The following is a 142999-nucleotide window of genomic DNA, read 5'->3' as shown; positions in this document are numbered from 1 at the left end:
AACTCAACAAATTATTTATTTAACCATATTGACATCTGTTAGAAATATTCTAATGAGTAATTTAATAAAAGAAATGCCTAATTTTCCTCAGAAAAAAATGTTTCATCACTTGTTAATAGTAGGAAAAAAAAAGAAAAAAAATCACATGTGAAGGATTCAGACTAAATTTTAACTTTAATTTCCAACACTTATTTATGCGTTGTTTATGTTTATGTTTCCAAAACCACAGGATACACAAGTGTATCCTTAATAATGATTTTGTTTATGTGTGTTAATGATTAAAATCAAATTATAATTTCAATTTTGATTTTTTTTTTTTACTGATAGGAATAAAGTCTAGATTAAATCAGGATAATTCACTTCTTGAAAAATTTAGAATTGGCCCTCATCGTGTGTTTTCTTTGACCACCTCATGCAGAAAATTCTTCTTTTACCCCCCGTGATATATTTTCCTTTGGGTGCTGTGTACCTTGTGTGTTCGTCTTTGAGCCATGAAAGGGTTTGTGCAGCGAGTAACCCTACTGTCTAATCTCCGAGTGGATTGGAGGCTAAATCCTGACTGAGACCACATGACAAAGCCATGGCTGAGAGGCTTGCCTCTGTAATTCTGTGTGGGTGTGGGTGTGGGTGTCAGTGTGGGTGTGGGGTGGTCTGAGTTACTATGGGGCTGTGAATTAAGTATACTCACACCTTCAAAGATATCATGTTAGTTTAAGTTATTACAGTGACTGATTTCACTCTTTGGGTTTGTAAAATCTGGATTGTAGCTCACTCACACACCCAAGTATTAAAGACTTTATATGCCAGGTTAAGACTTTTTAAACTTCTCCCTGTGTCTGGGTAGAAGTGGATATATGTCCAGCCTTTCACTGTACCCGGGCCCCTTCTCTTTGTCTGGGTCTCTTAAACACAGAGCCTCATTGTGCTCCGTCTCGTCCCTCTGTTGTGGCCCTGACCTGATTTAGGAGCTTTGAAAAGAACCTGCTGCCTTTGTTAATCACTTTTAATAGCGACCAGGGTGAGGAGCCAAACCAGCAACCTTGGAATGTGTGGAGTGTGTGTGCAGCAGGGATGTTACCAAAACGAGATGTGTTGCAACATTTTTTTTATCCCCTTAAGAATTTGTTTACCATCTCTTTCATTGTTATTTGTTATTTAAGATCAGGAGCCACATACTGTCCAACCCAGTTTGAGCTCAGGTGGGCCGGACCGCTACATCAGAGCACAGTGACGCAACAATAACAACAACTCCTTTTGCCCTTTGTTTTAGTTGTTGATGAACCATCTTTTTACAGAACATTATGAACAACCAGGAACGTCCTTAAAGAAGTAACTTAGAAAAACCCCATGCCTTAGTTATTAATTTACACTTGTGCATTTAAAACATACAGATCTAATGTATCTTCACATTTGGTCACAGGTGCTGAGCTATATTGTCGTTGACTTTATGATTAAAAAAACTGATGAAGAAAAAAAGTTTTAAATTTAAATTCCTTTCCACATCTGTGAAGTAATCCTGGTCACCTGACCTGACACACCACACTATACAAACTTAAAGAGGGAGACTTGAAGGAAAATGGTGAAGTTATCCTCCTGCTGTGTGTGTGTGTGTGTGTGTGTGTGTGTGTGTGTGTGTGTGTGTGTGTGTGTGTGTGTGTGTGTGTGTGTGTGTGTGTGTGTGTGTATATCAAAGTGTTAAGTGTGGGCATTCCAAGCAAAAATACTAATAGACTGTTAATGCCGACTTAACTGATTAAACTGGTTAATTGAATAGTTCCTTGACGCCCCCTGCAGTCACAAGGAGAAAGAGATCTGTTCAATGACTGGAATGATATAATATAAAAATAGACATATGATATGTTTATATGATAAAACGTTACTGTGCAAAGTCTGCGGGGTACCACTTTTTTAGAAGTATTTTTTTTTAACCTTTAATGCCTTTAGTTAGACAGGAGAGGACAGTGAATAGAGCAGGAAAGAAGCTGAGAGTGGGGAGTAACACGCAGGAAACAGGCCACAGGCTGGATTCGAACTCTGGCCACTTGCTCGAGGGTGAACCTCATGAGATGTGAACTAGACCACTGGGCCATCTGTGCCCCATAACCTCTTTTTTTTTCTCTTTTTTGGAGAAGTTCCTCCAGAACTCCTTGGTGCTGCAAAAGTGTTTATTAAAGTTTCTCTGAAACATTTTAAAGGTTAGTTTTTAGTGATAGTAACGGTTCAGTCTACAACAGGGTGTGTGACATTTCACTTCAGATATTTGTTTGTATCCATGTTAATGTCTTAGAACACACATTGATTGTTATGGGTGGGAGAAAAAAATCGTTATACGATATATTGGGATTTTTTTGTTTGACATCATCAAAATTGGGATTCTTTTTAAAAATCTTTATTTTTTCAAATTCAGATTCTTCATTTCAGTTTTTGTTTATAAACTGGATTGGAAAAAAGTTTCACTTTTTCTCCAGCAGAGGGTAAAATGTGTCCGTCTGACTCACATGATGTGCATTTTATGGGAAAGTATGGCTCCTGATATAGTCTGTAGACATTATCATCATCATTTAACTTTTTCACATAGGCTAATGTTAAAAAAGCAAACTAAAAATCACAAAAATCGTAAATATCGAAGAATTTCAATCTTCATCCGCCCCCAAAAATTGAAATAGAATTGAATCTCGAGAATAGCATATCGTCTCAGCCCTAATGATTGTCGTGCAGTTGACAGACAGTACTGCCATGCATTGGACTCAGTTGGCAAGGTCACTCACTTTGCAAATATTTTGAATGAAAATATAAATATATAAACCTGTGCATTATCTGGAAAGTTTTGTATTGAATTCCCAATAACAAGGTATGTTTATACATGGCACTGGGCGAATTTTAATACAAAACACACTTAAACATATGTATATATAGTAGGGATTCCTGCTCCATCTCTCCATCACTGGGGGGCCTTGGTCTGAAAAACATTCAAGACCCCTGCTCTAGACAACACATCTGTCAGGTGTTTTGCCAACACTTTTGCATTTTGCAATGAGCACTTGTCTCCTTTCACCCTGCCCTCTACTGGTCTGGCAGGGTGTTGCAATGACCTTAATTTTTTTTTTCTATACGTCACTGGCCTGATTTTCACACTCCACCATGGATGGTCTTTGGCCCACGGTAGAAACACAAACAATCGGCCTCAGGAACTAGGGCTGGGCAATTAATCGAAAAACAATTGGAACTAAAAATCAGAGCTTCTATTCGATGTTTAACTGCTTTGTGGATTATTTTGGTTATAACCCTTGATATTTTCAGTCTAATTTTTTTTTTCCCCCACAAAACAGCTAGCTGATGTGTGTTTTCAGTTCCATTGCTTCAAGAAATAACCCTTAGATGAACTTATTAGAATTGGGAAATATTTGCTAACTAAAAGTTCCAGGACACTCTGCTCACACGGTTTGGTTCGTCTCAGTACAGCGCTCATTCTGTGGTGTCTCCCTTCACTAAAACCAGGTCAGGTCTCCATATTACCAACCTGCACCGTCCCACTCTCTGGTACCCTTCTGTTGGGGTGTCAGACATAACAATCTGACCCCAGAAGGTGGAGCTAGAAACACTGCAGTCCATTGATTGGTTGAAAGAATTGTCCCTTCCTGTGCAACAGCAGTAACAAAGAACAACACATAATTCTGCCATGTTTAAATCTCCAGTCATGCCAATCACGGAGAGGACGAATCTCTGGATGCCATTGCTCTTGTGTTGTTTTTCTTCTTTGTTTGATTTATGATGTATTAGTTGGGGTATACTGTGTTGCCCTCCTCCCTGATGACTGATGGGACCAAGAAGTTATAACACGTGTCAGATACATTAATCTTAAAAATTCTTTCCAACTAGAGCTCTTCTATTTCCAGAGAGATCTTTTTCAGTGAGTGATTTGTTAAAAAGAGGGATAAGAAGTCATTTCTACCGCTGTGGTGACACATTTAGCTTTTCTTTGAACAAATCAACAGAGTAGAGAGGGATGGAAGGAGAAAGCGGATTAAAAAGAGAACATTAGGACAGCTTCCATTACTGTGGGTGTGTGCACAAATCAATACGAGTCTCTCTTCTGCTGTGGGGTTTGCTGAGCTAAGGCCTGTGAAGTGTTACAGGCTCTGAACACACCAGTGCCACATGCTTGGTGATGATACTGATGATCTCGTCTGCTCTCTGTCCTTCTTTGCAGTTTTGTTGACCTTTGTTAACTGCTACAGTGTGAAGGCAGCTACCAGAGTACAGGACTTCTTCGCAGCAGCCAAGCTCCTGGCACTTGGACTCATCATCATCATCGGCTTCGTCAAAATTGGCCAAGGTACGTCAATGAGGCACAAATACAAACATTACATGCTACTACTCTGTCCCATCAACAGGTTCTGAACATTTTTGATGACAACCTTTTTACTTGACACAACACTGACACACAACTGCAATGTGATCAAACTAAAGGCTGACCCAGCAAAATCAGAATTAAATATTTTAATGGTCTATTACAGTATAAGCTTACATAGAAACAAAAAAATTCATTGAAAAAAGACAAGAAAATGATTGCTAACAAAATTAGTAATCATTCAGTCACGTTGTCTCTGGACACTTTTCCATTTCTTGTTCAACATCATTTTTTGATCAGTCTGGTTTTCAGTCCTGAAATTTTGTCGCTTTTTACAATCAGAATTCAATGTGGGTAGCAAAGGAAGTGTTAATTTTATAAACAGAGAGTTTTATATGGAATGAAATGTACATTTTCTTCACTCAAGTATAAATCATTTAAATTTGTTATACATAAATCAAGAAATATTTAATCAGTTTCAAGATTTTCATATAAACAAGGCACTTTGAGTATTGAATATATTATATTATATTATATTATATTATAATATTTTATATTGTTACTGATTTATTTTCAAGTCAAAATGTTGTTTATTTTTATGTTTAATTTGAGTTAAAAAGAAGAAAATGCCAGAGAATTAAATGTTCAAATTAATGAGATAAAATAATTTTCATTGAATTATGAGTTGTGTTATGTTTTGAAGAATTATCAACAAGTATGCGTGAGGGGGTACTCATGATGTCACAAAAAGGCTCAGAGGGCACACAAGACTTACCTGCTTCATTTAGGAAATACACCCTGCATATCCTCGTCTGAGCATGTGTAAAAGCATCTGAGGAGGAAAGAGATGATTCTGTTACTGATGCTCTCTTGTTGATGATGTTGATAATGATAAGGACTACTAGACGCCTGGTGCTGTGCTTTGAGTGTCAGCGTCTGAGTGACTGAAATTGAATTAGCTTGTGGCATCTACTCTATATCCTTGTTGAGGTTGTACTAGCTCATGTTGCTTCATCATAAAAAAAGGAAGTATTTGAAAAAACTCCTTTCAACATCTCCTCTGACATGTCACTGAAAGCCTGAATTAGCAGACCTGCTGTTCTGTTGTTTGTATCCACACTCAGCTTCTCACCTTTTAACTCATTTAAGCCCTGTGATTTAAATCATCTGCATGCCAGTGAGTCAGTCTGTGGCTATGGGTAACTGCAAATTTACTGAGAATTAGCCAGACAACGTCCGTTTGATTTATAATTAAGCAGGTTCCTCCAACCATTGACTATATTTATAGTGTTTTCGGTCTTAGATTTCATTCAAGGTGTCGTTAAAAAGGTCTTAAAAAGTCATAAATATGACTTTGTAAAACCTACAGATTCCCTCTTTAATCCCCCATTTTTCTTCTTCTACCACAAAATAATAGAGCTGCTTTTACCAAATGACTATAAAATCCAAACTACACATTTAAACTAATCATCTGTCTCATGTTGGCTGCTGTTCACCTCACAGAGCAAACACTGATCACTCTGCAGATTAATTTGTTCTGTTGAAGCAGTTTAAGGAGCTGGTGCTGATGTTGGAATCGTTTAAAGACCCGGACACGAAATGATGACATGTTGACTTTTGTCAGAATGCCGTTGTCGCTTGATATTTAAGTCAGAAATAGGAAGTGTGAGCCAACCTGACCGCATATACTGAGAAATAACATTTAGAAAGACTTTTGGAGCTGATTGTCTCATTTTGAATAGCGAATTTGATTGTTATTGGACAATATTTCAGTGAAATACCGATGGACATGATTTCATTGATTTAGAAATAGTTCAACCTTACTTACCTTGAGCTGCTTGTAGAGTCATGGACTCCTCTGAATATGAACTGTCATAAAACATTTTACTGGTAGAAAGATAAACAAAACGAACAGGTCTATATTAATCAGCATTCACCTGGTGTGTTTCTTTCCTGTCTTTCATTCTCAAACGCCTCTGTAATCTGTGCCGTGTTCTTCTGTGTGACTTTAAGTTGTTCCTTAATCCCCAGAAACAAAATCTAAGCTCATAATAACCATGTGGAGTATGGCGGCAGCCTGCCTCTTGTTTGTTTCTGGTCCTTTGTGAGATCTGCTCCTAAAGTGGTGTTTTCTCCAACACTGTATTTAATCCCATGGCTTTTATGTCGTTTTTGACAGGGTAAACAGAAACTAAAGCACACAAAGTACTGCGATAGCACAGTTTATTTAGCTTTGTACAGGGACTTTGCATTTCTTTTAATATTTCCTCTGGCTTGCTGTCTTTAGGTGCCTTTAGACTGCAAGAACTTTCCCAAAGAATTTTGGACTTTTTGAGGAACTCTTTCAACTGCAAGAACTAGGGTCTAAATTTAGTTCTGAGATAGTAACTAGTACCCTTAAAAATGGTCCTGCCTGTTGGGGGTGGTACTTTCCAGACGTCCAGGACGTGGTCTTGATGGAGCACCCACAGTGGTTTTATTCCACCCTTCCTCCATCCACAACAAGAGTGCTGTCACACTGTCCACCTGAACTTTGCTAAAGTTTGCTAGCCCCTGAGTTTAGTTTGTTTGGCCAGTGTGATCTCAAGTGTGCCGTGCTTGAGCTCGTTTCTCTTCTCTGCTTTGGCTTCATGCATGAGCACAAGTTCACCGACATGTTTAATGATCTATGACATATGATCGCTGTGACCGCCTCTCTCGACAACCATTTTGAGCAAAAGCGGGGTGTTAAAGGGGTTTGTGTCTGACCACAACAACTCACTATAAGTCAAAACGTCTCTAAAGTTGTAGCAGTGCTCTCTGTGCCTCATTGTGCTGACTTTGATAAGATCACGCTTCATGTAAACAGACGCTTCACAACGACGTAAGCGGGCCATGTGTGTGCCTTAAGTTTGGTTCATATTGGAGTAGTGTGACTGCTGTCCGTACTGTCCAGTGGTGTAACAGCGCTGTAGGGGGGGCAATTGTGCAAGAGTACAGCACAGTTTGGAAGGCCAGTGTGACCCCACCCTCAGGTAACCCCCAGCTGTGATTAACTTGGTTTAAGCCACGTTTCCACCAAGCAGACCAGTTCAGTTCGTCTCGGTACGGCGCACATTTTGTGACGTTTCCACTGACTTATCCAGGGACAGATCCCCAAATAACCACAAGCCGTCCCACTTTTTGGGACCCTTTCGTATGGGTGCCAGACTGAACCGATCCGCTCTCGGAAGGTGGAGCAACAACACTGCAGAACGTTGATTGGTCGAAAGAATCGTCACTTACCTCGACAGCAGCTGCATTTTTCCTGGTGGCACACAGTCTTCTCTGAAACAAAGCTTGATTGCACTTTGTAACAGAGAGCTACATGCCGATCACAGAGAAGACGAAACGCTGCATGTCTTCCATCTATGCTCTTTGTTTACTGTGTCGCGTTTTTCTTCTTTGGATTTATTAGCAGGGTACAGTGTGTCGCGCTGCCATGGCCTCACGCTATTATTTAACACATAAGGCTTTCAGCATCGGGCTTACACACAACCTACCACGAGAGGGCACAGTTTGCTGTGGAAACGCAAACAGGATCCGGCTTAACTGTACCAAACCATACTGAGCCGAACCAGACAGCTTAGTGGAAACACAGCTTTAGCACCTCCTGGACAATGATCTTCTTTGAGCCTGATAGTGTGAATGCATCTCTGTCAGCTCCTGGTGTTCCAGTTTAAAGAGTGACCCTGTAAACTGGAGACCTTCAGCTGAACTTGTCAGTGGAGATCCAGTCTAGAAGACCTCAGGAACACATCCTGGTTTAGTTTGATGAACGTCTCTATAGGTGTCATACTCTCCTCATCAGATAAGAAATAAATGATGATCTGATTCTGTTTGGAAGAATGCATCCTGCTAAAAGTCTGTAGTGTAATTTTGGTGAATGGTCTTTGTCGTTGTCATACTGCCCTCTATTGGTCTTGCTGTGTGTTGCATTGACATTTTTGGGGTCACGGGAAATGTGTAGTTCTGTGTTTTCCAGGAACTTCCTGAACCTTTTGGTCAAAAAACACCTTTGGATTGAACTCCACCTGGCTCTGGTCCTTGTTTGAGTTTATATTCATCCAGCCCTAAAGAAAAAGAGAGAAAAATTAGTAAAATGCATGCGGTCTATTGCTGAACTTTTTGATTATATGTTTAATTTTCAAACAGAAAGAAGAATATTCAGATTTGATGTTGTCTTTGATTTAAGGTTTTTCATACTGTCACATTTGTTTTTCGAGGAACGGGGTCGTACTCACCCGGTGCCATGGACACCCAGAAACAGCTCTGGTTTTGACAGCGGGGTCTCAGGGAGCAGGGGTTGTTGAAAGGCTGAGTGCAGGTCTGTTAGCCACATAGACGGTGCAGTTATTGGGCTCCCACGCCGCAGAGTGGATTAGGTCTAACCCTCCTAGTCCCAACACTGCTTCAGGCTGTTGGTTTAGTAACCGTCACTGTGTCTGAGAATGTATGTGCATGTTGTTGGGAGCAGCTTCACCAAGAATGTGGCACAGAAGCCCTCAGAGCAGCAGCAGTGAAGGGATCAGAGGAGAAGGGATGCAAGCAGCGTGTAATAAAGCCTGACGAGGGCTGATCAGAGGAAGTGGAGAAGAAGTATTCTTCATTCATTAACTGCCTCGCTCTGTGGATGAGAAATACACTAAAGCCCCAGTGATGCCTGGTGTGGCTCTCTCATCCTGAAGCCTCTTCTTTTCATTAGGTGCCTGATCCGTCCGTGCCTCGGGTCATTGTGCAGAGCAAAGCCACTGTCTGGGTCACTTATTGACTGTCTCAGCCTGTCTTAACTTCACTACATTCTGCTGGCTTCCAGTCACCCAGAGACGGACTCTCCATGAATGTTTGTCTTTCTTCGCCCTCCATGTTTTTGTTTTTTATCCTGCAGTTTTTCTCCAGACTGAGCAGTGAACTAAAACTGTCAGGGCAACAATGCACAGCAAATTGATTTGGCCCTGTTGGTTTTTGTCTTAACAGATTTGTTTCTAACTGTTCTTCTTCAGGTGGCACCGACGGCCTTCTTCCAGAAAATTCCTTCGAAGGTTCCACGTATGAGTTTGGCAGCCTTGGCCTGGCCTTGTACAGTGGCCTGTTCGCCTACGGTGGCTGGTAAGTTGACACATCAGCTCAGCACCTGTGATGAAATTTATCCAGCTCTAATTAAGGAACAGATGTTTTCAAATATTTGTGCGGTTGAGGTAAGAACAGGCTGTGACTGCCGTTGATGAAAAGATGGAAAGGGACATGTGAAAACAACTGCTCTGCAACAGGTGTGATCAGAAACATTCAACCCCTCACCTCAAAAGACACAAGAGTGATGTGGGTGAAGGATTCTTCAGCCCACAGGTTCAGTATTTAGCTTTTATAACTTCTAACAAACAATTTCAGTGAATGCTGACAAGCCTCTCACACACTTCTCTGTGGGAATCTTTGCCCATCTGGAGGTGTGTGGTGAGCTAAAGCCTCTAGCTTAGCCATCTTTGGGGGCTTCAGTGCTGCCGTCTTTAAATCCCACCAAAGATTTTAATCTGTTGTTAATCTGGGGTTTGAGATAGCCGCTCTGGGACATCCCAACAAATAAATAAGTATGAGGGAACAGCGAAGCTGTGTTTTATCATTTGCGCAGAAAATGTTTAAAGTCATGAGGAGAGGCAGTTATTTCATGTCTTCGCTAAGTTTATATTTTGAAATCTGTTTTATAACTAAGGATGGGTACCTTTCACATTTGAAATGATACAGTATGATGCCCGGGACCTGGCAATCAGTATCAGACTCAATGGTGCCAATTGTCATTGTCCAGCATGGTAAATCGCCACTCTTCCACTCCCTCACAGTCACAAGGATGCATTTAGGTACCTAAACATGGTACCTTTTGATTTTATGTGAATCTGTACCCTGTACTTTAGACTAAATTCAGTCGGTACCTATGAAAGTACCTAATTCGGTACCCATCCCTACTTATTAGGGATACACCGATTATCAGCCGGGTCAATTATTGGGGCTAAAATTTGGTCTTTTGGGGCATATCGGCATTGGCCTTTTTTTAATCCGACCGCTGATATGGCACCCATTCAAAACTGCTTTGTTTTGGCTCTGATGTTTCTCTGCACAGAATTTCTCCCTGTCTACACTATGGAAGCCATAGACGGTCAAAACATTTAAAATCAGTCATGTAAAACCAAAGTCATGCATTAAATGCAGTTAAGTGTTGGAGTTTGTATTGTCCACATTTTTTTACGCCAATATTTTCTAGGGATGTCCCGATATACTGCAGCATTGAGTATTGGCCGATACTAGGGATGTCCCGATATACTGCAGCATTGAGTATTGGCCGATACTAGGGATGTCCCGATATACTGCAGCATTGAGTACTGGCCGATACTGATACTAATCCGATATGATATCAGCATTAAACATACATACTTTTATTACTTATTTTGTAGTATGTCTGTCATGTTAGAAAAGGCTTGATTAAGTGATATTATTCAAACAAAGAACAGTAGTCAGCAACAGTAGGTATGAGGAAAAACTGACCCATTTATTGTTAACCAATGGGTAACAGAAACTGTTTATATCTCAGATTTTAGATGCTTTACGATGTAATCCGATACTTGTTTTTTTGCTGATATTGGACCGATATCTGATATCAATATCAGACTGGGACACCTCTAATATTTTCACTTTGACTTCAAATGAATATCGGCCTCAAATATTGGTTATCAGCCTCCTTACCAACTAATAACCAGTATCGGTATTGGCCCCAAAAAATCCTTATCTTTCCATCTCTAGTACTTATGACTGACCTCCATTAGAGATGCTGTATTTACCATCCCTGACCGCTTCATTAACATCAGCACTGTGACATTTTCAAATAAACGTTGCGATATTTTGAATTGTAAAACAAAGTATTTAAGCTTCATTATTATACATATGATAAGAATGAACATGCGTCTATCATGTTTATTTAATACATTTTTTATTAATTGAAAAAAAAATCTCTATTGAAAGAAGTTTAAATATGTCAGGCGTATATTTCTGAAAGTGTTGGTCATCATTGTTTGTGATTCTATAATCAGGGGTACATATCATGTCCATGGGGTTTACTTATCAATTTTACCTGATCTCTACATCAAGCAATGACCAGTTTTTACAGTGGGTCATATGGCTGATAATTCACTTTCATTTAACAGGACCCATCATTTATATATCAAATAATGCGATTCATGTATTAAATTTTGTATCCACTGAGGTCACATTCTTTTTGGTCTGAACCTTGAAGAAAGTGTGTCATGTTTCAGCTCCCCCTCATAATAGCATTAATTGTTCATCAACTGTGTTACCAACATTTTCTCCTGTTCTTACTATAGATGTTATAAAGACCAAACTGTGAAGAAAATGAGGAGAAATATGAGCTGATGGAGATCAGGTGGTGCCATGTTTAAGATCTGCAGTTAGCACAAGAGCTAAAAAGTGGAGGAAATGTAAACTGTGTTACCATGACAAAATTTAATGTAAAGACAGGTTTCTCTCTTCTTGTCCTGTCAGCTGGGTTACAGATGATTTTTTAAACATAATTCTTTTCAATTTTGACTAAACTGTGATATAAAGCTTGCCAGCTAATACTTCCAGTTTGGTTGGACTGTCTCTAAACTCTGTAGTTTTATCGCAGTCCTTCTGGAATATTCCAGTCAACTTTCTGCGCTCCTGGTGGTCAAGATTGGAGTGCAGCTAAGAGTCAAGTCATGAAGTCCTTGTTTAGCAGCTGAACTGAAGAAATTAACAGTTTCCCGATAATCCTCGAAACGCTCTCTCCTGGAGTTTCAAATCTGTTTGTAAATCTTCTTCCACCAAATGCTCCTCAGGTGTGATGCAATAATCTCCTCCCTCAGCTCTGTTGGGCGCTCCTTTGTCTCATGATTGTGACTCACCTTGAGTACCTGCATGGGTGGAGTTCATCCATGCACCACAGCCAAATCAAATGAAGACACGTTACCAAGTTCTTAAAGGCTTCATTCTGTTTCAGCTCCACTTTAGACCAGAGGAACTGTCAGAAAAAGCTTTTAAAACAAGAACATCATAAAGGGGTTGAACAAGTGTGACTTTCGCTGTAGCTGACAATCCCTAAAATCTTTAAGGGTTGGATATTTCTGAATGCATTTGTAAATATAATTCCATTAACATAAAGACCCAGTTTTCTTGTTCTTTCATTGCTGAATGAATGCTCTGTTAAATTGTTGAGTGAGTTTGAGATCCTGCTAAAACTTTTATGTAAGTTGAAAAAGATGATTTATAGTCTGAAAACAACTTAACTAAGACACATGGCAGTCTGTCAGATTACAGAATGAGATGTCTGAGGTTTGCTTTTCCCTGTGCAGGAACTACTTGAACTTTGTCACTGAGGAGATGATTGACCCCTACAAGTGAGTATTTCTGAGTTACCCTAGCACTTGTTTGGCAGTACAGATTTGTTTTTGAAAGAAAGAGGGCTGACTGATGAGATTATTTCCACGTCTTCTTTAGAAACCTTCCTCGGGCCATCATCATCTCTCTGCCCATCGTCACAGCCGTGTACGTCCTGACCAACCTGGCGTATTTCACCACTCTGTCACCAGAGCAGATGCTGAACTCTGAGGCCGTGGCTGTGGTGAGTGCCTGGGCTTTGGAGCTACTTTAACATTTGTCTGCTTCACACTTGGATCTAATCTTTTTTTATTAGATGATGAAGAATATCATTGGAAAACTGAGGGGAAAGAGCTGAATGATGACACATCTTTATTTGTGATCTTCTGAAGCAGAAGCAGTAGAAGTGTGATGAAGCAGGAAGGTGTCTTGTATTTTTAAGTTCAACCTAAAGCTTCATTGGAGTGTAACCGAAGAGTTTACATAGTTTGAATGAATGTTTTTAACAATAGCTCTAAAGTAAGTATAAACAGATGCATCACCTCGTTGCTGTGCATCCTGGGAAAAGTTGTCTTGAACAAAAAAAAGGAGAGTTTATTGAAGAGCTGTTCCCCAAAACAAACCCAAGGATCATGTTCTCTCAACAGTAGGTGATAGTGCTCATGGGAAACAGAGTCTTTACCCTCAAAAAATATCATCATTAGACTTATGAATAAGCCGCGCGTCCTCCACTCACATTGGAGGCATATATTAATCAAAAAGCTTCAGTTACAGACTAAAGCTTACAGCTCCCATTGTAAACCTGATAAACAGCATCTGGTTAGCATCAGCATCTCAGACAACAAGACAGAGGATCAGCATTGGTCAAGATAAAAATATAACCTCCTTTTTATCATCTTTACCAAGAGTGTGTCTCTGTTAGTTTGGAGCTACAGGATTTACACTGAATCATTCAGCACAATGTTTGACAACCTTTATTATCTCAGCTATAGCAGATAAGCTAATGAAGCTAAGCTCCAGAAGCTAACGTTAGTTTAACTAGAGCCCTTTGGACAACAGCTAACAATAACGTACAATCAAAAAAAAAAAAAAACAAGTCAAAGCAGGCCAATGAACTCCCAACAAACAAAGAGACATAATGAACAACCATAGGCTGTATAATTAATGGACGCACGCTGCGTTAGAGACAAATCGGAGGGTCAGGATTTTCTGATTTGACAACTCTGACCTCCAACTTCAGAGCTTTGTACAATGTACAATGTCTGACGTGAAAAAAATAGCTGTCAATGACTAGGTTATGTTGTTGTTGAAAGCGGCAAGAAAATTAAATTGTGACAACTTGAGCCTTCAGGCATGTTTTTAGGGACTTGCTCCTAAAAAATGAATTTTTCTGCATTACTGAATGGAAACTAGAAAATGTCAATAAAAATCTATTTCTGTTGTTTTACCAATCACTTGTAGCTGCTTTGTGGGGCTGCCACTGTTGTGTGGCGTAAGATGAACCAAACTTTTTCTGTGTTACCAAGTCGAAGCTCCGACTGCAGTGGCTGTTCCAGTGCACTTTTTCAAGTCAGAAAATCCCGACCTCCGAGTTGTCTGGAACACAGCAGTAGTCTCCATCATATTAGAAGTGGGACGGGGTTTGAGTCTCACTTACATCCATAGGGCACTGGTCAGTCACACGAGCTGATGGCCGCCCTGAATCTAGCACTGCATGTTTAGCAAAGATTCAGAGATTGGTTTTGACCCCTCACATCTTCACTTTCTGTGTCTCTGTCCTGTAGGATTTTGGGAACCAGCACCTGGGTCCCATGGCATGGATCATCCCTGTGTTTGTCGGACTGTCCTGCTTTGGATCAGTGAACGGCTCTCTGTTCACGTCATCCAGGTGAGAACAATCACAAATACACAGACTTACAATGAAACACAGGAAAACTCAAGTTTGTGAAAACTTTGACCACTCGGGAATCTAAAATAACTGTTTTACCTGACGAACGTCACATTCATTGTTTTCTCTGTCCCTGCTCAGGTTATTTTTTGTTGGTTCTCGGGAGGGGCACCTACCAAGCCTGCTGTCCATGATCCATCCCACCCTGCTGACACCACTGCCCTCACTAATATTCACTGTGTGTGCTTTAATCTTATTATCTAATCTTATTTTACTCTCAAAACTTTTGATGTGTTGTGTATGGAACATAAATGATTAGAAAAGCACTCTGGTCTCCTCCAAGCATATTGTGATTGTCACCAACACTTTAGTCCTACTTTAATGTTATACTCCCTTTCAGCAGACTGTCTGCTACAATTTGGTGTTAGCTGCAGGTTTGTATGATAATTTGTTTCCTGACAGTGTTGAAAATGATAATGACCCAGTACATATTTCATATTCTGGATCTTAGTATCCAGAATATTACCAGGATCTGGATCGTACTTTTACAGCTGTCAGAAATCATGGTGACCTTGTCTTGTGTTGTTTTGCAAAGCAATCAGACTATTTATTGTGGAGTTATATACACATATGGTGAAAACAGCCCTATCTCACAATGATAAAGAAGCCTTTAAAAAATCCCGGATCTAGACGGTGATCCAGATCACCTCCAAAATGTAATCACTTCTTCCTTATCCCATTTTGAATATTTCCTGAAAATTTCATCAAGATTCGTTAGATACTTTTTGAGTTATGTTGTTCACAGACAAACTCTTCCCAAAAACGCAACCTCCTTGGTGGAGGTCATGAAGCAAATTAAATAGATGTATGTAAAAACTGATACTGCTTGAAAAAAGAAAAAGTGAATACTGACAGTATATAGCACAGTAAAAAGTAATGACTTCATTATTTTCAGCGTCAGCAAAATGATGTCGTTCATGTGTTGCTAACATGTTGTTAACATGTTGTTCACTGTGTAACACGCCTAACACCGTCCCTCTCACTCTCTCCAGTGCTTGATGACGCTGCTGTACGCGTTCTCCAATGACATATTCTCCGTCATCAACTTCTTCAGCTTCTTCAACTGGCTCTGCATCGCCATGGCGATCGTCGGGATGATGTGGCTTCGTTATAAGAAGCCGGAGCTGGAACGACCCATTAAAGTGAGTCAGCTCAATGCTAGATTTACCAAGCAAAGCATGACAGGGGGCTTCTTTTCTGGCTTTCATGATAAAGCACCTAGGGGACCTGGACAAATACACACACACCAACAAGTAAGCTCTAAGTCTGGGTTCATACACAGGAATGTTTAGGTCAGTGGACAGAGGGAAAGGAGGGAGAAGCGGATCACTGTGCCTCCTTTCACCATCAGAAAGTGTGAACACAAAGACAACCTTGAAGCTGCTGTGTTTAGTTTGTGAGGAGCTTTCAGGGTTTTTTTTATTCACATATGATGTGGTGTGAGTGTGTGAAAGAGAATGAGTGAGTGTGTGATGGGGGACAGTGGTAGCACTGTCTCTGCTGCCCTCTGTCTCCCTTTCATTCTCCCACTGCATCTCCTTTCTTTGTCTGTCACATTCCTCCTGCTCAACAGATCTGGAGCAGAGAGCAGGAGAGCCGCACCATGAGATGAACTCATGCATCCCCCTCTCTGAACACATACCGCACATCAACCCGCTTTCCACATCCACATCACTCCTAGTCCGGTCTTGATTACTGGGGGCTTTAAAAGTTTTAAAAGTCACAGGTTCAGGTATTTTGAGGGGGCCGTGCTCCAGATTCCAGACCATGGCTTTAGGGACTTGCTCAGTCATACAGGCGTTTCAGTCAGGGGGGGCTCTGAGTGCCATGGTTCCAAAAATGGGGGTTACATAACACTGATATAGGGAGCGTGAAATGCCTCCAAAACTATTCACAACGGCACATTACGTCCAATATACAAACAGAAATAGAGGTGAAATGAATACAAAGGCATGAAAACAGACAATGTTTGATGTGTTTTTCCACATTTCTTTGGTGCCACAGATCTCCCAAACAGAACTAACGTAAGACTCTCACGACCCGTCTCCGCTCTGTTGTGTTTTGACAGCAAGCCCGGCTCCACTCCTCGCGTCGGTTTGTTGTTGCAGTAAAGCTAATCCGGTGTTGACGTAGTTTGTTTTATTTTGAAAGACACCGGATGTTTTAGCATTTCAGTGCCTGACTTCCTGTCCCACTTGATCTGCTCTGTGTAAATTGATGCGTCGCTGCTTTAGCATCCGGCAGAATTAAACATCTGTGGATCTGATCCGGAGGTCTGGAGCTGGGACACAGCTCGAACACAACAGAGCGGAGCCAGTGTGAGCTGACACACTGACATGAACTGAAACCTATCAGATCCAGTACGGAGGGGACGGACTGAGCCAGGAAAACGCTGATATCTCTGGCAGCAGATTTATTTAGGAAACGTAGCAATATGTGCATATAGGTGGTCTAAATACCCACTGCTCAGCTGAATGAAGTATATTAGGTTGGTTTTTTATGGTCTGTATTTGTGATTGGCCTCTTTGTGTAGTCTCACAGCTGGGGGTCGCCCATCCCTGGCACCAATATTTTGGGGGTCGCAAGCAGAAGAATCTAGGTGCCCTGCTGCTGATGAGTGAATGTTGTTTTGTTATGTTTGTGGTTAGGCCTGGGTGTCAATCAAAACTGTTCGATATCTGTACCAATATTGATACCTTCACTTTGGTAACAGTTCCTGAACGATACTTTTCTTGATACCAATTTTATAACATCTATTCTAACAAAAAGAAAATTACAACCAACATTACAGCACACACCTACAGGTTTAATTTTTAGCCTTAGTATTTTTCCACTTCGAGCAGTTTTCTTACACAAAGAAACAAACAAATACTTGCCACTGCAAAATAAAAACTGAGTTCAGTATAAACAAAGTCTCCCTTCTAGATATTTCCCTAATTGTAATCCACACTAAGGGATTATAAGCACCAATATTATTGGTAACAGGTTATTTTAAATTGCTACTTCTTAGCTTCCTGATTGGGTTGAGAAGGACTGGACTGATTTTTGGCTGCTATCAGCGCTACATTACAGACATGTCTCAGAGCACCAGGCTAGCAGCTGAGCTAAATATAAACAGCTACTAAACAACATACAAACTGACGATGTTTACTTATTGTCATGTTAGTCTACAGATATGTTGGCGCACCGGGCTGCCGATAGCGCTACATACAGCTGGCTGCTACAACATCTGCTTGATGTCATGTTTCAAAACATAGTGCCATGTAACTGTACTGATAAATACCTTACCTCTGCGCATTGTATCCAGTAAAAAGTTGTCTGGAACAAAGAAAATTTGTTTTGATATGATCTCCATTTAATTCCAAAACAAATACACACCTCTCTAAAAGAAATTTAAGAGAGTGTGTGTTAGACTCTGGGCCACAAGGTGACAAGGCAGTCTAATATACAGATCCTCTTTATAGCATCTTCAAATGTGTTTATAACTATAAAAGAACTTTCTTCAGTCAATTCTTGTTTGTTTTTGTTTTTTTAAATCAAAATACGCCCCCCCCCCCCCCCCTCCCCCCCCCCCCCCCCCCCCCCCCCCTTTGTCCGGGGCCCTGTTCTATGAAGCAAGTTCAGTCTAGCGAGATAGCGTTGGAGCTACCTCGCTGAACTGAGCGCGGTAACCGGCGGTCTCGCTACACGGTTTTACGACGCTGGTTATCAACCTCATAAGTGGATCCAGCTAGGCAATGAGCGCGTGCACACATATAAGGCAGAGCCCGCTGCATCTGACCAATCACGAACATGGAGCAGTCTGGAGCGTCAGAGCAGGCCGGAGAGAGAAGGACCGCATACTTCACACAGGAGGAGCAGGAGGTGATCATGAGGAAGTATGACGAGCTGAAACATGAAATTAACGTTAAAAGCAACACCGTCGCCGCTGCTAAAGCACGGAAGGACTGCTGGCAGAAAATTGCTGACAGTCCAAATGCGTTAGTGTAGTGCAAAAAAAAAAAAAAAAACCTTTTGTGCCATTATCATCATAAAATAGCACTGTTCAACATGCACTTTTACTGTAACATGCAACATACCTAATTTATTTCTTAGATGAATTTATTCATTTGTTCATTCCTATCGTGTTTACATTTTTTGTGTGATATGTAGCCCACATGAGCCCTACATGAATTCCTGTCACAATTTTAATACAGGCAATAAAATATATGTTCATGAAACAGAAGTGTTGGCACTGAAGATCTTATTACGGCAATGAGAGTTCTTCATTCCCTTTAACTACCTGTAGAAAGTGTCATGTACTACCAACCCCTCCCTGGAAAACCGCTAACTTTCATAAAGGTGGTCATCAGAAAAAGAGAGTGGGTCGGTGCGGTCCCTGAAAACTCTCGAGCGCCGGAGTACTCCTCGGACAATGCGAGCTCCGATGTCCACGGGATCCTCTAAGAAAGGACAGGCCATTTTTTCGTGAGGGCTCATTTGTCAGTGGGCGGGGTTTTTATAGTCCGCGAGTTCAATCTGGAACCTAACCTGCCCCGGTGCAGCTTAGTCGTTCAGCGTGTGTTGCCATGGAGACTCGCCTCGCTGAGGAGTGATCCCATGTCGTAGAACAGGGAATCCGGAACCTATCCTCAAAGCTGCCTTGCTAGGCAGTAATCCTGCTTCATAGAATAGGGCCCGGGCTAGGGACCAGCAAAAGTGACCTTAAAGAGACAAGCATGAGTGCAATTCACTAGCATGCAGCAGTTACCTGCTCTGACTGTAGCTGGGAGGGACTGCTGTGTGAGTGAGGAGGACTTGTTTGCCTGTAAGTGTTTTGGATAGCAGAGGGGCTGTCTAAAGAGTGGACCGCATGGCTCTGCATTTTTTATCTGTACAGTTTTGAAGCCAAAATACCCCCTGTCAGAGGCACTGACGTTGTGCAGCTAGAGTTTTGTGCAGTGCAGATTCTGAGTGGCGTAGTCCAAAAATGCAGCGATTGGGGTGTTCATGGGGGAGCTGGCCTCCTTGGTGCCTACAAGGTCAGAGCTCCACAACAGTTCAAAATGAGTCACAGGGCAGGTTCAGAGGCCTCACCAATATCAAGATGATCATCACACAGGGTTAAAGAGAGAAAAAGAGATCAGCATGAAGAAACAATGACTTCTTTTTTCTCCTTTTTTATTATTTTTTAGGTTTTTATCATTTGTGAAATCTACTTTAAAAACAGAATAGCCATGAATCAAACTCAGCGTGTGATGTCTGTTAGTTGGAGCTCTGACAGCAGTTTTAAAGGGATCAGGTGTTTTGTTATGACTGGTGGGACTTTGGTTAAAGGGATGTTTAAGGTCCTGTGAGGGCTTACTGCGTGATCTGAAAATAGTGTCACTTTTATATATTTGCCTGTTCATGATCGAGATTATCAAAATGGTATTTTTAAAACATGAATCCATTCACAGCACATTGAAACCGCTCAACAGATCTTTTTTATTTTGGGGGCTTTTTCCTTTATTAATATAAGACATGATGAGAGGCTCAGGGGGGAGAGCGTGAGATGGGCTCCTGTAAGCCTCTGAGCTAAACCAGCTCCCCTCAGATGGTTTTGACTGATTTCTACAGAAGCCGGTTTAAAAGCTTGTTTTTGTTTTGTTTTTAATCCAAAGTGATGAAGCTGCTTGTTTGTATCTCCCTGCAGGTGAACATTCTGCTCCCTGTGAGCTTCGTGTTGGCTTGCCTCTTCCTCATCGTCGTCTCCATTTGGAAGACTCCAAAGGAGTGCGCCATCGGATTCGGCATCATCGCTACCGGAGTCCCCGTCTACTACTTTGGTGTGTGGTGGAAGAACAAACCCAAGTGGCTGCTCAATGGGATCTGTAAGTGGAACAGCTGAAGCACATGTCTCTGAGATAGTAAACTGACTCTACAGAGAGGTAACTGTGACTTCTGTGTGTGTGTTTCAGTCTCTACCACAGCCATGTTACAGAAGGTGATGGAGGTGGTGCCTCAGGAGTCCTAAAGACCGTACCCGACACTACAGTAGCTCATTGAGGTCACACTTGGAGGAACCCTGGGTAACCTCTGGGTCCGGCTCTCACAGCGGATGAAGCTGTTACTTCTCCTTACTGCCCCCCTCCCCTCTCCTTCTCTCTGTCTCTCTGTTTCCACACACATACGCACACACCCTGTCTGCAGGGTGCCGATAAGGACCTGATGCAACACGCAGACGTTTGATGCTCCTTTGTTTGAGTGGTTTGCTCACGTTCCTCTGTTTGTTGTCATCAGAGCGTTTTTCTTTTCATTAACTTGATTAGTCTGTTACTGTTTAGTTTTTAATATGCATTTAACTTTATGGTGTTATCCTTGTATCTTTTGAGGACTAAGTTATTTTACAGTGGCCTCTGTCATAACCCTGTTTGCTCCGAGCAAGCTGTGCCTTATCTGCTGGACGACGGTCAGCCGCGTACACAGGAGGCGTGTGTGTGTGTGTGATGTGTGAGGCCACATTCAGCTTTGAAACTGACCTGCAAAAAGCTTTAATCAGAGCTCTCCTGAGAATCACAACAGTTCACGTTTAGACCTTGAAGCTCCGCTGGTATTTTCCTGAAACTTCTTTTCTGACACAGTTTCAAATTGTGGCTAAAGTCAAGTCAGCTGAAGGGCGTGTGTTGCGTGGTTTACGTCATGTTGGGCAGTGTTGCATGTCTGAAACACAAAGGCCTTACCATTCAGTGTTACTCTGTTCGGTTTAAGCCCTGCTCTTTTGTTTTTTTTGCGGTTCAATGAAGTTTTTTTAAGTATTTTCTCTCTTCAAACATTATCAGCATGATTTAATATCTCCGTATTCTTCTCTCTGACTGCACACCTCTGAGGAAGGAATAAGAAGAACGGATGGTTTACGTTCGACTCTCATTTCCCCTTTAAACCCGTGACATGCTGAAGCGTTGCAGACCAACCTACTACAGTGCAGTGTATGTGTGTGTTAATGTGTGTTTCACTGATCTCGCCCTGCAGGGGTTTCTGGGTATTTAAGATAAAATCCTGTCTGGTTGTTCTCTCAACCATCACGGCAGGCCTGGGGTGCACATGTTTGATGAATTATGTTTTGACTTGCTTAAAGGGAAAAAAAAATTAAGTGAGGTTGTATGAGGTAGAGTTGGTTTGTTTTTGCATCAGGCGTGTTAAACTTTATAGGTATACACACAGGTTCAGGCAGCACATGCTAAACACTACCAGGCTGGGAGAGTAGAGTTTGTTTAAAAAACAGAGTATTTTGAAGTGTCAGCTTATTGCTCTGACCGTCATAACAAAAACTTACTATGCAGGCAAACTGCTCCTTTTCCTTTATTTATGAAAGTTTGAGATAAATAAAAACAAAACAGCAGCATTCATGAGGGTGACCGAGCTGATCCAGATCCCTTCATCCAGCCTCTGTCACCCAGCACCTCATACAACCCCACTTCAGAAACAAACAATCCCCTTTTGTCAAAATGTGATGATGTGTTATCGTTCTCCTGTCGACCTCTCTTCAGGTCAGGCTTTGTGTTTACTCCATTGGGATCAACATCTCAGCAAACTGAGCCGGTGTAGCAGAACGCTGTTTTAAGTCAATCACACTGAGAGGAGAGACAGCAGTAATAAAGCCATGTAACTATTCTTCAACGTCAGGTCACAAAACTTCTTTTCAACACACTGTAGCCCGATGGGTGCCTGTGCTGTGTGAGGGTGTGTATTTGTTTATATGTGTGTTTGTGTGTGAGTCCTATATTTGGCTGGATGGGTGTGACAGGACAAAAACAGTATCTTAAGTGGACAGACCATTCTTCAGTCTATGACAGAAATGGGAACTAAGAGAGATTTGTGGTTATTTTATAATTGGGGAGATCAAAATGTCAGCTGTTTGTTCCTTTTTTTCTTCACATGAACTGGTGGTAACTGCTGAAATCCATTTTTAACACAACTTTACTCCAATGGACCAAAAGTACTTGTTACCCTGGCAACCGTGTGCGCGGGGCTGATGGAGGGGTTAATGTGTCTGTTTTAACAGTAGAAATTTTGCTAACACTCCAGCCGTCTCTCAGAGCTGATGGAAAACTAACCTGAATAGGACTGTAGAGAGGTTTTCTTATTATTTTTTAGAAAGCTTTGTTGTTTATTATTATTATTAGTCCCTCTAATTTGTTTACAGGGCATTTTGTGGAAAGTGCTTTACAAATAAATCTGGAGGTTTTTCACTCGTGTCATTGACTTTTTCTTTTGTTTGTTTGTTTGTTTAAATTTATTATTTATGTCATTTTTTTGCATTTTTTTAATTGGCAAAAATACCAACTCTGGTAAAAACTGGTATTTTTTGTTTGTTTGTTTTTAATCAAAGTAGAGAGACTCCATTTCCCATGAGCACCATCACCAACTGTCATAAATTAGACTTTTACGAAAGCATGCATTTGTTTTGGAGAGCAGATCTTCTCTTTAACACTACTTTTCTTAATTGAAGGCTGGTACACATTACAGGATTCTCCAAAACTTCACACATTTAGAGACAACACACTGGATGATAACCAAAGACAGATCACACAAGATTTCTCTCCTGATCTCACAGTGTGTGGTCTGCACTCTGAGGACACCACACACTAACAGATTCTTCGGCAGAGTTTCAGCTTCTTCACGCTCAATATTACAAATCTCATGTAGTAAAACGTGACTTCAGTGTAAACAAACATGACGGACAAACAGGAATAAGCAAAGATGTTTGTTTCTGGACTCTAGAACTTTGATAAAAACACACAAAAGAAAAGGATTATGGAAAAAGTTGTGGAGACTGCAAAGATATGAGCTGTATGAATAACAGTGTAAGTTGGGGGTGAGTCAAGTCATTTTAAGTATCACAGATAGATTTATAACTTCCTCTTTGGTCAGTCAGCTGAGTCAGCTATCGTCTTGATTGGTTTTGCTCTGGTACACGTGACAATAAACGCTGTACCTGCCCCACACACTACAGGATTTCTAGTCGCAAATATTAAACATGTCCATTATCTTCGGCAGGGATTTCCAACTCCCACCCTGGAGAGCCAAGGGGCTGCAGGTTTTCTTTCCAACCAAACACTCCACCAGCTGATTTCACTGATTAATCCCTGCTCTCTGCTTGACGGTGAGGTAATCAGTTTTTGGTTGGAAAGAGAACCTGCAGCCTCTTGGCCCTCAAGGGTAGGTGTTGGAGAACCCTGATCTACAGTCTCTGAATTGGAGGTGTTCCGAGAGGCTCTGACCAGAGGAAATCACTGTTAACACACCCCACTCCACAGGAAAACCACACGTGATGTCATCAGACAATCAGGCCTTTGCTGGCTTTGATCGTAAGGAGATCGGTACAAAAATCAGCCTGATTATCCTGTAGTGTGTACTCGCCTTCAGTGACCGGGAACAGACTACGGACCTATGAACTGGGGAGCGAGCAAGCTTCCAGGATTCCACACAGAGTGGCAGGTTCTTAGTGGACAACCAGACCCTCTGACCTGTAGCATTAGCTGCTGCTTCTTTTCAGACTCATTATCTCAGTGCTCAAAGATAATGTAACTCAGACTCTTTTGACACAGGACCAAGTGTTCATATGGCAAGATGCAAGTCCTTCCTTAATACTTTTTCTGTCTGAAAGACACTGAGGAACATCAGGAATCAGGAGCACCATCACCCACTGTCTGAAAGACTCGACTCTTACTGATGCCTGCATTTGTTCTGGAAATCAGGGCTGAATCTCAATGTCCCCCCAAACCCTGAGTCCTGGGCCTTACAGACTTAATGAAGATCACCTGGAAAGTGTTTGAGTGCATGAATCTGTAAGTAGGGATGGCCAGATAACGATACCAAGTATCGATATAGGGCCGATACCAGCCTTTTTTCAAGGTATCAGTACTCGGGTAGGCTGCAGATACTAGCAGCAGATACTCTAGGTATCTAGGTCAAAAGTACTAGTAGTATCTGTATTCAGTATTGGTGAGTACTCAAAAGGAGTACTCGTACTGGTATCGGTCTGCATAAAAAGTGGTATTGAACATCCCTATCTGTAAGGGCTCAAAATGGTCTAACTCGCATTGGGACAGCACTTTGACTCTTCTCACACGATCTGCCTGTCATCATGTAGCCTAGCTGTAGTTTTGATTCTTATTGAACAAGCTTTAAATTGAAACAAATATTTTACCTGTACACCCACATAAGTCAAGACAGTTTATCCACCAAACTGAAAGAAATATGAATAAACCAAATCTGAATGTATTCATTAAACTGCACATACAGAGCGTTTAAAGAAATAAAGATTTGGCAAGATTATAGGTGGTTTTATACATTTACTCTCAAAGACAGGCAGACTTATATTCATGAAGCATCCCTATTGATTTTTAAATTTCTGCAGTTCCTGTTTGCCGTCTCTCTTTTTTCATTTTCCTTGTTCCGCGTGGGCTCCCCCTGGGAAACACGTGTTTCCATGGTTTCACATCACATTCCACTAAACTCTGAGTAATTCCCTCACCGTAAGTCTGCAACCATGCTGGCTTACAGAAAGGGTGTGTTGAATGCACAGAAAGTCAGCAGGAAAGCCCTCACACACATTACAATTTTACACTAGGACAGCCCTGAACACTCACTGACCCTCGCAGGGATGCGCCTCTAACTCAGCGAGTGGACATTGAGATTAGGCCCAGATCAATGAACTCTACTTTTGTTTGTTGAGGATAACTTTTCCCAGAATGCAAAGCGTGGGGGTGATGCATGATATTTGTAGTTACACAGCTTGTCTTTGATAGGTGACAACAACCAAACTTTTTAAATCAGTTTGTGGCACAGTTCAGTAGCCGGCTACATTTAGTGCTCTAAAACCTGTCCGCAATGTGTCCATAAAGTGTGGCGCACTTTAAAGGATTCTTCAGACCTTTACAGATTCACATAACTCCTGACGAGAACACATCTGAAACAGAGGTTATTGACTTCAAAATGAAGCAGGGAGACAAAACAAGAAACATGAATGTGCAGAATAAAGGAAACATGACAGACATGACAGTATGGGCTAAGAGAAGACCCCTGGTGGCCCAAGACCATCAGGGTGTCAAATGTGGAAGTCTCAGATGAAAGAGGGGTGCATAATGAAGTGGGAAGGGATCCAATAGCGCTCCTCAGGCCTGTTTCCCTTCCAGTCCACTAAACAGTGTGCAGTGTACCTCCTGACCAGTGGCGTCGTTAGGCCTAATTTGAGGGGCTGAAGCCCCCCTAAAGTATCATCAAGCCCCCCTAAATGGTTTGAGGTGATTTCAACATACTACTCACACCCGCTGTGGTTTTCGCGGGAGATGTGAAATCGCGAACGACTCGAGTCTTTTGTGTTAGCTTTTTCAAATGAACGGTGAGAACCGATTCACAGTCGTGAGTGCGCTGTTCGTTCTGAAACGTGCCGGCAATTTGTATTCAGTAATGGCCTGCAAACAAAGGGCTGACACAGAGCAGCGAATCAGTTATTTTTGTTCACTAAAAAGCGCTGTTCAAAAGAGTCGACTCGTTCAAGAACGTCCCATCTCTCGCGAAAACCATCCCGGTACTAGGACAACAAAAGTTACGAAACAAAGCCTCTGTTTAGTAGTGGAAGGAGATAACACTTTGATCGTTGAAGTTAGCTTAACTAATGAGGTAAACACAACTCACAAAGGGCACACAAGACCGTTTGGAGGGCTGAAGAGTTTATCTGATGAGGCAGAGACAGACTAAACTTTCATATTGACTCCCAGCGTTTGAGCTAAGCTAGGAGCGGTGGGCAGGCTTTATCCGTCTCTTCTTCCTTGTTACTGGACGGACAGTCAAAAGGATGGAGGCTATCTTCTTGTCATGGACCCAGGAGCAAAGCAAGACACAAGAAGTCTTTATTTAAGCCATCAATATAGAATGGATATCAGGAAGTTTTTCCAAAAAGTAAGTATTTATCACTGATGGTAGTTAACAATTGACTCCAGCCCCCTGCTAACAGTAGTTTATGATTATTTATTTATTATTATTATTATCATATTATTATTGTGATGAATATAACAATAATAATACAGTAACAATAATCACTCCACCATCCCTATTGATCTGTAGGAGTCAGGGCAGAGGAGCACAGGGAATGAGAGGGGAGAGACCTCCACTGGAAAGGTGAGTCTAAAGATAGAGTCATTTGTCTGTAGGACACTGAAAATAAATAAAATGAAATTAAGTAATATGGTAAAAATGAGATAGCCTAACTCGGTGGGTAATAAAAACAGCGAAAGCAGAGCAGGTCATAAAATTAGAAGTGATAGATCTGGTCTAAAAAGGAGAAATAAAACAGGTTAAGATGATTTAAATAAATAAAATAATGAAAATAAATTATTCTAAATACCATCAGCTAAAAGCCAGACTAAAAAGGTAGGTCTTGAGTTTACTTTTACAAATATGAACTGTAGGAGCTACCCTCAGGTCTTGAGGTAGGGTGTTCCACAGATGGGGGACATAATAATGGTTGCTAGGCGCTACCCAAGTAGCTGCCTGTTGCAGCAGCTCTCTCGTCTTTGTCCGTTTCTTGTAATTTTTTCGTCTCTTTTTCGCCATCTTTGTATTTGGAGTGGATCATCACTTTGTATGGTTCATTGTTGGTCACGGACACCAAACTTTTTGTGGCTTCGGCGGTATTTTTTACTACTTTTCTCCTGTGTTTGTCTGGAGATCCTACATGTAACCATGGCTGCATTGTTTACATGCAAAATTAGCTGTTAGCAGCCCGTAGCATGTCAGTGCTAACTAGTGTAGGGCTTGATGATTTCCCTCGAGCTGAGGAGGAGGTGGTGAGGACGACGTGCTGGTTCTCGGATGTGAGCTGGGAGGTGACGACGTGGACCTGTCCTTCCATCCATCGTTGTTGGGAACGTGGGATCTCGCTCCGGGGGATGGATGAGCTAGCTGTGCTAACCCAGTGGCATCATGCTGTTCACGGACGTGGCTGACGGAGCAGACATCGGACGCCGCGACACATCGGAGGAGCTTCGCCTGCTGTGAGCAGACAGGATCCAGGAGACAGAGACTGAACAGACTGCTGGGGAGGCTCAGTCCTGGACCCTGTGGAGGTGGAGACTGGCTGGGCGTGGTGGACGAGTGGTGGACGGGATGTCGTCATCTAATTTCTTATGGACCTTTTTGCACTTTCTATACTCTCTCTTACTTTTGTTTTCTTAAATGCTGCGGTGACTCCTGAATTTCCCCTTGGGGATAAATAAAGTATTTTCTATTCTATTCTATTCTATTCTATTCTATTCTAATAATAGAAAGAGGCTTCCCCAAGTGTTTTAATTCTAACTTCAGGTACCATTAAAGTCGACTACCTGATGACCTGAGAGCCCTACTTGGCTCAAATGATAAAAGCAAATCTGATAAATATAAAGGAGAAAGACCTTTAAGAGATTTTTAGACTAATAAAAAAACCTTAAATTCTATTCTAAATCTTTTCTAGCCACTTATGTGCCAAAATTGTATCAATCTGACTTGAAAATACAAAACTATTATTGCGTTGGCTGCGAAAGTCATGGCATTGGCCTCTATGTTGAGCAGTTATTAACTCTATGTGTTTTTTTTTATTTGTTACACATGTGATCATTTGCATCTCCTGGGGCTGAAGCCCCCCCTGTCCTTAAATCCTAGTGACGCCCCTGCTCCTGACCGTAAACACTGGGTCACCATCCAGCAGCAACCAGTGTCGCAAGGGAAGTGATGATTCTTTCGTCCAGTCAACGAACTACAGTGTTTCTAGCTCCACCCTCTGGGGTCCGATCCGTATGTCCGGCACCCCAACAGAAGGGTACCAAAAAGTGGCACGGTATGGCTTGGTAATTTGGGGACCTGTCTGGGAAAAGTCACTCTTAACACACCCCACACCACAGGAAAATCAGACACTATGACATTTGCAGACAGACAATCAGGCCTTTGCAGGCTTTAATTGTAAGGTGGGATCAATTAATGATTTGTGATTAACGATCATTTAACCCATGTTTTATCACTCTCCTGCTCAGCTCTCTTCTTCTCTGACCTTCTTTTATTCCTTTTTTAAATATGAATTGTTATTGATAATCTCATTTTAAATCTTAGATCATTAAGGTTCAAATATATAAAAGTGATCACTTAAGATCACATACAAACTCCTCACAGTGCTTTTAAATGCTTTGTGCAAAAATACAGCGACTGATTATGATTAGGTTGATTTGAAGCTCTGTTTGTCCATGATTTCCTTCACAGAGTCTGTGAGGTCAGTGTGAGACATGCTCCACGGGCCCTGCTCAAAACAATCCCACTGAGAATCCCCAAAATGTAGCATTCAGCTGCTAACAGGCCACATATTCTCTTCATAAGCAGAACTACATGTAGAATGGTTACTGGACCAACACTTGTCAAAGTGTAAGAGCTGTTTTTAGAAAGCAATCCGTATTTTGTTATGTGACAGCTCCGTGTTAAAACACACGGTAACATAGCAAGTTTTCCAGAAAGCCTAAAAAGTTGATTGTACACAAGCCCCCCATGAGGTTAGTGAAACAAGGCCAACGCACACGGCACATACACGTCAACTTGTCTTAACACCGTCACAGCATCAGACTTGTTTGTCCATCGTTTTGTGTGTGGTGTCTCTGTAGAGTACACACGGCATATCATATAGCTCTGGACAATGACACCCCCCCCCCAACGTGACACCCAAACACACTTCAGCACCCAATGTTTGACTGGACTATCATGCTATGTAGGTGAATTTAAGATATATTTATTTTTGACACAGACAGCCAGGCCACACTACATAAAGCATAGACAGCTGATCAATGCCACAAGGAGCACAGACAGCTGGTCCATGCTGTGACACACAGACAATCAGTCCATGTCATGTGGAGCACAGACAGCCTGTGCCACGTCTGCACATCTTGAAGTTCAGCAGGGTCTCATATCCACTGTGTCCCCTCCTCACTCACGGTTACAAAACACAGTCACAAACTAATGATTTTAAGTTGTTCTTACTTAAACAGTAACAAAAGTTAAATCTACTCAGAAATCATCAGTTTCAACACTGAAAACTCAGACATTTGAGTAATTGAACTAACTAACACATTTTTAGATTTTATAGCTTAATTCAATTGAGTAATTTGAACTCTGGGGTTTACAGTGTAATTGAGTGCATGCTGTCAAAGGCATCTTAAGATTAGATAAAGGTTGAATGAATTAATGAATAAATGAATGAATTTCACTTCAACTTAAAACAAAAATGAGAAAATTTGTGTTTGGCAGAATATTTTTTTGTTATAACAGTGAATCTCATACTGTGGTAAAGTCTCCAGCATCAGAAGACGCAGCAGGAACAGGATTCAGTCTGTGATGACACACGTTTAATGAGGAGAACAGGCAGATGACAGGCAAAAGGAAAGCCAAAAGCAGGGTGAAGACGGGCAAAAGACAGGCAGAAACAAGGAACACAGGCTGATGACAGGCAGAAAAAAATCAGGAAACAGGCAAGAGATAGGCAAAAGACATAAAACAGACATAAAACAGGCAGAAGACAGTCAGAAACAAGGAAGAGAGGCAGGGGACAACCAGAAAACAAAGAGAAGACGAGCAGCGAGGCAGATGACAGGAGGAACGCAGGGCAGCAGACAGGCAGATAAACAGGTAGAATACAGGTTTGTTATCATCATCTGTGCATGCTATCTTCTCTAGCATTTCCTCTCTTTCCTTTCTTTTAATCGTTTCTGTTTGATAAACAGCGACATGTCTCAACTTCAGTCTAACATAATACACTTTAAGTTATTACGAAGAGCAGAAAACGTAGCCTGACTAGAAACAGGCAACCTGGCGACCATTCAGTCCACATTGTCCCCATGTATTTTGGAGAGGTATAGCGGTGCAGAAGTATAAGCTGAAAACTGTGTTGACCAGTGAGTTTGGTGCTGAAAGTAAGTTTTAACTGTTGACCTCAGCCTGAAGCTGTAGGGACTATGCTTTGTTGTTGTAGTCCGCTTGTTGCTTTTCTGTCACGTTCTCACACCAGCTGAAGAGACTCAGGTTGAAGTTGGAGAGTGGTAGTTTTGAATTCTCTATCCAAACGAAAGGCTACACTTGACCCCCAACGACCCCTCATGTGACCTCCAATGACCCACAGATGACTGAAGACCTTCAGGATCTAGGTTCACAGTTCTCCCAACAGCTCTATGTGACATACTTGATCATTCTGACGACTGTGGGTCCAGCTTTTCCTCCACCTCTGTCGGTCCAGATCCACAGAAGCCTCTGTTTCTTTATCTCTTGCTGTGCTGTATCAGGCCCAGCTCTGATAGCCCTCTCTGTTGTTCAGACATAATGATGAGAGGCTGTCATAGCAGTAAACTGTGAAAGGTGGGAGCGGGGCTTTGCAGGTTGTGTTGCTGAGGTAATAACAACACGTAGCTGATGAATGTTCATAGAACCAAACAAGCTAATCCTCTCAAACATTCAGAGCACTCAGGGTGGAGGTGGCAGACTAATCTGAGGTCAGTTTAACAACCCTGTGGTAGTGTGAGGTATGGGAGCAGCAAAGCTAAGCCTTTGAACACAGACAGAAGACGTCTAGATTAATTAACAATGTCTTCTTACTGGGAGACAAAGTGACCTGGATGCTGTTGACTGTTTCAGTCATTTTGTTTATATGTTTTTTTTTATTTTAGTTAATTCTTTTGTCTCAAGAGTTTTGAAGTTGTCCCACTGAAGGCTGATCTTACACCAGATAACAAAGATATTAGTTCAATGTTGGATTTTGGTCAGGTTTGTGGTTTTTGGTCCAGGTTGAAAATGTATGTTGATTAAGGCTGTCACTTTAACGGGTTAATTCGATTAATTAATTACACTGCAAATTAATGCATTCAAAAAAATGCAATTAACTCAGAGCATCTTGAAGGATCTTTCAAGACCCAAATAATATTATTTTCAATGACTATGTAAACACCAAAACTACCTTGGAAGAGTGGATTCTCTTCTTTTATGTCTCTCTTCCTGTTTTGATCCTAAAAACAGACAATTGTACTTTTTATGGATCGCGTTCATCTTGGGGGCTCCATCCAGCTCTGTCTCTCTAAACTACCGTGACAAATCCTCAGTCGGAGCATGAGCTGCCTGTACTTTTCTGACTCACAGCGTCTCTTTGTGTCTCTGTCATCTCACATCTTCTCCTCATACCCATGCTGAGCTCTCATCCAAAGAGCACACCGCTCTCACCCACAGTAGTTCACCAGCAGGATTTTGATTGACGAACTCCACCAGACCCCGCCTCCCTCTGCTGAAAAACACAATCTACTTCTACCACAGGTGATGACACAAAGTTGTTTCTTTCCCACAAGAATCCAGACAGACAAGAAAAAAAAACTATAAACAATGAGCTTTTGGAGACAGATTACTGGTTCAAGAGTAATGAAATTTCTTAGAAAAAAAAACACCCCCCAAAAAAACTTCATTGTCTTCCACTCCCACAAAAAAGCAGACATAAAGTAATTCTGTCCTCAAATTAAAGACCGGAATATTCGAAGAGTCAGCTCGACAAAATTTATTTATTTTGTTTATTTGATTAATTCCTTAATTTCAAGTGTTGTATTGAAGATCTTACAAAGAATGTCAAAATATGTTGCTTTTTTAAGGTGAGACATTTTGTCCACTCTCAACACTTCTCTACTTCTTCTCTTAATTTGAGCTTCATCTACACTACTGCAATATAATATGGTAACACTTCATATGTGCCATTACATGGTCTGAGTTCAGTTCTCCCACCAGAATACTTTTCAGATATGAGGTTAACTGAGATCAGTTATTTTCAGAATGCCTGTACAATATACCAGACCGTGCACAAAATGAAACACAAACTGTGTAAGATAATTCCTATCTTCCCACATCCATGCCACCAGGAACAAAAACCTAACAACAGGGAAAAATGAAGGCTGGAGTGTTCCAGCTTCGGCATTATATGCAGGGGGCCGCAGAGAAGGTATAAACTTGACAATGAGTTGAAAATTTCATGGTTCATCTCTATCTTTAAGAAAAAAAAAAAAGAAATCACAACTTCTGGCAATGTTTGATTAATTCACTGGTTATTCCAATCGTAATCCACACTGTATAATGAGATTATCAGCACCAGCATAGAATATTTCAAAATGCTACTTTGTAGCTTCCTGAATCGGTCGAGCAAAACTGGATCAATTTATAGCACATCTAGGTCTCTTTGACAACACCACACCAGCTGACAAAGTTTAGGAGAGAAAGAAAAGAGATCTGTGTTTTTCTCTGCTGAAGACGATGTCTGTGATTAATTTTGTAGTGATTGTGGACACTGGAGCCTAACTGTCAGACAGAAAAAGGACAGAAGAGCAGAAGAAAGATAAACAGGAGGAAGATAGAGCACAAGCTACAGGCTAACACAGGAGCTAAACTGTTTGCGCTAATGTTGACCAACCCACAGTCAGCAGTTATTCTGTAGTGGTCTGTTCAAACTTGAGAGTCTATCAATAAAATGAAGAATGAGGTTACGTTAGCTCTGCTTGGTAGATGACTGGCAGGACATAACCAGGATTCACTAATGTTGCACGTTACCAACATGTCTTACCGAGCTTGCCAAGTATGGATGACTACTACTGTACAAACCAACAGTTTGCTTGTTGTCATGTAGCCTTTGTATAAGTCATAGCACCAGGCTGCTAGTAGCACTGCATTTATACAGATACTGACATACGATACAATCATACAATGTTTGCTTGTTACATTTCAAACTGTAGCGCTATATAATTGTACTGATGAATACCCTACCTCAGCACATTGTTTCCTGTAAAAAGTTGACTTTAACAAAGAAAATTTGTTCCAAAACTAACACACGCCTGGTTAAAAGTCACATCTTCACAACAGTGTGGGAGAGACTCCAGGCCAGAAGGTGGCGAGGAAGTCTGATTAAAACAGATCCGAGCTTGATTGATCCTTATGCAAATACAAAGAAGCTTGAGGAGTAATGTTATCAAATGTCAATAAATAACAACAAAACAAATCAAAACAATGGTTATTAAAAGCCCTGCTGGGGCTTCAAAGGATGATTTACGGCAAGTAGACAGAAAGTCCCTTTGATGACACTGAGCTGGGTTAGTTTACCAAGTGAGAAAATACAAATAACCATATCGCTTTGCATCCTGGGAAAAGTTGTGAAAAAGATCTGCTCTCCAAAACAAATGCATATCTTGGTAAGAGTCATGTCTTTTTAACAGTGGGTGCCAGCGCCCGTGATAAAAAGACTCTATCCCAGGAAATAAACACTGACTCTGGCTACAGGTGTCGCTGCTATCAACACTAAACAGATAGTCCTCACTGAGACTTTAGATGTACGTTTACATTTTTATAAAGGTTTCACAGCTCGACGAGGAAGAATCTGAATGAAACAATGATGTGATTTAAGAGAAAACCAGAGACAGAGAAACTCAAGTTTACCAGAGTCACTGGAGAAACGTTTCAGAGTACAGTAAGAGCTTTGAGATGTTTGAATGAGGAGCAGTTATACTCGATATCATCACTGTGACAGAAAGACTCGTAATCAATCTTTACTCTTTGATAAATGTCAAAAACTTTTTCTACACTAGCATATCCTGGAACATTTTGGTTGTTTGTGGCTAAAGCTGGAGCTGTGATGCTCTGGTCATAAACTGCTTCACTGAAAGGACGAGTACAAGAGGAGAACTCGTGTGAAAATGTGACTCTTTGTTCTGCCTGGAGACCAGATGGGCATGTGATCACCAGCCTCGCTTACCTCTGTCTGTGAGTGTGACTGCTTTAACTGTCTTTTAAAGCTAAACCCTCGAAGGACGCGGACGCAAGAAGGAAAGATCATGAAGTATACACTGAACACACACACACAAAAAAAAGCCTGAGAAAGGCCTAAAGGTTAGCAGTCAGGAGAGAGGTGGGAAGAGCAGTCATGTGGTGTGTGTGTGTGTGTGAGTGTGTGTGAAGTCAGCTGATGTGTAGTGATGTGGTGTGTGGTGTGAATGGGCTTTTGTAAGTGTTTGTAAATGGTGGGAAGGGAAATGCATATCACAATATGCTGACAGACGACTGGAAAGATCTAATGTTTAACTCAGGCCGTTCGGACTTTATTGTTCAGTTTGAAACACGGCGGTGACGGAGAGCACGAGATCAGTGACTGACACAATAAAAGCTGCACTACAAAGAATGCCTCATGTTGCAGCGGCATTATTCAGATATATTCATTTATTGGGTACATGAAGTGATGGCAGCCACACAAAGAGGAAACTGTGGGTAAAGGTTTTGAATGACTGGAGGTTAAGAGAAACAAAGCTGCCCCCTTCTGCTGTGAGTTTGTACAGCCATCCTTCTTCAACTCAGTTGTTTTATACAAATTTTCTTAGTGGTACGATGTGTGGAGACGAGAGTGGACAGTGGAAGTAAAAATGAAGCCAGACTTTCAGCGACCATCTCCCAGAGTGTCTCATGTATATTTGATCTGCTGACTGTGGTAAACAGAGTGGAGTCTGCTGCTCCACACCTGCAGGTTTTTCGATACAAACAAACTTCATAACAGCGTGTGAGGAGACTTCCTGCTCATTAGAAGCTCTTCCTGCTCTTTGTGACATTCCACACACACTGAAGATAAATGGACACGTGTATTTAAACAAGCAAACAGTTTGGCTATGCTCAGTTTAAATACTCATGTCCCCTTTCTGCAACAGCCATCATCATCATCATCGCCACTGTCGTCATCTTTAGGATCATTCCCCTGGGTAAGGTTGTTTTGAGGGTTAGGGTTGTTTTCATATCAGGGGTCTATTCCACAAAGCTGGCTTACCTCAAAGCCTGGCTTATTTTGGTTAGCCTCACTAACCTAAGTGAGAGTTCAGTTCCACAAACCAGGGTTAGGGCTAGCGTGGCTTGGTAACCATGGTAAATTAGCCAGCGCGACAAGCCTGGTCCCAGGTAGGCTAACGATCAGGCTTACCTTAGCTGCGTCTCAGAGAAGGTCCAACAGGCTTCTAAAAGACGCCTTGTGAACTGCGTCACTGTGTCACATTAAATTAATGTAGAACTGTAATGAATTGGTCGGAAACATAAAATGAGACTTTTCGGTAACTTTTGAAACCCAAATATTCAGGAGGATTGTGAGGCCCCGCTTTAACGGTCTGTATTTCTACCAAGGTTGTAATAGTTAACTAAAACGAAACTAAAAAGGAAAACTAAAATTTAAAATACATTGCAGTTAACTCAAACTAATAAAAACTAGAAATGCAAACAAAAACGATAAGTAAACTAAAACTGTATCTTGTGTTCACAAAACTGAGTGAAACTAACTAAAATTAAAGACAAAATGTCCTTAGTTATAGTTTTTGACAATATTAATAGCCTGTAGGATTTTAATTAATCCGACACAATTTCCCAACCAATTTTACGACAGTTTTCGGCAGTTGTCAGCGCTGTACGGCACCATCATAGCGACGTACTGGGACATGCTTGTTTACTGCACTGACTGGCTGTGCTCTGTGCTGCGACAAAACGTAGTGGAGACTTTATTGTTACAGAGTCCAAGTTTCTAATTATTAAAGCTCATATTATATTGTTTTATGTAATTTATGTTTTTGTTATTTTTATTTAATTCATGTTAACATTATTTTATATAATTTATGTTTATATTTTTGTATTAAGTTCATATTATTTTCTTGTGTTTAAGGCAGCAGCCAACAGTTCAATATCAGCATTGACTGAGCAGTGAGCAGTATGTTGAACTGGAAAATAAACTGTTTTACAAAATATTTACTCTGACCTTTTTGAACCCTGCACCTGGTTAATAAGGTATGAAAAAACTAAAACTAAACTAAAACTAAGCCTTGTTGCAAAAATTAAAACTCAATAAAAACTAGAATGCCCACTCTAAAACTAATTGAAACTAAACTGTAATGGAAAAAAATGTCAAAACTAACTTAAACTAAACTATAATGACAAATCCAAAACTATTTTAATCTTGATTCCTACTGAAAATCAAAATCAAGCGAGCTTTTGTCCTTCAGCTCCATGGGAGGTATCCGTCCTCCCTGAGCTTGCCTTTGGACACCTGCGTCATCCTTTGACATCTGTACCGCCCCAGCCAAAATATACTGGAATAACAGTGAATCAAGACATGTAACATACTAGACAGTGTGTGTAAGATGTAGGAAAATCCGTGGCTGAGTGGTTATAGAGCAGGCCTTAGACTCGCAGTTATCTGTGCTTAATTTCAGCGTGGGTTCAATCCAACCAGTGGTAACTATTTGAAAATACCTGATTTTCTTTCTTCTGTCACCCTCAAAGTACAGTCAACATATAACAGAATAAAAGGCACAAATTGTCCTATGATATAAAAGGTGACAACAGCCACAATTTTCCATATAAAACCTTCCTTTTACCAGCGGTCCGTTCTGATCATGATGATAATGTAAAGGTGATTCCTAATGGTGAGATAACTTTGTGTCTTCCTCCTTATTTCAATATAGATCACTGTATCACTAATATTTCAAATAAAAAAATGACATCTCAACCAGACATGTTTTTTCTCCTGTTTTAATTAGTGTTTGATGAAATATATATATATATATATATATATATATATATATATATATATATATCTGAACGCACAACACGTCCAACCTTGAGGCAGATGGGCTACAGCAGCAGAAGACCACACCGGGTGACCCTCCTGTCAACTAAGAACAGGAAACTGAGGCTACAATTCACACAGCAACACCAAAAACTGGACAATAGAAGATTGGAAAAACGTTGCCTGGTCTGATGAGTCTGGATTTCTGCTCCACATTCAGATGGTAGGGTCAGGATTTGGCATCAACAACATGAAAGCATGGATCCATCCTGCCTTGTGTAAACTATTCAGGCTGCTGCTGGTGGTGTAATGGTGTGGGGGATATTTTCTTGGCTCACTTTGGACCCCTTAGTACCAACTGAGCATGGTTTAAAGTCCACAGCCTACCTGAGTATTGTTGCTGACCATGTCCATCCCTTTATGAGCACAGTGTACCCATCTCCTGATGGCTACTTCCAGCAGGATAACGCTCCATGTCATAAAGCTGGAATCATCTCAGACTGGTTTCTTCAACATGACAATGAGTTCCCTGTACTCAAATGTCCTCCACAGTCCCCAGATCTCAATCCAATAGAGCACCTTTGGGATGTGGTGGAACAGGAGATTCTCATCATGGATGTTCAGACGACAAATCTGCAGCAACTGTGTGATGCTATCATGTCAATATGGACCAAACTCTCTGAGGAATGTTTCCAGTACCTTGTTGAATCTATGCCATGAAGGATTAAGGCAGTTCTGAAGGCAAAAGGGGGTCCAACCCGGGACTAGCAAGGTCTGATAAAGTAGCCGGTAAGTGTATATGCTTGATCGTGATCCACACTTTAAAATGAGATTATCAGCACCATTATAGGTTACTGCCTTAATGCTGCTTCTCAGCTTCCTGAATGAGTCCCAGCCTCCGCTGTTTTTAAATGTGTGTTGAAAATAAATTTGACCCAAATTCTTTCATACCAACACTCAAATATAAAGGAAGAGAGAGAAAGAAAAATGAAAAATAACAGAATTCATGATTTAAATTCTTTAGACTCAGGAATGAATGGGCTTGAGGACTCGATGTCGTCCTTGCAGAAACAGCTTTCTAACTGCTCTCTTTGTATTAATCTGATTTGAGCTTCTTTCATTTTTTTTTTTAACCCACTCGTGTTTTAATCTTCTCTTTGAGCCCATTCTTGCTTTCATGTCTGTTTTTTTTTTTGAGTCAGTCTAATTTCTTTGCCTCATGATTTTCTCCAGTGAAACCTGCCCTCTGGATGCCCTGGCAGAGAGTGAAATGTAATAAAGTGCCCTCTCAGGTGCCCTCTGTGCGTAGAATGTAATAAAGTGCTCTCAGATGCTCTTCCAATGGATAACATGTGATAAACTATCATATTGGTAGCTGAACCTTAGTGTTGTCATGCAAGGCTTGAGGGTTATATAAACAATTACCAAGAGCCTTGAATCAGGTCACATCATCACGTCATCAGTTTCAAAGCTTTCCTTAAGAATCTTGTTTGTTTTTGTGTCACATAATTCAATTTCAACCACAAAATGCCACAAAACTGTCCGTCAGTGTCTTTGAGGTATTTTGTTGATGAAAGAGGTGGGCCAGAGACAGATAAGGGCTGGTATCAAATATGTGCTTTAAACTTGTTAAAAGAACATGTCATATGTTTGTTTAAATGTGCAGTTTGAATTTCTGTTGGCGTCATAGTATTTATTGTGACATTCCATTTTTAACCAATTAAAGAACCAGTCCCATGAAACTGTCTCATGGTGAAACCACAAAAACATGACAAGTATTAAATAATCCACCTTCCTGGAAGTTATGTAAGTGTACTGATGAAATACATTATTTGTAATAAAAAATAATCTCAAAAATTATTGAAATATTTCATTTCTTAACTTGATGATATGGTGTTGTTGTACAGAGTAAGTCAGTACGCTGTAGACATCAATGTTTTTAGAAGAATTTTTTTTATCAGGTTTTTTTTTTCAAAACATTTATTACACCAGTTGACTTTTATCAGTTTCACGTCATTCACCCATTTTCCTAAATGAATTGTTAAACGCGTGTGTCATGGTTTATTGAAACCAGAAGTACCATCTTGATGTGCATTGTGCAACTATTGATGCCCATTCTGAGGTCTATCACATTAGTTCAACAAAATTTTCAATATCTGCTCCTCAATTTGTAACAATTTCCACATAGTTTTCTGCTCATTTACTTTTGTAATATATTTTTAAATTGAAACACAGCAAAAACTGAAATCTAATCAAGTGTTCGTGTATTGTTTTGGAAAAAAATATTAGACTTGATATGGGCCACATTCAACTGACCAGTCCAGAAACACGAGATATTTCCAGATATTAAAAGACAAAAATGACGTCTGAATTGCTTTTGAAAAATAGAAAAATATCTGCCAACAAGGTAAAAAATAATGCATGTGAAGTTTTTTACAATCTGAATAATGTCCTGATTCAAGAAACTTTTCTCTTACCATATTGACAGATATGTTTACTTATTGCGAACAATTCAGGCATTGTTTTTTCTTTAAATAACTTCACTTTTTGGGACTCGTCTGGATAATGTGTACCAGGGAGCATTAAGTCTTTATATATATATATGTATATATATATATATATATATATATATATATATATATATATATATATATATATATATATAAAAAACATTTAATAAGATTTGATTATTAGCAGTACTTCATGAACACCCTGTTACAGTATTTTTTTTCTTTCTATCATGTTGATCCCACATAACAAACAACAGAAACAAATAAATATTCAAAAACTTTCCTGATAAATCCTGATCTGGATTCTGCTTAAAGTAAAAATAAAAATAAATAAAAGCAAACCATAAAAAACCCATCATGAAATATTGTCCCCACATCACCCACTCATGGAGAACATTTTCCTTGAAAGCAGCTCTTCCCGACGTATTGGTTTTTGTTTTGATGATGTTTTAATACTAGCTTGACCTTCAAACATTTTTCAGCCCAAAAATGTAAACATTTTCTTTGGCTCAAACTTTTGTCTCCTCTGCTTAAATTCTTCACATTTTTATGAATCCATTCATTGAAAGACTTCAGCTGTAGGGGTTGTTGAGTTTCTGCTGAGTGAACACAGCTTTAGCTTTAGACAAGTAGACCATGTGTAGTCCCAGAGCCAGCTCAAGGCATTTAGCTAACCTAGCGCCTGCTTAGGGCTCTGCGACCACCAGGGGGCCCTGAAGAGCAACTAACAACATTTTTAAAAAATGTTTGATATTTTTTTGCATGTATGAGTGATGATCTCTATATGATCAATGATATATTATTGTACATGTACTGTTTTACCTCAGCAGAGTGCTGCTGCTAATGTAGGCCTGTATGTAGATTCTAACTGTCTCTAAAATGTCACAGCTCCACTGCACCGCTAATGTGTGCCTCCTGCTGTGCAGTGTGCATTGTAAATCCCAAGTGAAGGTAGCAAAACAATTTCACAAAAAAAAGGCAGAGAAAAGAAAGAGCCAAGATAAAGGTGTGTTTGCATGTCCAGGTAATGGGAAGTTTATCAAAGAGATCTGTGTAGCCATTAATAGCAAATTGGCTAGTTAGTTAAAACGAGAGAAACTTGTTTTTCAATTGGATGGTCAACTAGCTTAATATTCATGCTAACCTGTTTGTATTTGTGTAACACCAGAGATGGAAATTGAGGGCCCCAAACTAAATTTTGCTTGGGGCTCCAGTGAGGCCTGGACCAGCTCTGATCTGTCCAGATGTAGTTTATTGAGACCTCACAGATAGACTTTGGTTTATGACCTTGACAGCAAATGTAAATGAACACATCATTTAGAGCATGAATCACTTCAGTAACATAATTTATACATTGTAAGATTAAAGCTGGGGCTGTTTGGAAAAACATTCATCCAACAGTGACCTAGGAAACTGGAGGTTTACCGAACAAATAAACAGGACAATGGAAGAAGTCTTATAACTTTATTGTGTTCACCAAATGAGTCCAAAGGGCCTTCGTAACCTTTTCACAAGTCAGATCAAAACGATGAAATGAAGTCGACTGAGGCAGCTGAAGCTTCCCCGCTTCACTTTGTGCCAGTGTGTTACATTAGTGCAGCCCGTCATCTCCAAGTTAGCCACGGCAGAACAAAAGATGACGGCTCATTCTTCTACTGTGTTTGAATTCTTCAACCAGGGTAAAATGTGAGACCTCTGCACCAGAAGCAACAATGTGACGGTTCATTTGGACCAGTGCCAGCCTGAATGCTAGCTGCTGGTGTTTGGGGTGTTGAGTGGCCTCACAGGAAGCCACTGTGAAACCACGGTGATGGGGTCTGGACACCTCACAGTAGCAGTTAATGAGGGGCATGTGAGCAACCAAAACACGTTAGTTCATCAAAGAGGTAGAAAACTAACTCCCACTGGCACAACATGGTCACTGGATGTGTTTCTGAAAACCCAGTGACACTAGAATTGACAGGCTGCCTCCTGCTGTATCTGCCTATGTCTGTTCCTTCAAATTAACTAACATTGATACACAACCCATTCAAGGTCTTTGATCCGTTTGACCACAAAGCACAAAAACAGCCTAACTTGTATGAGAAATACAGTACATATATAAAAATGACTAAAAAATGCACTTAACCATCAAAAGAAGCATTTATATATCAGAACGAGAAAAAAACACAAGTTGTATGCATTTTTCAAAAGTTTCTCAAATGCAGAATCTATTTACAGTCGTGTCACGGAGCACATGGGACATATGAAAGCAGAGAGTAGAAAGTCGTATGATAAAAGACTAACAGGGTCGCTTGTCTTACAGGTCAGTCTTGAGCTAAGCCTTGAAAAAGCTCTCAGGACAGATCAGTCCAAAGCAATAATGTCGTCGTCATCGTCATTGGAAGGAGGTATTTCTGCGCTCGTTTGGTCCGTCCGGGGGCGTTTGATGGACGTCTCGCCGGTTTCTGCATCCGGGTGCTTCCGCTTTGTGCTGTGAGGAGTGGCTGCGGCGGAGCTGGAGGGCGTGTCCTCCTCATCGTCGGTGTCGACGATCATCACGTCGTCCTCCTGGGCTGGGACTGTTGGGTCACAGCATTCAAAGATCAAAGTGGGGCACATAACTGTTTTTTACAAACACGACAGAAATTTTGTTCTAATGACAAAAAATGAAGTTCACATTTTACAGATTAGGTCACGATCTGGATTTCTTTCCCTTAACACCAGTCAAAACCAAATATATTGTTTAATTTGTTTCGCAGATTCAGGATAATTCTGATGTGATGAATCCAAAAATCACATTGGTTTTGCTCAATCAGGTCAACTTTCTAAGCTGAGCTACATATTTGTCTTTTGATGTTTTTGTTTACATGTACAGACATTTTCACTTCATTTAATGATTCTTTCATACTGGTTGCATAAATGCAGTTCTGAAGATTTTGCATGTGCCAACTTCTGACTAATTGTTTTTTGTTACAAGTGAGTGAACTGGCTTCGACTAGAAGATCTTGCAAAAATAAGCCGGATGTATTCTGCTACATCTGCTGTTAATACACCATCGTTACTAACAGGAATCTAGTCACAAGTTTCATAAAGCGTGCTTACCATGCTCATTTTAGTTTTAAACTTGGAGACCAGGATTAAGTTTGGGCGCCACACATGGTGTGCAAGTTATGCACCGAGTATCTGCGTCAGTTGACCAAAGGAAAGAAGAGTTGCTCGAAGTTTGGAATTCCCATGGTTTGGAGGGAGGCGACAAACCATGTCACAGACTGGTACTTCTGCAATAGTGATGTGACTGGGATCAACAGGAAGAACTGAAGCAGCTTCAAGTAACCTGACCTTGAATCATGTCGTTGAAGCACGTCGTCCTGTAGCTCACCAAGTAGTCTTTAGAGAACTTCCTGACATCTGTGACGAAGATTCCTCCAGTTTTCCAGAAGATGATGAAGAAGAAGAAGTGGTTGTTAACGATGATGCTGCACATCCTTTGTCCCAAAAGGCGCTAAATGATCTAGTTCGCAATCTCAGCTTGTCGAAGTCCTCTGCAAAGCTATTAGCATCCAGATTGAAGGAAAAGAACCTCCTCTCTGACAGTGCTCTATCAAGAGTTCCTCTGTTTATTCTTTGAAGAGAAGGACTTGGTGTACTTAACAGATATTGCTCAGCTTCTGCACAAGCTTGGAGTGCCACAGTATGAACCCAAAGATTGAAGTTTATTCACAGCAGCAAGCGATGGCTGAAATATGTTCTGCTTCATAATGACAACCAGTACCACTTGTTCACTGGACTACACTGAAGGAGAAGAAAGAAGCGGTGAAGTTTGTGCTGGAGGAATTTGTTGTGATCAGCATGAGTGGCTGGTTTGTGTTGACCTGAAGATGGTGAATTTTTTATTAGGACATCAGTCCGGCTTCACCAAGTACCAAGTGGGATAGTAAGGACACTGCTCAGCATGACCCAAACAAGGACTGGCCTGTGGGAGGAACTGGCGCCTTGCAGAGCAACGAAAGTCATCAACAATCCTCTAGTAGACAGAGACAAGAGACTCTTCCCACCACTGCACATCATGCTCGGCTTGATGAAACAGTTTACCAAAGCTCTAGACATGGATGGTGCCGTGCTTTTCCAGGATTAACCACAGAGAAGTTGAAAGCTGGCATCTTTGATGTCCTCAAATCCATCAGCTCATTAAAAATCCTGAGTTTGAAAACTGAACGAACGAAGTGGAACTTTAAGCATGGAGGGCTTTGGTTCTGGTCGTGAGGAACTTTTTTGGCAACAAGGACAGGAACTATGAGGAACTTGTCACCAACAAAGCAATAAAGCTGAATGCTTTCACAAACCTTGGATGAAACATGAGCATCAAAATGCTTCAGTTACTCTCACATATGGATCGGTTTCCTGAGAATCTGGGATAAGTGAGTGATGAGCAGGGGGAGAGACTCCATCAGGACATAAAAGAGACGGAGACCAGGTATCAGGGACGCTGGGATGCGGTCATGATGACTGATTACTGCTGGACTCTGAAGAGAGACATCCCTGCTGCTGAGCATTCAAGTGGTTCGAAGAAAATTAAATTTATGTCCTGAATTTTGCACGGTGACTTAACAATTAATTTACATTTACTTACCTTAATCAATGTCTATTATTCAATTTACAAATTGAAGTTTGTAACATTTAATTAACACATTCTGTTAGAAAACTTTTTTTTTCTCCTAAAACCTTTGAGATGAGAAATACTGGTAATAAATAACTGGTAGTGTAATCAATTAAGTCAGCAGATTAGATTTTTCAAAATTTAATTAGCATCAAAATCTGACCTGATTGAGAAAAATGAATGTCATTTCTGGATTCAGCTGTGCAAAATGACCCTCATTCAGTTGAAAAAACAGACAACTTAAAAACAAGAATTTTCTGTAACCCAGTGTAATTAACACATTCTGATCGAGACCAGAATGTCTCTTTTCTTATTCCAGGAAAACCAAACTAGGAGGAAAACGCGGGGCAGAAAATGTTCCCGCTGACCTTTAGAGGAAGTCGACGGCTGGGCTGAGTCCTTGTTCCCGTTAATGACGTTGTTGGCCTCGACCTGGTTGGTCTGAGGCGGGGGAGCTTTGTCTGGGGCCTCACCGATCACCTCGAACTCCACATCCCGCTCCAGCTCTTTGCTGCAAATGAAGACACACACACACACACACACACACACACACACACACACACACACACACACACACATTCAGCTTTGGAAGTTTACTCCAGACATTAAGAAGAAATCAGAAAAACAAACTTCAAATGTGAGCTGAGCTGTAGAGTCTGTGAGGGAAACAGTCACTGTTCAGCTCTTTGTGTGTGTGTATGTGATGAAAATACATTAATGTCCATTAATGCTGAGAAATACCAGTAAGGTGGGTGGTGTGTGTGATGAGTGTGTGTGTAATGCAGAGCTCTACCTGTGAAGCACATTAATGAGGAGTGTGTAGTCTTGGAGGAAGTCGTCAGCTTGAAGTCTGCTGCAATTACGAATCCCAAAGTCAGACAGGAACTTGCTGTTATTGGCTGAGAAGAGACAGATGTTTGTGTTAAAAAGAGTTCAGTGTTATCTCTGGGACCCACTATTTTAAAAATCATATCTGTCAGTCCACAGGAAAAAACAAGTGAGAACAAAGTCATGGTTTTAGGAAAGTGTAAGAATTTCAGGTTTCAACAGTATTATTATGAGGACAAAGCTACAATGTTAGATGTACAAAATCAGAAATGAAATGACCAAAAAGGTAAAAGTTGTATAAAAATTTGTAAGTGTAATCTAACCCTCAGTGGTCGCCATATTGGCTACGTAAGGGGCCCAATCATCTGCTGTACACAAAAAAAAATATTTCATTTGCTGTATTACAGCTTTCAGGACATTTTCTTGTCTTTTTTTGTATCTGTCGAGCCAAACTACAAGTTTAATAAGAGGTTAAAAATGGCTCGGAAAAAATAGCCTTTGAAACTGGCCTAATCTGAGTAGAAATAGATAAATGAGAGAGTAGACTTTTTATGTGTTTTTTATTTTGGTAAGCTTCAGTCGAATAAATATAGTCACGCACAGTTCTGCAGATAAATAAACAAATAAATGAGAACTCTAAATATTAATGATCACCTCATGCTGCTAATTAGGGGAGATAGGGAATATTGTAGATGATAAACTGATAAGAAATCATCATATTTCACCACTTAAAGTGCAGATTTCCTTCCGGTAGGGTTTGACCTCCTTTCACATTACGCACCTGAAGCAGCAGGTGAGGGATGTGAGTTTGCCAAATGCCGTGCATCCTGAGACATTCAAAACTAAAAAAAAAAAATAGCCGAGCTGTGCATTTATTGTAAACTGCAGAAACCAAAGAGGCAGTCGGTTAGAGTCTTGACCTTTCAAACAATCATAGTTTGGTAGTTGTTGACGATGCTGGCATGGGTGCACAGGGCCTGCGCTCTGTACGTGCGCTTGTGCCCCTTTGTTCTCGTTGTTTGTCTACTTAACGCAAAAAAGATATGTGATAAAATACTAACCTTATGTAAAAGAATCATAAATGAATAAATCTTAGATCGTTTTTGAAATTATTCCTTTAGTTAAGGCAAAGCAAAACCTAATTTTGGGGATGCACGATATTATCGGCACAATATCGGTATTGGCTGATAAAAGCTTAAAAACACGTTTATCTGTATCTGCAGATATGAACGTTTCTGCCGATAGGCACAGGCGATGAGGTGCTATTCAGTTAGGATTATTATTATTTTCCATCTGAAAAATAAGCTCCTTAAATAAAATGTAGCACTTCATTTATTTGCACTGCAGAGCTCTGTGTCTGTCACCAGGTTGTTACAGTAGCTCTAAAATAATCAAATGCAACTTGGTTATGTTTAAAAATGCATTGTACATTTAAAGTTCATGTGATCTAAAGAAATTATTTTTCTGTATTTCAATACTGAATGTTCTGAGTTTGAAAAAATAATACATTTCTTATTTATGGTAAAATCAAATGTTTTTTGTCTTGTTTTATGTGTCTTTCTTCAACAAATTGAACCATCACAATAAGAGTAACATAGAAATTCCAGTACAGGATAGACTTAGCTTTCTTTACAGTGAAAAAAACAAACAAACTTGTGATTATCGATATCGGTATCGGCCAAAAGGGGTTTCGATATATCAGCATATCGGTAAAAATCCAATATCATGCATCCCTACCTAATTTAGTGTTCAACTCAGGATTTTTAAAGATTTTAAGAAATAGTTTCAGTAATTTGTAAACAAAACATAAATTTAAGCTATAATTAAACTTAATTTATTTAAATATATCAGCTTGATAGGAATGTTGACTTAAAAAATGCTTGAACGTCAAGCTTATTTTTGATGATTTATATGATTTCTTAACATTGTTATATTTGGTCTGCTTACTTTGGAAGTTTTTTACCTTGAAAAAGAATAAAAATGATAACTCTAATAATAATCTGTCTTGTCATCCTCCAAGAGTAAAACCCAGTCCACTTTGGGCAGTTTACTCTTTCTTTCAAGTTGGGATCACTGCACAGCTGAAAAGAAACTTGACTGTATCCCTCCTTTTTTACCTTCCGTCTCTCCTTCCTCCGAGGAAATGAGGATAGTTCCTTTCCCGTCCTCTATCTGAACATCTGGAGCCACCATACCAAACCTCTCTTTAAGGATCTAAAGCAGAAAGAAATAAAACAGGAGTCACCAACACATTAAAAATAGGACCATAAACATCTCATGCCCTGTGACTCAAACAGTACCTACTCTGCTGTGACGGCCCTTGTAACGAGATGAGTGTGTCTTTTGTTTACCTTAGCAGCATCCTGCCTGTTTCACTGATGTGTGTTATTGTCACAACACCACGTGACGGTTCTGAGGAAGACGGCAGGAAGTTCGTAGTCCAAACATATCAAGGTGAGAGAAATCACACTGCTCTAGTTACAGGAACTGTCACATCAATTATACAGTGTCAGACCAAAGCAACCATATACACATCTTAATTTGGCAGGGGTATATTTGTAAGAACAGCACTTTTAGTTCAAGGCGACAATGTGCTGAGACAGGGGGAGGCTGTACAAAGTGGATCCAGTCATCTCAGGGTAAAATATGATTCTTGTTGGGAAAACTAAACTAAAATCAGCAAAAAGCTAGTAGCCCTGTCACACCATCTGATCTAGGCCCGGGTCAGAATATGGATATGTCAATAAAGCAGTGTCCTGATCAAGAGGCAGCATCAGCATATAAGAATGGCTGCAGAATGACTGAAAACCACTAACACACCAAGTCAAAAACTGCACTCAGGACTGCATTCAGACTCACTCGAGTCCTATGTGATGATGACGGCTGGTGTCACTGAAATATCAGAAGAAACCTTTTCCCTTCATACTTAAAAGAAGTGCGTACAGGACTAGAAGCAGGGCTCACTTAGAGAACAGGTTTTACTGAAGGCTTAAACCTCTGCTGTATGAGGAATGGAGGCTGACTGAGAAAGAGCCGGCTGTGCTCTAAATCTGACTCTAACCGTCACAGGTTCAGTCAGTGAACATATTATTACTGCTGTTGTTTTAAAGTTTAAATATAAGATGTGAAAGCACTCATTTACACACGCTTGTTGTTTTGTTCAAGCACAAAATGTGTTTTTGTTTTCAGCGCGCTATTTACACAATGGGTCCTTATGAAAGAAACAGGTACAGTTTAAGTGCTCTGTGAATTAAAGTTACAGAGTGAATAAAATCAGTTTGGTCTCAATGAAATCAGACCAAAGTGAACAATGACATCAATACTTCAGGTTGTCTTTTGTTTCCTGTGGCTCATCAGATAAACTTAGTCTAACAAAGAAATTGCATTTATTTTTATTGATAACATTAATTTGAATCAATGTTTATTCATTTTAAAATGAGGAATGAGATGAGCAATGAAATCCTAACCAGTATTTCTCCTTGGTTTACAGCCTGGGGGGCAGGAGAGCCAGAGTTGCATCTTCACAGAGAAGTTGTGGGAGATGTTTCTTGTGTTGATTTTTTCAGCTCTCTGTCCACTATACGGAATGAGCTTGTCTGTGTGTGTGTAATTAGGGCTCGGGGATATATTGAAGATACTCAATGTACAGTAGGTTTTGGCACGTGAGATATATAAAATGACCATATCACAATCTAGTACAAACAGTAACCTAAATGTTTTCAGATGCCAGAACGTAATTCTCTTCGGTGTTTCGCTGGTTTCACTCTCTGCTGCTCAGCCGGTGCTCCTTTCACAGCGAGCACCACGCTTCCCCGCCCACCCAGAAAAATTCTCCTGCGCATGTGTGTTTTGGTATTAAAACAAGAGGACAAGGTCGCTTCCACGTCTTATCAGCTGTCCGTATGATCCCTGACTCTCTCCTATTATATAAATCCTATTTTTCAGCTGAATACAAAAACACTGCAGGCTGGGATATTATCAGAAAACAAACCCAAATGCAAAAAAATATGTAACTACATAAAGTTTGGTTTGAAATAAAAGGTAGGCTTAACTGTACCTTATTGAGATTTCCCATTTTTTAACATTCAAATTTAACAAATCAATTTAAAAAGTCTGCTCGAATCATTATTCTGATATTTTTTATGCACCGAAAGGGTTAAATTTAACATTGATACAGTGATTTAGAGGAGAAATCAAATTATTGAGAGATATATATCATGTATCCAGATGTAGCCTAAAAATATAGAGATATTGGATTTTGGCCCCATCGCGCAGCCCTATGCGTAAATAGACGCTTGTGTTTGTGTGTCTGTGAACACTTAGGGGTGGAACTTCACCATGCACGAAACAGCACGAGGAGAAATGTGAATGCAACGGAGTACAAATGACATCCAGTCATGTACTTTAGATCAATAAAATAGGGCTATTTATTCTGTTAAATAATAAAAAAACAAGGTTTGGACCTGATTTATGAGAGACGGAACTCTGAATCACCTCTGCTGTGATCTGGCGCTGTATGGAAAATAACTTCCTGGGAGGGCGTGCCGCCTCCCCTTTATAACGGTAGGGGAAACACTGGTAATGTCGTTTTCTATATGGAAAACCTGTACGCATTTGTCACTGAGAGGAGATTAATCTCAGACACTTTGGGATTTAATTGTGTAATCTCTATTCCTTCCTTACGTTTAGATCTTTAAGACTATGTTTAAAAGGGTTTTTGTTTCCAGTTGAAGTAAATGAAAGATTTCTGTATTATTTTTCCACCCTACCACACCAAAAATGTCCCAACCCTGAGCCTCTGTGTACCATCACATCACTATGATGAAGTTTCATAAGAAGCACCCTCCTCTGTGTCGTACTTGGTGTCCAGTTTGGTCCATGAGTGGATTAAAAACTGGGGCACTGCCACAGGACAGCTCAATACTTGTATTAACCGTTAAACGTACAATCGGGTCATGTGAATGATGATGTAAACAAATGAGGCCAGTATCATGTTTACTGGGGCGGGCTGGTGATTGTAAGAAAACAAGCCTGTTACCCTGTCCTGCAGGGAGAGCACCGTGGTCTTATGGATGTCCAGTTTGACGGTGACTTCAGGTTTGCTGGCACAGACGTAGCAGTTTTTGCTGGGTGGGTCCAGTACACATGGGACCAGCAGCTTCTTCCGCAGGTTGGGACACTTGTTCAGGAAAATCTGATGAGGGAGAAAACCAGAGATGATGAGATGAAATGAAAAGCAGAGATCAGAGCGCTGAAGGCCTTTTAGGTTCAGAGTCAAGGTTTGTTAGCAAGCCCTCACTGATTACAACACTTTACCTTTAATTATCCTCTCTGATCGGTTTCTTTAAAATCCCATTTCTCACTGAATCATCAGTTCATTCAAAATAAAAAAATAAAATAAAATCCCCTCATTTTGCATTTCAGGGAGCCAGTCTTCACAGCATCCAAATCAAATGAACTTACTGAACTCATTCACTTCATGATCCCAGTCCTTAAAGGTCTACTTTAAAAAATCTACACAGCCAGCTTTCAGAAAGCGGGAGTGCTTAGTGAAAAAACAACCCCACTACGCCCTCTACTGGCGAGATCAGTCTACTACATTGATAGTGCTACTACTTTAAAGTCAAGTGTGAATTAACCAGCCTCTCTATCCTTTCAACCTCTGGAATCTAAACTTCATGAAGTGTCAGTGGACACATCTGTCCAAGGAATCAAAAAAAAAATGAACCGACCAGAAGCTCAAACTCACCTCATCCTGGCTTCTTTATTTTTTCTATCCCCTCAGCAGCATGTGTCCTGATTCTGTCTGCTCACAGTCATTCAGATCCTCACTAGACCACCGACCCAAACTCTTATCTGACTTTTCCCTGATGGAAGGGATCTCTTCCTCATCTACAACTAGGGCTGAACAGTTAAGCAAATTGAATAAGACATCCCAATATAATGGTATGCAATTCTTTACATCCCACAGGCTGCAATTAAAATGAATACATTAATCTTTTTTTAAACAATTAACAATAACAAGTTTCACATGCACAGGCCTGGAGAGAATATAGTAATTTGTACTCGTTCTTCCTTACACCCAGCAAAAGTCAATATTTTGGTTTTTCTGGCAAAAATATTACATGTGTACAAGGCTTGAAGTAAAATCAATCAGTGAATATTCTACTATGATTTTAATAGTTAAATAAAGAGACGTAATTTGTATGAATTCATGCATTAATTCATCTCATTTCATCATAAAATGTAGGCCTGGCTTACAGGAAAAAAATTGTGTATATGCTGGCAATATCCCTGGCTGTGTTGGTCAGACTATAGAAAGATAACACCCCCCCCCCCCCCCCTTTAGTTACTTCATTAAGCTGAAATGTTTTACAGTGACTTTCACTTAGAACTTGACTGCCTTATGCAGCTCCTGGCTGACCTAAGCTGAGCTGAACTTACTGAGCGGCAGGTTTCTATTTCTCCTGACAGGATCTTCAGCCCCTCCAGAACGATGAGTCCTGCGATGACAGCGTTGGTCGTAGCGATGGCTGGGATGATGTTTCCTGCCATGGCTGAAACCCAAATAACCCAAAAGAATAAATGATACAGACAGAAACTCAACACTGTTATGGATTGATAAAAAATAGACCTGAGATTAAAAAAAAAACTTACACTTGACATCAAAGCGACTCTTCATGTTCATACTGAAGATGTGCATACGCAGGTTGGCTGCTGCAGTGACGAAGTCCATGGCTGATGGTTCATCCTGGAGGGGAAAGGGAGCAGTGAGATTATTCCAAGACCACTCATGAAGTCCTCACAGCGCCCTTAGGTTTAAACGAGACAGCTTATTGTGTATTCAAAGTCTACATTTTGCACTGTTTGATCTCAAAAAGGTTCTAGGTGGAGTTTAAAAATGCAAAAAGAAGAAATGGAACTTAGAAAATCTGCTCTAAAATGTGGATTCAGTGATTTTCTGTCAGGTTTACTCTCTGTCATGACCTCCTGATGGTAAAGGCTAAAAATCTTTCTCTCTGTAAACATGGTTGGATTGTTGAGCTGCATCAGCAACGCCTCTCACAACATGTTGGACGCAGTAAGACGGCGTCTGAGAGAGAAGAGCTTTAAGAACAAACACGTCTTCAAAGGCCTCGTCTCCTTCAACGCCACAAACTCACCGTTTGGACTTTTTCAAGAGCAGCAAACATGGGACACAGCCTCCTGAAAACACTCACATCAAGAATGAAGTGATCACAAGGACAGTGAAGCTCCTCAACACTCAGTCCTTTTTTTGATTTCTATTTTAGGGGTTACCAGGTTTTTTAAGCTGTGCTCTCAAACTTTTGATCAGCTGATTAACAGAACAGTTCAATTTAATTTTTCTTTTTTTAACAACTGCTTTCTCACTCCTATTCCTTCTTTTAGCATTTTGAAACTCTACTTAGAGCCTTCTTAAGTCCCAACAGAGCAAAATTTTCAACTGGTCATGACATTTTGATCAGGTGTGTACGTGTTGCCAGGGAATATTGGTCAAATGAATATCTCATCATCACAACCTTTAAGTTAAATGCTTTTCCTGTCTTACACATCAACTTCTAGAAAAATCAGCTAAGGTTCACAGACAGAGTGTAGATATATCAAGGGTTCAGGGTAGATGTAATAACTGATATGTTTTTGGTAGTGTGTCTCATACTTGAACATTCAGGTTTCCATTCTTCTCAACTTTGGTGTAAAGGTTGAAAACGTCCCCTCACCTTGTCCCACACCAGCTCAGCTCCATCTCCTTTTTCCTTCAGCTGAGAGTGGAGGGTCTCAACGCTGTGTTGGAACATCTGGCAGTGACCCCAAACTCCCAGAACCTGCTGGTCCTTCAGACCCGAAACTGGAGTTACCTCCTGAGGACGCTCTGAGGCACAGATACGAACATTAAAAACACACAACACTTCCAGTATCCTTCGATAGACAGACAGATGGATAGACAGACACTGACAGGCCCTTTTCGAAAGTTTGTGTTTTAAGTTGGCTAAAACGCTATTTTCTTGTAAACGTGAGGCCCAAAGCCAACAAGACTTTTACGTTTCACCTTAAAACTGTTGCAGAGTAAACGCCCCCCCTGAGTCTCCCAGATAACGTCGAAAAGTCTGTTTGCTTTATAAAACAGATCAGTGTACGGATGAAGATGAATGTCCCATGTAATTGAAAGAGCTTTGAGTGGTCAGAATGACAGAAACACAGTCCATCTGCCTTCACAGTAAACTTAGGCATGTACACAGGCTGAGTGTGGAGATGTGTAAAGATGATATTTGGAACAAATCATACCAGAGTTCTCCAGCTGCTGCCAGTCCAGAGGAATAGGAGCTTTCCTCTTTTTCCACAGTTTGTCCATGGTCAGCAGGTACATGATGTCATCTTTGAAGAGCTGGGAATAAAGGTAAGGCAAGGCGAGCCAAGTTTAGCACATTTCAGCATGGCAATTCAAAGTGCTTTACGGGCAGAACAAATTATAGAAAACAATTAAAATTCAATTAAAAAGGAGATTAATTAAAAAGATACAATAAAACAATAATAACAAAAAAATAAAATACATTTTAAAACAGATTTTGAGATAAAACAGATTTTAAGATAAAATTTGCAGTGCAGAATTAAAGACAAGATCTTAAAATGATGTTAAAATGAATTGTTAAAATGCTCTAATAAAAGGCAGCTGTAAAAAGGTGGGTCTTCAACCTGGATTTAAATGAGCTCAGAGTTTCAGCAGACCTGATATTTTCTGGCAGCTTGTTCCAGATATTTGGAGCATAGAAGCTGAATGCTGCCTCTCCATGTTTGGTTCTGACTCTGGGGACTGAAAGCAGACCTGATCCAGAAGACCTAAGTGGTTTTGGTGGTTCATACGGGATCAGAAGATCATTGATGTATTTTCGCTCTAGTCCATTCAGAGCTTTGTAAACCAACAGGAGTGTTTTAAACTCTAGTCTCTTACAAACAGGAAGCCAGTGTAAAGACCTCAGAACTGGACTGATGCGATCCACTTTCTTGGTCTTCGTGAGGACTCGAGCAGCAGCGTTCTGAACCAGCTGCAGCTGTCTGACTGATTTTTTAGGGAGACCTGTAAAGACGCTGTTACAGTAATCAAGCCTACTGAAGATAAAAGCATGGACCAGTTTTTCCAAGTCCTGCTGACTCATCAGTCCTTTGATCCTGGACACATTCTTTAAGTGATAGTAGGCTGACTTTGAAACTGTCTTAATGTGTTTGTTAAAATTCAGATCTGAGTCCATGATCACGCCCAGGTTTCTGGCATGGTCAGTGGTTTTTAACTATAACATCTGGAGCTGCTCACTGACTTTGACTCTCTCTGAGTTGGCTCTAAAAACAACAACCTCAGTTCTATCTTTGTTTAGCTGGAGGAAGTTTAGGCTCATCCAATCATTTATCTGTTCAATACATTTACCCAGAGCCTGTATGCTGCCATGATCACCTGATGACACTGAAATGTATAACTGTGTGTCGTCAGCATAGTTATGGTAACTGACTTTGTTGTTTTTTATAATCTGAGCCAGTGGGAGCATATAAATGTGAAACAGAAGAGGCCCTAGGATGGATCCTTGGGGGACTCCACTTGTTATTTTTGTCCGCTCAGATGTACAGTTGCCTATAGACACAAAACAGACTGTCCTTCAGGTAAGATATAAACCAATTAAGTGCTGTGCCAGAAAGTCCCACCCAGTTCTCTAGTCGGTTCAACAGTATGTCATGGTCTACTGTATTGAAAGCAGCACTGAGATCGAGCAGCACAACTACTGAAACTGTGCCACTGTCTGTGTTCAGGTGGATGTCATTAAACACCTTAACTAGAGCAGTCTCAGTGCTGTGATGAGGCCGGAAACCTGACTGGAAGACATCACAACAGTCGTTCAGTGTCATAAAGTTGTGTAAGGCAGCGGAGCTGGGTGATCAGAGCAACGCTCTCTGGATTGTTTCTGTGATTCATTCATGAGTATATTCATCAGTGAAGAAGCTGAGTGATAAACACATTCAGCCTCCTCTCAGTTAACCCACTGGTTGATCCTGTCCAGAGCCAGACTCAGATATTTAAACCATTCAATAACTCAGGCCTTAGTTATGGCGTGAGGCCTGAACCTCCACTATGGAGGCTGGTAGAGGGGAAAGGGTTTGCTTGAGGGCTGCTTCTATGAGCAGACTCTCTGTGTCAGTCCTGTCTGCAGCACGTGCAGCAGCAGGAGCTGGTCTCCCTGATGGGATCTCTGGACTGTGGTCCGGAGCGTTCTGTAGCCAGGACAAAGTGGTGTGGTGCAGAGTGTGGTGGACCTCTCAGCCTGCTGCTGTGACAGATTTCTGCTGCTGCTTCAGTAACACACAGAAAATGTCACTTCACTGGCAGCAGCAGCCTGTGATTTAAAGCTCAAAATTCGGCTTCAATCTTTTGTAATACAATTTTTTTCTCAAGATCTTAATTTCATTTTATCTGTGGCCCTAAGCTTTGGTCACTGGGCAATGGATATTTAAAGAAAACCTGATAAGGACCAGACTAATAGTGTGTCCCAAATCGCATACTTCCATACTGTGTACTCAAAATTTTCAAATTGAGTGTACTAAGCATACTACATACTCACTGGCTTAGTGTGCAAATTTTGAGGGTGTAGTGCTGTCCCAAATCGCATACTGCCGAGCGCCGTACTTACCGGGAATGATGACATGATGTCGACCTCTTCTTCTTTTACATCTAATTGTGACCGGCTTCCAGCGCCAAAATACCTCTACTATTTGCCAGCGAATGTTCAAAGCCTTTTCAGTAGTATATTAAACACAGCTAATAACACGATCAGCGGTGTAGAGTTTATTAACGGGGGTCGGTGCAGCTGACTGAGGCTGCCGAGAGAGCTACGCGGGGCGCTGCGGCAGTTAAAATACATCCACAAATTAAATGTCTGAGTGGTGCTTCTGGTCATGTATTCACTGTGCAGGGTCTAACCCGCTTGTTATTATATTTGCCTGGTTCACTGGGTAATGCTAGGGCCCCGGTAACTGTTAGCCCAACGAGCTTTGGCATTTGAGATAGCTGTTAGCTCAACTAGCATTAGCATAGCCCAGTGTTTCTCAATACTGGTCCTGGGGACCCCCTGCCCTGCATGTTTTAGATGTTACCCCACTCCAGCACACCTGATTCAAATGAATGGCTCGTTGTCAGGCTCGAGCAGAGCTTGATGACGAGCTGATCATTTGAATCAGGTGTGTTGGAGTCGGGTAACATCTAAAACATGCAGGGCAGGGGGTCCCCAGGACCAGATTTGAGAAACAATGGCATAGCCTATCATTCGCAGAACAAAAAAAAAAAAACAAGTTACACCACATACACAACGTCAACAGCTGATGGTGCTTGGTGGAAACAACACATGTAAAAAACAACATCAATAAGTTACATTTATACATTGCTGCCAGAGGAGGAAATGAGTGCGTTAAGTGTCCACAGCTGCATACTCAAAATCCGGGCCGATTTGAGTACATCATCCTGGTACTTTTGCATACTCATTTTTCACATACTATGCATACTGTTTTTCATTTTGACGCAGTATACCCAAAATTTTGAGTATTTGAGTATGGAAGTATGCGATTTGGGACGCACTATAAGAGTTGATTTATAGAGCACAGGGAGGAGTCAGAGCTGTTCACAGGCTGCTTCAGAAACACAGATAAACCCCAGTGATCACAACAGGACGCCCACACAGATGTTAAAGAGCTTCAGAATCAACACTTCCCCTCCATAATGAAGAGCAGCTGTTTCTGTTTGGAGTCAAACTCATGGAAAGTACTGATTGATCTTTTCACTGCAACCTATTTGTAGGCCTGTAACGGTAATCAATAAATCGATTAACCGAACGATAAATAAAAACGTCCTCGGTAAGTTTGCCAGCCTCGATAAACTGACAGGTGCATGCATGTTTGTTTGTTTTCCTCCTCTCTTTCCACCAAAGAGGCTGAATGAGAAGATGGCTCACTACGTCTATCTTTCCTGACATCGGGGTGCATAGGTTCTATAGTGGATTTAGCGGATTTATAGCGGAGTGAGCATCTGTCAAAAATGCGATCTTTGGGGTGAAGACGGGGCTGCTCGCGCGTACACACGGAGAGAGCTGAAGCGAGCGTCCTGAGGGGAAGGAGGAAACACAAGCTAATATGAGTGATGGCACAAAAGATACGGTTCTTAAGCCGCCTGCCACAGTCCCAGTGTGGGAATATTTCATTTTTTATCAGAATGAACAAAGTATGAGCTCATGAACACCAACGAGCTGATATGTCGCATTTGTTTGAAAATAGTGGCGACCAAGAAGAAGAAGAGGGAGGTGCAGCGGAGCCTTGTTCTTTGACAATCCGCTCTTACTGAGGCTTTTGGTCGGCAAAGTAAATAGAAATAAAAGCGCCAAATGGTGGGCGCTCAAAGACAGCTACATTGCCAAAGAAATGCAGCCCTTCAATACGGTTGAAAGCCAGAAATGTTCAAAATGTTTTACAGACAGTACGGATTGACTGGGAAAAAGTACATGTTACAAACAATTCAGGAACTGTATAAACTCCCTTTTATTTAGGCTATAGCTTTTATTGTTGTTGTTTTTTTTTGGAGTTTCGTTTTTTCTTTAGAGACAGGGTCTATTTTTTATTGTTTTTGATTAGTATCAATTATTTTCATTGACATGTATTTTTTTCTAAAAAAAAGAGTCCATTTCATTTTCATTGTATTTTTTTTCTCTTTCTTGTTTGTTAAATTTATTATATTTTTTGGTTAATTTATTTTATTTAAAAGATCCTGACCTTTTAATTACAGTTAGATACTCTTAAGAAATTTAAGTTTCTTGCTTTTAATATGGTGTACTCACTTTATTATTCCATTTATCATAATTACATCAATGAAAAAATGGAAAAAAAAAAATCAAAATAATATTGACAATTATATTGCTTACCCGCAATAATATTTTGGAAAATTATCGTCTAGCAAAATTTGTTATCATGACAGGCCTACCTATTTGCAAAAAATGTACTTATCATAATCAGCACAGTGAATTTTAACTCACTGTGCAGTCCCTCCAGGAAGCTGCATTTTTGCGATCAACTATTAATGCAAATTCAACCATTCCCCGTGAATTCAGGGTGACCTTGCAATTTTTTCCAGTCACCTATTCACTATCTTGACCAATCATGACAGTCTCCCCCTGGAGTTTCACCAATCGGAGCAGTCAGTCCCCCCAGCAAATCTTGCTTCTTTTCTTATGAAGTTTCAGACGTTTCAGACTGAAGTACCTCACATTTACCAACATTTTTTTTAGCTAAGGACCATGCATGACAATTTCCCAGTGTTCTGCAAGAAACGGTTTTGACATGTTGCGAATACTGCTCCTAGTAGTTTAATATTCTTGGACAATAACATCTGTTTCCAAAGAAGATTGAAAGACTGAGTCCCAGCAGAGCATAATTTATTGTTTCTTCTTAGAGTACGATGTCCACATCTCTGAGCCCCTACTGCACATTTATCATCTCTATACAAATCAACCTGAATCTGTTGAACTAGCAGTAACTGTGTGTCTGGTTTGAGCTGCTGTTACCTTGTTGAAGAGTTTGGCCGGGTCATATCCTGTGGAGCGAGCCCACTCCTTGGTGGAGACTCTCTTGATGTCACCGTCCTTTTCTGAAGCTGTTGCACGAGCAGCCGTATCCTCAGGATTCCCTGTGAGCAGGAAACACATTTGACACAGTCCAGCTTTTGTTGTCCTAACTGTAAAACTATCCACCCAGAGAGGCTAAATCAATAATACTATGGCTTCTAATGCTTAAATATCACGGATTAGTCAATTAAATTACAAATGAAGGATGTGTAAATCAAATGTTTTAAACTCTGCTGTAGTTTTGTCACATCCACTCTGCTGACAGCTGCAGTGATTTCCTTACAGACAAGTTTTTTCTCTTGAAATCAACTTTTCCAGCTGATAAACAGCACAGATTCATTTCTCTCTTCCTCTGTTGCCATGGTGACGGTCACGGAGAAGCCTCTTTTCTTTCCATAGTGTCATAAGTTCCCTGTGTTCAGCCAGCTGAACCTTGAATATTTAGGGGTGTTTTATTTAAATTGCAACTGTTTTCAGCCGTGACATTTATCAATACATGATGAAACGCATGTCGTGATTGGCCCTGGTAGGCACGATTCATAAATCACACGTGACTCCAGTTCCCTCTCCAGATTGATTAATGAAGCTAAAAGAAACTGAGATGAGCTGCTTCATCTGCGTACAGTACAAAGCAGTTGGGGGGTTATGATCCATCGATATAGATCAATACATCGATTGGTCAAGCAATGATCCAATCACACTGATGGAAAGTCTAAACATCGATCATCATCGTGGTCTTTAATGTACGCCTTTATTTTGAAATCCCGACCGGACACGCATGTCCGTTTCGGTCCAACCGCGAGTCGTTCTGAAGTTTCCTCTCAAGCCTCAGCGTATGAGACACACATTTGAACCTTCTCACTCTCTGACACGCCACGCCTGATATTTCTCCTGCTGTAAAATGTACTGTTTAGCGCCCACCAAGTCACACCCCTGTAGGCGAACATGTAGCAAGACGCTGTTAGCATCACAGAGCTAAAAGAGAGCCAGACATATCGGCCAATCATAAAATAGCTCTCCTGTATTTGGGTAAGATATGGTCGACCTGACTGCAGAGGACTTTATGTACAGATGTGTTATTTTTGGCTCATCCAAAGCTGAAATCTGAAAAGTTTGAGCGTAACAACAAAAAACAGAGCAGCGTTATATTTAAATAGCTGTGCAGGCTGTTAGCAGCAGTGTTAGTCAATCAGCTGTTATAAGTAATGAGGCTCATAAGAAGAGAAAGACTCTGTTCTAATCCAATTTGATCTCTTAAAAATGTTTTAAAAAAACACTGATGCACAAAGAAACCGTTTGCTCTGTTTCAGTATCATCCAACTCTTGAGAACAACCAAAGAAGAGATTTAACTCACAAGCAGCCTCAGGGTCTGCAGTATCAGGGGACACCTCTTGATCTGCATCCTCCTCTCCAAACAGCTGACTGTGATGACAGAAAAAAACAGAACTGGAATTATTTTGTGTCTGGGGAACAAGTCATGATGCTGGGCCTATGATAAGACATCTCACTACAAACTATGAAGAATTAATCTTTTCAAAAACTGTGCTGAGGCTGAGACGCACTTGAAGAGATACTTGGCCCAGACGATGCAGTGAATGGGCTCTGAAGGTGTGTTTCTAATGGTGCATCCTGGGAAAGTCTTCTGAGTGGGCTTCGGCTGGCACTCGTAACACTCCGTCAGTCCCTAGATTAGAAAACAGGAAGGTGGGACATGAAATCATTGTAACAGATTGAAAAACAAAAGCATCTGATGTTTAAAGAAGATGAAAAGGAACAGGCACACACTACCTTCTTAATGACTGTGACCTGTCCCAGGTACCCCGCTGTGCCGCTCTCGATCAAAGGAATGTCTGCTGCCAAACACATCCTGTTCACGTGGTTACGAGCCGCTGCAGAGACACAAGGTTTTGTTTGATAAAAACAGAAAACACTGATGATCGCTCTCTTCTTTAGTCTGGGGAGGACAGGGCGTCAGGGGTTTCCAAAAAGAATTTCACATTTTGATTTGTCAGACCAAAAGCCAGCTTTTCACTTTGTCACAAGCATTACAGGAGGGAATGTGAACCTCCTGCTGTGCAGTGTGCAGTGTGCATCCAAAGTGCAGGTAGGTAAAGGCAAAACAAAGTCACAAAAAAGAATTATCATTCAGGGGCCAAGAAAAAAAAGGGGAGAAAAAACACCAAGATAAGTGTGTGCGCATGTCTTGTTTATGAAATGTCCATCAAACACATCTGTACAGCTGTTAATAGCAAATAAGAAAACCACTTAAAAACAAGACGAACTTGTTTTTTTAACTGGACGGTGAAATAGCTTGATATTCCTGCTTACCTGTTTGTATTTGTGTAACATCATGGATAGAAATAGATAGTAATAGTTCACACAAAGTCCCAGCTTTTTGGAATGGGGGTTGTATTTGTCAGTGTAAAACACAAATATAAAGTTTGCTCATTTGAACTTTTAAAATACATTAAACACAAGCTCATACAGCACTTTTTGACACAGCACTACAGCACTGGTTTAAATGCAGGCTTGTTTCTTTATCAGCTGCATCTTTTGGAAACTCTTTCTTTCAGTTTAGTTTTTATCAGTTTAATTCAAAGCTATGCTATATAGATTCCTATTTTTAGCATATAACTGAAACAATAAATGCTATTTAAAGAATTTCAGCTCACATAATTCACCCCCCAACAAGTCAGCACTCTGGTCGGGCCACCTCATGCTCAAAAGTCTGGACATGCCCCTGCTAGACGTCCCAGATTCACCACATTCCTCTGCTCAACAACAGATTTATTCTGAATTGAGAGTTCAGCTCTCTCCAATCAAAAATTAATCGAGATCATTGATCTGTAACCTGTTTCACTCCCAAATATAAAAAAAAACAAAATCTTCCTAAATTTTCGTAAAGTGGAGACTTCCTTAAGCTGATCAGCATCTAAAGCCAAAAATAAACAGGGTATTATTTCTAGGGAGCTGCATGTTTTCACCAAGTGTGTCAATCCTCAATAATAAAAGTCTGAGGGCAACCAAAAAAACAGTAAAAAGTTTTCAAAAAAAAATCCTAAGCTTACTATTTAAAAGTATCTCATAGACAACAGGATATTAAAGGAAAGTATTTGAGGTTTTACTGGTAAGAGGTGTAGCTTTAACTACTTGTCCTGCTAAGACAGACTATCTGTCTGCAAGACAACAAAGTGTGAGAAAGATACAGTAAAGGATTCATCACAGATCATGTTCATTTCTGATTGGTCATATAAATGGACTTGTAAAAAAGTCGAGCTGCTTGAACTTATTCCTCACTCTCAATCAGTGCCAGTTAAAAGAAAATCAACTTTAGTGTGGGGATGTAGTATGAGACTACCTCTGTTATCCAGTGCGTTCATCACCAGGACAAACTGCCTGAAGAACTCCACATTGTAGTCCGGGCTGTGGATCGAAAACACAACCACAGTTCACTTCAGAAGGACGTCCACTAATTACACACTCTGATGTTCTTTCAGAAAACACACACACAAACAAAGAAGTGAAGTGAAACTCACTTCATGATGCTGTCATGGTACGCGGTAATATTTGCAGATGGGCAGAACTGAAGGGCACTCTCCTTGGCCACCTTAAAATGAACAGGAACAGATTGAATGGTGATGGGCACGTACAGAAAGCAGTCAGGAGAGTTTACAGTGTAAAGAGGCTAAAACATCTTCATTTACGAAGGGACAGTGATACTGTGTGTACCAACCTGTGCTTTAGACTTGCCAACATGCTTCTTCTGGAAGAGGAACTGACGGTTCAGATTGCTCACATCAATGGTGTCCAAGTCAATCTGTGAAAACCACGAGAGCAGAAATTCAAAACCTATATAATAATAAATGATCCACCTCATACTGACTTCAGAGCAACACCTGAACACAACTAACAAACTCTTGTTAGTTCAATAAACTTGTATTTAACAGTTTTATCTTCATCACACATCAAATACATCTGCTGTTTTTCACTGCAGTCTCACAAGGTAAGACAACTTTTCCTAGGATGCAAAGCAATGAGGTGTGTTGATTATGACAACAGTCAAACTTTGTGAGCTCAGTTTGTAGTTTAGGGTCCACAAGGTGAGTAGACTATCTGTGTAGTGTTCCTTACAGCCCGGTGCTCTGAGAGGTGTCTGTAACACGTAACATTTGTGAATCCAACTCCAACCTCACCAAGCAGCGCTAACGTAACCTCACTCTTCATTTTATCGAAAGACTCTCAAGTTTGAACAGACCACTGCAGAATAACTGCTGACTGTGGGTTGGAATCGACAATATCACAAACAGTTTAACTTGTGTTTTGACCCGTGTTGTAGCTTGTGCTCTATCACTCCCTAGTTCAGCTTTTTTTTTGCGCTGACCTCCTTTTTCTGTCCAACAGTCCAGCTCCAGGTTCTACCAGAACTACAAAATTAATCCCAGAATTTTCTTTTTAGCAGAGGAAAACATAGCTGTCTCTTCTCACTGCTAAACTTTGTTGGTGTTGTCAAAAGGCCAAAAGTGGATTGGTCAGGTTGTCCACAGATACACAGGAATAGCAGTTAGAAACACATCATTTTAGAGCAGATAACGTCATTTTATGTTTGGGTGTATAAACAGGCAACTATGTAAAAGCAATACTATTTCAAGATCACTCATACAATCCTCACAGGGCCTTTAATCTAACTTGTTCTTTTCTTAAGTTATATCCTATCTGATTCTGCACTGATTGTATTGTCTGCACTGTCTGTATTACTGACTGAATCATGCAAGGGTAGTACCCACTTTAGGTTTTCCTCATTTATTTTAAAGTTTGAATGTTTTTTTTAAATCTCTGTATTTCTCTAACTACAGGCAGCGGCCTGGCTGCGCAAACGGTGATGGGATATCACTTGACAGGTATCACAACAGAGGAGAGCACCCAAACATGTCTCCACCTCATCTATCAGAGCTAACGGTGTTCACCTGTGAAACAATAAGGACAGGTAGATTAAACCAGGACTCTCCATGTTGGTGTCAGAGCTGCACTACAGGGCACCGTTAGCATGTAGTCGGTCTGAACAGACACAATTCATTGAATTGCTGTTTTGATTCAGTGGGGTGGCTGCTGTGTATCTTTCTTCTGTATCTGTGCGACTTTACACAACCACAGCGTGTTTTTGAGGCTGTTCAAACATCTTGTGGTACCAGTACCACGAACTCAAACAGCGAACCTAGCGGTGTTAATGGCGCCAAATGCTCCGGCTTCCCGGTTAGCGTAGTGTTCATAACAATTAATGCTCTCTGCCGGGCTTTGTGGGCTCCTCTGTGCGTTCAGGGAGAAAAGGAAACAACGAAACCAACAGGAGCTATGCTTCTTAGAGGAGCGTGTTGTATGAGTTAGCTCAGTCCGCTCATCCCCAAGCGCATTGAAACACAAAGACAGTGAGCTAGCTGAGCAGACACAGAGGAACAAACTTAAGTGTGACGGACCACTTCGATGTTTTTGAAGCCGGTGAGAACGAGGTTCTTCAGCAGCTCGCAGCCGATGCCTCCCGCGCCGACCACCAGCACCTTGCAGGTGGAAAGGCAGTCAGCCAGATCCTTCCGAAGAGATCCCACCAATTGGTCCATGATGATCGGCTGGAGACAGAACCGAAGCCTGCAGGACAGTCTGTGGCTGGGTGTCCGTGGTACGGGGAGGAAGCTCCGCCTTTTCCGGGTCAGTCGAGCTCCGGAGGCGTGAAGCCAATCGTCACATCCGGTCCCCCCACCGCGCCTCTTCGTTTGTTTTCAAAATCGTCTCTTACAGGGGTGCCAAAACTCTTTTTAGTGAGGGGCCAAAAACAAATCAGGGTTCAGGTTCACGGGTCAAAACTTAACATTCATCATGTTGCAGTGCATGCTATCAAATATGCTTAAGGCATAATTGTACAAGATATACTTTTACAAGTAATTTTGAAAATAAAAAACACTTGTTCTTGGCTGTATTTTACAGCACAAAGTTACTGAACATATGGCACAAATACCAGGCTTTTAGCGCAATATAACCTAAACAACATAGGACACAACATGCTCCCATGAAACAAAATTGTGCATTTTTCATCCTTTCTAAAATAAGGAACAGAAATAAAACTGGACACCTGTTTTGGACCCTTTCCCCCCCATAAATGACTACTATAGCCACATTGATTTACATTGATTAAAAAAAAAAACTGGACAGCCCTGGTCTTCTACATGGCACGGCATACTGTCCACTGCTTTTGCATGTAGAATGTAGAATGACTTATCTGTTGGGTCTGTTTTTTAGGGTATTACTCTGGTTTTCAGTTTCAGAAAATGGAGCTAGGTCAGTGGTTCCCAACTAGGGCTGCACGATTATCGCAATCGCAATCGCAATGTCAGCACATGCAATTCAGATTTTTCTCCATGATAACCAAGCAAGTCTGTAGACTCATCATTACACAACTTTTTTTATTAAATCGCAAGCACAATCGCAATGTTGTCTACCTAATCGCAAATTGCACCTTTTCCCCAAATCGTGCAGCACTATTCCCAAACCTTTTTAGGGCTGTGACCCCATTTTTACATCACAACTTTCTGGCGACCCACGACATTTAAAACAAACTTTTTTCGCTTAAACATTGTTTTTGTTCATGTAATAGTTTTTTGCAAATATATATGTATATATATATATGTATATATATATATATATATATATATATATATATATATATATATATATATATATATATATATAAGCGTAGAAATACTGAAATACGTGCTGTCACATGATCAGGTTACACAGACCTGTCGGCTCAGATATTAGGCTATATACTGCATTTTTTTATACTCATTTTTTTTTAATTATTATTATAATGATTATTATTATTGTAAGGGAAAATGTGTGGTGTTTTGATTTAAATGAAATATATATTCAATCATTAAAAAATATATTAGTATTTTTTGATTTTGTTTTTTTTTTATCAATTGCTGGAAATTCCAGGGGACCCCATTTGAATTCCAGGCAACCCCATGTGGGGTCGCGACCCCAAGGTTGAAAAGACTGAGCTAGGCGATGGATTTTATTTTGCTTTTATTATAAATGCACAACACAACTGTTGGCCTTTCTGTTATTTTGTGGATTCATTTAAAGTAGAATCATCATTTTTGTTTTCTGAACCTACACATAAAGTTATATTGTTTGTTGAAAATCAATAAATGTTACATTGCTTTTCTGCAAATGAATCTGGAAGGGATTTTTATTTTTGCAGCTGATGGAAAAAACACTTCCATATAATCCACTTATGGTTTAAAAAGTGAATTAGTGGTTTATACTGGCTTTTATTTATTAGAAAAGGTTAACTTATCGTTTATAACTGGAAGTAATAAGATATACTCGTGTTTCTGCCACTTCACTTTCATCTCATGGACCTTAACGTTTGTGTTGTTGCATTGTAGTTGTAATGCTGACTCATTCCTGTAGATGGTCGTAATTCACCAAAATCTGTCATCCCCATAGACAAACAGCATTCACACTGTGAATTGTGGGAAACAGTATGCCAGGTAGACTGGACCGTTGCATACTGAAAAAAAAATCCTGGATCAGTAGGGCATCCGGGGATTTTAGGTATACTGCAGGTTTTGCATGTTTTTGCATGATGAATACATAAAATTGTATAACCACTATAAAAGCCATCATAGCCACCATGTTAGTCAGCAGTAAAACATTCAACTAATATCATATTCTTTATGATTAGTTTAGTGAAGTTGGATCATACGGGAAAAAACATGTTGAACAAACATTTTTATTTATATACTGTGCTCTTTATGATTAAGATTGTTTCGAAAACACATATTTATACGTGAAACCTATGTATGAAAACTTATGGTCCACCCTGTAGAAGTATTCATCCATTGAATACTTGGTTATTTTAGAATTGTGCCCGTGCCCCCTCTGTCAACCACTTGGGGGCACCATTATCCAAGGGGCTTCAGAAATGGGCCCAAAGAAAGAGAAACCTGTAGTATCCCAAAACCTCATATCCAGTAGACTTTGGATCATTTCTGTGCTCACATTAATCGGTCAGTTTAAGGATAAAGTGTTTTGGGATTTTTTTAATTTTCAGTCCAGGCGTGCAGGAGGCTGTAGGTTACTATAGAGAGCTAAGATTTCTTTTAATTTCCTCATGTCTCCTGGTTCCATTGCCTTTTTCCATAGCCTTCACTGACACATGGAGCATCTTCAACATCCTCTGTCACAAAACCAGCCCCAAAGGGTCACACTTCCTGACTGAATTCTATGTGAAAAGAAGATCACTATCATCAGACTATCAGCTGGAGGATAGTGTCAAAATATTTTTCAAAAATCATGAGATGCCCAGCTGAGCCTTTTCATCAGAACAATCTGTTATTATAAAAAACATGGAAAACTAACTGCTTCTAATGCTGTCTCCAGCTCAGTTCAGTTTGTGCCAAGTCGTATTATCAAAAAGTGATAATATGTGATACCTGCTAACAGAGAAAATAAACGTTCAATAGGTGGGGTACAAATATTATTATTGTACCATATTAAGACCTGTATGCACAATACACACCATGTCTTAGTAAACCGACAAATGATCCTTTTACCCATTTTCCGCTGAACGTCACTTAAAGTCACCCTAATCAACTGTTGCTATACTTGTGGCTACAGCATACTCTGATTTTTGCCTTGCATCCTGAATCAAATGTGTTGTATTTTCTGAAAATGTCACTTAAGCTACAGAGGTACCAGACTGATGACATCAAAGCTCACCTGTCCCTCAGGTGTCTCTGGATACCAGATGACCAGTGGTCAGTTTTCTGCATGTGCTGCGTAAACATCAGCAAACTCTGCTTCTGACCAAGAAAGGTTTTCGCCATCAGGGGGCGATATGGGCAAAATATGTCAGGATGTTTTTATGTCAGGATCAGGACCTGGATGTTATTAGGATGGGTTTTTTTTAAATATTTTTTTATTATTTTCAGACTATTTGGCCCACAAACAATATTTCTGATTCTGCGTTTTGACCTATTTTTATGCACCATTTCATGACTTTAATCCAGTCTTGGGCCCTCTGATGTGTGTGTTTTTTTTTTAATTGAACTCGTGCTGCCTTCCAGTACTGTCTGAATTTTATAATTTAGAGGACAGGTATTCAAAAACAGCATCCAAATTCAACAAGACGTGTTCCATCAAGAAGAAAACTTTCTTTACATCATATCACTGACACAGACCTATGTGGTAGATTTAAGATTAGTTTAACAGAGGCATCAATCTCACACCAAATCTGCCTCGATTTGAATACGGTTGTTCCATGATAGCTAACCAAAGCTGATTTGTGTTAAATTAAACATACTGCAAACATTGTTACGATCCTGTTTTTTTACGGTGACTTGAACGTCGCTCACATTGTCCAGTCGGAGTTTTGTCCCTCTCGGACTCTCAGCTGGTGTCTGATAAGCAGAGTGTCTTGATAAGAAGAACCGGATCAGGGTCGTAGAGTCTCTGCCCGGGATTACCGCCTCACACAAACTGCAGTAAACTTTTGAGAGTGCTTTTTGGCGCTGTTGTTTGTCAATCATTGACAGTGTGCTGTGCTAACGGGCTACATCATTGCTGTGATGCAGAGGAATCAATAGAGCAAAAGGTGACCGACTTCTTTTCTCTCCGCCTGCCTTTGTTTCTGTGTCTTTTCCCGGCAGGGGAATATTTCAGCTGTCGTTATTGTAACATCACATTTGCCCTTGTTTAACCTCTCTCTCCGCCTCCAGCAGCACACAAACAAGGACCGGACCGACGCACTGCTGCTCCCCGACTGTGCTGAAGAATCATGGGGTACGCAGGACACCTTTCCTCGGTACTGCTGGTCGTCTGCCTCGCGCTTCATTACTCCTCAGGCTTCTGGATTCTTAACGTTATGTTTCCTCCAAATACCAAACCAAGAGTGCAGAGCAACGACACTTCACCTCTTGTTATCGGTAAGTGACCTCACTACAGTGTTATAAAGAGAAGTTTAAACCGAGCTCAGGGGACAAAATAAGATTTGCTTATGCTCATGTCCATTCATTTGTTTGGTCTGTTTCTTCATGGAAAACAGCTTGTATCTGGAAATCAAAGTCGACAGGTCAACAAACTTAGACCATAAAGGACCCAGTACAGTTACATTATTCAAACTGGGCTCAAGTTTATATATATATATGTATATATATATATATATATATATATATATATATATATATATATATATATATATATATATATATATATATATATATATATATATAAATAGAGAGAGAGAGAGAGAGAGAAAGAGAGAGAGAGAGAGAGAATTTGATGTTTGCCAAAATGTTTATTTTACAAACTGCAAAGAAAACACATTAAATATTGACACTGAAATGTGTATTCATGAAAAACATATTGATTTTGATTTCTGTGCCAGCAACACACAAAAATAAATGGGACTAGGGTGTGTTTTCCATTTTGTTAGGTCACTCTAAACCAGGGGTCACCAACAAGGTGTCCGTGGGCACCTGAGCACCCGTAAGAACTACTCCAGGTGCCCACAAGGCATGTTTCAAAAAAACAGGTCAAAGTGGAGCTCCTTTTAGAAAAGTTCCCCACATTATTGTTGTGTAAATCTTTAATTAATTTTGAAATAATTAACACTGATATGTGAGCAGTCTCTTCACTTAGTATTACTCCTACTACTATTAATGTTGTTATTAAAAAGTTATGTGTGCAATTTTGTTCAGGAAGGTTGTATCTGTCGAGTAGCCCTACGTAACGCTCATTTCTCTTGGGGTAGTTAGTCCTCAGTCACAAAAAGGTTGGTGACCCCTGCTCAAACTCTAAACAAGGGACATTTCAGCATTTTAGGATTTGATAGTAAATAAAGCTCAAGCTCTGCTGGGTGCCTTGCTTTCTGTGTACAACAAAGACTGTATAATATATATGGATGTAGTAGATTTGAAGCCTTCCGTTGATTGGGGAGCATAGGGGTCATGGTGTACTCAGAACCAGAAATACTTAATTAAACCCACTAATAGCATTTAGTGTCTGGATATGTGATTTTTAAAGGGTTATGAAATCTGATGGTCACAGGCCGGAGTGACCTGTGTCGTTCTGTGGTGTATTGTGGAGGAATCAGTCTGCACTGATTGTGCTCCTGGGTCAGACCAGTTAGATATGAGGTCTTGGAACTGGCTGTAAACATGTCTATCAATGCTTAAAAAATCATCGTGTTTGTGTTTCTTGGTCTTTCTGCAGCCAGCCTCAAGTGGTCATTCATGGAACTGCAGTTTGCACTTTGACTTGTCCCGTGGCCTGAAGTAGCCTCATGGTGCATAGTTGTTTTATTCTTGAGTTCTACTAGTTTGGCCTTGCAAAGTTTGACCTTACTTTTGTTTATTATGTCAATTAGTTTGTTACTGAACCGTTCAACAACACAGTCACTTTTGTTGTCTCTGGTTCTGAGTGTCACTGATCGCACAGCAGTAAAGGAATCCCATAAGTTATTTGGTTCTTTATAAAGTGGCAGCACTTCCAATAATCTAGAATTATGACCCTTATTTTCATTTCACGATGCAACAAACGTTTTTAGACAGGCAGGCCAGCTTAGCACCCCAGTCTTAAGGCCTGGTCTGGTCTGGTCAGTGGGGACTCATACTGTCTCCTATCATCATGGATGCTGGATTTGGGCTGTTAGCTGATGGCAAACTGGGTGCTCCCTCTCCTTTCTAGAGGAGGGTATGGCATCCATGATTTCCAAAAAGAAGGCCAAACTTTCTTTGACAGACCACATTTTTCCACCTGGGAGAAACTTGAATAAGCTCTGGCCCAGGGAGGTCTCTGGTGTTTCTGGATTGTTTTTATTTACAATTTCCTCTTTGCATGGTATGGGTTTTCTGGATTTATTCAGGTTACCTTCAGACTGCCCCTTTTATTCCAGTCACCGTTCATTGACCGATGAGTGTGGGTGTGTGTGGGTGCGTGCTTGTATAAGTGTATGTGTTTAAATTTTTGTTCTCTCTGTTTGATATACGAGAAACTCTGTCTCATTTAGGGATAGGTACTGAATTAGGTACTTTTATAGGTACTGACCGAATTCTGTCAAAAGTATCGGGTACCAATTCACATAAAATCAAAAGGTACCATGTATAGGTACCTAAATGCATTGTGATTGTGAGGGAGAGAAAGAGTCGACGATTTTCCATGCTGGACATAAACACAGCATTGCTAGGTTATATATTGAAGAATAAATATGTTAAGTTGAAGAAATGTGAGATTTATTATTAAAACATTGATGTTTACTAACACATAAACACAAAAAAGTACCAAAAATTGGTACCGTTGGGTACGGATACAGATTGCCAGGTACTGGGCACTGGTACTGTTGCCTGCAACACTGTTGTGCGTACAGCTCATGATGATAAAGTTTAATCTGATTTAAGGAACTTAATTGTCTAGTTCAAATAAAAAACAGTATTTGTACTTCTTCAGGTCAAACATGAAGTTTGAATGATTTGCAAACCAGCAAAATCAGTTTTTATTTTTAAAACTTTTTAAGGAACAGCATTGTGTTTCATGATCCAAACTTCATTCACTCCAATTACATTATAACAAAGGTTACACTCAGCTTACAGATAAACCAGAGCGTGTTCACGTGCTGCAGAGACAGAGGGGCGGATAAGGGGTTCATAAGAGCTGAGCAGCTGTTTGTACCTCTGTTTGTCTGTGTATTGATGTCCAGGCTATCAGTGAGGTTGTACATTGAACTCTGTACATTTGATCCTTTACTGTTTGTGTCCTGCTGATTTAGGTCAAACAGGAGAATCTGAGGCACAATGGGCCAAACAGATGACAGCTTTCTAGTTTAGAAACAAACTGGTCTCTGACAACTTTTTGATACCTTAACAAAAACCCAAGTATTAGAGATCAGATGTGCAGAACTCAGAGCTAGCTCAGTGTGCTCTCACCATAGTGGCTCTCATACTGATTAATTTGATGAGAAATATGGGTCAGGAGTGGAAAGACATAGTTTTGGTCACACTACAAACATCCATCAGTCATTCAAACAAAATATAGCTGCTGGGATGGGTACTGAATTAGGTACTTTTATAGGCACCAACTGAATTCCACCTGTAGTACTGAATATGGATTCTCATAAAATCAAAAGGTATCATGTTTAGGCGCCTAAACACATCCTTGTGACTGTGAGGGAGAGGAAGAGTAGGCAATTTTCTATACTGGACATGAACACAACATTGCAAGATTATAAAATTGAGGATAAATATTTTTAATTAAAAAACATTGAGATGTTATTATTAAGCAATTTCATATTTATTACCACATAAACACACAAAAGTACCAGCAATTGGTACCTTTAAGTACGGATACTGATAATAAAACATCCAGGATGTTATTTTACAGATAATTTCTGCAATTTTACAGTGCTGTATACTATTTTTGGAAAAACAGAAAAAAATACTTAAAAAATTTAGGGCTTTGAACCGTAAAATTAGTAGTTTATTGTACAGCGTAAAATTACTGAAAACATCTTAAGATCTTGTAGCATTTTGTTGTTGAATAACAAAAAAGGAAAAACCTGTTAAAAACGACGGAACATTTCCTGTAAAATTACATTTTTTTCAGTGTGCACAGAGCCCACAGTCTTTATGACATTTCTTTTATCAGGAAAACAAGTCTACGTCTGTTGGTGTAATAATGCTCAACACAACTGCTCCAGTGTGTTACTGGAATGTGAACAGAAAATTTCCTGCAGAAGATACTGATAAAGTGACTTTATTTAATAAATACTTCAGTCTTAAGTTAACAATAGATACACTTTGCACTCTGCAGAACGCAACATTTAATTTGCTCTGTGGGAGAAAATAAACCACTAGTTACAGTACAATGCTGATAAGCGGCTGTGTCCTTCAGCGTACACACACAAAAATCATGAAATAATCGGGATTTAAAGTCTAATTTACTGAGAGAAGCACAGCGTAGAATAGAGCCGCCTGAGGGATCCAAACATTTGTATGACTGTGATCAGCACCTGAGTAACTTTAACGCTATAGTCAACTTATCCAAACTTTAAGTGACTCTTTCCAGGGTAAGAATCAAAAGTTAAACGGTGAGAGAAATACATCCCACGCCTTTCAAGGCTTCTCTATGTGACAATCCCTATGTGGCAAAGCTTGTTGTAGACAATAACAATCATTAGGTGCAGGAATTCATTAAAACTTCTTTGTCTTCTTTTTAGTGCTGATGACATTATGTTGAGTCTATTCTATCATATCTGTAGCAATACTAGATGATTCAACCAAGTTTGGAAATGTCATATTTTAATTTTGTAAGTGAGATCATTCAGTCATTCAGCTTCTTCCATGTACATCAATCTGATCCTGTTCTTTCCAGTGTATTAATGTCACACTTTTTGTCAAATGTCATTAAAGACTCACTGAAGGAATCAGGCTGTTCAGAAGTCTGAAGCTGGAAGAGATGTTTTTAAAATCACTATTTTACGTGATCAAATTGCAGAAACCTGTCACAATCTGTGATCAGAGTCAAAGCCAGCTTTGGTGTATTTATCTTGTGACTCCTCGCGTTCATCTTTGGACCCACTGCAAGCTTAAAACACTCTAAAGTGGTCAGCAATAACCCACATCTTATCTAACCCTCCACTACTAGCCTTGAACTAATGTGTAGGTGTGTGGTTTCATGTCTAGTGCCAGGAAACCTTGGGAACCGCCTGGACGCTAAACTCGACAAGCCAACACTGGTCCACTGGATGTGCTATAAGAAAACGGATAATTGGTTCCCCCTGTGGATTGACCTCAACATGTTCATGCCTATAGGTGTGGACTGCTGGATTGATAACATTAGGTAACACTGATTTATTTTATTATTTATATATTATCTGTATTTCTGTTTCTTTTGCCTTCAACTGTTTAAATACCTTATTACAGGTATAAACGTAGCACAAAAGTAAACAAATCTGTGATTGGTTGATTATTTCTTTGTTGTATCAATGCTTCGTGTTTTTTTTAAATGGGGCCACATTTGTAAGTTTATCATTTTTTAACTTGTGAAGTTTAGAGAAATATTTTTACATGGAAAAACATTTACTGATTTTTGGTAAAATTTTCCAATGTACTGTCCTATTAATATGACATTATGTTGATGATGACTTAATTAATTTATTATATCTGTATAGATCAGAGGTATTTGGTATTAATTTTGTTTTTCATGTAACCTAAGTAGCAGGACAGTTTCAGTACAATAACAGTTGGTAGACCATAATATTTCAGTGTTTTGGCTCCACAACATTAACTTTTATATACATGTTTAAGACTTGTTTACAACAGGACAGCTAGACGATCCTCAAACTCCCCAGGGGTTCAGGTCCGAGTGCCAGGATTTGGGCAGACATATCCCATTGAACATCTTGACACTAACAAACTAGCTGGTAAGACAGAAATTGAGTACATTTATTTTTAAATGTCAAATCACAAAAGTCAGCATGAGAGAATAAAGACAAAGGAATGCCAAACCTATCATGTTAGCCTTAGCTAACCAGATTGTCTCACAGTCTGATCTATTGTTGTTGTTTTTACAGGTTATTTTTTCACCATGGTGGAACATTTGGTCCAGGTGGGCTACACCCGCAATGAGACCATACGAGGAGCACCATACGACTGGAGACTAGCTCCAAGTGAGTCACAGAGCAACACGTGTATCCCAACAAACATTCTTCTTGATCTGTTTTAGGGGTTTGGACTTGATCTTAAACACCATTTTTATAACATTTACCAGTTTTCAAATGAATCTCTCTGTCAGTTATCAGTCTCAGTTTGGCACAAACATAGGACAGATAAGATGATCCTTAATTTATTCCACAGTTGGAAACTGAAGGTGCTTTCCCACAAATTATTTCACTTTTAGTGAACTAAAAATTTTCTGTGGCTCATTGTTTATCTGTTTTTTCATTACAAGCTGTAGATTATAGAAAACAGGTGCATGAAGGACTACACTGAGGCTGTTGTAGCACAGCGCCATACCAGTAGAGGGCAGTTAGACAATAAAGACCATTCAGACACATTCAGCAAAATGATGCCATGGAAGTTGAAGACGGGCTAGCATCACAGTTAGCCCGTTAGCATGGAGAGGATTTAGCATGTGCTGGTTTTGATCGTGTTTTAATTCACTGCAGTTGGATTTGTTGACACATGAAAGGAGACAAGAGCTCATGGCAGAGCTGCTAACGGTTAAAACATGAAGATGGCAGAAATCAGCCAGTGTTTCAGCTTAAAAAACATTATTGATGACTTTCAGCAGGATGTGTCTTCAAACAGCTTTGGATCGTCATTAAATACTGATCTGATGAGGAGATTATGACTCATAATGTATACATACACATTTATATACAAATATAAAACTAAACTAGGGTTAATTCCTGAGGATTTCTTTGGCGTATGTTGTAAACTGGATATCTACTGACACGTTCAGCTGAAGGTCTCCAGTTTACAGGGTCACTCTTTAAACTGGAACATCGGGAGCTGACAGAGACACATTTACACTATCAGGCTCAAAGAAGACCATTGGTTAGGAGGTACTAAACCAAGTCCATCACAGCTGGGGGTCATCTTACTTTTCCAAACATTTCATTAACCCTTTCAGGCTCAAATTAAGTTTTAGTAACAGAAAAATCCTGGGATGTTGCAACATTGTAATAAAGCTACCCCTGAGGGAAAAACCAAGCTGCAACCTCCGGTCTAAGAATATGAGACAATGCGTAAGTGCTAAATTATGCTGTTTTTCGAGTGTCGGCTTGAGCAGGAGCAGCACCAAGCCAAAAAAAGCCATTTTTAAGCAGAAATTAACCTATTTACAGCCTGGTTCAAAAAAACGTCTTCTGTCCGAGTTGCTAATTTTTCACCCACTGTACGGGATGAATTTTTTTTAACTCGGCCGCTCAGAGGATAATAAGATCGCAAGCTCCCCCAATAAGAGGCACAGCTGAATGTCACATGACCAACATGCGCCCTATGGTTGTATACAAAGCCCTTGCCCCTACCAATATGGCCGCTATAGCCGATGTGCTTAATTGTCCATTTCAGAAACAGACAGGTGACGTCGGCGAGACTATGTCCATGTTTTATACAGTCTATGGGAAAAACCCAGAGGAGATAAAATTAACCAAATGGCATGCACTGTATCTATCTATCTATCTATCTATCTATCTATCTATCTATCTATCTATCTATCTATCTATCTATCTATCTATCTATCTATCTATCTATCTATCTATCTATCTATCTATAATAATAATATAATAATACATTTTATTTATAGAGCGCTTTTCAAGTTCTCAAAGACGGTTTACAAGGTAAAAGCAGTATAAAAAACAAGTTTAAAAACAGATACAAAAAAAATGAGATAACAGAAAAAGAAAGACATGTATAGAAAAGAAGACGAGACAAAAACAATTCAAAGGTGTAGAGTAAAAGCAAGTTCAGTTACCGGGGGTTGTTAAATTAAAAGCTATGCGAAACAGGTGAGTTTTGAGTTTTGTTTTGAAGGCAGTGAGGTCAGCAGTATCACGGAGGTGTTGTGGGAGTGAGTTTCAAAGCAAGGGGGCAGCAACAGAGAAGGCTCTGTCCCCCCAGGTTCGGTGCTTGGTCCTAGGGACGGTGAGGAGGTTTGCTACTGAAGAACGGAGGGTGCAGGAAGGGGTGTAGGGGTGGAGCATGTCAGTAAGGTATGGAGGGGCCTGGTTATGAAGTGCTTTGTGAGTGAGGAGGAGGATTTTAAAATGGATATGGTAATGGACGGGGAGCCAGTGGAGATCTTGAAGAATGGGAGTTATGGTGAGGAGGCGGGCGGCAGAGTTTTGTATATACTGGAGTTGTTGAGGTGGTTGTTGGTTGTGCCAAAAAGAATGCTATTGCAGTAATCGATTCGGGATGTGATGAAGGCGTGGATGAGGGTTTCAGCAGCAGAGAAGGAAAGAGAGGGGCGAAGGCGGGCAAAGTTCTTCAGATGGAGTAAGGCTGTTTTTGTAATTGCTTTGTAATCTAACTATCTATCTATCTGCTTTGTAATCTATCTATCTTTATATATATATATATATATATATATATATATATATATATATATATATATATATATATGTATATATATATATATATATATATATATATATATATATATATATATGTATATATATATATATATATATATATATATATATATATATATATTCAGAATTCATCTTATGCAGTTTCGGTTTCAAATTAATGGAGGTTGGTAGTGAAACTTAGATGAAAACTGGTGCCTTGAAAATCTGTTTTGGTGAAACCAAGGAGGCAGCCATGTTGGAAGTGACACAGCTCTGCCAATTGGTTGGATAGTGGGAAACTGTTTGTTGCTAATGCATAACTAAGTTCTGCAGTGGTACTTCTGAGAAAAAAAGGCTCATAAAATGTGGATATAAAATGCGAATGTGTAACTAGCAATTAGCTGTTGCAAGTCTGTAACGTCAGCCTTGTGAGGGTTAAAAGCATAAAAATTAAGTGTATCTCAAGAAAAATATCAACAGAACCAAAATACAAATAAGACAAGTTGAGGATTGAGGAGACATGAGGTGATGATTTTACTCATAAATAAAACTGATAATTGCTCATATAGATTACAGATGGTCTTGACAGTGGCATTATCTCACTTGTGTCCTTCTTAAATAGACTTTCATGAAAAGAGTGTTTCCAAAAACAGGCCCAGTCTCTAAACATAAACTGAGCTGGATGTTTGAAGTATGAAGAAATCAGAGATTTCCTTTAACATGAAACAGTTTATTCATGTTTATCTTTACTCGGTGTAAAGCCTCTAACTAAATCTGTGATTGCTGATACTTCTCAGCTCCAGAAGGCACCAAACCATATAACACATTTGTTATTCCATTACTACCATCACATGACGAGTTATCGAGCCATGACGCATTAGAGGAGGTGATGTTTGAATGGGCTGTGTAGACTCACTGTTTGGGTAGAACAAAGAATTGATCCATTTAAACTTTTTTTTCCATGTCTGATCTAACTGATGTTGGATTAGTGTTCAGGCTTGAAGCAGTGTTGGTACCCAGTTCTGCCTTTCAGGTTTTATCAGAGGCTCCCCCTGCTGGGACCTTTGTTCTATTGTTTATCATTTTAATTCACCTCCACATTTGAATCCATCATCTCTTTAATTCTCCTTTCTCCGACAGATGAGAACAAAGAGTACTTTACAAAGCTGCAGGAGCTGGTTGAAGACATGTATGAGCAGTATGACAAGCCTGTTTACCTGCTGGCACACAGCATGGGCTGCCATTACGTCCTCTACTTCCTCAACCACCAGCCCCAGGCCTGGAAGGACAAGTACGTCAGGGGCTTTATTTCCCTGGGAGCTCCATGGGGAGGCGCCGTTAAACCACTTAGAGTCCTGGCATCAGGTAAAAGCAAATGCTGTTAGTTCATATTGTATTTATAAAGTGGATCAAAATGCAAAGCTTGTTGTTACATATTTAAAGAAGCCACCCGGTTTGATCTGTGCTCGATCAATACGAGATGCAGTTTTCAAACAGTGATTTCATTTATGACACAACCTACTTGACCCAAAGGGAAAAGGTAATTGCCACCCAAACCTAAAAACTAGTTCTTTCACCCCCAATGATGAGTGGCAACAAGTCTCATTACAATGCTGTAAGGAAATTTTGACCCACTCTTCTATTGTAATTCAGACACATTGGAGGGTTTTGGAGCATGAACTACCTGTTCAAAGATGCTATGAGGAGGATCTGTTTTAATTGTACTGTCCCGCCACCTTCTGGCCCGGAGTCACACACACACTGTTGTAAATTACTTTTAGTGAGGCATGTGTTTGTTTTGGAATTAAATGGAGATAGGATCAAAATATATTTTTTATTTTTGTTCAAGACAACTTTTTTAAGGTATGGTATTTATCAGTACAGTTACGTTGCACTGCAGTTTGAAATGAGACATCAAGCAAACATTATTACAGCCAGCTACAGGTAGCGCTATCGGCAGCCTGGTGCTCTGACCTATCTGTAGGTTAACGTGACAACAAGTAAACACTGTCAGTTTGTATGTAGTTTATGGTCGTCTATATTTAGCTCAGCTGACAGCCCGGTGCTCTAAGACATGTCTGTAATGTGTAGCGTTAGTGAATCCTGGTTATGTCCTGCCAGTCATCTACCAATCAGAGCTAACGTAACCTCACTCTTCATTTTATTGATAGACTCAAGTTTGAACAGACCACTGCAGAATAACTGCTGACTGTGGGTTGGAGTCAACATTATCACAACAGATTATCCCCTGTGCTAGCCTTTAGCTCGTGCTCTATCTCTCTCCTGTTTCTCTTTCTTCTGCTCTTCTGTCCTTTTTCTGTCTGACAGTTAGGCTCCAGTGTCCACCATCACTACAAAAATAATCACAGAATTTTTTTTAGCAGAGAAAAACACAGATCTCTCTTCCTTTCTAAACCTCATCAGCTGACGTGGTGCTGTCATAGAGACTTAGACGTTCCGTAAATCAATCTGGTCCAATCTGGATCCGATCAGGAAGCTAGGATGTAGCGAGATGAAATTTTTCAAGATCTCTTAGAAACTCTTCACAGCCCATTTAAGGTCATGTGGCAGCATCTCAATCTGGAGTTTAATACTGTTTGCATGGGATAACTATTACATAGGGGAGCTTTGGGTCCCTTTTTTCCCTAAATAAATAAATAAATAAAAAACTACCTTTTGTTGTATCTCTAGTTATCTTTCTCTGACAGAAAAATGTGTTGAATGATCTGAAACAATTAAGTTTCACTTTGTTCCCTCTGCAGGAGAAAACGACGGCATTCCAATGATTTCCAACATCAAGATTCGAGAAGAGCAGAGGATGGCAACAACTAATCCTTGGATGCTGCCATCAGAGGAAGTCTGGCCAAAGGACCATGCATTCATCTCTACGCCCACTTTTAACTACACCAACCAGGACTACCAGCGCTTCTTCACAGACATCAATTTCGAGGATGGCTGGTACCTATCAGATAAAGCATTGTTGATTACATTTAGCGTTATAACGTTCTCTACTTATAGTGTGATAAATGTGTGGACTGATGCAACTGACTGATTGCTTTGATTTCCAGTGATATTTCAAGCAAATAGAGTGTAGTACTGGTACTCCACAGGCTCAGTGTACAGCTTCTCTTACTTAAGAAGAAACAGATCCCATCAGACCTCAGAGCCAGCATTTATCAGTGCATTTAAGACAGATGTCCAAGACAATAGAAGCAGCTACAAGCAAAACATCCAAACGTGCAGGTCAATGTACACCCCTGATCAAAATCTTAAGACCATTTGAAAAATTGCACAAATTTGACATTTTACACTGTTGGATCTTAAAAAGTTTCAAAGTAGAGTTTCAAAGTAGAGTTTCAAAATGCATAAAAAAGAAATAAGAATGAGACAAAAAAATTGAAAAGTCTGTTCAGCTCATCAACAGTTTGGGAGCACAGCCTTTGAAAAAACTAAATCTGCTCTAAAATGTGGATTCAGTGATTTTCTGTCAGATATTCTCTCTGTCATGACCTCCTGATGGCAGAGGCTAAAAATGTTTCTCTCTGTGAATTTGGTCAGATGGTTTGACCTGCATCAGCAAGGCCTCTCACAACAACTGGTCTTAAATCTGGGGCCTGTACTACGAAGCTGGATTAGCTCTTAGCAAGATAACTTCCTGGATAAGTTTCGGGTTTTCCGTACTACGAATGTGGATCTCTTTTTATCCAGACACGTTGCCCCGGTAACTGATGCTGAACGCCAAACCTGGTCTGGAGCAGGTTAAGTTCCAGGATAAGAGCTCACGGGGTGTGACAGGCCGCCCGCTGACCAATCGGTTCTCTCAGACGGGCATGAAAGACCGCTCAGTCACCAATTTGCTCAGCCGGAGTGAAGTCCTCCAGCGCGGGACCGCCCCCTGTCTTTTTGGACCAACATTTTTTCTTATGGGCTGTGAACAAACAATATCTTACTGATCATCATAACTGAGACATTGTCAGGAAAAAGTAGAAATGTGTGCAAATGGAATCTTTCATACTGACCACTTTGAAGGATGTTTTTATTTTTATTTTTATTTTTTATTTGCGATTTATTGCCAGCAATCACTACTGTAAAGTAGGCTGCTCTCTTCTCCATTGTGGAAAATGCTCCAGGGCCGCTAACCACGCCCATTTTATGTGTGCGCGCACAGATCCCAGCTGTATTCACTTATCGAGTTGATAACGAGCCTCGTAGTACAGCAGATCTGAATGACGGAGATCCAGTGAAGTTCAGCGAGTTGTTGCAGAGTTATCCTGGATTCCTGGATGACTTAATCCAGCTTCGTAGTACAGGCCCCTGAACAGGTGTATTGTTTATTTATTTGTTTATTTAAAGGTGTATGTGAAATGATTTTGAAACATGGAAATAAATCTCACATCTCTCAAACTGGTTCTTACAAGATGAACCACCTTGAAACCAACAAGAAAGAACATTGACTCTCAATAGTGTCTCACTAGGCTAAACAGACTGATGTTCATCTCTGTCCCACAACCTTCTTTATCTTCTTCTTTGTGTCACAGGTACATGTGGGAGGATACCAAGAACCTCACCAGTGCCCTCCACCCACCAGGTGTTGAGGTGTGGTGTATGTACGGCGTGGGCATCCCGACTCCAGTTACCTACATCTACGATGAGGATTTCCCCAACGTGGACCCTATAGACTTTGTTTATGCTGACGGGGATGACACAGTGGACAGTTCTAGCATGAGTCTGTGCAAACGGTGGGTGGGGAAGCAGGAGAAGCCTGTCCATGTTACTGAGTACACAGGGCTCCCCCATCTGGATATAGTGTTTCATGAAAAGGTGCTCGACCAAATTCAGAACATCCTGGAGGGAAAATCAGAAGTGCCAAGTGCTATTGATGTTAGACCTGTATCCAATTAGCAGACCATGAAAGGATGCCACATTTTTATAATTTATCCTTTACCCCAGCCCAGAACACTGACCCCCTACCTGAATATTTCTGTTTTCAATCTGTTTATTGTGTTGTGTTCCCTTCATTTTGATCAGGAGGACGTGTTCTGCAGCTATGATAAATAATCATTAGTGGTTATTTAGGATACTTCAACTACTGGTACATTCATCTCGTGTTTTGTCTATGATTGTTAGTTATTGATCGAAGAAATCAGAAAGTTTGTTTCATTACTTACAAATAAAATGTGGGTTGTTTCCTGAACTTAGGGGGCCGTTTTCACAACAAGGTTTTAACCAAAAACACCTTGAAAAAAAACTGCGTTCACACAGAAAACACTGAGGGACTGAAAACGCTGTGATATGCATGTCAGGCCTGTATGATTTACAATTTACAATTTCACTTAGCAGACATATTTGTCCAAAGCCACATACAACCTGAGCAGTTGGTGGGTATGGTGCCTTGCTCAATGCTCAAGGGTACCTTGACAGGGCTCAGGAATTTATACCAACACCTCTCCAGCTATCATTCTAATTCCCAATCGTGGTCCATGCCGGGACTTGAACCAGCAACCCTCTGGTTACATAGCCAAGTCCCTATGGACTGAGCCGCTGCTGTCCCCCTGTAGTTGGCGTTATAACCCCTCCACCAAAGCAGAGGTGGGCTGACCATCTGGCATCTGTATGGAATGAATCTTTGCACTTCTCCTGTTTTGTTGACCCAGCAGCAAAGACGCAACCTGGTAGTCCACCATTGTTACTTTTGTTGATGTCTGATTTTCACATGGCAATTTAGGTCCAATTCCAATTCTACCCCTTAACCCTTGTTTTAGCCTGGTTTTGCGTGTGCATATGTAGCGAAGGGGTGTTCCAGCTCTCGATATTTTTATCATTTATTCAGCCGTTTGCTACTCCACATTAATATTAGCTATATTTTGAACTGTTAGTTGTATTTTGAAATCATTTGTTACAATGATCTAACTAACGCTGTTATAGTGACAGCTAAAGCTAATAATAGCTACATCGATGTCAGACCAGGGTGACAAACTCAAAGCAAATGGACTTCACTACTAGGGATGGGTACCTTTCACATTTTAAATGATACGGTACCGGTGCCCTGTACCTGGCAATCAGTATTAGTACTTAACGGTACGTTTTTACGGTACTTTTTTGTGTTCATGTGGTAATAAATATCAACTTAATAAAATTTAATCATAATTAAATCTCAAATTTCTTTCATTTAACAATTTTTTTCTTCAATATGTATATAAACTTGCAATGCTAGGTTCAAGTCCAGCATGGAAAAATTGCCCACTCTTCCACTCCCTCACAGTCACAAAGATGGGTTTAGGTACCTAAACATGGTACCTTTTGTTTTTATGTGAATCGGTACCAGGTCCTTTTGACAGAACTCAGTCGGTACCTACAAAAGTACTTAACTCGGTCCCCATGCCTATTCACTACAATGAACTTCATTTTATGAATGATTAGATAGGTAAGCTGCATTCAGAGCTGCATTAGCTCCACAAACTATGATAAGCTAATGTTACGGTATCCAGAAGCTTTATAATATAGCTTCTGAACACTTTTACGTTAGCTTTACATTTGCTTTTTATAGCCCAGCTGTTTCATCACTTGTAATCCAGTTCATGGTAGTGAAGTCTGTTTGCTGTGAATATGTTGCCCTGATCTGACATTGGTTTATCATCACTTTGTAAAAATGTGTTTGGATTGGAAGTGAGCAGTTGCTCTACCTACAACAGCCTCCGGAAATCGAGTGGTGTCTTGTTTTTTAACATGCTTTTTAACCCCTTCTCTTGGCTCTTGAAACAGAGGTCCAAGGAGAAGGGGCTTAGTGTAACAGTTGGGATTTGCCTTTAAGTTGCCTCAGTGGAAGTGTAACACGCAAGGCAGAGCGCGGCATCAGTGTTTCTGCTAAAAGCTCCAGCTTTCTGTTTACACAGCAATGGCGGTTTCAGAAAAATCACGCTCTGGAGCCAGTTTTCTAAAATTTCCATTTTAGGTTGGCTTAAACGCCACAACAATACCTTTGTGTTTCATCCTAAAATCCTGTCGTGAAAACAGCCCCTTAGGAGTACAGCAGCATATTTAAAGGCTCTGTGAGAACTTCCTGTTTGGTGTTGATTGCAGTGACACCTGTGGCCAGAATTGGTAGTGTTCTTCCAGAATAAAAACTCAGTTTCCCATGAGCACCATCACTCTCTGTCATTAAGTCGTGACTCTTACCAAGGTGTGCATTTGTTTTGTTTCAGAGAACTTTTCCCAGGATGCAAAGCGTTGAGGAAATGTATTTATTTGTAGCTTTCTTCTTCTCTGACGTCCTTTCTCTTTTTGACAGTCAAGCTCCATAGTCAAAAATTACTACAAAAGCAATCCAAAAAAAACTTTTTAGCAAGGAAAAACGAAGATCTTTATTTTTCCCTGTCACTTTTTCAGTCTGCGTAGTGTCAGCAAAGGGACTTTTGGCATTGATACAATAATCTCATTCAAAATCATGGATCATAAACAGGCAAATAAAAGTGAGACTATTTCAAGGTCACTCAGAAAGTCCTCACAGGGCCTCTAAATGACAAAATCGTCTGGGTCTAGACAAACTTGTGGAGGGGGTCCTTCATTTTCTTGTCAATGAAAGGATAATCAAATTGTATGAAGTTATAAGCTTTTGTTAAACATAAGCATCATGTTTATTTGATCTGTATGTATCAACCTGTTGGTTCCATCAGCTGTATATTTTATAAAGTTATCCCAAACACTCACTCTGTGTGTGGTGTTTTTGTTGGCAGGGCCTCTGTAAAAAACCAATGGGATTGTATCAGTATGAACAGTTTTAAAAAACATTTGCCATTGTGACATTACAGGTCAACACTCAACAAAGGGGGACCTTAGAGTGATTATGTACACACAGTCCAGAGTCTGTTCAGAGTCTACTGCTGTTATCAAACTCTGTGAAGTTTCAGAGAAGTCTAAGCTGCCATTTTTTAGAGAGGAGACTTTCACAAAGACAGCGTTAAGGGCATAGACTGGCAATAAGAGCTTTGATATGAGTTTTATCTTGGTCCCACCAAAGAGGGGATGCAGAGGAGTCCAAAATCTGGATGGAGAATGCCAAGCTTCATGCTGTTGACTTCAAGGAGCAAGAAAATGTAAACACAAGATGGAAAGTGGCGCAAATCCACATTGGTCAAACAAAATCAAAAGAATTATTGACTCAGTGCCATGTCTGGGTGAAAAAAGGTAGATTTCCTGACGCAATTCACTTCATGTAACTCCCCAGAGAAAAAGACATCTTATGTCCCAAATCTCTTCTGTAAGTACATGTCTGTACTTCCTTCCTTCTCTCCATTAGGGACGCACTACTCTGGTCCTGGTATCAGGTATTGGTTCAATACAGACTTAAAAGCTTAGATCATATATCAGTTTAAAAGACATGATCTGTAGGACAGATCTAGTTAACTCAGATCTATGTATTTTGTGGTTACTATGTTTTCATCACCAGCAGGTCTGTGTGTGTTTTTGTTCAGCAGAGCTAAACATGAACCGCTGAGATTTACAGTTCAACTTATTCCTGTAAGTGTTGAAGATTAACTCACCACACATTTATGGTAACAGTCTAAAGATGGGCACCTCTGCTCATTCAATGTTTTTCTCAGTTTCTATTAATTTCAAAACTGAAGATACACGTGTTAAACAAACCAGATTCTTCAAAGTAGCAACCTTTCGTTTTGCTAACAACTCTACCTACTCTTGGTAATCCTGTTCTTGAATAAAGTTTAGACTTTAAGCTGAGCCTTTTTATGGTTATGCTAATGTAGGCTACATCCTATGGGTTGCACACACTGAAAATAAAAGCAATCGTTCAACATATCAGTTACTTTTAGAGCTATGTTTGTGATCTGTTTCACATTAAAATTTGATATGAAAATATAATTGACATTCTGTCACAGTTAAATTTAAATGGTCAATACAAATCTAAATTTTGGGTATAGATCCAAATTTTATATTTAACAAAAAGAAAATTGTGGAGTAATACTGATACTTCATTTACCAGTACATATATAACAACTTCATCAGGCTCCATCATGTCTGGAGGGGATGGACAAATCCACCCCTTTATTCTCTTGATGTGCTAATATAATGTTATTTATGAACTTAATGAAGGGTTAAAATGTAAGCTGAAGGTTTCAGATTTACATTAACATGCATATGTAGTTTAAATGTCATTATTCTGACTTGTAGAGAATATGCAAGCTTTTGCTTTGCTTATTATTGTAACACTTGTCATACATAATCAGTTTCTGGTAAACCCATTAAATTCACCAATAGATACACACTATACCTTTAATATTTCACACAAACCAGTCAGTCTATTATTTCTTATCCTAAGACATTATTTATCTCTTCACTGTGTTTTTTTTTTTCTTTTTTTTTTTTCTTTTTCCCCCTCACTGAAGTAGGGGAGACCGGGTATGGTTGTAACACTTTTTGCTTCAGCACCTCCAACTCACTGAATTTTTGAGTCAGAGTTCTCAAACTTTAAAGCAAAGTTCCACATTTGTTTACTAAAAAATGGCACCAACTCAACCCTCTGCAGGAATATCACAGACCTCACCAGGTAGTGGCAAATACATGGAGGTCCTTTGTTACAACCATCCCCACTACCCGGGTTGGTGGTAACCGATCTGACAATCACCATGTGTGATCAGGGTGGAAGTGGGTTAATTTTGAAATGGTCATGTGACTCCTATCTTATCCCTGATTGGTGGAATTGGCGGTGTTACAACTTTCCCGATGTTACAACCATACCCAGTCCCCCCTACTGCATGGCTATACAGAAATTATAAGTCAAAGAGCAAAGCAAAGCAGTGAAGCAACAGAGATTACCAGAAAAAGCTGACAGAAAGGGAGGAGAAAATTAAACGGTGAGCCAGAGAGCATGCAAGAGAGGCAAAGACAAAGAGGAAGAGAGTTCAAGACAAAAATGTAACACCAAAAGGTGAGATGGGGAGACAGGGCAAAGAGGGACCAGAGAAAGAACTGGAGAGAGGTACAGAACAGGCCAAGGTAGAAAAGGTCTAATGAAGACACCACCCCAGCCCCCAAGCTCAGAATATTTAAGACTGCAGTGCCAGACACATAAGACGGTCTCTCAGACAGGAAAGAAGAAAAATGCATTCAAGAGAAATAAAAGCTTTATAGAGAAGCTTAAAAAAACAAAAAAACAACACAGGTTAATAGGTGGAGGCAGAAGACGTGGAGGAGAGGAAGACAGGAGGAGAGGAAGGGGATAAGAGGTGGATGAGGAGGAAGAAGTAGTGGAGGAGAGGTAGACAAAGACAGGGGTAAATGAGGGTAAGGAAAGGGGGAGGTGGACTTGTGTTCTTCATCAGCGTTATATTGTCATTTCTAGGAAAAAAAAATAAGTTAACTGTAAGTTCTTAATGTAACATCACCTCCTCATGTTTGAAAACACACTCTTTGTTCATCAGTAATGCACACACATGTTCAATAACACCATCAGCTCTTTGTCAACACAGTCATGTGTATGTTTTGGTTAAATTGTGAAAGAAAATGTTTTCCTTTGTTCAGGTTATGTTGTTTATGGAATAGAAAACTTCTGATTGACATCCTCTAATTTCTTTATTATTAAAGGATTATTTTTATAACATTAGAATTGAAACCAGTCTTTGTAAATACAGATATTTAGAAATGTGAGTTTTCAGAACAGTTAAAAAACTCGACTTAAATTTCCAGTTTTGTATGTAATTACATATCAGAGTAACCAAACCCTTTTACAACATACTTTAGGACTTCAGAAACTGGAAACTTTTTTTTTTTATCTTTATAAAACAGATTGAAAATTCATGGGTTTATTGGATTTATTTTGATATATTTTAAGTTTCACAGATATAATTTTGATCAAAGAGCTTGCATGACGTAGCGTATTAACCATTATAGAAACATTAGATTTATTCATTAATTCATTTATCATTATTTTTATTATTTTTTTGTTATTATTATTATTATTATTATTATTATTATTATTATTATTATTATTATTTTATTTATTTATTTATTTTGACTTTTTTCAATATTCCGTTAATCTAAGGCAGCGCTGAGGAACACCTTACGCCAGGTAGTCTGATACATTTGTTAAGCACTGTTAGACTAAATGTTAGACAATAACAAACGCTGACTAAAAATCTAAACATTAAATGTAAAACTTAATTTTAGATTTTAAATGTTGCTTCCCGGCGGAAGTACCAAAATAAAAGCTTCATAAAGTGTTACGGAAATCCCAGCCAAGCTCTGCCGGGCGCTGGGATATGAGAGGACCACTGAAGAGTACTTTAATGTTTCCATAAACAACAAAGATCACGTTAAAGCGTACAGGTTATCTCTCAAACATGTTGCACTGCTTTTCCTGCTGTCCGTTCGACTGTATCTGTCATCATTTGCTCCTGACTTGATTGTTTAGGGTGTACTGCTCTGTTATGTAGATCCCGTGATCAGGACCTTCCTGTTTACTGATCATCGTTCACACACTCTCTCAGGCAGTGACCAGCGCTGTCTATCACCGGGCTCTGACAGGACAGAGACACTCAGAGCAAACACCAGTCTGCTGCAGATCCACTCAGGCCGAGCACACATCATGATCGTGTGGCTATGAGAGTACAGGAGCCATGGCGACCCAGCACCGGATCACAGTCTGCGCTGTGCTGCTCCAGACCTGTTTGTTGTTGCTGTTGTCGGCGCGCAGCAGTGAGTCACCTCTGGGAAAATGTGAGGGGAAGAAGTCATGCCAGCCCCCGAAACCTCCTGTGGTCCTCAGTAAGTTTATTTCACTCTGTTTCACAAGATTCTCGTCCTGTTTTCTTCATTTTCTGCCTACCATCGCGACGTGTGCGTCAACAGCTTCTTTCTCAAGAGGAACCACAGAGTCTGTCCATAACAGGTTTCCCTTCCAGGTGTTTGAGGCAGCTGTAGTGTTGGGGTTCAGGTTCGTGTTAGTTTCACATCAATCCATCACCTCTGTGGCTTCATTGTGTGAACTTTGATCGCTATAAATGTAAACATCTTTGCGACATTCAGACACATAAATGAGTGTCTTTGTCTCTGGCTTGCAGCGCGTTAATCTGGTCCGATAAGCACGGAGAGTACACGTGTGTCAGAGTTTACCACATCAGTCATAAGTTCAGATCACCTGACAGTGATAGAGCAGAATGACAAACATGGCTTCACACGGGACGCCCTCCGTGAGAAAGAGGCTTTTTAAACTCAGCTGTGCTCTGTTTCTTTACTCCTCCGGTCCTTTATTTGGATATATCCAAAGAGGTTAAACTTAAAGCAAGCTGTGCTGTGAGCAGGGTGGTCCTGTGTCGCCATGAGAAAGTGATTATGGGATGTTGAACTCCTTCAATGCCCCGCTGTTTGTTGCTGCTCATGGCGTGCACCACGTGAATCAGACTGGATATACATGAGGTTGCACAAGTCCGGCAATTTTCAGAGTTGGAATCTTTCAGTGGGAAGTTTCGGATACTAACGAGAATTAAGGGGAATTTTCGAGAATTTATATTAACTGTGTTCACCCGGTGATAAACATGAATGTTAACATTTTGGTTTGTTATAAGCAGCCATGCACGAAAACATATCTAATTCAGAATTGTTAAAGGACATAAATGAATTGTATGTAGTTTTCCATAACAGAGGTTAACTGTTTATTCAACCTTTATTTAATCAGATAAAAGACCCATTGAGATCAAGATGTCAAATGAGGTGAGGCAACAAAACTGAATGCTCTCTTCCCCAATTCAGTTTTGACATGAGGAACAGAGAGATGAAGGATGTCACAGGACTGTAAAGTATAACAACTTTTAGTTAGGAGAAAAGTACATAAATAAGCTGGAACCAAGCCAAGAAGAGCTTCATAGATCAGGGTCAGCCAGTGCCTATACCTGTGGACACTGAAAGAGGGTGAGCCTGGACATACAAGTCATGGTGAAGTGTGAGGCGACCATCACCAGAGACAAACCTCAAGGCACTGTGATAACAGAGTTTAACCACTACAGACATTTAAGAGAAGCAGCCATTTACAGAACATCTCTATAGTCGACCAGAGGAAGACATGTTGCTGTCACGAATATAGGCATAAATATTTGTCAAAACAACAAAACCATGAATGGGAAAATTAAAGAAGATTCACATATTTAAAATAGACACGTTCCTTATGTCCCCTCAAAAAGTCTCATTCAATAATGTGAAAATATTCAGTGTAGCTTCTCTTCAGGTCGTGCTGCTGCCTCATAATGACTGGTCGTCATCTACAGCAGTGTTTCCCAACCCTGGTCCTGGGGACCCCCTGCCCTGCATGTTTTTTATGTTCCTGACTCCAACACACCTGATTCAAATGATCAGCTCGTCATCAAGCTCTGCTCGAGCCTGATAACGAGCCATTCATTTGAATCAGGTGTGCTGGAGTGGGGTAACATCTAAAACATGCAGGGCAGGGGGGTCCCCAGGACCAGGATTGGGAAACACTGGTCTACAGTGTCACAAAATGCTGTTTTTCACAACAACAACCATTAATGGTAAAAATAAAATAATGTTTTAGCAATCAAATTTTTAGAGAGATTCGTTTTATTTGATAACAACCTGAAAATTTCCAATATTCCCAAGCTTAAATTCCCGTGGAAAATTCCAGTTTCCTGAAGTTTTCACCCTCTTTGCAACTTTAGTAATACATGATGACCATCAGTGACATTTGTTGCAGATTGGTCAAAAGGTACAATGAAAGTGACATGCAGAAGTTCACACTAGTTCCAGATAAATCTCTTGAAAGTTTGTATACTTTGTTCATTATATAAGACATTGGTTTACAAAATGCTTAAGCAAAAACTCAAACACAGAGAAGTCCTTGCAAAACATAAATGAAGACATAAAGCTCAACAACACATGACCAACCATCAGCCAAACAGTCCAACATAAGAACCTGATCTAGAAGTTTTGACCCAAATGTATGTAAAGAAAGATAAAATTCCAGAGCCTGAGAGCAGGAGAGGAGGACAGTCAACATAGACTGAAACCATGAGGACCAAAGGCCAGAGGAAGTATGTAAAAAGAAAGATACAGAAACAGAAAAAAGATGAAAACAAGTTAATTAATGATTAGTTAATTAATGCAAAAACTAGTAATAAAAGTACTGGTAATGATAATTATACTAATTTGAAAAAATACAAAAACATTGTGAAAAGAATCAAAAACACAAAAAGGAGAACAGAGATATTTGATAAATAATCAGTTGAAATATTTAAGATATAATGAAAAAGGGATCAAAAGGCAATAGAAAACACCACAGTCAAGACAGTTTTAGTAAGTTTAAGTAGAGATCTAAAAGATGAAAAAATGAGGTCACATCCAGAAAAATCCTAAGAGAACTTTTGAACAGTATTTTGTCATTTCCATTGAAAACTGTTATCTACACAGTCACACATTAACTGTTATGAGTGCAGACTGTACCATCATAGACAGTCATATTAGGACAGTCATGTTACTCGGGTGTGAGTCATGTCTTTCTGCTGTCTGTCCCAGTTCCAGGCGACCTGGGAAACCAGCTGGAAGCAAAGCTGGACAAACCCAGTGTGGTCCATTATATCTGCTACAAGAAGACAGACTCCTTCTTCACTCTGTGGCTCAACCTGGAGCTGCTGGTGCCTGTGGCCATTGACTGCTGGATTGACAACATCAGGTATGAGGAGACATCACTGAGCAGTCAGTCCATCATGAATTCACCCAGTCAGTGTTTTTTCTGACATGTTACAGCCCTATCATGAGCACCATCACATGATAATCACAGGTTTAATAGCATGTTGAAATAACTTGTCTTTCCCCTTCTTTTGTAAACATGTTGGGATTAGGTCAAAGTGCAAACCCAAAATGGCTCATTGCTTTAAAATGCTGCTTCAGTGGATTAGAGCAGGTCGACGTTAAGCGGTTAGATATTGATGTTAACCTGCTGAACATCTGTCACACTGGATAAACTGACCTTTGAATTATTTAGCAATAGCTCTGGGAGGAAAACCAGAATAAGCATTCAGTCAGTGTGTTCGACAGCAGTCATCTGCTGTGTCAAGTCTTTACTCAAGCCCAATATTCAACAAAAACATCTTCTTTAGTCCTTAGAAAATGGACTTCAGGAAAAACTGCTGGATGTCTTCCATATTTGCTCATTGTTTACTGTGACGCGTTTTTCTTCTTCATTGGATTTATTAGCAGGGTACACTGTGTCGTGCTGCCATGGGGTCACACTGTTATTTAACAGACGCGGCTATCAGAATCCAGCTTACACACTGCCTATCATGAGGGGGCACGGTTGGCTGTGGAAACGCAAACAGGACCAGGCCTAACCGAGCCAAACTATACTGATCTAAACCGGACTGCTTGGTGGGGATGGGGCTTAAGTTCCACAAGTTTTCGTGAACACTTTAGACATGTTTATCATGTTTTAACAAGCCAAGAGAGATGTTTTGTGATTTTTTTACCCAAGGGGGTATTCTATCACCATCTGGCATCCAAAGAGACACTTCATACGTGTTTTGGCCCTCAAGAAGGGACTTGAGTGCATTTTGGCTCCCAAGAGGGAACTTTAGCATGGTTTGCCATCCAAGAGGAGCTTAGCACAAGTTTTTGCTTCCAAGAGGGCACTTAAGGTTGTGTTTTGGCTCCTAGGTGGGGACTTTTGTCATCATTTGTCATCCAAGAAGGCACTTTGCACTTGTTGTTGCCCTCAACAGGGCACTTGAGTGCGTGTTTTGGCTCCAAAGAGGGCCATTAAGCCTGTGTTTTAGCTTTCAATAGGGTACTTTATAGGGCTAAACAATTACTCAAATTGAAACCAACATCGCAATATGATAGATTGCAATTTTCAAATCGCAATTAAAAAAAAAGTTTGATGTACACAGACCTGGAGGGGATACAGTAAGTTGAACTTGTTCTACCATTAAAACTTGCAAAAGTCAATATGCTTGGTTTTTTTGGGCAAAAACACTATAAGCAACAGAGATCAGAAATAGATGAAAAGAATTTTATAGCAAAAGTATGATTGCGGCTGGCAGAGCCACACCCCTTGTTTACTTGATTCTGTATGGTTTGTTCGCAGCTGGAGGTCAGTACAAATTCAGAGTTCCTTTATCTTTTCCAATTAAAAGTGCAGGAAAGAATAATTTGTACGCTGACAGTATTCTTTGTTGTGCTGGTCATACTGTAAAATGACTTAATGCTTCTGTTTAGTGATTAATGCAGAAGATAAACGTCCCCCCTAAAAAAATTGCATGCTCAATTGCAATATTGGTCCAAAAATATCGCAATTAGATTATTTTCCATAATCGTTCAGCCCTAGTACTTTGCACAGATTTTTGCCCCCAGGAGGGCACTTTAGCATGATTTGGCCATAGACTGTATAAAACATGGACGAAGCATTCGCGACGTCACCCGTCTGTTCCTGAAACCATGAAATGAAGCCAATCTGTGGTCGCAGCCACATTCGCTGTGACGACGGCTGTGAGTTTTTCTTTGAGCAGCTACAGGGCGCCTGGTGGTCATTTGACCTGAGCTGTGCCTCTGATTGGACAACCAAATGATCCTGATAACTTCTAAACTGTAGAGATAGAAAAAAAATTGCTCACCGTACAGTGTGTGCCGATAGATTAATCAGCATTTTAGACCCAAGCTGTTTTTTAACCAGGCTGTAAATATGTTTTACTTATGCCATAAAGGTCTGTTTTTATGGCTGGGTGTGTCTTTCTGCAGCCAGCCTCAGGTGGATTCTCAAGTAACAGCAACTTTTAGCACTTCCACTTAGGCTTCATTTTTACTGACTGGATGTTGCCCCTTGGATTGGGCATGCAAGAGGGCCCTTTAGTCTGTGTATCGGCTCCCAAAGGAGCCCTTTACTACATGTTTTTGAGGGCACTGTAGAGCCTGTTTTCTAACATTTGCCTCCTTTCTCGTGGCCTGGTAGGTTGTAGGCATGTAGGTTAACCAAGAAGGTTGACAGATTAAGAATGCAGAGCCCCCTTGCCAAAGATTCCTGGAGTCCCTCCCCATTTCTCTACAAATGCATCAATACTTTGGTTTGCAGCAACCAGGCTGTAGCATCCATCGCTCACACAGGCACCCAGAGTGGGTAGGGCCCATGTAATCCTGCAAAAGCACATTCACTTAATTTCAAACCACACAGGATTTTCACAATCGAGACGGATGAAACAACAGCCTAATGTTTTTCCAAGAGCAACCTTCTTTAACTGGTGACAGTCCCTAATGGGAACATAACACGAGAGAAAGCCTACCTTAGAAAGTGGTCTCCTTTCTGACCCTTCCCCTTGAAAAACCCCTCTACCACATCACTGAAGTCCATCCAAAGCTTCATCATGATGCTCCTTGCTAGCTAGATTACTTTGATTCCTCCTCTGTGCACACCACTGATGAACTCTTTGTTTAGCTGTATCTCTAAGTGTGTGTTATTCACTCTGTGTGTATGAAGGTTAATCTACAACAAGACCACACACACCACCTCCTCCCCACCTGGAGTGAACATCAGTGTCCCAGGGTTTGGAAAGACCTTTTCACTGGAGTATCTGGACCCCAGCAAACGCACCGTGGGTAAGTCAGAGGCTCAGCACTAAGTATGTCAACAAAAAACAGATAAAAACTTTAACTCCTGCTAAATACTCTCTGAATGAAATGAACACAGGGCTCATTCAGGGGAATGGAGCTGCTGCGTCCTCTTCAGCTCTTCTAATGAAAAGCACATTCCTCTGGCAAAGCAGAAAACCAAGCAACAATAGCTTGTTGCTGTAAACAGTTGATTATTTGAGTCTTCTGAGGAAAATCTAAAGCTTATCTTCACTTGGTTTATCTGTTTCTAAGTGTCCACACAGCTCATTCTTTAACTGTGGAAACCGTAGAGTCATCACCTGAAGTGATAGAGACGCAGCTCTCTGTCAGTCTCTATATTTCTTATCAGCATCTTGGAGCAGAGCCGCCCCTTTAAACAACTTCCTGTTTCCAAACAGAGTGTTTTCTTTGGAGGGGGCTCTCCTCACTGATCTGACGTTCATGCTGCTTCATTCTTCTTCTTCTCTCTGTTGGGTTCCTCCAGGCATGTATTTCTTCAGCATTGTGCAGGCTCTGGCCGAGTGGGGCTACACCAGAGACGATGATGTGAGAGGGGCACCCTATGATTGGAGGAAAGCACCAAGTAAGCAACAGCTGACACACACACTCTCACACACACCAAACCAGCCAACTAAAACCACAAGGAAGACTTGTGTTGGGTAGGGTACGCTCAAATCCCACGCCAGGTCTGAGTTTGAGTATGCAAATTTCATGTCAGTGGGGAGTGGGGTGTAGCAAGTAAAATCTGTCTGTGGAGGAGGATTATTAGATCATATGAGGGCAAAACATTTTCAGACAGATTCACTGAGGCTCACAGAGAAATATTTAGATAATTTAATCAGATATGACACCAAGAATGTTTCTAACATTTCACTCTTTTTCCGCCAATCTATAAAATACTTTGCTATAAAAGAGCAGCACGATCTGTCAGCTGATTCCTCCGTATGAAAACATGTGTTTCCTTTATCAATTTACTTTTAAAAAAGAGGCTGTTACCAGTTCTTAATAAACTCCCGTGTCTATGATACAGTTTCTGCAGAAAACATTCAGACAACACTGGATCAACATTTTAGCACAGATTTTTTTAAGGATGTCTTACTGATTGAAAGATGTGAAGATGATTATTTCACTCCTCTCATTAATATCATCGTGAACTGTGTATGAAAAAGCAACTTTTTCAAAAATAAAAGACGTTCATATACAGGGGATCACAACTAATCAGCTTGTCTCGTGGTTAAAAATAATCATGAAACTCCTGTCTATCTGTGCGTAATTGCGCACGATCGACACGCTTCTCGTCCAGAGACCAAAATGACACCAAATGAAGTTAATGAGATCAGTTTATAGGTGAACTAGTGTGCAGTATTGAAAATGTTTTTATCTGACACAGGGCGTGGTCACACTGGCCATCCATCCGGGCTGAGAGGCTGCAGGTTCTCTTTCCAACCAAAAACTCCAGCAGCTGATTTCACTGATTACCTCACCTTCAAGCAGAGAGCAGGGACTAATCAGTGAAATCAGCTGGTGGAGTTTCTGGTTGGAAAGAAAACCTGCAGCCTCTTGGCTCGCCATTGCACGAGTTTGAGATCCCTGCTTTAAAGGGTATCACACACACGCATGGCTCGCCTCCGCCATCGTGAAGCGTCTGTTTACATGAAGCATGATCTCATCAGAGTCAGCACAAGGAGACACAGAGAGCACTGCTACAACTTTAGAGACTTTTAAACTTATGGTAAGTGGTTTTGGTCCGACGCAGCCCTCTAACACCCCGCTTGGTTTAAAATGATTGTGGAGAGAAGCGCTCGTGGTGATCATACATCATGGATCACATGCGCTGTCCATGTACTTGTGCTTGTATGAAGTAAACCGTGTTGAAGCCCACCTCTCTGAAGCGTGCCGAAGCAGAGAAGTGTATCGTGCTCCAGCACAGCACGGTTGTGGTCACACTGGCTATTCAACACATGCTTCAGGGCTGAAGCCTGCTTGAGCAAGGCACGATTTGGCAGTGTGACCGTGTCCAGTGCAGGTTGGTCTGTCCCTCCGTCACTTCTGCCTGAAACTGACGCAGACCCGGTGAGAGCTCCACTCCCTCCTCAGTCAGTGACAGGTTCAGGCTGCAGTCTGCCTTAAGCTCATTTTTACACCCAGATCTGCACCAATTGATAAATGAGGGCTGCTGTGTTGACCCTTCTCCCCCTGCTGTGTCTTTCCTTCACCTTTAGATGAGAATAAGGAGTATTTCCAGGCCCTGCAGCAGATGATTGAGGAGATGGCAGAGAAAGCTGGTGGGCCTGTGGTCCTGATCGCTCACAGCATGGGCAACATGTACACTCTGTACTTCCTGAACCAGCAGCCACAGGCCTGGAAAGACCGGTACATCAAGGCGTTTATCTCTCTGGGACCACCGTGGGGGGGCGTGGCCAAGACCCTCCGTGTTCTCACATCAGGTGAGTAGCAGGATTGGCTTAAAGAAACTGTATCAGAGTCAGTTAGGGGCCTCTGATAAAGCAGGCTGGGGTCTGCATACTGACCAGCTGGGTCTCATCCTGGCAGTCTCTGTCTTACATATTTTTCCATATTCTATTTTCTCTTACTTGCTTTTTGCTCTTGGCCTTTCCTTTTGCTGGCCCACAAATACCCCAAACTGGTGCTGGTGCTTGTTCCAGGCCAGTGCCTGGCTAAGCACTGGTTCTTTGTGTTTCTGCCAACAAAGCTCAAACCCCACACGCTCAAAACTTGTGCTTAGCAAGTACCAACCAATGTTATTTAGAGTTACATGATGGGGTTTCATTTTGTAGTCCTTTGGAAAAACATGACTAGAACTACCTAAGCACTAACACCAGCACCAACCAAGCACTGATGGATCTGCTGACTTGTGGGTCATTGTCCTCTGTTTCACCATCATGACACAGGCACAGCCAGCGAACCAATCACAACTCTTTTCTTATTTTCACAAAAAGTAACTTCGTATCCCTAGATGAATTTAGACACATTCATTCATTCATTCATTCATTCATTCATTCATTCATTTTCTGAACCACTTATCCTGTTCAGGGTCGCGGGTGTCTGCAGCCTATCCCAGCTGTCATTGGGCAAGAGGCGGGGTACACCCTGGACTGGTCACCTGTCAATCACAGGGCTATTTAGACACGTTATATTTTTTTATTACTAAAAAAGAAAAAGCCAGGACAAATGAGGCTACAGTCGGTGGGGTGTGGAGCCCTTGGTGGACACAGGCTCAGTCAGCTGGTTGATAATCTGTGCCTGAGAGTAACTCATGGAAACACCAGGGATGAGGATAAACAGGCTCTCTTTGCCTGTCTGTGCTGATCATCTTGGGTGGTGGAGGACATTAGGAGTCATGTGTTAGACTTCGTGGTGGGGTCGGTTCCCTTTTAGTACCTTGGAAAGTACCTTGTGTACCTGCACAGCCCATCCAAAGTGTAAGAGTAGAGTAGAAAGTGAGAACAGAGAGTGATTTCTACTCTCACTGTGTGTTTCACTTCAACAGCTCAAAGAGAGTGTGCTGATTTCACATCAAACCTGGGTCACTTTATTTTTCTCTTTTTACTGAGAAGTTGATGCTCTACAAACTATTTAAATACAGCTTTCTGATGATATGGATTAATAAAACCATTATGTCAGGTCTTGTTCCTGTATGGTTTCCCGTCACAGTCCAAAAACATGCTCATGGCTCCACAAGCATTCCTGGGCATCAGTGAAATCAACCTAAGCTCCAAAATGTAAAAAAAAAAAAATCTGTTTCATGACTTTACAACAAATAAATGAATTAGGTAGTTAAACACTGTGATTTAAATGAACCATGTGTATGAAGTCTTCTGAGGGAAAGAAGCAGGAAACATAAGAATGAGGAAGAAGAGCAGGTTTCTGTTGCATCAGTTGAGGTTGAAGAACCAGTTATGCAAAAAGAAAAGGGTTTGAACACCCTCCTCTTTTATTTTGAAGGTATTTCATCGTTATTTTACAGTGTAATTTTCACAGCGCTGTATTTAAAAATAACAGGATTTTATAATTGAAATTTAAAAGTAAATTTACAGTAACTCATGACAGTGCACTGAAGAAATGTTCTTTCAAGAGCATGCTAGTTTTATGTTTTGATTTTTGTTAAGTTACCCACTAAAAGACAAAAAAAGTTGTTCACTCATATGAAATTTATTGTCAACCGTAAATGACATGAATAACCTTTACAATCTACAAGTTAAAAAAAAAAACAACCTCTAAAAATACCCACAATGCACCTGGGTACCACGTGCTAAATAATGATGATGTATTCCCACTTTCACCCAAATACCTTTATTGGCAAGCTGACATGCATTTCTGATTCATGTGGACATAGATTTTTAAGTTGAATCATATTTTATAGTTGATATTATGCCAATTTATAATTATGTGTTGTCACAACAACCTCAGTAATCTTTTGGTCTTAGTGAATTAAAATATGTTAGAACAACTTATGTGCAAAATTTACAGTGCACTTGGGTTGAAAAGTGTAACTGAGACTTGTTTTAGATCAGAACCCTCAGACCAACTCAGCAGTGAAATGTGTTTCAACCTCTGAGAAAACAAAGGACTTCACAGATTAGTTTAAAATGTTATCTGTTGGAGACAGTGCTAGCACCTACAGCTGCTGTAATCAGACCTGTTTTGTATCTGCTCTCAAACATCCTTCTCCTCTTCAAGATGAGTTCATAACGGCCTAGAGGAAGCTGGGTGAAAGACAGTTGCTTCATGTCCTGTTAGTGAATTTATTCCTCAACACTTTTTCTCCTGTTGTTGACATGAAGTCGCTCCCTGTGTGTGATATGTTCATGGTTGCATGTTGTTCCTGAAGGTGATCAGTAGAGGTCTCTGTATCCTGACTCCTGATAGGAAAAATATCTAAAACCCATTTTCTGTTGTGATTTCTCTTGGTAAAAATCAAACTGTAGGACAGTTATTTTATGTTTTCTCTGAAGGTGGATAGTTCTGTGCACCTAAAGTCCTCTTTCTTTGCCAACAGGTGACAATAACCGCATCCCTGTGATCAGCCCGTTAAAGATCCGTTCCCAGCAGCGGACCGCGGTGTCCACCTCGTGGCTGCTGCCCTATGCTCATACCTGGCCCAAAGAGAAGGTGAGTGTGCTCATATTTAACTCAAAGCTGGGACAACACACAGAAATTGACCTAAACTTTCTTCTGAATATTGATGAGAGTCAAACAGGAAACTGGAGGAGACTCACAAACTCCCTTTGACAATCTTCTACCTACAGGGGGTGACACTTTTTCAGTAAAAGCATGAACTTTCTGATTTTTTTTAATGTTAATGACTGTTTGAACATTTGAAAACCATTGCCTGTTCCTGGTCTTTATGACAGTGGGTGATGGTGCTCATGGGAAATGGGGTCTTTATCCAGATATTCCTCTCAATGTCTTTAAAAGTATAAATGTTTAGCAAGAGAAGAGGAAAATTAAGACACTCCAGTGAGTAATTCTTAAAAGCAATTTTGTATTTTCTGTTCAGCTCTATGTAATTACTAATAAATGCATTAGCTTGTCACTTTGCATCCTGGGAAAAGTAGTCTTGAACAAAGAAAATAAGAGTTAAAAAGATCTGCTCTTTCTCACATGACTTGTAGCAGAGCAAATCTGAGCGTAGTTTCTCCTCCAAGCTTTTATTAAAGTTTACCAACCTAACAAACACCTCACCCACTCTCTGCTCTCTGTCCAACAGGTCTTGGTACAAACACCCACCACCAACTACACCGTGCTGGACTACAAGCGCTTCTTCACAGACATCGGCTTCGAGGACGGCTGGCTGATGCGTCAGGACACCGAGACGTTGGTGGACGACCTCACGCCTCCCGGGGTGGTTGTCCACTGCTTGTACGGCAGCGGCATTCCCACCTCCGAGGCCTTCCGGTACTCGGAAAAGTTCCCAGATGTGGAGCCAGAAGTTGTGTTTGGTGACGGCGACGGCACGGTGAACCTTCTCAGCGCTGTGCAGTGCAAACGTTGGATAGGGAAACAGAAACAGGCTGTGACGTTGAAAGAGCTGCCTGGGAACGAACACGTGAACATGTTGTTGAACGTCACGACTGTGGCTTACATTAAAACTGTGCTCTTCTCCCCGTGACGCTGCACAAACAGAGTGGAGCATTAGATTTATGGATTTATACAAGAACTCTACACAAACAGTCACACAGGGATGGACTGACAGGGTCTCGTCCTGTCTGCTGACCTCAACGTTTGTGTTGCTGAAAAACTCACTTCTACATGTTACATCTTTTATGAAAGAGAAATTTGAACTTTATCGATACAGAATTGAAGTTTTAGATTGTTTTAAGCCTTAAACTTTATTTACAATAATTTTGAGTCCTTAATTGAAGCATGCAGTACAAAAATACATATTTATACACCCAATGACAGTTTGTCGTCTTGCTGAAGACCATGGTTTTCATGTGTGTTACACTTCCAGAGAAATGAACTGGAGCCAAATGTTTTTTATTGATCTTCACAAAGAGATTCTTCCTTAGTTCAATGAGAAGTCCACAGAGTCCACTTTGTAGCTTTTATATTAGCATTAAATGGTGTTTTACCAACCGAACCAATCACAGGAGTTTGTTCTCGACAAAAGGCTAAAAAAAAAAGGTTGAAAGTAAACATTTTAATCTGTGTTTGATCATTTTTAGTTCAATCAACTGCAGAAAAGAATGATCACTCAACTCTTTTTGTTCATTCTTACCTTTATTGTGAAATTTGATGCTTGCCAGGATAGCTTTGTGGTCGAGCCGAGAGATCAACCTGAAGAGTCTGGATTTGACCGTGAGAGGATAAGTCACCTAAGTGGGTTTTTATGTCTGATGGTTTGAATTTTACATTTTCCTGACTTGTTGAATTAGTCATTGTTGATTCTTTTGTGCAGACAGACTCTTTAAGTGGACTTCCTGTTAAAGTCAGAGTGAACGTGTGTGATCGTGCCACTGAGCCCTCTCGATGGGACCACACTGGTTCTCCAGGGGTCATATCTGCTGTGGATTAGCATTTGTGTCCCAAACATTTGTTACCTTTGCCTTTAAAGTAAATGATTTTAAAAAGACAGATGTTTTCTTTTCTTATTAAGGTTTCATTTGAGTCTCCTCATGTCTGTACCTGGGGACATTCAGGGAAAACTTTCTATGACTCAGGTACATCTACCTTCCCTATAAGCAAAAAACCCAAAATAGAATTGGGAGAGATATTAAATTAAATTGATGTCTAAGAGACTGAGTTTGGGTCGCCAGTATAGCCTTGGGTTTCTCAAGTTATGGTCTATGGACCACAAGTGGTCTACCAATACATCCTTGTGGTCCGCCACAACCATGAGTGAATTTTGATTTTTTTAATGGGGTATTTTAATAATGATAGTAATAATAATAATAATAATAATAATAATAATAATAATAATAGTAATAATAATAATAATAATAATAATAAAAAATAATAAGTTTGACTCACAAAATTTTCCCTGAAACCCCTCCCACGCAGAAAACAGCCAAGCTAGCATTACTCCATTAATGAGCCAACAGCTAAAATCATCATATATCATGGAAGCTAACACTATAGTTAGCACTAGTTTGCCTTTGTCAAGCAACTTCCCGCAACCAATCTGTGAAACTGGACGTGAATATGAAAAATCCACTTTCAAAGTGAAACAAAAATACCACAGTCAGTTCGTACAATTCAGATTAATTTGTAAAAAGAGGATCCTTACATGTATCGTTACTTTATAGTACACTGGTCTTCTATCTGTGCTTTTCTTCTAGGGCTGTTTAGTTTGGTGGTTTGAGAGACTTTTTTATTTTTGAGGGGTGGTCCTGGGTCTTAAACAAAGAGATTTTAGGAAGTCCCCTAAGAAAGCGACAGCTCCCTGATGGATTTCCATGAAAAGGTTTCCGATCTGATAGCATAAAAACTTTTCATCCAGTTTCCAGTTGACCTAGAGCTTTGAATTTGATTGGAGCTGTCACTGGACACTGGAAGCCAGTGCAGAGAGATTAACAGAGATTAATGGGGTGATGTGCTGTTTTGGGCTGGTTAAATGGTGCGTTTCAATTTGTCGTCGGAAGTAGGAAATGGAACGCCCCCTGAGGTCGGGGTTTCCTCCCAGGAAGTCAGCAGATCCACACCACCTCCAAGTTTGCAATCAAGGATGGCTGCCCCAGGTGTAAACAGTATTTGAGCTCCTTTTATATTCCGTTAATTTCAGCATTTCTGACTAGTGTTTGTCACAAATCAGCTATATACATCATGGTATTATTCAATGTTTACATATCGAAATATTGATGTTGTGGTAAGTTTTTCCTTGATATTCAGAGATGACGTCATTCCCAGTCCTGATGTAAATGAAAAGAACCAAAAGACCACACTCACTGCTGCATTCTGTGTCACATCTTTCACACCTGCTGTTTTTCAAGTGAATGAATGACCTCACTTTGCTGCCATTTTTTATTTTTAGCTCTTTATTTTCAGGTAAGTATTCAGTTACATAGAATCAGCAGCATTTATGTCAGGCCTGATGTCTGTCCGTTGGTTTTTCTATGACTCTACCACACCTTTGAGTAAATAATTTTCTATGTAGAAATATAATTTCTGTCAAAAACACCGACTGATCTGGTCAGTGTTTCTGACTTCATTCAGTGGACATATCTGATGCTGATTTCAGAAGGCCATGAGAAGGAGGGCTGACCTTTACGTTGAAGTTAATGTTTATGTTTCACATCTGAGCTTTGCCTCCCCCAAAAAGGTTATATTTTGGGAAGAGTTTTTCTGTTTGTTTGTCTGTGAACAACATTACTCAAAAACTGATGAACAGATCTTGATGAAATTTTCAGGAAATCTGTAAAATGGGATAAGGAAGAAGTGATTAAACTTTGGAGGTGATCTGGATCACCGTCTGGATCCAGGATTTTTTTAAAGGATCCTTCATTGTAAGATAGGGCCAATTTCACCATATGTGTATATAACTCCAGGATAAATGGTCTGATTGCTTTGCAAAACAATACAAGACAAGGTCACCATAATTTCTGACGGATGTAAAAGTACGATCCAGATCCTGTCAATATTCTGGATACTAAGATCCTGAATATGAAATATGAATGTCATCATAATTTTCAACTGTCAGGTAAAAAATTATGGTACAAACCTGCAACTAACACTAAATTGTAGCAGACAGTCTGATGAAAGGGAGTATAACATTAAAGTAGGACTAAAGTGTTGGTGACAATATGCTTGGTGGAGGTCTGCTCTCTCTGAATGCTTTTCTAGTCTATAAAATTATTATGTTGAACGTCATCTTTCCTTCTCATGGCTTGGTGAAAATTCAGAAAAATAAAATATATCTCTTATAAATCCTTTTTTTCTGCTGCTCATCAATTCCCCAGGTTGAAGAAAGAAGAAGAAAACCAGAGGCTTTACTGCCTGACTTCAGAATGCTCCTGAATATTAAAACCATATCAGTCTTCCTGTGTTAGGAATCAGAACCAGAAAGCCTTTATTGTCATTTTAGGAAAACAACAAATGAACACAACAAAGAAGAAATTTAATAAAACCAGAGAGGTGTTACATAGAGAAAGATAATTAGGATGGTTTTATAAAACAGAGGTAACAGTTGAGCTGGTTTGTCTTTTAAGTACTGCAGAAGAAGATGTGATGTTTGATCTCTGAGAGTCAAAAGTGAAACCCAGCTGTACTGAATCTCCAGTCCTCCCAGCCTCTCAGTGTGGTCTCTCAATCTCCCAGATGTCTGAGTCAGAAGAAACGTCCTGAAAGTCCACAGGTCAGATGATGCTACATGTTAAATTAAGACATCAGAGGGAACCGAAAGGTCTTGTTTCCTGTTTTGCAGAACACCTCCACACAGTCCAATATCAGAAGAAATGGCCCTTCTTCATGGTGGTCCACCAGACTCTGACATGAAAAACCACAAACAGGTGAACACCGTGAGCTGGTAGAAAACAGGGAAAGAGTCTCAGACCAAGGGATAACTTTATATTCCTTCAAGAGACAAGTAACAGGACATCCCTAGTGTCGCGCTGCTATGTCATCAGGCTACTACATAGCCGATGTGGCTATTGGCATCCATCCTACACAAAAGGCACGGTTAGACGTGGAAACACAAACAGGATCAGGCTTTACTGACCCTACCTGTACCAAACTGTACTGATCCATACTGGACCACTTGGTGGGAAGGCGGCATATGTGTGGTGGAAACCTAACACTGCATCAACCTGAACACCTGGTGGTCCCAGCGACATGCTGCAAAGGGCTTCAGCAGGGTCAGGGAAGCTGCTCAGAGTCAATGTGCAGCTGGATGGAGCTAAATACAGGGGCTGTAGAAGACTCCAGACTGGGGCGGAGGTCCATCTTCCAGCAGGACAACAACTCTACACATACATCTACACTGGAGCTGGTTTAGATCAAATCATATACAGACCTGGTCAAAATCTTAAGACTAGTTGAAAAATTGCTAGAATTTACCGTTTGCACATTTCTTAAGATTTTGAACAGGTCTGTATGTTGAAAATCGGGGGATAGACTTGGAAACTGCAGGTTTTCTCTCTTGCTCTCTGTCCAACCTGACTAAACTGGATTTATTTTACAAAGAAGAATAGGTAAAGATTACAATCTCTAGATGTGCAAGGACTAATTAAAGACTTTATCTTGTTGATTCAGGGTTTGTCTTTTGATTGAAATCAAGGATAAGGAGGAGCTTAAGCTTTTATTCAAAGGTCACGTTAATGTCTGTATTTAAAACGAGTCAAAACTGAAATGTGAATTCTCTGTACCTGCAGATCTTCAATGCCTGCCTTCAGCTGTTCCCTCCTGTCTCCAACACACCAGGCTAAGCTCACATGGAAAGACGGATCCTGAAAAACAAGAACATAACAGGAATGTGACAAAGGGACAACGAGCATTCAAAGGATTTGCTGTTTGACATGAGAACCAGTTATTTTGTCTCAGCTCCTAAAAAAGAGCTGGCTCTTAGAGCTCCATAACAGCTCCTGATTTAGTATCACATGTAGTCTAACCTGGCAAATATGAATTATCTGGGTAGTGATAAAACCCATTTTCATTCAGTAGTTCTATGAGAAACCTCATTTTGTGCATTTTTTCTGTTGCAAAAACAGACATTCTTACCATGTTTGATATTTTCATCATTATTTTTTTGTACAAAAGGAAAATGAACAAAAGATGCTGAGCCAGATGCTACTTCGTCTGCAGTGTCTCTTATTTTCATGCGTTTTCACTCTCTATCACATAGTATGATCCCTTATCCTCACGTACAGGGCCACCATGTGGTCAATCAGAACAATGACCGCCTGGTGATCCTAAAATATTTGTGACTTCAGTCCATTTCAGCGTGCTGTGTGTTCTTCTCCATGTCAGGGCTGTTAGATGTGACTTTGATCTCAAATTTCACTCATTCACTCTGAGTCACAGTAGATTGATAAACAACCTTATAGAAAGTGTCCAGGTCAAACTCTGTCATTGTTCTGTCCACTGCCTGGCTCAGGTCCATCAACTGAGAACAACCTGTGGTCACTTCCATCCCCAGAAACGTCCTGAAGCAGACGACAGAGAGCAAACAGACAGTCAACAGACAGATTACAGACAGCAAAATGACAGACAACAGGCAGACAACAGACAGTCAACAGACAGATAACAGACAGCAATCAGACAGACAACAGATGGACAACAGACAGTCAGCATACAGTCAACAGATATTCAACAGACAGATTACAGACGGACAACAGACAGTCAACAGATATTAAACAGACAGACAACAGATAGTCAACAGATAGTCAACAGACGGTCAACAGACAGTCAACAGACAGACAACAGACAGACAACAGATAGTCAACAGACAGTCAACAGACATACGACAGATAGTCAACAGATAGTCAACAGACAGACAACAGACAGACAACAGATAGTCAACAGATAAGACAGACATACGACAGATAGTCAACAGATAGTCAACAGACAGACAACAGACAGACAACAGATAGTCAACAGATAAGACAGATAGTAAACAGACAGACAACAGACAGACAACAGACATTCAACAGATAGTCAACAGATAAGACAGATAGTAAACAGACAGACAACAGATACTCAACAGACAGCAAACAGAAAGAGGACAGACAGACAGACAGATGACAGACGGCAGGCTGTTTTTCATTTCCCATTAACTGTCTCATTACTCTACTTTAGAAAGAGGAGCAGAAGCTTTTTTCTACTTCAACATTGATTTAACTGACAGGATTTGTGTTTTGTGAATGGTGCAGGTAATGAACAGTAAGAGAGTGAGATAAACTGAAGGCTATTGGCTGTACCTTGTTCCTTCAGCGTTACAATAAATCTTCAGTCTCCCCGCTGAGCACAGAAACCTGGTGACAGAAAACGACCAGGGCTGAAACAAACTCTGAACCTTCTGTTATAAAGACTTATATGAAGACATGTACGTATTGTTTGAGCAAACCTCTTGCAGGGCAAAAGGCTAGCCTTCAGACTCTGTGTGAAGGGTTGGATCCAGTGGTGTCTCAATACCACCGTCTGAGACAGGCTGAGGTGGAACTCCTCCTGTGGGGTCAAAACCACACCACGGGCCCTGGCTTTGACAAGCAGCTCCTCTAACAGAGGCCCAAACTCTTCCTCAGGATGGTCTGATGTATGGGAGATGGAGAAAAGTAAAGAAAGGTTGAGGAATCAGTTGGAAGAATTCATCATTAGTCGCATCTGGATAATGCTGACTCCTGTGTGTGTGTGTGTGTGTGTGTGTGTGTGAGTGTGTGAGTGTGTGTGTGTGTGTGTGTGTGTGTGTGTGTGTGTGTGTGTGTGTGTGTGTGTGTGTGTCTGTGTGTGTGTGTGTGTGTCTGTGTGTGTGTGTGTGTGTCTGTGTGTGTGTTGTCTTACATGGTAAATAGACATAAGTGGCCCAGTTGCCGTTTTCATGTTTGAAGGAGCGGATGCGTCCACCATGAAGGGCCCTTTCTTCAGGCTGTGAGTCTGCTTCATCTGGAAACATGGCCAACAGGCAACCAGGAAGAGGCAATCTGCTGGACAATACCAGCAAATACAAATCAGAACAAGAGGTTCCCTTTGCTCACAGCATTAAAACCTCAGTTTTAATCAGTGTCAGACAGAAGGTTACAAGTCAATGGAGTGTTGACTTGTTGGCTGTTTTCAAAGCAGTCTACTGTACTATCAGTACATGCTGCTTTGGTCTAAATAAATATGTAACAAGGAAAGCAAAACGTGCAGTGTGACAAAATAACCATATGCCCTTCTGATTCTACTTAAATATACAAGTATACACCAATATTTCTATTCATTGAGCAAAATGTTTACACACACTTAGAGCCTTGGATTTTAGGAAATTTATAATTAAACAATAACGAAACAATAAATGTTCAAAATGGTAAATCTGTCCCTCAGACAGACAAACTTGACAAAGTAAACAGAGGTTCATAAAACAGCTGAGCTGACAGTTTTTAAAGGGGTAAGAATTTGCCTTTAGAACTTTAAATTAGCAACAATTCCACGATAAACACAACATGGTTTTCAAATAACGGATGCATCAGTGTGTCAGTGGATTCTCTTCATATCCCCATAATCTTTCAAAAATTCTCACCTATATATGCCCAATCGTTATCCAGATTTTAAATTGATTTATGTCAACTCCACGCTTCCTGACCAAGTTTGGCAGTGAGAAGGTAGATCTGTGTTTCTCTCTGCTGAAAAGGATTTCTGTGATTAATTTTGTAGTGATAGTGGACACTGCAGCTGGACAATCAAAAAGGAAAAGGAGGTCAGAGCAGAAGAAAGCTAAAGAGGAGAGTTTAAGCTTAAACTCATGCAGTTATTCCTCAGTGATCTGTTTAAACTTGAGAGTCTATCAAGAAAATGAGGAGTGAGGTTACATTAGCTCTGCTTGGTGAGGTTGGAGTTGGTAGATGAGTTCTGGTAGGACACAACCACAATTCACTGATGTAACACGTTACGGATGTGTGTCAGAACACCGGGCTGTGAGGAAAATTAAACAGACATTGAACCACTAACTGAGTTTACAAATTCTGATTGTTGTCACCTTTCAGACAACAAATGACAACAAATAAATTACCTCATCGCTTTGCATCCTGAGAAAAGTTGTCTCGAACAATGAAAAAAAAGTGCTAAAAAAACTTCTTGCCAAAACAAATGCACGCCTTGGTGTGAGTCAAAGACAGTGGTTGACGGTCCTGGGAAAAGAGTCTTTAGCCTGGAAAAACTCTAGCTGTCCCGTACAGTCCTCACAGCGCCTTTAAACTCCTCTTATCTATAAAAGTATCCAATGCCCATGGCAGTAATACAAAATCTACAATCTCCCTGGGCTAAACACCCCTCAAAATCTGATCCTAAATACGCACCTGCTACGGAAGCCGACTTGTTGTCAGTTTTACTTTCACTTTCCAGAACCTAACCTCAGTGAAGCTACAAAACAGATCAGGCAAAATAGTCACATTACAAACTATTTTTAAAAGCAGTATAGAATACATGTATGCCATTACGCTAGATTAAGTGGTTCAGCCATAGTCCCCTAAAATTAAATGGCACCCTAGCCTTAAAACACCATCCAGTACCTGGTTTGGAGAACCTGCTCCTGAACCCTGGGCTTCTTCCTGGCTGGGCCGCTAAGGTCATCATCTTCCTCTGGACTCTTCTTTTTCACATCCTTCAGAGAGACACCTGAGCTCGCAGTGTCAGCCTCTGCCCCCTCTTCCTCACACTCCTCTTCCTCAGAGCTGCTGCTGTAGACAGCGAACATCACGGACACGGTGTCCTACAACAACACGGACAACACGGAGAGGCTGGCACCGCCCCACATGAAGCCTGGAGCTGGTTTTAAAGATAAAATCCACATGAAACGTCTGCAGTCTGCGTCCGTCACACACTCTCATCCACCATGTAAACTTCCTCTTCTTCTGCTTTAGATTAATGTTCGTAAACAACTAATTGGAGCATTTACGCCACCTGCTGGTGTGGAGTGTGTATCCGAACACTCAATGAATAAGTAATGACAAGGTGATTCTCCAACCATCAAAGAATTTGTGTCTCGTGCAGAAATTAGAAAAAAAGTACATTTGTCATTTTTAACTTATGCTGCACTTACTTGATACAAAGAGGAACTTTGAGAAAAATAAATGATTGGTAAATTATCATTTTTATTCCATGAAATATGTTTCTATGAATGTTTTTTTTTCTGTTTGTCCTTTGCTCCTTGGCCAGATTTTGGACTCTCAGGTCCTCATAATATTGCAATTAATTTGATTCAATATTAACTTTTAATGACAAATGACACAGCGTGTCTGTTAGAAATATCAATATTTCCTTTATTTTCACAAAAAGAACACCTGCCCCTTGTCACTGTCAATTTAACCACACACCACTAAATTTTACTTTAGAGATTTTTTTCTTGTTTGAAATCTTCACATATTTGCAACTACATCAGTTGTCAACTAAGTTGTCAAGGCTGGTTTTAACATTTTTTGCTTTAGCACCTCCAACTCACTGAAGTTTTGAGTCAGAGTTCTCATACTTTATTGCAAAGTTCCCACATTTTTTTTTTTTTACAACAAATGACACCAATTCAAACCTCTGCAAGGATATCACAGAGCTCACCAGTTGATGTCAAAAACATGGTGGTCCTTTGTTACAACCTACCCCACTACTGATGTAGGTTGTAAAGTATTCCAGTAATGTAAAGTCTGCTGTGGCGTTAGTAACATCCAGGGTTGTATTACTGGTAGTGGTACAGTTAGGCTTAGTTTCAAAGGATCATCTCCAGGGATGAATTTAGAATCTGACTTTTAAGGGTGCTTAGCCCCTACAGAGACTGTGATATAAAGAGTTTTTTGCAAGTGTTTGACCCTTCCCTTAAACCCCTCATTCACTCAACAATAACTATTATTATTTAACTAGTGCATTTTGATTTACAACAAAAATACAAAACAATTTCCTGAGATTTGGATGGGAGACATGTATTGCTGAGAAAACAGCTTTTTGTTTTTGGCTTGTTGTGTATGTGGTTTCAGGTACTTCTGCAGCCAGCCTCAAGTGGACTGTCAATGAACTGCAAACTTTAGAACTTCTGCACTTGGTCCAGAGCAAAGACTGTATAAAATATGGACGTAATTTGAGCTGCTTCACCTGTCTGTTCATGATGGGTAGTGAAGCCTAGTGTCGATTAGCTAAAGGGGTATGGATTAAAGCATAGGTGTCTCTACTGAAAAACAGAACTTGTAATGAAAAGAAAAACTTGTTTATTTTTGGGCCATGAACCAAGTTCAAAATTTTCAAAAATGAACTGTGAACCTGAACTAGTTCATTTTCATTGGTGTGAACTGAACTTTGAGTTAGCTCATTCATTTGTGTGAGCTGGCACAACACTGATGAAGCTGATTGTAGACAGGGGCCATATTGGAAATGTGGACTCAAAAGGCAGAGTTTGGGGCCTCCTATTTAAAAGCTATAAGGCGCACAAGTTTCAGTCACATGAGCGCCTCTGATTGGACAAACTCGTCATCATAATATCATCTATTGAATTGGAAAAAAGTTCACCTCTCATGCAGTTTGTGTTGATACAGAAATGTATTTATTTATTTATTTCACCTTTAGCTTGGTGTGTGTGTGGTTTCCGGTCTTTCTGGAACTCCATCCTACTGGACATCCTTAACAGTGATGCTGCAGTATTTAAATCCACTCCCAGAATACATCTTTTAATACTTGCCTGTTCACTGATCTCATTCACTTAACCCCTGCACACTCTGATTTTCATTCATTCATTCATTCATTCATTCATTCATTCATTCATTCATTCATTCATTCTCCCAGCCACTTATCCTGTTCAGGGTCATGGGTGGCTGTAGCCTATCCCAGCTGTCATTGGGCGAGAGGTGGGGTACACCCTGGACTGCACACTTTGATTTTATACTCTCTAAATTTTTATTGACTTATTATTGTGCCGTTCTTTGTTTTTAACTCTGCCCTGTAAGGTAACCTAGAGCAGTGGTTCTCTAACTTTTTTTCAGTCATGTACCCCCTATGATATGTTTTTTTTTTCCGCCAAGTATCCCCTAACAAGAACAAAGCAGTATTGGATGGAAAAAAACAGAACATAGCACTGTACTCTTAGTGCCTATTGAATTTGATATAAAATGTATGGACTTAAACTTATACTGGATTCAAATATTGATTAAATAAATGGTGATATAGAAATTTTGCTTGGTTGCTATTTTTGGAATATACATCTTTGAATCATGCGTACCCCTTGAGTGCCCTTGCGTACCCCCATTTGAGAACCACTGACCTAGAGTATTTAAAAAGCGCCTATAAAATTATATAATTGCTATTATTATTATTAAAGTGAATGCTTGTTAAGCTGTGGTGTCCATTTCAATTACTGTCCAATTAATAATTTGACTGAAGTGTCTAAAATTTGCAAGCAACCTAATAAGTCAATAAATATAGTCATGACAACTCTGATACTGAATGCTCTTTTAAGTCTAAAGTAGAATTAGTGATTAGTTGTTTTCTCCAAGCATACACTTTCACTTTTTGAGGATAAGGGGAACATTGTGGTGATGTGTAACTGTACATAAATTTCAAATAAAGCTCTGTGTGTGTGTGTGTGTGTGTGTGTGTGTGTGTGTGTGTGTGTGTGTGTGTGTGTGTGTGTGTGTGTGTGTGTGTGTGTGTGTGTGTGTGTGTGTGTGTGTGTCACAGTGAGTGAGTGATTGGGGGGACATACCAATTAACTCTTGGTCTATTCATGTTCCCGTGTGCGAGCAGCAGCAGCAGCAGCAGCAGCTCTGGAGCTAGCCGCCAGCGGATAAAATGATGCATATGAATGTGATAACAGAGAGGGTGTCCTATGTGCCACATACATTTATTGGGGAAAACACCCGCGGGTATGGGGCAATTTGGGAAACCCCAGAAAATGTCTGACCTGCTTTACTGATCCAAATATCCCATTTTCGGCCCCAGAAGGAGCCACAGTCCAAGAACCAGAGAGAAACCAAGCACCAAACGCGGATGTCAAGAAGGGAAAAACCGTGGAAGAAGCTAGCCTACAGGAGCTGGCTCCAGACTGGCCTCCTATGGTGATCCCCCCTGGGTCCAGCCCTTGGTATGTGTTGTTTTTAAACGCTTCAGTCATAAACGTGTGGACCCTTCGCTTGTTCGCCCGGCTATTGTATTAGCTCTGTGCTGTGTTAGCAGATAGCTACAGCAGCTAGCATGTCCGTTTTGGTTTCGGGGATTTTTTGCTTAAAGGCGAAAAACCCAACGACGCGCCCCTACACGTGTTTTTTCCGCGGTAATATTTGTATGTGGGTTAAGTCTTTATCAGAGATGGTCCTGAAAACAACTAAGAAATGTGGAATGACTGTGTTACTTGTTAAGTGTGTCCCCCAGTTTGTGTTTGTATGCAAACTCGCTGTTGCTGTAGGTCTGTAGACAGTTGACACTCTGGTCAAAGAGAATCTTAATCTCAGTAAAGATTGAATATGAAATGTGTGTTTTTTTTTAATACAAAACGTTCACTCAGTGCTACTTGCCATTATAAACTGCAAGGCTGGTGGAAAACAGTGTTCCATACCTGCCAACGTCAGAGTGTGAAAGAGGGACCATAAAATCAGCTCTTACCCAAAAACCCTGTCAGCAAACGACTCTGAACTACTCATTAGTAAAAATTAAGTAATCAGTATTCAATAATAACTAATTGTGTGATAATACTTTTCTTTATCGTATTCATTTAAGACGTTTCATTACTACAACCAACGTTAAAAATCAAGTTAATACCCTTAAGTATTATTATTTAAACTACTACTGTTATAAACCACATCATCCTTAAAATCCTTTAAAAAATATTAGGCACAATCTGTGGGAAAAAAATGACCTCTACTTCTCCACATCTCAGATGAAATAAAGGTTTTTCTGAACCACGTTGATCTGATACAGTGTGTTACTGTTTTGACTCATGCTAAAATAAAATATGAACTGAGCTGTGTGGAGTTAATCTCAAGTAAGGGTTAAACTGTTGAAGCTGGCTCCATCTTTACAACCTGAAACACTTCAGTAATAAACTCAGTAGAGCGCCAGTCAAATCATTTAAACACAATGATCTAGATTCTGACGTCAGTCCTGTGTTTAACAGTGAGATGTTGTTGTTTAATTTATCAGGTACCTTCCTCCACCACTTAAAGGGGACATATCATGCTGATCCCTGATTTAATACTTAAATGTAATATAATGAATTTGAAAACAAGACCTTACACCCCCTGAATTTTCAAAAAATCAGATATTGTATTTTTTCTGATATCCTAGAACGAGATTTGATGCCTCTGAAAATAGGTCATTGCCAGTTGGCCGCGAGATTTCGACCGTTGTGATGACATGAGGATCTTTTCTTTTTATTGGAGTAATGTGATAAAGCAGCTCCTCCTCTGTGATGTCAGTTAGTCACACAACCACCACTGAGGGATACACCCACCAAGAGCCGAGTGACTGAGTGCTGGATGCAGGGACTCTGCTCTGCTGAGCAGCTCGGCTTTACATGATGAATTAGCAGTTAAAACACTGTGGTTTTAGCAGACGTTGTAATACTTGTGAGACTGTGATATTTGCATGCTTGTTCTGACATGCACTGTGAACCTGGACCACAATGATGCGGCGGTAATAACATAGTGATGAACTGACAGTAGAGGTGATCTTTAGACTACACTTTCAGCATGATGGATAAAACAGACAGAGAAAAGTGAAGGAGCAGGATGGAGCCTTGTTATAGAAATAGTTTATTGGTGAAGTCTGCCTATATTTCCACATATAAACTACACATGTTACAGTACCAGTTTGACTGTCCACACTGAAGCGTCCTGAGATGATCTGTGTCCAGGTGGATTTTCTTCCTCCTGAGCTGCAGAACCGTCCGGGTCTGACTCGGGGTCCAATACAAAAGGACGTATCCTACACTCTGCCATTTTATTAGTGCTATCAATGCCTTACGGTGAAGTTTTGGCAAACAGCAAACTCGCTCAGTCTGCTCCATTCAATATGACGATTTTGTAAATACTGCCATGCTGTAAAAAACGCCCCCTGGCTCTACCCCCTCTGTCCCTCTGATAGAACTGACCAATCAGAGCACAAAGGGCTGTGACGTTGCAAGGTTACTGGAGGTCATTCTGGAAACGGAGCGTTTCAACGAGATCTTCAGAATGGCCTAAACTGAGGATATTTAGAATGTTATTGTGGGGCAATGAAGGAACTAAATGACTTGTACTGAGGGCAGAAATGCTTTACAGGCATCCTAGTCTGGCATAGTGAAAAGGAGAAACAAGCATGATATGTCCCCTTTAATGAAAGTGCATTTCTCTAATTTAAGGTTTGAGTCATGACTTCTGCCTGAACTTTGGATATTTTTTTCATTCTTCACTGCAGACACCCCTACAAGGCAAGGAGTGAAGTGAAAGTAGGAGAGCCCCTTCGACTGCCCGGCGTGGAGCTGTCTGTGTCGTAGAGTCCTTCGTCACAGCCACCTGATTCAGAGCCATTGTTTACTAATGGAGTGAGTTTTTTTTGTCCTGTTAACTCAAACTGTCTGCAGCCTTCAGCTTGTCACTGAAATAAGTGCCTATCTTTCTTTCTTGTAGCAGTTGGGCCACACCAGCTGCCAAGCTGAATCCCTACAGCCGAACCCGCATGAATGAAACATGGCAGCAGCACACTGTCGCTCCACCTCAGGTTGTCCACACTCTCCCTTCTGGAACAGAGACTTCATTAGGCTGCGCTGTGTATGGCATCGTACTGCAGCCAGATGCTACGTCCTTACAGCAGCAGCAGAGCCAGCACAGCCAGCAGCACAACGGATCAAGTCAGCAGCATGGAGGCAGCCAGCACAGTCAGCAGCAGCAGCACTCCGCCCAGACCCAGCAGACCTCTCTACAGGTCGGGGCAGAGGGAGGACACAAGTGTGGGGCCTGTGGACACGACATCTCACACCTGGCCAACCCACATGAACACCAGTGCATGGTGAGTCAGGACAGGTCATTCCAGTGTACCCAGTGTTTGAAGATTTTCCACCAGGCCACAGACTTGCTGGAGCACCAGTGTGTTCAGGTGGAGCAGAAGCCATTTGTGTGTGGGGTGTGTAAGATGGGCTTCTCCCTGCTTACCTCCTTAGCCCAGCATCACACATCCCATAACAGCACCAACCCAATGAAGTGTTCAATCTGCGAGAAGACCTACAGGCCGGGTTCTGCTGGCTCAGCCAACCAAAACAGTCTCCAGCACTCCAACGCTGATCGGGCGTCAACTAGCAGCAGCTCTTCCATCCTTCCTTTCCCTTCAGCACGAGACCGGCCGTACAAGTGTTCAGTGTGTCAGAAAGGCTTTAAACACCTCTCAGAGCTCACGAGGCACGAGCGGGTGCACACAGGAGAGAAGCCTTTCAAATGTGAAACATGCGACAAAGCCTTTAGCCAGTCGTCACACCTACAGCACCACCAGCGGACTCATAGCAGCGAGCGGCCGTTCAAATGTGCCGTTTGTGAAAAGAGTTTCAAACATCGCTCTCATCTCGTGCGTCACATGTATGTGCACTCTGGCGAGCACTTATTCAAATGTAACTTATGTGAACTTCACTTTAAAGAGTCGTCGGAGCTCCTGCACCACCCCTGCCATCCGCAGGGCTCCCGCCCATTCCGCTGTGCTACGTGTGGAAAGGGTTTCAAACGGCCGTCTGATCTGCGTCAGCACGAGCGGACACACTCCGAGGAGCGCCCCTTTCACTGTGACGAGTGTCAGATGAGCTTCAAGCAGCAGTACGCCCTGGTGCGGCACAGACGCACTCACAAAGACCCCACAGACCGACCGTTCAAATGCAATCTGTGCGACAAGGGCTTCATGCAGCCCTCCCACCTCCTGTACCACCAGCACGTCCATGGTATGGACAACCTTTTCAAGTGCGCCTCATGCCAAAAAGAGTTCAGCCAGTCAGGGGAACTGCTCAGACACAAGTGCGGTGAGTCACCTAGCACATCACCCGACAAGCCCTACAAATGTGATGTCTGTGGTAAGGGCTACAAAAAGAGCTCCACATTACAACGTCACCAAAACTCACACTGCCAAGAGAAGCCCCTCAAATGTTCTCTTTGTGACCGCCGCTTCCTTTCTTCTTCAGAGTTCGTTCAGCACCGCTGCGACCCGTCGCGGGAAAAGCCACTAAAATGCCCAGACTGTGAGAAGCGTTTCAAATACTCGTCGGACCTGAACCGGCATCGGCGCGTGCACACAGGGGAGAAACCGTACGAGTGCAGCCACTGCAACAAGGGCTTCAAACAGCGAGAGCATCTAGTCAAACACCAGAGCACCCACTCCCGAGAGGGCCAGTTCAAGTGTGTGTGGTGTGGCGAGCGATTCAGTGACTTGGGCTCTTTGCAGGATCACACCGTGCAGCACACAGCAGACGGGGGAGGTTACCCGGTCTCTCAGTGCATATGAACACACTCTGAACAGACGTTGACAAAAACCCCTCTGCACTTGTCTCTCTTTGTAGGCTGTTTATCCAGCCTAACTATCCAGGCTCTTCTTATGTTTGTTAACAATTTTTGATACACAAAGATTTTATTTCTTGCTAACCTGCCTAAACCTTTGACCCTTTCATCCTAGAGTTCCCAAAAGTATTTTTTTTCTGCCCTCTTCTTTTCAAACTCAATTTTGTCTACATGACAAATAGAAGCAAAGAGTCCACAACCTTTCTAACTGGCATTATCCAAAACAAACTTTATTTTGTGAGTGTTTCTTTAACAGTTTGGCAAAAAGCATGATACTGGTTGAACCAATAAGCATAGATAACAAATGGCGATGGTTTCAACATGTGATAAGCCACACAAGTAAGACCTAACCCCGAAGTTGAATATATAAAGTAAAAATCTGGGGGTATCCAGTAATATCCCTGAGGATATCTAACAGTTTGAGCCTTCAGTTTGACCAACTTAAGGAACGAAGTGAATCTGTAAGCATTTTATCCAGACCTGCCCTGATAAGCATTTGGGTTGATTGTACGTGTTTCTGGATTTATCATTTTGTCTGCTCAGAAAACATTTCCTGGTTTTGGTTTGCGCTCTGGCGTCTGCAAAGGCAAATCCAGAGTCTCAGCTTCATAATCCCAAGTTTAGCAAACCGTTGCTCCCTCATGATGGGGTTAAACTCAAAGAGCCCATCACAATAAAACCAATCTGGACCATCACAGATAGAAACAGAATCAGCGCAGGCCGTCCCTACATCCACGGCTGGGTTTGGTGGTCTTTGTCATTTCAGTGCTCCTGTGTGGAATCTCCATTTGTGATTTTTCTCCCTTATTTATTTGAAGCATCCTTTCATCATTTACCCTTCTGTATTAAAAAAAGAACTCATTTTCTTTCAGGGGTCAGTATTGTCAGACTTGTGTTTCATGAAAACCGTCAAACATCAGCCTGTACATATTGTGATCGTCTGAGGATACTCTGCCACACGAGCTGTAAATGTCAGAGCGTGTATTTCTTAAAACCAGTATATGAGAATAGTTTTTGTATTCTTGCTACTTTTTGACAAACATTTTGCCATACGTTGTTTTTGTAGTGTGTGTTGTATCCATACGTTGCAGGGATCTCAGAGAGCGGCCTGCCGTTTGTATGAATGTGAATGTAAATGGTAACTGGTCAAACAGGAACATTTGATGTCTGTTAATCATTTTCTATGTTTTGAAGGAAACGCTGAGCCTCTTTTTCATGTTACATGTTGTTTACGGTTGACCTCGAGTTAAGTCAGTGCAGCTTACTGCAAGAGTGAGTGACATGTTCCACCTCAGACGTCTGGAGCACAGGTTTGTCCACCTGTAAGCAGAGGATGTTTTCAATCGAGTGCTAATCTGAGTGCAATTTGGACGTTTTGAATACACACGAGGTGGCCAATGGAGATTTAAGTTACATATCTTTTTCTTTTAGCCTTAAAATGAGACCATGGTGCCGCTTCTCCTCTCTGCCTCCTGTTGTTCCCTCTGTGTCAGCCAGTTTTAATCATAACCCTCCATTCTCCTGGGTGAGAAGGGTTGGTTCAGTAAAGCATCTCTCGTCTAAAAGTTAAAGACTTTAAAATAAACAACACATGGTTACTATTGCCGTTGACTTTGGTCATAATACACAGTTTGGAGTTGGAGTCCCTGAGCCAAGTGTTGTCATATTTGCTGTCAGAATTTACAAAGATGTTCTTTTTTCCCCAAATTTTCAGAACAGTTTTTCTGTTGGAGTTCAGATTCCTTGGATGCTCACAAATAAGAACATGTAAAGCTCAGAAAAGAGTCCAACCTGACGTTACTCGTTCTGCTGTTTTTGTATTAGGAGCAGACAGTCAAGGAGATGTCAAAACAAAAATAGACCAGTGTAAAACTGGAAATTATGGACAAAAGACCTCTTCCAAATGACAAATTCTCTCTACACTAGAAATGTCAAGTTCAATCAGGCCTTAAACCTCATGACCCCCTTATCTTGTTTTTGTTTTTGTTTTTGTTTTGTTTCCATCATCCATCAGTTCAATCCGTCAGCCCCTGGTTTCTCTCTGCATGCTTGCTGTGTTGTATCCTGTCCATGGGAACAGGGGATCTCTCTCTTCCCCTTTTCATATTGTTGGTAGTTTTGTATGGATGATGTTAAAAAGAAGAAAAGATGCCGACCTGTAGTATGTGTACATCCTCAAAGAATTTTCTGTATGTGAAAAGTCAACTACACACATCACTAATGAATAAAACATTTTTTACAGCCTTAAACATGTTGAAAGCTTATTTGAGCTTGAAATCCATCAGGAACTGTATTACTCAGAGTGTGTAGACAGTGCTCAAGTAAAACCAAGTTCTGTCTGGTGTGGCCTCACTAAACTCCAGAAACTACTCTTCCAGCCGACGTCTTTAAATGAATAGATTTGTCATGATGTGAAAGTGTGAGAGTTCAAAAAAACACATCAGAGGAAAAATAACTGGATTGAAGTTATGAAATGGAGCAGAAAATGTGAAAATTGGTGCATAAGAAGGAAAAAATCTGAAATATTTGGGGCTAAAGATTTTGTTTGCAGGCTCAAGAAGTCTGAATATGAAAATCGACCCTGATGAAATTCAGAACCCGATTCTGACATAACAACATCCCGACATATTTCCCCCACATCGGGTCATTGGTCAGAAGCAGAGTTTGCTGATGTTTACGCAGAATGTAGCACTGCAGAAAACTGACCATCTGGGATCAAGAGACACTTGAGGGACAGGTGAGTATTGATATAATCAGTCTGTGAAGATGGAACAGGGAGGTTTGAGAACACAGAGGGCCGGATTTTACAGAAATCACTAAAAGGAAGAGTTTTCAGATACAGCATTCAGGTATTACTTCTAGGGTTAATAAATGTCACTCAATTGTTTTCACTTCATCAAATGTGGCCCTCTGACAAATGTTTGGGCCCTGATTTCCACAGTTTTATGACGACATCAGTTCCCTCAGGGTAAATTTAAAAGGAGATAAAGTTTGGTTCAAGGACACCCTTTTTGTTCATGCACTGCATGTGTCAGGTCAGGTAATCAGGATTACTACACAGATTTGGAATTAAAATATAAGATAATTTAATAATAAATATACCAAGTGCAATTCTCATTAAATACTGTTCACTAAGTGCAATGTCTGTTTGATATATTTCATCAGGTGCAATGCTCTGTTTAATACGGTTCACCAAGTGCAATATCTGTTTCACGTAGCTCATAGTTAATCTTTGCTTGTCTTACCTCTTAATGTACATAGTTTTTATATGGTTTAGTACTTATTCCTTATTTGCTACTTACTGCTTACTTATTGCATATTTTATTGTATATCTATCACTAATTCTAACTTATGTCCCTATTACATCTGATTTTCCAACTGCTGTATTTTCTGAAGAGCAATGGTAATACCAAATTTCCCCCCGGGATAAAGTATTCCTGATTCTGATTCAATAGAGAATCATGTCCACAATTCTGCTGACCTGAGGTCCATCACAGCTGTCTTTAAAACCCAACTGAAAACCTGTTCATTTTCCAAGGCGTAACAGTAGTGATACTGTTAAAATGTAAAACAATGACTCATGGGGCTGGCTGCTTGTGCAGCACCATTTTTCTATCTGAATTTTTCTGAGTAATGTTAAATTTGAGAATGTTGGCGGCTATTGTTTGTTGGGTTTTTCATTGACTTTTATTACATTTATATTATCTTGATCTTTCCTTTATGTTTTTATTGTCAGTATGAAGCACATTGAGCTTACCTTTTATGAATTTAATTTATAAATGAAACTACCGCTGCTACAGCTGTGGTATGTGGCCCCTGGATTAAATTGAGCTGACCCATTGACATAATGTCAAGATCATATCCCGTTTGTTTAGAGAGGAGGGAGGGAGTGAATGTTTTTATTTAATGATTTATAGTAACAGACTTAACCCCCTGGCTGTATTCCATGTTATTTCTGTTTTCTGTATACTGTTCACCTCTGTGCCGTCCTCCTCGCTGCAGGGGGCGCTGTGTCCCCGTTGCTCAGACAAACCTCTCATTCCTCATCTGTATCCGGCTGACAGCTGCGTTCACTCCCGGGTGACTCTGGCTGTTCTTCAAACCTGCTCCCCTCCCTCCGTTCTCGTCCGGGGAGGTCCGAGGCTGCAGAAGACACCCCCAAACCCAGGGCCCTTGGTCGGCGTCTGGTATCGGGGCACTGGGGCGCTGCTCTCCCGCACAGCCGGTCGCACATGACGCGGGCTTCACCGATGGTGGTGCACGGCGCCGAGCGCTCCCCGTCGGTGCGACATCCCTGCGGCGAAGCTGCATCGCTGGCTAATATCAGCTAACAACACCGAGCTCTGTGCTGCTCCGCGCTGCTCCACCCCCTGCTCCTGGGCAACCCCGCAACCGATCCATCACGTCAACTATTGATTGATAACTAAAACTGCACCACCGAGGTCGACCCCCCACCACGACCTCCCTCTGAAGCCCATCCTGGTACTCTACGAGCGGGTTAAAGTAAGGCCGTACACAGAGTTTCTTCAGTTTTAACCCGTTACACGACCTTAAGTCTTCCTCTGTGGCCTTTAGGGGTCCGTTCTTCTCTACCTCAACACCCCGATGCCTCACTGTCTCCGTGTGTAACCTCAACCGCCCTGACAGCCCGATTCCGGTCTCCCCTCCCCCAGTTGAGCCGACCCGGCACCCCTACCGCTACTCTGACAGTCCGACCAGGGAGCACTGCTTCACGGGCATCGACTGCTGTGATTCCCGTCTGACATCTCCACTTTTCCCAGCATCCCGTTCGTTAAATCGCTGACTGGCCCGGTCAACTTGACACCCACACAAATCCAATTTCCGCTCCAGGACTCCGTGCGAACCCCCACACCCCAGCACATCTCCCCGACCAACGCTCCACAGCGCCCGGGCTTCGGGTCTCGCCATGCCGGGTCCGGTGGCCGGTAGCAAATCCCGTGTGTATGCAGATGTCAACACGCTGAAGAGCCGGGAATACTGGGACTACGAGGCCCACGTACCTAACTGGAAGTGAGGGTTATTCACTGCAGGTTCTTGCATTAATGGGGTTGCTTACCGCAGAAAATGATGGGTGTCATTCATTACCCATCCAGCTCAGGGTCTGTAGATAGAACTCTGAGTTTTCCTGATCTGTTTCAGTGTTGGCTTTTCTGCTTTCTTAAAAACAGACTTTGTAGCATTTTGTGGTAAAAGTACATCACTCTGTCTTCCTTCACAAAGGTGATTAAGCTCTGCTCTCGTCACTGTTTGCCTACAGCAACCAGGAGGACTACCAACTGGTCCGTAAGCTGGGCAGGGGGAAGTACAGCGAAGTCTTTGAAGCAATCAACATCACTAACAATGAGAAGGTGGTGGTTAAGATCCTGAAGGTGAGCAGTAACTTCTCTTTGAGCTCCACAAATATCCAAGCTGGATGCATGGTACAAGTGGAACCCTAGTTGATGCATGTTTTTAAGTTTCAGTTCACACAGGGTGAAATATTTCAGACATTGATTTCTTTGAGCTGATGTTTATGGCTGACACTTAACGAAAACACCAATTTTGTAAAAGTTGAAAAACATAAACTAATGGAGTCGCATTCTAATCAGCTGATGACCTGTAAACACCTGTAAAGGTCTCCTGAGGCTTTAAAGGGCATAATGCAGGTTAAACACAACAGTCCAGCAATTTCTGCCTTTTTTTAACATTAACAAACATGGAAAAGATGGAGACCGGGAATAGGGCAGGATTAGAAGGAACAACAGGAGTAGGAGAACGGAGCAGGTGTCCCTGTGAGTGAGCGCTGTTAGCTAGTGATATGCAGCTTAATGCTGTGTTCACATCAGCATATTTAAGGTTTGAAATCAGAAACACTGACTTAAAAAATAAGTAGTATGTGTAAGTGCTGATTGTAAAGCAACACGCTTTGAGCTGTAATGATAAAGTCCATAGAGAGAAAGACAGAGAAGTCTATCAGAGGTCTATCTGCTGATCTAGAGTCAGAAAACCAAGACTTACCTACGGTGCTCTGCTCACGTTTCCCTTGGGCTGATTCTCTGACAAATCCTTGGTTACGTCTGTCACCGGGAGCCGAGCTAGGAGCTGCTGCTGCAGTTGGTGAAGCTGCAGTTGTCTGTATTGACAGAACAGCACCCATGTCAGTCTCACCTGGACCTGACTCTGATATCCCATCCTGAACTCCTGAAATCAAATCCAGAGGCACAAAATCTTCCTGTTGAAAACGGGCACCACAGACGGCCGTGTGTTTTGAGACTGATGCAGAATAAAGTCCTGTCTCTTCACCTGCACGAAACAAACCCAAACACGAAAGCTAACTTTTCTTCTTATTGGGGAAAAAGTGGACTCATTGTCCTGTTAAACTAGTATTTCTGCATCCTGTGCAAACACAATATTTAACCATCTTAATGAATGGTCAAATTAAATAATACACTGGAAGAAACACAATACACACAACCCGAAATACCTGCCCTTTGTGCCCAGATAAAATCAACAATTGAATCAGTCAACAGTCATTATGAAGACTGCTGACTGACAGTCCTCCAGAAGACAGTCGTTGATCCCCTCCACAAGGAGAGTTATGACACTTAAGACCCAAACAGATCCCTAGAAAGAGGAGTGGAAGGAGAACGTGCAGAAGAAAAAGGAGAACAAGCAGCAGTGAGGACTGAAGCTGAAGGAGTGGACTGAGGCTGGAGTCAGGGCATCAAGGAATTTAGCCCCAACTGTCTCATTCCTCGAGTCAAAGCACTCCTGAACCAGAGACCACATCAGAAAAGTCTGACCTGGCCTAAGAAGGAAAAGAACTGGACTATCACTTAGTGGTCAAAAGTCGTCTTTTCAGATAAAGGTCATGTTTCATTATTATGTTATTGAGTCAGGGACCCACTGTCTGGAGGAAGAGTAGAGAGGCTAAGAATCCAGGTGTCTTGAGGTCCAGAGTAAAGTTTCCACCGTCAGTGATGGTTTGGGGGGTCATGTGATCTGCTGCTGTTGGTCCACTGAGTTTTTCTGAAGTCCAGAGTCAACGCAGACCTTTACCAGGACATTGTAGAGCACTTTATGCTTCGTCAGCTGACGAGATGCTGGTTTTATTTTCCTCCAGAAGGACCAAAAGCTGCTTCAATGACCATGATATTGTTGCACCTGATTGGCTGGGAACTCACTAAGAGGAAGATGTGACCCCTTTCTTATTAGTCTTATATTAACACAAACCAAAATTCACTATTTCAGAAAATTAGAGCGTAACGTTCTAGTTTTTACTAAAAAAAGGAATTTTGGGTTTTGGCTGGTGCTTCTTTTTCTCCCACACATTTTCCTTCCACTCCTCCGTCCACTAATCTGCTGACTGTCTCCTGGACGACTGTCAGTCAGTAGTCTGGCCATGGTTGTGTCCCTGACTGAACCTGACGAAGAGAAAAAACCTCTGCAGGTGTTTACAGTTCATCGGCTGATTGGAGTGAGATTCCATCATGATATTCAACTTTAACTCTTTAACTTCCACCTTTTCAATGTAAGAGATTTTAAGTCTATTTGATTTTTAACCCTTTAATATTCCAAAACAAAAAAAAAACAGTTTTTTGTTCTTGTTGGAGCACTAAGATCAGAAACCACACAAACCAGAAAAAATATTTGAAGCTTCAAAGACGACCCAGTCAGGTTTTACTCAGTTGGACACATTTTCAGTGAGATAAAGTGATATGTTAATTTTATGAGATACTGAATGTTGTGTTCCCATTAATTTTAAGACATAATCATCACAATTCAAAGAAATCATCACTGAAATATTTGACTCCATGTACTAAATCTATAAAATGAGTTTCAGTATAAAAGGTGATCTGTTTCTGGAATAAGTTTTGTGTGACTCTCATTGTAACAGATTAGATTACACCGGGGATTTTGGTTTTAAATTGAGAACTGATGATAATTGGAGCTGGTAGCATGTTAAAGCTGACTAGGGCTGGGCGATTATGGTAAAAATAAGAATCCTGTTTATTTTAAGTGATATTGAAATCACAATTAATATTCACAATTATTCATTTATTCATAAACTTCAGCACTGATTTAAACATAACTTTAGCATTAGAATTAACTTTAACCAGCAAGTGGCACATACAGTATTATTGATACACATAAGTCACACACACTCGCTGTGGCTGCACATGGAACACAGAAGAGCTATGAAGCACAGGAACTTGCATACATCTACACTGTGTGGCATATTAATTGTTTTTCTTCGATTATATTGTTTTTATGATTGTCAGATGGCAAAATTGTGATCACGATTAAAATCCAATTAATTGTCCAGCCCTAACACTGACCTGTCCTTACATTCAGAGACAAACAGGTTTTTCCTGAGTTTCTCCTTGCTGCTCTGACTGTATTTTAACTGTTGAAAGTTTGTCTGATTCTTTGGTTCTTTCTTCTCTTGTTTTTCTGTCTTTGTCGGTTTTCCTCTGGAATTAGCCAGTCAAGAAGAAAAAAATCAAGAGAGAGATCAAGATCCTGGAAAACCTCCGGGGCGGGACCAACATAATACGGCTGGTGGACACAGTCAAAGACCCTGTGGTAGGCTGGATAATAATAAGACCTGCACATTGTTTCATGAGCAATTATCCTTTATTTTCACGATTTCAGTTCCAGACAAATTTATAAAATATTACACAACTTCTTTATGATGAATATGAATTAGACAGCTGGGGGTCATCTTATTGTAGACAGAGGGAGGAGGAATTAAAACACTGTGGCTGCTCCACCAATCAGAAAAGGTTCAGCTTACAGACACCGCCTCTTAGAGTTCCTGGACATCTGGAAAGTACTACTCCCCAGGCACGGCTGTTTCAAGAGGTCAATGTATTAACCCAGAACTAAATTTGGACCCTAGTTCCTGCAGCCATAATGCACACAGTTCCTCAAAGAGTCCCTGGTTCTGGTGAAAAGTTCAAAATGCACCTCTTTTAAAGAATCTGGATGCTAATCTGGCATATCTGGTGTTTTTTCTCGTCTTCTTTGTAAATATTGTCACGGCCAACATCTTTGGCAGCATCTGGAGCGGGGTTCTTGTAAGAGTGCTTTGGTTGTAAACCAGTCATTAAAATCTGATTGCAGATAGATGTTTGTTTATGATGCAGAGATGTGAAGTGTTTGAAGAGGAGGACATGAGATCATAAAGAGGGGGTTGTTGATGAGCCTCACTCTGATCCGTTTACTTATCATGAATGATTTGATGATTTTAACTTCCTCTCCTCTCCTGTCCTCTCCTGTCCTCTCCTGTCCTCTCCTCTCCTCTCCTCTCCTCTCCTCTCCTCTCTGTCTCTCTGTATCTCTGTATCTCTGTCTCTCTGTCTCTCTGTCTCTCTGTGGTGACTGTACAGTCCAGAACTCCTGCGCTTGTCTTTGAATGCATCAATAATACAGACTTTAAGGTAAGATACTGTGTTCTTGTCTGCATGTTTCAGGGTGTGTGAGGCTTGTTGGAGTCAGAAATGTAACAACAATCCATGATGTAATTAAAAAAAAAGTTATAAAACCCAAAATTTCATAACTTCTTACATTTGGGTCAGTTATAACATTTGGGGCATTATGACATTTTTTTATTACATGATGGGTTGTTGTTACATTTTGAGCTCTAGAAATGTTGGGTGCTGGGACGATAGTTTTGGGGTTTTCTTGAACCTGCTGCCTACTCTTTAGATCCTTCCCTCTGAGCTACTTCCAGGGCTAGTTTAAAACCAGAGCCTAATCAGGAACCAGTTCTTTGGGATTCAGCCACCAAAGATCTGACCACAAACCAGAGGAACTGGTTGCAGAGTAGCACCAACTCCTTGTTGAGTCAAAAGTGAGATCTGCTCACATCAGGCGCTGGAGGCGGAGCTATCACGTTCAAATTACACCACCCAAATGTTTTTTTTTTCAAGCATACTTTATACACAAAACTGTGTAATCCTGGGTTTTTCATCTATTGTTGATTATTTTTATTTCATTTACTTCTTTATCCAGCTCAGGCAGCAGAGGCTACATGTACATGCAGTCGTTAACCCTTTCATATGTAGAATATTAGCAATAACCTGGTTGTGCATGGCCATGTAAACACCAATAACTTCAGAAAAACCAGAACATGCTCACATCCCGGTTTTTAAAAACCTGAAAATCTCCTCTGGGTTCCTCCTTTTCTAACCTGAATATTCGGTCATGTACACGTCTATCAGGATATCTCCATCCAAAGGAACATTGATCTGTGTTTGAGCATGTTCTGTTCGCAAGGAATATTGGGATGTGTCCGAAATCACTCCCTATTCACTTTATAGTGCACTACATAGTTAATACGCCATTTTGTAGTGCTGTCTGAAATCTGAGTGAGCATGGTCATTCACTATATAGTCCACTCAATGTATCCCACAATGCATTTTGAAAAGTAGCGTATTAGCGATGCTCACTATATGAGCAATGTATACCGTCATGCATTTCAGTTCAAACAGAAGAAATGGCTGATTACATGTTTAATGATTACTGATAGCATGAAACAACATTAAAAACTGTCAGAGAGTAACACTTAGCTCCCTATTTAACTTTCCGACGAGCCCGTCTCACAACTTTGAGCCGAGAAACAAACAACACGGACGTTAGCCGCTAAACCGTTCATCGCAGGTGATGCATTCACAGGACCTTGTAATTCTTAAACACAGCACAAGTTCCGCGCAAATATATGGTTTATTTATTTAAAAATAACATGTAATAAATGTTTCTGTTATATTTGGCTGTTGCAGAAAATAAACTAAATATAATATTAGTTATCACTAAAATTAATACTGTTTTGCAGTTTTTAAGAAAAGATATAACTGTAAAACCCCAGCCGTCCGTGAGCGACGCGAGAGTAAATACCTCACTGTCAGCGGCTGGCAAATGAGTGAATAGTGTCCGAAATGTTGTTTTAATTTAGCTGATTGAATGGACTATATAGTCCACTACATCTAATTCACTATATAGTGAATAGTAAGTAGGAAATGAGTGAATGATTTCGGACATAACCCTTGTCTTTTGAGTACAGAAAGTCTGCCGTGCTGCTGCTGTTGTTGTTGTTGTTGTTGCTGCTGCTGTTGCTATGGATACAGTAAGACGAAGCAGGGATAACGTGCATTGTGTGTTGCTGTTTTGATCAGTGTACCATGTGAACAGGACTAACTCTGTTTGCACAAACATGTAAACGGGTTATTCTGAATGTTTCAGAAATCTGAATATTGACCTCAACCTGAATATTAACTGCATGTCAACGTAGCCAGTGTTCCTCTAATTTCTCCTTTGACTGTGAACTAGGGCTGCATGATATATTGTTTCATTATTGCCATCAGGTTTTGCACATGTGCAATGTTCATATCCTGAGGTTATGGGATATGAAGAAAAAAAAGATCAGTCTGGAGCCTGAATATATTTATAGCCTATAATATTTGAGCCCTTCAGTTGGGTTTATGTAGCCTGTCAACACTCAATCACATCACTAATAGATCTAAATGAGTATCTGTTTATCTGTTTTACCACTATGATCTGTGCATTCAATTTTGTCTTCAGTCAGAAAGGGCTCTCAGTTTGTTTTTGGAGTCAAAGGGCATATTCAGACCTGGACTGTTTGGTCCACTTTAAACGAACCAGGGTTCATTTCCCACACTGGTACGGACTTTCCATGCAGGTGTGAATAGACACAAACGAACCCTGGTGTGGACCAAACAACCGGACCAAGACCCACTTTCTGAGGTGGTCTCGGTCCGCTTCCAAACGAACTCTGGTGCGGTTTGTGGTTCTCCGGTGCAGGTCTGAATACAAACCAAGGTCCATCTGAACTAACTACAGGATACATGCACCTTTTGGGCCAATAAAGCCACCGTAACCTAACCATCTTTGGTTCATACCTGATCCTCTGTCTTCTGTTTAGCCACGCTGTTGCTAGCATGTTGTGGGTCAGAAAACGCAGAGCATAACGTCTCCTTGCTGCGCGCATTTGTCTTCACTGTTACAAAATTTGAAACAGTGTTGTTAAGCCTGCTTTGAAGGAGCTGCTCTTGAAACTGAAAATGATTTTGCAGCTCTAATAAGAGCACAAACACATGTTTACCTCCATTTCCGGGTCTGTATTCTGTGTGCTGCCTTTGTCAGTGCTGTCCAATGAGAGCACTGATCGTCACACACGTGGATGTGTCTACAGAATAAAGTCCACTTGCAAAAAGTACAATCTGAATATGAACCGCACCAAACGAAAAAAATAAAGTCCACTTTTGATCCGGACCAAACAAGTGGACCAAAGGACTTTTCTGGTCTGAATACAGCCTTAGTTTCAATACTATGATAGCCAATTTTATTGTTTATTTTACATCCTTTTTCCCACGCCTTGCATTTTCCTGACCTACCATAAAACTTGAAACAGGTGGAGTTTGCTTTGCTTCCTGCAGAAATTAGCCAAAGATTATTAAAGTCTACTAAGAAGGCAAAAAGCAGGAGGAGGACAACTCTGAGTCTGCACGCTCTTGCTGTGTGTCTGGTTCTCAGAGGGACGCTGCATGTTCACATATTTAATAAATGTACCTGTGACATTCTATGATCACGGATGGGAACTTAAACCTCTGTGCTGGAGCGCGTTATTAAAAAGTCTGACCTGATGTGAGAAGAATCACTCGCAGGAAATGTTACGAATCAATATAGTTAATTAACAGATATCGACAGGATTAAGTCTCTTTGCTAATGTAAATAACAGAGGCAGAGAGAGACAGAGGAAGTTGGGTGAGAGTCTGATATCTTAATTTCAGGGAGAATTCAGCTGAAGCTGTGAACTTGAAAATATTGCAGCAAACAAAAATATCACAGTATCATGTCTTTCCTTAATAACATGCAACCCCAGAGTAAACTCCTCTTAACTTCATCCTGGTCGGTTTGAGGAGGCTGCAATGATCACACTGTGGATTCACTTGCTCATATCAAGCCCCAGCTGACTGTGAATGGCCTGTAAGAAAGTAGACCCAGATGAGAAAAACCCATATCCAGGTGTTTTCTAGTGAAGCATAAAGTCTTTATCAAGATGAATGTGTTAATTTGTCTTCCTAGAGTGTGTGTGCATGTTTCCTGATGTGTGAGAATGAGCTGTTTTTACTCACACCAGGACTACTCAAGTGGGAAAGGATTCCCCTCTATCCAATGCAGATTGATCTGATCTGATTTGACCCCTGATGTACTTGTGTTGTTCCTGCAGGAATTGTACCAGAAACTGACAGATTATGATATCCGTTTCTATATGTATGAGCTTCTGAAGGTAAGAGTCCTCCTGAGAGATTTTCCTTTAAAATGTTCATTTTGATGAGTTCAAACATCTCTAAAGTCATCTCTGTTTTCTGTGTGTGTCTGCCTGCCAGGCTCTGGACTACTGTCACAGCATGGGAATTATGCACCGTGATGTTAAACCACACAATGTTATGATCGACCACCAGCTGAGAAAGGTTGGTTTTGCTCTTTTTACTGCTGATCTTGTCCCCCACCACAACCACCTCTCTACTTTTCTCTGTCATCTCGTATTGAGGGTTGATGCATCCATTGGAAGTTCAAAAACACACAGTTTGGTTTGTACCTTGGTTATGACCTCACGTCCTGGTTTTCTTATTGGTCGGAAAAATTGCAAGTTGACATTTTGCACTGTTGGATCTTAAGTAGAGATAGACCGATATAGATTTTTCCGGGCCAATACCGATATTGATTACTTATGGTCAAGGAGGCCGATAACCGATATTTGAAGCCGATATTTATCTGCAGTCAAAGTGCAAATATTTGTGTCAAAATTTTGAACAATACAAACGCCAACACTTAACGTCATTCAAATACCTTCAAGCATGAGTTTATTAAACAGCTTCCAGACTTAGCAGCATGTTTTATAAAGTTGAATTAAAACTTAAAAAAATAAAAAGCTTAAGTTTTTACAGTCAATAAAGTTTGACAAAATTTCTATGTAACTGCAGTAACTGTAATAACTGCACTGCTGATTGGCTGTCACCCGAGCCATGGCTCTGCTTGTAACCAATCAGATGGCACTGTGGGTGGGACAGTGCTGGGAACTGAGTAGTGACTGCCGACAGCTGAGCGGCTGCATCAGAGCCAAAACAACGCAGTTTGAAATTTGTTTCTTATCGCCGGATGAAAAAAAAAGGCAGATGTCGATATGCCTCAAAATGCCAAATATCGGCCTCGATAATTGGCCCAGCCAACACAGCAAGCTGCCGTTTGACGCCCCTGACCAACCTGAAGCTCCATTGATCCATTGAAGGAAAAAGCCCCAGATCATGATGGCGCCCCCTCTACTGTGCCGCCGTGAAAACATCTCCAGTGGGATCTCCTGGTCATGTCAGTAACGTTGAAGCCATCAGGACGTCAAGGTTCAGTTTTTTCTCCTCAGAGAATCAAACTTTCTTCACCTTTCAGTGTCCCATGTTTGCTGCTCTCAAAAAAAAAGTCCAAACAGCGAGTTTGTGGCGTTGAAGGAGACGAGGACTGGTGGATGAGACAAGATGGTTTTTGGGCTGCAGTCAGCTCCAGTAACGACCACAGACTGTATATAGAGTGGACAGCCTGGCTCCTCCATTTACCATTGTATGGTTTTGAAGCCAAAATTCCCCCGTCACAGGTGCAGCCATTGTAGCAGTTTGGAGCCAGAGTCTGCGCAGTAGAGATGATGAGGGATTCTGGGAGAATCTGAGTGGAGCCAAGTGACAAAAATAATAATTATTTTTTTTCTTTCCAGAGTCTAATTACCTCTTGACTCTACCTCCCGACATATTTTACAATCCCCGAAAAAAAATACACAAGAATGGCAGCTGTCAATCATCGTTTAATGTGACATAAAACCTCCTTTTTAACCTCTTATAACTGCTAAAAATGAAAAATTTCAGAAAAAAAGAGGACTTGAATACAAGACAGCCAAATGATATCTTCAAATCACCACAACAATCAGACGTGAGAAACATTTCTACGAGGTGTACTAATTTGTTAAAGTTTGACCACAGTCCATCTGGAATGACTGGAGAGCTGGAATTTTTAACCTATATACCAGGGGGAGCAGTTTTTGTGGAGACCTCACTTTGAGCCGAGCAAGATGACATACATTTTTTTTACAGTCTATGGTAACAACTTTAATCTGGGTCAAGGATTGTCTTGTGTCTTGACGGACAACCAATCAGATCCTCTGGCTCAACGCTGGTGAAATATTTTTGGGTCTACCTCTGGACTTTTTTTGCTCCATAACCCTCGGGATCTTTCAAGAAATTCAAAATGTCTGTTTACTGTATCCAACCTCAGCAGAGATGGCGTGTTGTGAGAGGCCTTGCTGATGCAGCTCAACAATTGACTGACCACGTTCAAAAAGAGAAATATTTTTAGCCTTTGGCATCAGGAGGTCAGCTGATGAACAGACTGTTTCACTTTAATTGTAAAGAAATGTTTAATCAATTTATTTTCTCACTCCTTTTTTGCATCTTGTAGCTCTACTTAAAAGCTTTTTAAGGTCCAACAGTGCAAAACGTAAATCTGTGCAGTTTTTCATCTGGTCTAATTTTTCTTTTCACTGGATAAAAAATATCCACCTACTTAAAAAATACTGATTCCTGAAGAAAATAATCTTTAATTTACCAAATGAGAGCAGCCAGTTTGGCTCAGGACTGGGTTCACATAGAGTCCAGTCATAAAAGTGGGCGGCACAGGTCTGAGTCTCTCCCTCAGTTTCCTACTTCATTTAATGTTCTACTTTTTCAAAAACATGTTCAGGACTCTGTTTTTTACTGAATGAGTGGGACTTTTTTTCCTCAGCTGCGCCTTATAGACTGGGGTTTGGCAGAGTTTTACCACCCGTCCCAGGAGTACAACGTCAGAGTGGCGTCACGATACTTCAAAGGTCCAGAGCTCCTAGTGGACTACCAGGTGAGAGCTGCACTGACACAGTCCTGACCCTGCTCCTCTGTGGTGCTGTCACATTCTCATGAGGAAACGTGAAATGATGGTGACGTGTGTATTCTCATCATCGGCAGTGCTGTGTGATGATTTTCTGTTTCAGATGTATGATTACAGTTTAGATATGTGGAGTTTGGGCTGTATGCTGGCCAGTATGATTTTTCAGAAAGAGCCCTTCTTCCACGGACAAGACAACTACGACCAGGTACCTCTGACACCTCCACACACCCCACCTTTTTCATTAGCATGGTCCTAATCCTCTGTTGTACTCAAGCTTCACATTTAAGTTTGAAGGTTGACGCTTGAAGGCGAGCTGTGACGTAACCAGTAGAACTTAAAGAAATATTTTTTCAAAGCGTTACTGTTTTTCTCTTTGGTTTTATTTTATTTGATAAAGTTTTCTTCACAATAAAAGTGAGAAACAGTTTTTTTCTTTAACCCTGGTGCCTTGTGTCTTTCAGTTGGTGCGAATTGCCAAGGTGCTGGGGACGGATGAGCTGTTTGGCTACCTGCGTAAATACCACATTGAACTGGACCCACGCTTCAAAGACCTGCTGGGACAGTAAGTCCACTTTAGGGCCCTCGTTTATCAAACCTGTGGGTGTGCGCCCATGAAACACACTGTACATAAATCGCACATGAAGCTGTCAGGATGCTTGTTTCTACACCAGACTAGTCAGTGAGGGCCTCTTAAACCTGGTTTGTGTGACTGCAGGCAGAGCAGGAAGCGCTGGGAGCAGTTTGTGCAGACCGAGAACCAGCACCTGGTGAGTCCTGAAGCCCTGGACCTTCTGGACAAGCTGCTGCGGTACGACCACCAACAGAGGCTTACAGCGACAGAGGCCATGGACCACCCTTACTTCTGTAAGCCACACACCTCTAACAGGACACACACTGATTCAAGCTACCCCAACAAACAGTTCAAACTCTGAAATGTTACCAGCATAAAAAAAGAGCTGAAAATGTTAAAACCCATCATTTACTTCATCCTCTTTTTGAATTTGTAGCAGCGACACTTTTCAGAGGCGTTTGAACAGTGAACTCTACAGAGCAGAAGAGCTGTGAAAGCTTGATCTGACTCCAAAAAGATTAACTCCTGAACTCACTGAAGACCTGGTTTTACTTTCATTAAAATAAAACCAGGTCCTGGTCAGGAAGGCCTGGTCCCCCTCCACCTGTTCATTGCTGTGTTTGTTTTATTTGTTCAAGTTTAATATGATCTGGTTTGGACATGTTTTGTTTTATTTTAAAAGTCAATGGGCATTTTTGACGGTGTCTGTGCACAACTTCCTGTTCCACTAGACCTGTTTCTGTGAAATCATTGGAAATCATTGCCCATCCCTACTTCATGCACAGGTTGTGTCAGACCAGAAAGATGTAATATAAGTCTAAAAGTCTCTGAAGTTGTAGCAGTGCTCTCTGTGTCTCATTGTGCTGACTCTGATGAGATAACGCTTCATGTAAACAGACACTTCACTATGACGTAGGCAAGCCATGCACATGTGTAGTACCTGCTAAAGTCTGGTTCATATTGGAGAAGTGTGACCGCTGACCGTACTCGTCAGCGCTGCAGGGGGACAATCGTGGCACGGTTTGGGTGGCCAGCGTGACTACGCCTCTAAACACAATACAATCTGCCCTAAAGGGTCTACGAGGAGTTTGAAAGTGATCTTGAAAAAGTCTCCCTTCTAGATTATAAACCTGATCGTAATCCACACTTTACAATGAGATTATCAGCACAAATATAGGTTATACCTAAATGCTACCGCTTAGCCTCCCAATCGGGTCAGGCAGGATCTGATTGATTTGCGGCACGTCTTCATAAAAACACCACGCCGGCTGACAAAGTTTATTATTTTAAGATTATATCCATGGTGTTCCTGTGCTGAAATTAGATGTTGTTCATTAGGCTTTTTTTCTCAGCTGACAATTGCTCTTCGTAACTTTAGATAAATACATAATGTTGTTGCTTTGCATCCTGGGAAAAGTTGTTTAGAACAAAAAAAAATATGTTAAAAAGAAGATCTACTCCAAAACAAATGCAGGCCTTGGCAAGAGTTACATCTTTATGACAGTAGGTGATGGGAAATGGAGTTGCTGATGTTCCTCAGCGTCTTTAAGTAAGAGAAACTGTTGGGAAAGGACTTATATATTGCCATAAAACATCACATTTGTATATGATGATTAAAATAACAACTTGGCCCTGTGTTAAAACAGTCGGAATGCTAGACTGTTTGTCTGACTTGTCAGCTCTTAATTTTCTTTGAGCACTGTGATAAAAGACAAATTAGTCTACAGATTAACAGCAGCTCTGGATTTTTACGGGCCGATACCAATTATTTGTAGTCAAGGAGGCCGATAACCGATATTTGAAGCTGATATTCATTTGCAGTCAAAGTGAAAATACTGGTGTCAAAATTTTGAACATTACAAACTCCAACACTGAACTTCATTCAAATACCTTTATACTTAACAGCTCCCAGGCTCAGCAGCATGTTTTAAGGCCTGCAGACAGCCGTGTGGCTGCATCAGAGCTGCAACAACACAGTTTGAAATTTGTTTCTTATCGGCCATGGGATAAAAAAAAAAAGGCCGATTCCAATATGCTCCAAAATGCCAAATATCGGCCCCGATAATCAGCCTGGCCGATAATCAGTCTATCCCTAAATTTTTCTTTAGGGGGTTAAGAAGGCTGTCTTTTACCCCAAACAGCATTCAGCCCGGTTTGTAAAGATTCTCTACTTTCGTTTTCTGCTCCTCTTGTAGATCCAGTAATAAAGGAGCAGTCTCTGTCAAACTCTGACAACAACATGGTTTCCAGTGGCAACACGACAACACGATGAAACGCAGGTACAGCTGGACTCCATCACCCAAATCACTGTGCTGTGATAGGAAACAAGTTCTGGTGGATGAGGGAAAATCAGACTCTTCGTAATCTTCACCATCTTCTCTCTGTGTGTCTCTTTCTGCAGGAGTGGGATGAGAAGGATGTCTGTTACCTCGTCTTTATTCCAGGTCGTGACAGTAACTTGAAGTGTACAGTGACAGTGGATCAAAGTAACTCTGACCCGTTCCACACTCAAAGATATTTCATACAGACAAACACGTCGACACAAAGAAACCTACAGATCACTACAAGCACACTCTTCCTGCACACACACATGCAGGGAAGTACACACACATAGACCCTCCTCTGTACCAGCCTGTGATTGGCTTCTCCCGGGTTGTTGTCAAAGATCCAGAGTAATGAGCTTGATGCTGCTCCCCCTGTATCCCCTAAGATCATCTTTACCTCCCAGGCCGGTCCAGTAGGTGGACAGGACTAGCAGACGACTTTTTAAAGCGGTCCCTCTGCTCTTGTCATCCCTCCTCTTCCTCCTCTTTTTGTTTTTCTTGCAGTGGCATGGAGAATGAACAGGAGTCTGAGTCTGTAAAAGTCTTTATACTCTCCCCTGATCCCGTACCTGCACCTGTTAATCCACGGGTCTGTCCTCCTCCTCCTCCTCCTCCTCCTCCTCCTCCTCCTCCTCCATCCTCCCAGCCTGACCCCCAGCAGACTGACAGACAGACAGAAACACAGACAGACAATCTACTCCCGTTCTGAAAGTGGCATGGTGGACTTTAAATAGCAGGATGAAAATAATACTATTAATATTCCTGAAGAATAAAAGATTTTTATTTAGATGAACTTGTCCTGTGTCCTGTTGACTTCTGGTGGGTGGAGGTGGCATCAAGGTTTGACTGTCTGCAGATTTTTCCTTTCACTACATCAGTAAAGCTTTATCCTGTTTCCGTTTCCACAGCCAACCGTGCGCTTCTTGGTAGGCGGCATCCAAGCCAGACGCCAATAACTGCGTCAGCTACGTAAAAGCGTGATGGCATAGCTGCGTGGCACAGTGTGTCTCACTAATGAATCCAACAAAGAAGAAAAACACGAAAACAGTAAACAAAGAGAAACTGTTTGGTGAAGCTATTTTCCAAATTAAAAAAAAGTTCTTGACTCAACGAAAAAAAAGTCGACTGGAGATTCAAACATGGCCGGGTTACGTGTTATCTACATGGCACAGTGAGTGATGATTCTTTTGACCAATCAACAGCAGTGTTTCTTTCTCCATCTTCTGAGATCAGATCAGTTTAGTCTGGCACCCCGACAGAAGGGTACCAGGAAGTGGGACCGTAAAGGTCGCTAATGTCGGGACCTGTCCCAGACTAAAGCCCTGTTTCCCCCAAACGGTTCAGTTCAGTTTGTCCCTGTACGTCACGCATTTTGCGGCGTTTCCTTCGACTGAAACCAGAACAGGGTTGAAAAGAAGGGAATCAAAAATTGTCAACCTAAGTTTTAACATGAAAACAAAGGAAAATACCAAATTCCACAAATATATGTATATGAATAGATATAAAACATTAATGTCTTAGACATTCAGCATCCTGGATTGGTTCCACTTTGAAGTATAAAATGTGAAAAAGAAGTCTGCAGAGTAGTTTAAGAAAAGAATAAAAGTAATTTATTTGAATCAATTTTATTTATGAAACACGAATTAGCACAATCGAAATATCTCAAAAAGTGAGACAAAATGAAGGGTCTAGTCTCATCATAACCCACTATGAGTAGAGACCTTTAAGACACTCAGTGGTTACAGTGCTAAGAACAGACTTCCTTTAACAGACAGAAACCTGGAGCAGAACTCACGTTACACATACATCTACTGATGGACAGAGTTTAAAGCTGGAGTCTGTCAGACCCAAAGCAGTAAGTCGTCTACATCCAAGATCCAGAGGAACCTACGAGACGAGAGCTCAGCAGTGGCAACCTTCTGGAGAGCAGGGACTTAAATAAAGAGCACGTACAGCATGTTGTCACCACCAAAGAGGACAATAGTTTCCACATGTTTTCGAGGGTACTCTACATTCTCATATAATGGTGGTCTATGGTCTTATAAGGGTTTGGAGCTGCAGCTGCATTGTTTTCAACGAGATATTCATCTGATATGTCTTTTTTTTTTGCAGTGTACCATCTTCATTTACTATTTACCAGTATCACATATACACTCACATCAACACATTTCCACAAATCTCACAAGTTTTCCCTTAAATATGACTCCACAATGATTCAGACAGGTCCTTGTACATACAGAGAGTATGAGTACGTAGTTTTTTGAGAAGATGCTTAAAAAATCAGATCAGGGTTCTAATGGTTGACAGGCTAGAATAGAGAAGAATAGAATAGAATAGAATAGAATAGAATAGAATAGAATAGAATAGAATAGAATAGAATCACTTGATTATTACCAAACTGGAAAATTGTTGTGGTGCAGCAGCAAGTAAAACAATTAGATTTGATATATATGAAAGAAAGAAAGAAAGAAAGAAAGAAAGAAAGAAAGAAAGAAAGAAAGAAAGAAAGAAAGAAAGAAGGAAAAATGGAAAAAAAAGAAAAGAAAGAAAAAAACAGAAAAATAAAGTAAGAAAGAAGAAGAAAGAAATAAAGAAAAAAAGAAAAAAACAAAAAGAAAGAAAGGAAAACAGAAAGAAAGAACAAAAGAAATAAAAGAGAAAGAAAGAAGAAAGAAACAAAAGAAATAAAAGAGAAAGAAAGAAAAACAGAAAGAAAAAGAAAGAAAGAAAGAAAGAAAGAAAGAGAAGAAAAACTGAAAAAAAGAAAGAAAAAAGGAAGAAACAAAGACAGAGAGAGTGAAAGAAAGAAAGGAACAAAGAAAGAAAAGAAAAGAAAGAAACTGTTATTATAAGTAAAGAAATTATATGGAAAACTGAATCAGCCATATTAACTTAATACAAACATAATGACCAGGGGAAGATATTCAGGCTTTCACAAAATAGAATTTTCCACACTAGAGGTGAGCTGTTGTAAAGGGCCATGGTTTTGGTATGAAAGATCTCCTGCATCAGTCTTTGTGACACTGGAGCTGGATTAGCCTGGTGGAGAAGGGGCTCTACTGTTTGTCCAGTAGGTGGTGCAGAGGGTGACCAGGATTACCCATAACACATTGTTTACAGTCCTCCTCTCTGTCACCACCACAGAAGAGTCCAGCTTGCAGCCTGTCACAGAGCAGGCCTTCTTAATGAGCTTCAGTGTCCCCAGCTTCAGCGCTGCTCCCTCAGCAGACCACAGCTTAATAAAGTGCACCAGCAACAACAGACTGATAGAAGATCTCCAACATCTTACTGCTCACGTTGAAGGATCTCAGCTCCTTCAGACAGTAGAGACTGCTCATCCCCTTCTTGCTCACAGCCTGTGTGTTGGCCTGTCGTCTCTGATAACACCCAGAGACTTGTAACTCCTCCACCACAGACACATCCTCACCTTAAATACACAGTGGGGTAGAAGTGGCGTTGTTTTTTTTTCTCAGGTCAGTCATCATCCCCCTGGTTTTGTCTGCATTTAGGATCAGGCAATTTCCCTGTCCACTCTTCAAAGTTCATAAATAGTGAGGAACCTTTTGATTTCCGGCCTTTTTGTGATGAGAAATGAGATTTCTCATCCATGGCTGCACAGCCCAAAAAATAAAGATAAAAAAATAAACATTGTCATACCTTCTATCTCCACATGGGGGAGGGCCATTACACCTTTAAAACTCGCTGCTGTTTCCCAAAACTCTGACCTCTGAGGTTTTTACTATTGAATTAATGATTTATATTTCAAATACCAAAATATATTAGAGTGACCTGGTGGCACTTATTTTAACCTGAAGACTGACCAAAAACTGAATTAGTCTTAACACTGAGCTGCTGGTTAATGGATCAACCAGAGTCTATTTCAGAGAGATCCTAGTCTGTAATTAATACACTGCACACTTTTAGTTGTAAGAATATGAACATGCACAAAGACACATAATTCCTAATTTCATGCTTCAAATTTAATCTAATATTCTGTCAGGCCAGCTCAGACTAGGTTAGTTTGATACAGATTACTGCTCTTCACCATCATTAAATTTCTGGATTAACCACAACCACACTGAACAGCTGATCCAAGGCAGGGTGGATCTATACTTTCATGTTGTTGACGCCAAATTCTGACCCTATCATCTGAATGTGGAGCAGAAATCCAGACTCATCAGACCAGGCAACGTTTTTCCAATCTTCTATTGTCCAGTTTTGGTGTTGCTGTGTGAATTGTAGCCTCAGTTTCCTGTTCTTAGCTGACAGGAGGGTCACCCAGTGTGGTCTTCTGCTGCTGTAGCCCATCTGCCTCAAGGTTGGACATGTTGTGCGTTCAGAGATGATCTTTACTGGTTGGATTTTGTGCTTGTGTGAAGAGGTTTTACATTTTATCAAATAGTTTAAACTTTCTGCTTTAGAGTGTTTATTTGCTTTAGTAGTTAATTGATTCCAAGTTGTTAACAGGAAGTGTGACTTCTGCTGGGACCCAACAGACTGAATGGTGTAGTAAAACATATGTGACATTGGACAAACACTAAACTGCCAGGGTTGAAATCCAGAGACCAGGGGCATCGTGGTATAAGTAGAGGATGAAGTAACTTTGCCAGGGGATGGTTGGAAGGCTTCCCCTGGTCACAGTTGGGACAAGCAGCTACATACTCAGCTACGTCTCTAGGTTTGGCCACCAAAATCTCTGGCAATGCTTGGCCATGGTGGACCCCTGCATGGCAGGAGAGTCTGGAGGTGTGGGCCCACTTACGAACCTGAGAGCTGACGGACTCAAGGACAAAAGGCTTGCCTCGAGGTTCAGCGCCTGGTGACAGATGTTAATGGAGGGCCTCCGGTACATCTTGGTAGACATTAACCCCAGGTAGTGGCAACAAAGCCAGGCAGGATGGTGTCAGGCTCTGAGGATTCAGGATCACTCCTTAGTGACGAAGCACCTGGCTTCCCACTCCTGGAACCAGGAGGAAGAGAGAGGGTGAAGTTGAAACAGGGAAAAAAAAATAGTGCCCAAATGAAGAATGGTTTTCAGCTCCTTCCAACCAGTGTCTCCACTCCTCCAGAGCCATTTTGACTGCCAACAGCTCCTAGTTTCCAGTGGCATAATTGCCTACACGAGTGCACCAAGGTGTTGACAATCTACTGGATACATGTGAAGGCCAGTTTGTACTGTCACAGTTCTGAAGAGACCCAAGTGCAGATTGACACAAAGACAGGAGTAAGGAAAGATAATGATTATATACACTGCCAAAAAGAGCAAAAACACGCCGTCAACTCCCAAAAGCCTATCCAAACAGGAGGAGTACGAAATCAAAAGGCAAATCCAAAACATGGTACAGGCAGCTTTCAGAAACCAAGAAACCAGTACAATCCAGGCAGAAGTAAGATGGCAGACAAAATCCAAAACAGGCCGAACCAGGCAGGATTAAGACAAGAAAACTGGAACGAAGCTGGCCGATGCACAAAACATTGGACCAGCAACAACAACAGAAACTGACCAGGTAAAACAATGGCAGGTGATTAGCTAACAGGCTACAGGTGTGAGTGGGTGGGCGGGGCTTAGGAGGAGCAGGCAGCTCCAGCAGTGTCCATGACAGTCAAAACAGATATAAAACACTGATTATCATAATTACACTGTACTTTTATTGAAAATAATTATAACATATGCATTAAAATGAACAAATACTGAGTGAATAGTCTAGCTGTAATAATAAGATGAAGGAAAATTAATTCAAATATTTGTTTCTGAAAAGTTCATTGTGCTACATGTGAGCACAACCCAACTGTTTACATACACAGCCATGAAACCAAGCATTGAATTGATGATTTGTTCACAATATATTGCATGGGCTGCAAGTCCTAATGCCAAAAATGGAGGAGGAAGAAGTATGACTTCATGTAATCCTACCCCTTTAATTACCACGTTCTACAGTTGAGGGTTTTTTTTTTAATTTCATTTCTTTACAGTCATAATATTTATAAAATTACCATGCTGAACAAAATATATAATCCTATATATAATAATTGATTTCTTCAATATAATACCCCTCTATGCACATACAGAAAAGACAACCAAAATCAAACGCTGTCATTGCTCTTCTTATCTGCTGTTCCTCATCCTTACATTTACTAAAAATTAGAATTTCTATTACCTTGTAATGTTTTTCTGACACACCGTATTTTTAATGTTCAGCTCTCCCCTAAAATTATAGCCCCCGACTCTTTCTGAGTACAGCAGATTTTTTTTTGTCTGGAATTTTTTTGCTTTGAATATTATTTTTGCAGTTTTAAACTGAACATGATCTTCGAGTTCTTACGTTTTAGAGATTGTAATTTTAAGAAAATTATTTTTAAGCATTACAAGTTATTTATTTATTTTTGATATCAAGTGGCCATAATTATAATATTAAAATGGCAACTTCCTCAAGCTGACTGACAGTAAAAGAGCCATCACCCCCAATCAGTCATGAACTACAACTGAACCTTTTTGTTTTTATTTCTCTTTAAAAGAATGATAAACACTGCATACCTCAGAATTTTAGGCTGATAACTATCAGTCAGTTGAGCTTACACTTACATTCAATAACTGATGCACAAACGTGTAAATCAATTTTTCAAACCAGTGGGGATTCTTCTGAACTTTCTCTTAGCCCAGGGGTCTTTAACCTGTGGCTCTGGAGCCTCATGCCGCTCTTTGACTCCTTTGCAGTGGCTCCTTGAAACTTTAAAAATATTATTACAATAA

General features: G+C 40.7%; 7 protein-coding genes across 12 annotated transcripts in view; 5 read left to right on the top strand and 2 right to left on the bottom strand.

Moving 5' to 3' along the window:
* slc7a5 (solute carrier family 7 member 5) overlaps positions 1-20746 on the top strand; it is a 22212-nt gene extending 1466 nt beyond the window's left edge. Inside the window, exons 2-10 of the mRNA XM_074677172.1 lie at positions 4211-4336; positions 9373-9478; positions 12745-12789; positions 12890-13013; positions 14554-14657; positions 14799-14895; positions 15710-15859; positions 20392-20569; positions 20657-20746. Coding sequence (XP_074533273.1) covers positions 4211-4336; positions 9373-9478; positions 12745-12789; positions 12890-13013; positions 14554-14657; positions 14799-14895; positions 15710-15859; positions 20392-20569; positions 20657-20712 — 986 coding nt within the window. The 3' untranslated portion in view covers positions 20713-20746. The remainder of the gene's footprint in view (positions 1-4210; positions 4337-9372; positions 9479-12744; positions 12790-12889; positions 13014-14553; positions 14658-14798; positions 14896-15709; positions 15860-20391; positions 20570-20656) is intronic.
* A 20559-nt stretch (positions 20747-41305) lies between these two features.
* Positions 41306-64707, bottom strand: uba2 (ubiquitin-like modifier activating enzyme 2). The gene is made up of 17 exons (XM_074678234.1): positions 64464-64707; positions 62726-62809; positions 62529-62599; positions 62351-62415; positions 60781-60881; positions 60555-60676; positions 60347-60414; positions 58932-59053; positions 53632-53731; positions 53067-53218; positions 51985-52078; positions 51772-51884; positions 50366-50521; positions 47445-47541; positions 45293-45398; positions 44868-45010; positions 41306-42421 (listed from the first exon to the last, which is right to left on the bottom strand). Exons 1-17 carry the CDS (start codon positions 64602-64604, stop codon positions 42207-42209), a joined length of 1950 nt encoding a protein of 649 aa, XP_074534335.1. The 5' UTR covers positions 64605-64707; the 3' UTR covers positions 41306-42206.
* Positions 64708-68405: 3698 nt separating this feature from the next.
* Positions 68406-84811, top strand: lcat (lecithin-cholesterol acyltransferase). 2 transcript variants are annotated; one of them, XM_074678445.1, is made up of 8 exons: positions 68406-68641; positions 68769-68972; positions 73725-73881; positions 74349-74464; positions 74615-74710; positions 78257-78481; positions 79879-80078; positions 81659-84811. In XM_074678445.1, the coding sequence occupies exons 2-8, from the start codon at positions 68825-68827 to the stop codon at positions 82016-82018; spliced, it is 1302 nt and encodes a 433-aa protein (XP_074534546.1). In that variant the 5' UTR covers positions 68406-68641; positions 68769-68824; the 3' UTR covers positions 82019-84811. The 2 variants fall into 2 exon arrangements, with proteins under 2 accessions (XP_074534546.1, XP_074534547.1); XM_074678446.1 differs by having other exon boundaries at positions 68766-68972.
* Positions 84812-88359: 3548 nt separating this feature from the next.
* pla2g15 (phospholipase A2, group XV) lies at positions 88360-101831 on the top strand. The gene is made up of 7 exons (XM_074677824.1): positions 88360-88894; positions 91652-91808; positions 94602-94720; positions 95220-95318; positions 96958-97182; positions 99756-99868; positions 100467-101831. The coding sequence occupies exons 1-7, from the start codon at positions 88747-88749 to the stop codon at positions 100866-100868; spliced, it is 1263 nt and encodes a 420-aa protein (XP_074533925.1). The 5' UTR covers positions 88360-88746; the 3' UTR covers positions 100869-101831.
* Positions 101832-103234: 1403 nt separating this feature from the next.
* usb1 (U6 snRNA biogenesis 1) lies at positions 103235-109741 on the bottom strand. Of its 2 annotated transcripts, none has more exons than XM_074677825.1 (7): positions 109396-109741; positions 107690-107832; positions 107256-107439; positions 107110-107163; positions 106230-106335; positions 105559-105639; positions 103235-104680 (listed from the first exon to the last, which is right to left on the bottom strand). In XM_074677825.1, the coding sequence occupies exons 1-7, from the start codon at positions 109578-109580 to the stop codon at positions 104573-104575; spliced, it is 861 nt and encodes a 286-aa protein (XP_074533926.1). In that variant the 5' UTR covers positions 109581-109741; the 3' UTR covers positions 103235-104572. The 2 variants fall into 2 exon arrangements, with proteins under 2 accessions (XP_074533926.1, XP_074533927.1); XM_074677826.1 differs by having other exon boundaries at positions 107690-107829.
* A 2820-nt stretch (positions 109742-112561) lies between these two features.
* Positions 112562-119602, top strand: znf319b (zinc finger protein 319b). Of its 3 annotated transcripts, XM_074678274.1 has the most exons (4): positions 112562-112940; positions 115250-115376; positions 115462-116831; positions 116991-119602. In XM_074678274.1, the coding sequence occupies exons 2-4, from the start codon at positions 115372-115374 to the stop codon at positions 117308-117310; spliced, it is 1695 nt and encodes a 564-aa protein (XP_074534375.1). In that variant the 5' UTR covers positions 112562-112940; positions 115250-115371; the 3' UTR covers positions 117311-119602. The 3 variants fall into 3 exon arrangements, with proteins under 3 accessions (XP_074534375.1, XP_074534374.1, XP_074534373.1); XM_074678273.1 differs by having other exon boundaries at positions 115465-119602; XM_074678272.1 differs by having other exon boundaries at positions 112563-112940; positions 115462-119602.
* Positions 119603-121424: 1822 nt separating this feature from the next.
* csnk2a2b (casein kinase 2, alpha prime polypeptide b) lies at positions 121425-137037 on the top strand. Of its 2 annotated transcripts, XM_074678049.1 has the most exons (13): positions 121425-121866; positions 121939-122394; positions 122642-122753; positions 125848-125949; positions 126756-126806; positions 130616-130675; positions 130776-130859; positions 133213-133323; positions 133457-133558; positions 133815-133915; positions 134069-134217; positions 136120-136203; positions 136326-137037. In XM_074678049.1, the coding sequence occupies exons 2-12, from the start codon at positions 122291-122293 to the stop codon at positions 136194-136196; spliced, it is 1053 nt and encodes a 350-aa protein (XP_074534150.1). In that variant the 5' UTR covers positions 121425-121866; positions 121939-122290; the 3' UTR covers positions 136197-136203; positions 136326-137037. The 2 variants fall into 2 exon arrangements, with proteins under 2 accessions (XP_074534150.1, XP_074534149.1); XM_074678048.1 differs by having other exon boundaries at positions 121425-122394.
* Positions 137038-142999: the final 5962 nt, after the last annotated feature.

The sequence above is a fragment of the Halichoeres trimaculatus genome, unplaced genomic scaffold, assembly GCF_033239565.1.
Source record: "Halichoeres trimaculatus isolate MK-OKI-2021-1 unplaced genomic scaffold, fHalTri1.1 fHalTri1_scaffold_10, whole genome shotgun sequence".
Taxonomy (NCBI): Eukaryota; Metazoa; Chordata; class Actinopteri; order Labriformes; family Labridae; genus Halichoeres; species Halichoeres trimaculatus.
Note: the sequence above shows the minus strand (reverse complement) of the source record. Positions and strands in the feature narration are given on the sequence as shown.

What these genes read in the sequence shown, in the direction of transcription:
- usb1 (XM_074677825.1), bottom strand. Translation starts at nt 109,580, where the DNA reads ATGTTCGCTGTCTACAGCAGCAGCTCTGAGGAAGAGGAGTGTGAGGAA. An exon ending in AGCCTTTTGCCCTGCAAGAG is followed by an intron (nt 107,164 to 107,255) that starts GTTTGCTCAAAC and finishes TTCTGTCACCAG; the next exon opens with GTTTCTGTGCTCAGCGGGGA. An exon ending in TGTAACGCTGAAGGAACAAG is followed by an intron (nt 106,336 to 107,109) that starts GTACAGCCAATA and finishes CGTCTGCTTCAG; the next exon opens with GACGTTTCTGGGGATGGAAG.
- csnk2a2b (XM_074678049.1), top strand. Translation starts at nt 122,291, where the DNA reads ATGCCGGGTCCGGTGGCCGGTAGCAAATCCCGTGTGTATGCAGATGTC. An exon ending in TGGTGGTTAAGATCCTGAAG is followed by an intron (nt 122,754 to 125,847) that starts GTGAGCAGTAAC and finishes CTCTGGAATTAG; the next exon opens with CCAGTCAAGAAGAAAAAAAT. An exon ending in AGCTCCTAGTGGACTACCAG is followed by an intron (nt 133,324 to 133,456) that starts GTGAGAGCTGCA and finishes TTTCTGTTTCAG; the next exon opens with ATGTATGATTACAGTTTAGA.
- pla2g15 (XM_074677824.1), top strand. Translation starts at nt 88,747, where the DNA reads ATGGCGACCCAGCACCGGATCACAGTCTGCGCTGTGCTGCTCCAGACC. An exon ending in TGCTGGATTGACAACATCAG is followed by an intron (nt 91,809 to 94,601) that starts GTATGAGGAGAC and finishes GTGTGTATGAAG; the next exon opens with GTTAATCTACAACAAGACCA. An exon ending in ATACCTGGCCCAAAGAGAAG is followed by an intron (nt 99,869 to 100,466) that starts GTGAGTGTGCTC and finishes TCTGTCCAACAG; the next exon opens with GTCTTGGTACAAACACCCAC.
- lcat (XM_074678445.1), top strand. Translation starts at nt 68,825, where the DNA reads ATGGGGTACGCAGGACACCTTTCCTCGGTACTGCTGGTCGTCTGCCTC. An exon ending in TGCTGGATTGATAACATTAG is followed by an intron (nt 73,882 to 74,348) that starts GTAACACTGATT and finishes TACATGTTTAAG; the next exon opens with ACTTGTTTACAACAGGACAG. An exon ending in CGACTGGAGACTAGCTCCAA is followed by an intron (nt 74,711 to 78,256) that starts GTGAGTCACAGA and finishes TTTCTCCGACAG; the next exon opens with ATGAGAACAAAGAGTACTTT.
- uba2 (XM_074678234.1), bottom strand. Translation starts at nt 64,604, where the DNA reads ATGGACCAATTGGTGGGATCTCTTCGGAAGGATCTGGCTGACTGCCTT. An exon ending in GAGTCGCTTTGATGTCAAGT is followed by an intron (nt 51,885 to 51,984) that starts GTAAGTTTTTTT and finishes TTTGGGTTTCAG; the next exon opens with CCATGGCAGGAAACATCATC. An exon ending in CTCATTAATGTGCTTCACAG is followed by an intron (nt 45,011 to 45,292) that starts GTAGAGCTCTGC and finishes CTTCATTTGCAG; the next exon opens with CAAAGAGCTGGAGCGGGATG.